General features: G+C 48.6%; 6 protein-coding genes across 11 annotated transcripts; 2 read left to right on the top strand and 4 right to left on the bottom strand.

Annotated features, from left to right (window-relative positions):
* The first annotated feature begins 16506 nt into the window (after window positions 1-16506).
* On the top strand, window positions 16507-41368 carry PHC2 (polyhomeotic homolog 2). 3 transcript variants are annotated; one of them, XM_070956355.1, is made up of 14 exons: window positions 16507-16674; window positions 22031-22189; window positions 22748-22825; window positions 22924-23094; window positions 23988-24140; window positions 24569-24917; window positions 25277-25617; window positions 25737-25863; window positions 35625-35830; window positions 36440-36563; window positions 36944-37061; window positions 38011-38152; window positions 39058-39349; window positions 40070-41368. In XM_070956355.1, the coding sequence occupies exons 1-14, from the start codon at window positions 16507-16509 to the stop codon at window positions 40222-40224; spliced, it is 2583 nt and encodes an 860-aa protein (XP_070812456.1). In that variant the 3' UTR covers window positions 40225-41368. The 3 variants fall into 3 exon arrangements, with proteins under 3 accessions (XP_070812456.1, XP_070812457.1, XP_070812458.1); XM_070956356.1 differs by lacking the exons at window positions 16507-16674; window positions 22031-22189; window positions 22748-22825; ... (3 more) ...; window positions 25277-25617; window positions 25737-25863 and adding an exon at window positions 29236-29352; XM_070956357.1 differs by lacking the exons at window positions 16507-16674; window positions 22031-22189; window positions 22748-22825; ... (3 more) ...; window positions 25277-25617; window positions 25737-25863 and adding an exon at window positions 32354-32374.
* Window positions 41369-41955: 587 nt separating this feature from the next.
* ZNF362 (zinc finger protein 362) lies at window positions 41956-58913 on the bottom strand. Of its 4 annotated transcripts, XM_070956367.1 has the most exons (10): window positions 58835-58913; window positions 55473-55593; window positions 55434-55441; window positions 50943-51006; window positions 49796-50042; window positions 49148-49469; window positions 48291-48515; window positions 47118-47196; window positions 46009-46167; window positions 41956-45226 (listed from the first exon to the last, which is right to left on the bottom strand). In XM_070956367.1, exons 1-10 carry the CDS (start codon window positions 58861-58863, stop codon window positions 45110-45112), a joined length of 1371 nt encoding a protein of 456 aa, XP_070812468.1. In that variant the 5' UTR covers window positions 58864-58913; the 3' UTR covers window positions 41956-45109. The 4 variants fall into 4 exon arrangements, with proteins under 4 accessions (XP_070812468.1, XP_070812466.1, XP_070812465.1 ...); XM_070956365.1 differs by lacking the exons at window positions 55434-55441; window positions 55473-55593; window positions 58835-58913 and adding an exon at window positions 57552-57647; XM_070956364.1 differs by lacking the exons at window positions 55434-55441; window positions 55473-55593; window positions 58835-58913 and adding an exon at window positions 53566-53885.
* A 3074-nt stretch (window positions 58914-61987) lies between these two features.
* LRRC47 (leucine rich repeat containing 47) lies at window positions 61988-67463 on the bottom strand. The gene is made up of 7 exons (XM_070956359.1): window positions 66759-67463; window positions 65876-66310; window positions 65578-65694; window positions 65152-65267; window positions 64180-64282; window positions 63691-63780; window positions 61988-63274 (listed from the first exon to the last, which is right to left on the bottom strand). The coding sequence occupies exons 1-7, from the start codon at window positions 67443-67445 to the stop codon at window positions 63068-63070; spliced, it is 1755 nt and encodes a 584-aa protein (XP_070812460.1). The 5' UTR covers window positions 67446-67463; the 3' UTR covers window positions 61988-63067.
* Window positions 67464-70843: 3380 nt separating this feature from the next.
* On the bottom strand, window positions 70844-83568 carry CEP104 (centrosomal protein 104). Its single transcript, XM_070956358.1, has 21 exons — window positions 83441-83568; window positions 82604-82777; window positions 82002-82140; window positions 81102-81164; window positions 80323-80399; window positions 80032-80200; window positions 79519-79677; window positions 78746-78982; window positions 78009-78212; window positions 77112-77279; window positions 76104-76277; window positions 75378-75554; window positions 74649-74855; window positions 74198-74314; window positions 73878-73914; window positions 73666-73747; window positions 73142-73250; window positions 72122-72260; window positions 71967-72034; window positions 71467-71563; window positions 70844-71033 (listed from the first exon to the last, which is right to left on the bottom strand). Exons 1-21 carry the CDS (start codon window positions 83551-83553, stop codon window positions 70897-70899), a joined length of 2847 nt encoding a protein of 948 aa, XP_070812459.1. The 5' UTR covers window positions 83554-83568; the 3' UTR covers window positions 70844-70896.
* A 1683-nt stretch (window positions 83569-85251) lies between these two features.
* On the top strand, window positions 85252-89224 carry DFFB (DNA fragmentation factor subunit beta). Its single transcript, XM_070956369.1, has 7 exons — window positions 85252-85356; window positions 85455-85584; window positions 86095-86283; window positions 86483-86562; window positions 87239-87409; window positions 87788-87888; window positions 88718-89224. Exons 1-7 carry the CDS (start codon window positions 85252-85254, stop codon window positions 89043-89045), a joined length of 1104 nt encoding a protein of 367 aa, XP_070812470.1. The 3' UTR covers window positions 89046-89224.
* Window positions 89225-89767: 543 nt separating this feature from the next.
* On the bottom strand, window positions 89768-92169 carry CUNH1orf174 (chromosome unknown C1orf174 homolog). The gene is made up of 3 exons (XM_070956372.1): window positions 92098-92169; window positions 90804-91235; window positions 89768-90557 (listed from the first exon to the last, which is right to left on the bottom strand). Exons 1-3 carry the CDS (start codon window positions 92110-92112, stop codon window positions 90447-90449), a joined length of 558 nt encoding a protein of 185 aa, XP_070812473.1. The 5' UTR covers window positions 92113-92169; the 3' UTR covers window positions 89768-90446.
* Window positions 92170-139008: the final 46839 nt, after the last annotated feature.

Consider the following 139008-nt stretch of genomic DNA (forward strand, 5'->3'; position numbering starts at 1 on the left):
AAGGATGGCTTAAACTGCCGCCCCAAAGAAGGGACAAAGAAGGCACCCACAAGGAAAACAGACGTTTGTAGCCTGGCCGGATTCTCTCCTCCGGCTGCAGCCCTCTCGGTCACTTGAGTCTGCCATCCCGGGAAAGGTCAGCCTTCACGCGCACAAGCCCGCATGACACCCAGGCGGACAGCCAAGCGGCTTGCAGGGTGGGAGGTGGGTGGGTGGGTGGGGAGAAAGGGTTTGTAGCAAGTTCTGGCAGCGGGGGGGGGGGGACACCGAGCTCCTTCGCCTCGTTTTAGGAGAACTTCGGTCCAATTTGGGGAAGGGGATTTCCTCGACAAAAGCTCCTTTTATGTACCAAAAGAAAAGCAGGATTTGCCAGGCTCAGGCCTTTTCCCTTGCGCTGGGGCCCAACTTTTCACCAAGGCCAACTGTCCCCCACGGCATGGAATGGCCAGGAAGGAAGGAGAATTGAAAGATGCTGAAATCAGGGAAGGGAAGGGAGGGAAGGAAGGGAGGGATTCTCACCCATCTTTGAGCCACCTGCTCACCCAATTCGTGTGAAAACATCACCCTCCTCTCTGCCCCCCCCCCTCCCCGAAATTCCTTTTCCCTTTGAAAGAAGCTTCAAAGGAAGATCCGCTTTCATCTTCTCAGTGGAAAGCCGGGAAGAGAAAATGCAGGGAAAGTTTTCCTAATTTGGGGTTTTCTTCCTTAGACCAGCAAATCCCTTCGGAAGAGCACCCAGAGGGGGGAAGGGGGGCTTGTGGGTCAGGCCTTCCCTTGGGATGATGCAACAGCCGCAGGTGTGCCCAGGTGTGCCCAGGTGTGCCTTGGCAATGCCAGATGTTGCAGCATTCACACACCCGGCACAAACGCCCAGAGCGGAAAGTCACTAAACATGATCAGGGAAGCTTCTCTCTCTCTCTCTCTCTCTCTCTCTCAGACCAAGCTTCCCGAAGCAGCTTCCCTTTCTCAAGAACTACCACTCCCAGAGTTCCTTGCAGACAAGGGGGAGGGGCAGCCGGTGGGCGGGTCAAAGGGTCCCCAGCAGGGATGAGTACCAGAGCAGGTCCTATAGGCAGTCCTCGATTTACGACCACAATTGCATCACTAAGCAACATGGTTGTTAAGAGAGTCATCACCACGTTTGGTCTTAAGACCTTTTCTGCCATAGTCATTAAGTGAATCACCTGGGGATTAGAGAGAGTGGCTTCCAGCCTGGACTTTGTTTTACTTTTTAATGATGGTCCTTCCTTCCCTTCCTTTTTTTCCTTCCCTCTCTTCCTTGCTTCCTTCCTTCCTTCCTTCCTTCCCTCCTTTTTCTTCATTCCTTTGTTCCTTCCTTCCTTTCCTTCAGTTTTTTCCCTTCCCTCTCTTGCTTGCTTCCTTCATTCACTCCTTTTTCTTCCTTTCTTCCTTCTTCTCTTCCTCCCTCCCTCCCTCCCTTCCTCCTTGTTTTCCCTCTCCTCTTTCCTTTTCCTCTCTGTGTTTTACTCCACAAAATCAATTCTCAATAAATATGAATGAATGCAAAAGAGAGTCCAGGCTCAGACGGCTGCCGAGTGGTCCTCTGAATGCTACCCTCCCAGGCAGCCTCGAGCCACAGATGTGGGGATGGGACGGGATGTCCAGAAGCGATCACAGCTTCACCCCTGTGGAATGCAGATTAAATCTCCTGCTGGGCTTCATCAGGTGCCTTTCCAACGTGGCTCAGAAGCACCAAAACCGCCAGGAGGCTCCTTCTCGGCCGAAAACCTTCAGCTGATGACTTCCCACTCAGCCTGCCTGCATCCCAGAATAGCTGCTGCCGGGGCAGATAAGGGCCCTCCATCTGGCCAATCTCACCTCCGGGCTGTGATGAAGCCTCCTGAGATAAGGTGACCTTCACTTGGCTGTCAACTGCTCTTGCCGGCTGGGCCAAAGTCGTTTCCCTCCCTCGGTGGGTGGGTTGTTTGACGCCCCTGCTCTGCTGGTGCTTCAGATCAGCGGCCCTGAACAAAATCAGGAGAGCCTCCCCTCCCCCAAGGGGTCTTCTCCTCCTCTCATGTCTTCAAAGCCAAGAGCTGAAGGTCAGGTAGATCAGGCCACCTGCTGTGGGCATTGGGCCAGACGCTTCAGTTTCCCCCCCCCTTTTTTTTATTACTCTTCTGGATGCCTAGCCGGTTTGCTTCAGCTGGATGGGAGCAAAGTTGCTTCCTGACATCCAGGTCTTTCATGGGGTGAAGAGGTGGCCCTGTGGCCCTCTTCCTTGGCTGAAGGAAGCTTCCCTGGACATCTGAACGGTCACTTGTCAAGACCAGGGCTGTGTCCCCACAACACGTGGCATCACGAGCCACCAAAACTCCTCCTCCTCCTCCTCCACCCCCCTTCTCCTTCTTCCCCCTTCTTCCCCCTTCTTCCCCCTTCTTCCCCCTTCTTCTTCTTCTTCTTCTTCTTCTTCTTCTTCTTCTTCTTCTTCTTCTTCTTCTTCTTCTTCTTCTTCTTCTTCTTCTTCTTCTTCCTTCTTTCCCTTCCTTTTCTCCTTCTCTTTCTCCTTCTCCCACCACTTCCCAGGCCATCCTTATTCCACAGTGGTGGTCTCTCCCCCCCTCCGACTCTCCTTCTCCCCCAAAATGGACCCCCGGCCTCCAAGAATAGCTCCCCAGACATTTCCGCTGCCAAGAGGGCACTTCAGAGGCTGTGGGGCCTCTTGAGACGAGCGGCTGAACCGGAGGGAGACTTCAAAGGAAAATGGAGCCTGGCTGCCAAGAGGAAGAAGGACAATGCCCCGAGTGGGGGGGGCAGGGAGTGGGGAGGCTGTAAGTGGGGAAAGGACAGGAGATTCTCAGAAAATGTCATCCTGGCTGTCAGCACTGGGTACCAACGTCTCTACAGGTCTAGTTTAGGGACAGGTCCCTCTGTGATGCTCCTGGTTTGCAGGTGGTCCTTGAGATACGACCACCGTCGAGCCCAAAATTTCCACTGTTAAGTGAGAAAGTTGTTCAGTGAGTTTTTCTCTCTTTCTCCTTTCTCCATTCTTCCTTCTTTTTCTCCTTCCTTCTTCTTCCTCCTCCTTCTCCATTCTTCCTTCTCCTCCTTTCTCCTTTTTCCTCCTCCATTCTTCCTTCTTTGTCTCCTTTCTCCTCTTCCTCCTCTTTTTCCTCCTTCTCCATTCTTCCTTCTTTCTTCCTCTCCTTTCTTCCTCCTCCTCTTCGACACTCCAGCCCAAAAGCTTCCCCATCATCATGCCCCACAAAGAGTCACCCCAGACTCGTCTCCCGACACCCCCTGCCAAGGTTCTCACAGCCCAGGTGGGGCGAACAGAAGAGAAGGAAATTCTTCTCGGGGCAGAAAAACAAACCCTGCGAAAGGAGACGGATCCTGAGCACCGCAGGGCATCGGGCCGGCATTCCTCCCTGGCTTTGTTGGCCAGGCCTGTTCTGCCCCCACAAAGGCCTGGAAAGCTTTGTTCCCTTGCCCTCCTGCAAACACCACATTCCTTGCAGACCCCGGGTTCTCCGAAGGCTGACCGGATGTTCGCAAGTCCCCTCGCTTGCTCGTGTTTCTGTTCCCCCCCTCCCCAAAATCTCAAGGGAAACCAGGATTCAGTCAAGGTTAGCAGGCGGTTCCTGAGTTTGCTTGCTCCGGGCACTTTTGGGCAGAGACTGAATTCCCGGCATGAATAGAGCAGCCGGCCGGAGTCTTTTCAAAATAAACGTTTGCAGGAAATTCTGGGGCGAAATTCCAGGACCCCCACAGCCGCCCCGCCTAGGGAGGGGAAGGCGAAGAGCAACAACTGGCCTTTGATGGAGGGATGTCGCGTCTCATTGAAGGCAGGACTTCCATGCCCTTTTGAAATTGGCCATTCAAGAAATCCAGTGGCTGATGATGATGATGATGATGATTTTCAGGTTTTTCCCCAAGAGGAGGAAAGATGGAGGAATTCGGAGATGGCCTTGGACCCTTTTGCCCGGAAGGGTATAAGGTCTCCTGCTGGAGCAGGAGGTTCGACTAGAGGATCTCCAAGGTCCCTTCCGGCTCTGTTATTCTGTTAATTAATCTGTGGAACGATTTTCCTCCAGAAGCTGCAGATGACTGGTGGTCCTCAAGAAGAAACTGGACCGTGTCTGGGATGGTATAAAAACTCCTGCCTTGAGCAGAAGGTTAGACTGGAAGACCTCCAAGGCCTGTGTTCTGAGATCCATACTCAAAATAAAGAGGGGGGGGTTTCTTGACTGTGAGGACAATTAACCAGTGGAACAGCTTGCCACTAGAGGCTATGGGTGCTCCATCGCTGGAGGTTTTTAAGAAAAGATTGGCCAACCATTGGTGTCTGGAATGGCCGAGGGTCTCCTGCTTGAGCTTAAACTAGAGGACCTCCAAGGGCTCTTCCCACTCTGTTATCCTGTGATTCAGCGAGTTCCCTACACCGTTCACAAAATCGTAGAATTACAAACCCCCTTTTCATCGAACTGAGTGGAAAAAAAGTCTGGAGGGGAAAACCTCATGGTCTTCCTGCCAGCCACACATTGCAAACACACAAAGCCAGCTTTCAGGCTCCCGAATTCATCACACACACACACACACACACACACACACACACACACACACGCAAGGTTTGCACAGCATTCTGTCACGCTTGCAGTCCTGCCCTAGTGATTGTTTTTTTTCCTACCGGTAATAATAATAATAATAATAATAATAATAATAATAATAATAATAATAATATTATTATTATTATTATTATTATTTAACCCATAAAAAACATTTGTCTGAAATGGCCTAGGGTTTCCGGCTCGAGCAGGGGGTTGGACTAGAAGACCTCCAAGGGCCCTTCCAACTCTGTCGTTCTGTCATTCTTCATTGGCTGCCTCGATCCAGGGGGTGGGTGGGAGAAAAAATACAACCCCCCCCTTCACCCCACTCTTCCTTCTCCTGGCCAACCTCCCCCGTGTCCCCCCCACCTCCCCACCCCCGGGACTGGCGACCCTGGCGAGGAGGGGGAGAAACGCTGCTGAAAGTTATTGCTGGGATCTGGGTAGGGATTTGAAGGGACAATGACTGTTAAGCTCTGCCACCGTTTTCCCACGGCTGCTTTTGAACTGGAAAATAAAGGTTAAAAAAAACACCGTCGGATTCTTCCGAGCGTCAGGATTTGGCAGGTGGCTCTTGATCCCCGTTTGCAAAACGCAGGAAGCGCTCGGTCCGGGGATAGGACAGCTCATCCCCGACTTACGACTGCAATGGAGCCCAAAATTTCCATTGCTAAGCAAGACACTGGTTCAGTGAACTTTGCCCCGTTTTACGGCCTTTCTTGACGCAGTTGTTAAGTGGATTCCTGCAGTAAGATGATTGTGAAGCAAATCCGGCTTCCCCATGGACTCTTTGCTGAGCCTTATGATGTTTCTATGATTCTGTGATCTTGGGCAGATCTTGGGTTGGACTAGAGGACCTCTAAGGTCCCTCCCAACTCTGAGATTCCTCATCCCTTCCCTGCTCTTCATAGACCCCCGAGATGCTCTTGGTCTCTTTAAAAGACTTTTACTCACCAGAAAAATGGCACGTCCTGTCTCTACTACAGGATGACTGATTTCTTACTCAGTGAGTAAATATTGCTCACGGTCCGCAATCCGCCCTTCGGCCAGGGTGGAGCCCAGGTGAAAATGTTCCCCACGCTTAAAATTCCTGCCCACGCAGGAGAACTGCATCCTTCGAACAAGCCGACTCTTATTCTCAATTCTTCAGACGGGGAGAAATTGGGTTTTTTTTTTCCCTCTTCTTTTTCCTGCAAAAAAAAAAAGGGGGGGGGGAGATTCGCTTAACAACTTTAGCAAGAAAAGTCGTAAAATGGGGCAAAACTCACTTAACAATTGTCTCGCTTGGCCTCCGAAATGTTGGGCTCAATTCTTGTTGTAAGTCGAGGGTTACCTGTATTTAAAGTGGATCATGGGATGGGCATGCGCCTAAATAGAAAAAAGCAAATTAATTGAGGAGTCACATTATATAATATTTCTTATTCTATTCTATTCTATTTTCTATTTCTTATTCCGTTCCTTTCCATTCCATTCTGTATTTTATTCTGCAATTCTATTCTATTTATTATATTAACTGCCCATCTAATTGAGGGGGGGTGGGATTTGCTCTAAATCGCTGCGCCCTCTCTAGGGCTGCAGGGAAGATTTCTTGGCACCAGCTTTTGCCAACAAAGGGGGGTCTCTGCAGTTTTCTGGAGAAGAAAAGCAGACAAAGGAGAGGAACCGGGTCCCCCCCAAAGGGGCCTGGACGCTGTTTGGGAATCCACTGACGGTGCAAATTGGAGTGGCCTGGGGCTGTGGGGGGGCAGGGAGGGGGCTGGCAGGGCAGCCTGGCCAGCCGGGAAGAGCCAAGCGGAAAAGCTTCAGCCTGGCAGCTTCCATTGTTGGTGGGCTTGCGAAGCACATGGAGGAATGCGCCCACACAAAGGGGGGCTCTGCGGCTGAAAGCCCTGGCTGGAGGCTGTGGGGGGGGGGGAGGTTCCCTGAAAACAGCCCCCACCTCCTGGCTGCTTTGCCACACAATGGAAAACCCACTAAGGGAAGTGGCTGAACACTGGCAAAACATGCTCAGTCTTCCCTCCCTCCTTTCTTTTCCTTCCTTCCATACCTTTTTCCTCCCCTCCCCTTTCTCCTTCCTTTCTTTTCCTTCCTTCCTTCTATCCATCCCTCTTTTTCCTCCCTCTCCCCTCCCTTCCCTCTCTTTCTCCTTCTCTTCCTCTTTCTTTTTCTTCCTTCCTTCCATCCATCCATCCCTTCCCTTCCTTTTCTACTCTATCCCTCCTCTTTCTTTTCCTTCCTTCCTTCCTTCCCTTTGTTCCATTACTTAAGGGTTTTTAGTTGAATCTACAGTAAGTCACACGGTTGTTAAGTGAATCAGGCTTCCCCCTTGCTCGTAAGAAGGTCACAAAAGGGGATCACGTGACCCAGGGACAGTGCAACCGTCATAAGTTCAGATCAGTTGCCAAGCCTCTGAATTTTGGTCACATGATCATACAGACAACCGACTGTTGCATTAACCTCACAACTTTGCTGGGAAGCTTAATGCTGGTTAGAGAATTGGGGGTCTGTGTCCCCCCCTCTGCACCCCCAGATTCTCACTCAGATGGGGGGGGGCACATTTTGCTTTAAGACTTTGGGGAAATGAAGCGTGGATGGAGTTGGCTTTCCTTTCCTTTCTTGCTCCTTAATTATTTGAGAATTACCAGATTCTTGGCACTAATTCACTAATCCTGCAATCACACAAAAACACACACGCACTTGTGAATGGTGGAGGAAGGGCCCTTTACAGCTTTTGACCCTTTTGGTGGGTGACTACCAAACCCCCAGAGATCTCTCTGGGAAAAGTCAGCTCGCTCAAGCTTCACCTATTGAATTATCCGCTATCTATCCAATCCTGACCGTCTATTTGCAGCTTTGCTAGGCCGGTCAGCTGATGGAGCGCCACACACACTTCCATGTGCACACACGCACAAATACACACACCCTTGCACGTCGGCAACACTCGCTGATCCTTTGCCAAATTGCAAAAAAAAACAACAACCAACCCACCACCAGCTTTGCAATTCTGCAACCATCATCCTCATTAACTCTGATTAACGTGAGGCCCCGTCTGGGTCGGCTTATGAATGAGCACCCCCCCCCCTCGAGCCCATTATGCCCCACTGCCTTCAGAGCCCCTCCCACCCCCCCATCCTCGGAGGGCGGAAGGCAGCTTTGGGGCACAGTCTAGCTGCCAGAATCTGCTGAGATGGACGGATTTCATGGGCCATTGCTGAAGGACCAGGATGGGTGGCACTGTCGGATGCCCCCAGAGGGGACCCCAAGGCCGACCGACTTGTGGCCCCCAAAGGCAGCTTTGGCCCCCATCCCGCAGACACCCAGCTCCAAATCTAAGATGGATTTCAGTCCCTGCATCCTTGAAGCCAGAGACACGTTGTCTATCTTCTGCTTGTGCTGTTCCTTCGCTATCTCCTTCGCGCCTTCCCTGAAGTGTGGGAGAGCCCGGCAGCTGCATCCAGTTGTCCTCCTAGCTTATCAGGTTGACCTTCAGCATCCCAGCAACCCCGGGCTCCGAAATGGGTGAAGGACGCCCATTTGTGCCAGCCTGGCCAGAAGAAAACGGGAGACCCAGTTAAGGAGGAGAGGGTCCAAGATGCTCCTGAGTGAAAGGGGGTTATCAGACTGGGAGAAACTCCCCAATGGGGATCTGCAGCTGGGAAGAGACCTCTGCTCTCTGCTGCGTGGGGAGTGGGGTGGGGTGATTTTCACCCCTTTGCAAAAAAAGAAAGATTTTTTAAAAAAGGAAAACGAGGTGGGGTTTTTTTTTGAAAAGCAAAGGAGCTCAAAAACTATCAAAAATCAGCCTTTCCATGGCTATGAAAGTACTCTGTCGCCACCTGGTGATCAACCTTGGCAGGGGAGAGAGAGAAAGAGAGAGAAGACAGAGAAGACAGACAGACAGAGACAAATACTGTGATAGATAAAAGGATAGATAGATAAGGAGAGAGAGAGAGAGAGACAGTGATAAAGAGATAGATAAGACTAGAATAGAATAGAATAAAAAAAATTATTGGCCAAGTGTGATTGGACACACAAAGAATTTGTCTTTGGTGCATATGTCCTCGGATTACATAAAAGAAAAGATACATTCGTCAAGAATCAAAAGGTACAACACTTAATGATAGTCATAGGTTACAAATAAGCAATCAAATCATATTAAGAAACAGCCAATATAAATCGTAAGGATACCACCAACAAGATTACAGTCATGCAGTCATAAGTGGGAGGAGATGGGTGATGGGAACGATGAGAAGATTAATAGTAGTGCAGATTTAGTGAAAAGTTTGACAGTGTTGAGGGAATTATTTGTTGAGCAGAGTGATGGCGTTCGGGGAAAAACTGTCCTTGTGTCTAGTTGTTCTGGTGTGCAGTGCTCTATAGCGTCAAGACACAAGAACAGTTTTTTCCTGAACGCCATCACTCTGCTAAACAAATAATTCCCTTAACACTGTCAAACTTTTCACTAAATCTGCACTACTATTAATCTTCTCATCGTTCCCACCACCCACCTCCTCCCACTTATGACTGCATGACTGTAATCTTGGTGGTGGTATCCTTACGATTTATATTGGCTGTTTCCTAATATGATTTGATTGCTTATTTGTAACCTATGACTATCATTAAGTGTTGTACCTTATGATTCTTGACGAACATATCTTTTCTTTTTATGTACGTTGAGAGCGTATGCACCAAAGACAAATTCCTTGTGTGTCCAATCACACTTGGCCAATAAAGAATTCTATTCTATTCTATTCTATTCTATTCTATTCTATTCTATTCTATTCTATTCTATTCTATTCTATTCTATTCTATTCTATTCTATTCTATTCTATTCTATTCCATTCCCTTCTATTCTATTCTAGAGGTGGTCATAGATACGAATGGATAGGGATGCCTCCCAGCCTTGCCTACTCTGCAGGGGCGTCGTTGGGTAACCATGGGGGCTGCTTTTCCCCAAGGCTCTCCAACCCCCCCTTCCAAGCCATCCCTGCCAAGCTGCACCTCCCCCCATCCGCGCCCCCTCCCGCATGTTTGTATGCCTCCCTTGCGTCCGCATACCCTTCGGGCCGCCCCCCCCCCTCTTTAATTTTCGATTCGGCCCGGACTCTCCTCTCCCCCCCCCCCGGGAGGATGCGATGCAGGCGGGGTGCCCCCCCGTTTCTTAGTTGCCATGGCAACCGTCCGGGTCATGCCTGGCATTTTCTCTCCTCCTCCCCCCCCCTCGGTGAGTCCCAGGCGTGGGGAGGGGAGGGGGGGGGCCGAGGCGGGCGGCTGCCATTGGCGGGGGCGCGCACGTGACGGCCGCTGGAATGAGCCTTGGCATTGCTCCGCTTTGCGGCGGGGGGTCGGGGCTGCTGCGCGTCCGGCTGGCCGGGCTGGCTGGCAGCGGGGGCGGCTGCTGCGCGGGCGAGCAAGAGGGCAGGTAAGCTCCAACGGGGCGCCCGGGGGGGGGGGGGCTGACGGCAAGGTTGGCACTGGGCTGGGCTGGGCGCTGCGGGGCTGCTGCTGCTCCGGGCCTGGCATTGCCAAGGCGGGCGGGCGGGGGAGGGAGGGAGGGAGGGGGGGTCCGTAGCCAGAGGCGCCCCCCAGAGACCTCCGGACGGGACTGCCAGCTCCGTCATCCGCTTCGCAGGCTCCAGGCACATCTGGCCGGCCTGCCTGCCGCTATTAGCCTGGCAGAGATGGTTCGCTTGTTCCCTGCTAGGGACTCCGACTCCCATCAGCCGCGGCCTGCCTGCGGGAAGGGATGATGGGAGAGGAGATCCCCATCTCTGCGTTGTGGGGGTTGGCAGGAGCAGAAAGGGGAGCCAGCGACCCCCACGCCGCTTGGCTTCCGTCCCCAGTGGGGGGGGGGAGGGAGAGGATGATGGTTTTTGAGGTCCGGAAGGTGGAGGTTGGGCAGAACAGCCGATGAGCAGGAACTGCGGGGGAGGAGGAATAGGGCTTCCCTCCTCTGCAAAGGAAGACTGCTCTTGAATGGGGAGGCTCTCCGTGAAAGACAGTCCTAGCAATCGATGGAGGGGGGCAGTGGGGGGGGGGTGTCCTAAATCTCCAGCCCTGGATTTTGTGGCCTTGTGCAATGGGGGAGTCAGGAGGAGTGACTGAATCTGACCCCCGGCCCCCACCCCATGTCCAGGAAGCTGCAGGTTCATAGATGTCCATCGCCTTTTGCCACCTGACCCCTGGCAGGATAGCAGGTAGACTCTGACTGACCCTGGAGGATTCATCCTGTCTTCCTAAGTCCACGGCTCCCTCCAGCTCAGCAAAATCAGAGGAGAATCTTGAACCTTATTTTGCGAAGTGGCCAAATGTCGCCAGCTACAATACCCAGAGTTCCCAGCAGCTGGGAATCAGGGGGGCTGTTGTCTCAATGTCCCTGGAGGTTGTCATTTCTCTCAGTCTCTCCCTTCCTCTTTGTTTCTCTTTGATGCCTTTCCTGCACGCCACGTCTTGTGACAGGGAGTTCCACTGATGAACGAGACACAAGCGGGATCCCTTTCCTGCCACGTGGCTGTACCACGCATCATCATTTGTTCTTCTTAACCATCTCCTGAAATCCACATGCATGTGCTCTGTGTGTAGGTCTAGCGGCTAACCAGAAACCGAGAGTTTGCCTCTCTTGTGTGTTGTGTATTTGTTTCAAAATGAGACAACCGACCAACCGACTGGAAAGTCCCTCTTTTGAAGTTCTTGGGGGGTGTGCGTGCTGGGACAGCCGCTCACTCTTAGCCTCAATGTCCCAGCTGCATCCAATGCCCCCTTGACTGCCAGCCCTCCCCCCCCCGGAGGAATTGGGATTACATGTCCCAGGATTCTTAGCCAGCTGGGGGATTGTGGGATTCACAGGCCCCTGTCGTCATGGGTGTCCAACCTTGGCAATTATGGACTTCAACTCCCAGAATTCCCCAGCCAGCCAGGCCTGTTTCCTTTTTCTCCCACTCCCTACAGCACAGAGATTGCAGAGGAAGGGACTAAAAGAGAGTAAGCAGGCATACAGTGGGGATACATACCAAAAGGAATTTGTTACCGCCAGGGAATTCTGGGAGTTGGAAGCCCACAAGTCTGAAAGTTGCCAAGATTGGACACCTCTGTGCTAGACAGATTGGTTCTCAACCAAACATCAAAAAAACAAGGAAACCCCCAAGCAAAAAAATAAAAACAAATAAATAGCAAAACCAAAATTTACATTTTGAAATAGATACGAATAGATAGAGGAATAGATACAAAGATGTTTCCAACAATTGTGTGTCTCTTTGTCTGCCTTCGCACAAGAGGAGCTTGGGAGAAAGGTCACAATAATACAGACCGTCCTCCTCGCTTAACGACGGTAAGTGGGACTGGCGACTCCATCACTAAGCGATGCAGCACAACGCCACGTGTTGCGTCTGTGGCTCTGAAAGTCCCGGTTGCTGTTGTTAGGCGAACGTTGCACAGTTGCAGCGTCCTGTGGCCTTGGGATCCCCTTATTCCTACAGGTGGTCCTCGACTTACAACAGTTCATTCAGTGACGGTTTGAAGTTACAACAGCACTGAAAAAAGTGACTTTTCACCCTCCCGACCACTGCAGCAACTTAACAGCAGTGGTAAGTCACTTTACAATCGCAGCAAGAAAGGTTGTAAAATGGGGCCAAACTCACTTAACGACTGCCTTGTTCAGCAGCAGAAATTTTGGGCTCAATTCTGGTCATACGTCAAGGACTAACTGAACTAAACTGCAGCGTCCCTTGGGATTAAATGAAATGGAGATGAGATTTAGAACCGGTTAAATCCATTTTAATTTTTTCCAGATGCTTTCAAACACACACCCCTCCCCCCATTTATGGAGAGCTAATTACCTTGCACCAAGGGACCACAACCAAGAACGCCACGGCGCCTAGAAGTCCAGCGCGCTGTCGGCACGGCACCCACTTTGGGGACTGCGGGAAAAACCGAGTCCGGGAATTAGCGAGGCCTTTTATAAATGTTTGGGTCTCTTTGAGGGTGGGGGCTCTTTGTCACTGGAGTTGCAAATGCAAAGGGGCAACACAGCACCCCCTCTACCCAACCCCTGGAGACCCTCCATGGCTGCTGCGTCAGTTGTGTTGTTGTGCCAGTTGTGTCCCGTGCCCAGCTCCCTCTCTTCCCAAATTCTGCCTCCTTCCGTCCTGGGAGAATTTTGGTTTGGGAAAAGCAGATTATTTTCCTGGCTCTCGAACTCTCAACTGTGGCCCCTTGAGGAGGGGTGGGTGGGTGGGAAAGACTTCAGCGCCCAGAATTCCCCAGCAAGATGGGGAATGTCCCCTTGTGACGTAAGTCAGGAACGGGGGCATTGAGTTTTCCACCCTCCCTAGTTCCTTTCCTATCTGATCCTCCTCCTGTTCTCTCCTCTCCGTGGCTGTAGTAGATCTTATGCTCAGCGTAACCTCTTTGTAGCCGAAGGGGAAGGCGTTGGGGTATATATAATATATAAATTCCCCCTTTTACTGTATGTCCAGCGGTGTTTTTATTCGGCACCTCCGTGTTCTCAGGATGTAAACAAAGGCAGAAGACGCGGCATCTGGCTTGGATCAGGGAGCTACGATCAATTTCCCCCATGTTTAATCATCATTAAATTGCAGGAGCAGCTGGCCAAGCCTGTCTGGCAAAGAGGCTCCCCGTTCGAGATTAACGGGGTTTTTTTTTGCAAAATTTACACCCGGAGCCCCAAAGGGGGAAGCTGGGTAGGAAGGCAGACGGCTTCATCGGAGCTAAGACGCGTCTCGTTTGCCTGCGTTTGGGGGACCACAGCGGGGGCTGAAAATTTCCGTTGCTTAGTGTGATGGTTGTTAAATGAGTTTTGCCCCACTTTACGACCTGCAGTCGTTAAGTTAGTCAAGCGGCTGTTAAACGAATCTGGCTTCCCCATTGACTTTGCTCATCAGAAGGTGAGGTCCCAGAAGGGGACACTGCGACCGTCGTAGATACGAACCAGTGGCCAAGTGTCCGGATTTTGCTCTTGTGATCACTGCGATGGTCGCAAGTGTGAAAAAACGGTCGTAAGTCACTTTTTCCAGTGCCGTTTCAACTTCGAACCTCACTGAGGCCACAGGTCGGGCACCTGCAATGCTCTAACACAACAATATTTACCCTCGCAGGGAGTCCTCGACTTAGCAACCGTTCAGACTTAACCACGATGATGAAGAAAGCGAGTTACAATCTGTCCTCGCACTTACGGCCGTCACAATGTCCCCTTGATGGGGATTCGGGCAACTGACATGTATCTGCAATAGTCCCGGGCTCAACCGATCACCTTTTGCAACCTTAATGTCTCTCTTAACGACTGTGGCCAAAAATGTCGCCAAATCGGGCGCAGGGATGATCCACTTAACGACAGTCTTGCTTAGCGACAGAATGTCTGGTTCCCAACTGTGGTCGTCAGTCGAGGACTACCTGTATCGCGGTCGACAGACACAACTTCCTCCTGTTCTTTAAAGCCTTTTTTGTTTTAAAGAAGGGGGGTTTTCCTTACCTGTGTGTGTGTGTGTGTGTGTGTGTTGGGGGGGGTGTCCTATGCCTCTCCAAGCCCCCAGCCTCAATTCTCCAAAGGGGAGAGAATTGGGGGTACCCTGTTTAAGGAAGACGGGACCTTTTCCAGAGGGGTCTTAGGATGGGATGATAGGATCGGATGAAAAGGTCTCCTAAATCCACATCAATTTGCATCTGGCTGTGCCCCTCCCCCCTTTTATCTTCCCTGAAACAGCTAATTGATATGCTAATGAACCCGCTGATCAATATGGGAAGATTTGGGAGGGCCACCGAGTGGAATCCTTTCCAGGCAACGCCGGCCATAAAAATGAAACAATTAGGGGAGATAAATGGACTGGCGTGGGGCGGGGAGGGGTAGGAAGCCCTGAGTGCTTCCTACCCCAGCACTCTGAATTAATGCAGGGTCCCCCCCCCATTCCCACTGCTGTCTCTTCCCTCTTCATCTGGTGAAGCATTCTCCGGTTTTGCCCCCGGTGGGCTTCCTCCCTTCCTGTCCAGTGGTGAGGGGTGGGGGGGCGGGGGCTGAAATCCATCTCAGGGTTGCCAGACCTGCCCCCCAAACTTTGAAAAATCTTCAGGCTGCTCCGGAGGCATTGCTGGGTGCGTATTTATTTCTGCAAAATGGGGGGGGGGGGTGCTGCGGGTGGGAATTTGTCCGGAATGGTCTCTAGGGTCCATTGGGATCCTGGAGGTCTTCTAGTCCAACCCCCTGCTCCAGCAAGGGGTTGGACTAGAAGACCTCCAAAGTCCCTTCCAACTCTGTCGTTCTGTCAATCTGCTATTCTGTTATTATGTTATTCTGTCATTTTGCTGTTCCGTTATTCTGTTATTCTGTTGTTCTATTGTTCTGCTATTTCTGTCATTCTGCTATTCTGTTGTTCTGTCAATCTGCTGTTCTGTTGTTCTGTCGTTTTGTTATTGTGTCATTCAGTCGTTCTGCTATTCTCTTATTCTGTCATTCTGTTGTTCTGTTGTTATTCTGTTCATTGATCTGGGAAGGTGCCCATTTTCTCTGTGGCCTGGGCTATTAAAGGGGGCGCCCTGCCTGCCAAGGACTTTTTGTGGGTGGGGGCCCTCCTGCCCCCCTTTCCCGCATCCCCCATCCATGCCCTCCTTGCCGTCTCCTCCAGGTGGGGCGTGAATTCCCTGGCATGCAAAGGGAATTTGCAATAATGCCGCTTGGCTGACCCGGCGTGATTAAAGAAAGAGGGTGGGGGGGAGAAGAGACCCCCTCCAAAACTTATTTGCATGAAATACGGCAGGCAAAAAGGGGCCGGCCCTGATTGGCTGTTGCTAGGAAATGCCATAATCATCAGGAAATTAGTTCCCACCCGTCGCCTGTCTTTCTTCCGAGTATCTATTGCCGGCTGGGGCTGAGCGGAACAAAGGCTTGTGGGGGGGGGGGAGATGAGCCCCTGAGACAGACCCCCCTCCCCAAAAGGTGCCTATGCACAGCCACTACAGCATTGCCTCTCAGCATCCCTGGAAGGGGGGAGTGTCTGTGTGTGTCTGTGTGCGGCTGCTGGAATTTGGCAAGGGGGACTGGGTCCAAATGGGGGGGGTGGGATGTCCTGGAGCCCCCTGTGGAGGGTGCAAGATTGAGGGGCATTGCCAGGGGGGATGAACGGGGCTCCTGTCAGCTACACCCACCAAAAGCCGAGGCCCCTGAAAATGGCGGGGTCCTGAAGGTAAGGGGCAAACAGGTGCTGGGGGGAGGTTGGGGAGCAGGGGATGAGACCCCCCCTACCCACTTTTCCATGATTGTCCTTATAGCAATGGGGAGTGGGGAGGGGGCTGTATTATACTGTGGTGTTTTCCGGATGGGGTGAACTTGCATTTTGGTTTATCTAAAATTATTTATCTAATCGGACTGGGCAAGTTTCTAGTCCTCAAGGCTGGGAGAGAGCAGATGTTTGGGATGGCGGAGGGTTTGAAAGTGAAATTTCAAGGGGAGAGCTTCAAGATTTCAAATGACCAGGTAATACCAGTTAGGGAGGAAAGAGATGGTGTGGGAAGAGCTGGGTTCTAGTCCTCCCATTGGCACCAGCGACATGGGGCCGGTCCCTAGAAACATTTCCCAAAGAGGGGGGGAAAAAACTGTACCTGAGACTACCCTCACATTGCGGCTTTTGTGGACGGGGCAACCTCACCATTGTGGAGATTGTCAGGTTGCGATTTTCCAAAGCAAGGCACTTTTGTGTGTGTGTTTGTGCGTTCACTGTAGACCAAGCATCACCTAGGTGGGAAACCTGCAAATCTGCGTCTGTGCGTCTGCAGTGGAGCTTCCTTTCCAGGCAGCATCCATGGGGTGGCTGTTGTAAGTCAGACAGGGCGAGATTCGAACTCGGGACTGAACCCTTTTTAAAAAAAATATACCCCTCTTCCTCTTTTTTGCAGGGTCTGCTTGGACGTTACTCCTCACGGGCTGCCCTGCATGGTCACCATGGAGAACGAGCAGATCCCGGCTCCGCCGCCACTCAGCAACCCAGGGGCCACGAATACCACTGCCACCACGGCCCCCAGCAGCAGCAGCAGCAGTGGCCGCCAGACGGGGGCCCCCATCTCCGTCTACAGTGGGATCCCCGACCGCCAGACCGTCCAGGTGAGGGGAGAGCAGCCAGGCCTGTGACTGGGGGGCCCAAATTTATGGAAAGAACCCAATTGCATGTTCCGACCTCTGGGACTGGTAGCCTTAAGAGCGGGTCAGACTAGATGACCTTTGAGGTCCAACTCTGCAATTTCCTAAAGTACAATTTCTGCATGCTCTTCAACCATCTGACAGGATTAGAGGGGATTCCCTCTGCCACGTCCTCCATTCCCCCCACCTCCCTTGTGAAAGTGGGGGAGTAGAGGGCATTTTTTGGCCTCACAGCCCCCCTCCTGAATTAACCTAGATCTGCAATCAGTGGGGAAGAGAGGAAAAGAAAGGCTGAAAGCGGGGTGGGGTGTGGGTGGGTGGGGTTTCCCCAGGAAGCATTTATCGGGGCTTTTGAATCAAGGTTATAATGTGAATCTCTCTAGTGGGGCTGGACTAGATGACCTCCAGGTTCCCTTCCAAGGTTCCTGTGACTTGAGTCTGATCTGGAATCTTTTGGTAAATATCGCCCTCTGGTGGCCCTTCGTGGCCCTGCTGGGCATCCGTGTGAGGAACACAGGAGGCGAATGAACCATGCCGAACGAATTAAGTAACGTTAATTAATTAAGAAGCTCCTCCCAGGTGGCCTTGGGAGGAGTCGTGCTCTGCGTGAGTTCCCTTTCTGAACGGGCCTCCTGGTTAGAAAGAGCCCGGCCCGCAGCTTGTAACATGGTTGGCTTAATCCTGGCTTGGTGCAAACAACACAATTTGCAAACGGTGACCCAGGGTTGGAGTAGGCCAGTCATTGCTTAATCACGGTTTATGGCGTGGGGTTCCGGTCTCTCAAATCATGCTTGCAATACAGAAAGTCCTCGAACTACAACAGTGACTGTTGGAAGTTACAATGAGACTGAAAAAAGTTTTTCACACTTAACGGCCGTTGCAGTCACATGATTGAAATTCAGACACTTGGGAACTGGCATGGACTTATGACGAACGCCGTGTCCCGGGGTCACGTGATTCCCCTTTTGGGTCCTTCGGACAAGGAAAGTCAGTGGGGAAGCCCGATTCACTTAACGGCTGTGGGAAGAAAAGTTGTAAAATGGAGCAAACGATCCTACCTATCCCGTCTCGTCTTGATTCACTCCAGCTTCACCATTAAATTTTGGAAACTTTGAAGTTGCACATCCATTCGAAGAGTTGAAGAACTCCATAAGTTCCTAGCCCTGGTTTTTTTCTTTTTTTTTAAGGTGCCAAAATTGGATAAAACTGCCCCAGATTTACCATTCCCACACACCGACAAAAATGCTTGTGAAAATCACCTTCCATTTTTGTCTGGCGGCCCCCAAATCTCTCCAGCCACCCAAAGGTGCCAAGTGCTAAATCTTCAGACCACAAGGAAGGGTCCTTTCCCCGCCCCCTCACCCTGTTGGACTACAATTACCATTATCCTCCAGCAGGAAGGGCGGAGGAACATGGGAAGGATGGAGAATGCAGGTGGGGAAAAAAACTCCCAAGGATAGCGGTGGAGGGGGAAAAACCCAGACAAAGTTTTGCAAGGGATGGAGAGGAGAGAGGAGAGGAGGGGTGGGCTTTGTGTGTTCGTATTTGTCTGGGTGGGTGGGTGTGTCTCCAAGAACTGGCAGGGGAGGGCAACTGCTTTCTGATGCAAAAACTTTATTCCAGGACCAAACTTTCTTCCCCAGGGACCAAACCTTTGTCCCTTCGGATTTAGAGAGCCCCATAGCCCCTCCCTCCCTCCCTCCCTCCACCCCACCCCCCCAAGGCTTAATCCTTGCCCGGGGATCTCTTTAGCAGTGGATCCCAACCTCGCCCGCAGGAAGGACCACGAGGGATCCCTGCCTCGAAGGACCAGAGCGTAGGTATCTTTTATCCTGAATTTTTTTTTAAGCCAAGATAACCCACAATCTCGGTTTCTCCCTGCAGCGTGGGAACAAGCGTTGTCGGGTTGCATTGTTTGTGAACCCCTTTCAGGATGCTTTTCATCCTGGGGGTGGGGAGTTCAGCTGGTTCCTTGGGGTGATCTCCAGAGTTTGCAAGTGCTGTGCAGGGATTTCCCATCCAGGTTTTGGTTTAATCAGGGTTTCTGTTTTTGTGGTCTTTTGATGGCGAACGAGTTCCCTGCTCTCGCACTATGTTGCTGAAACACCTTCTGGGTGACACCACAAGATCAGCCAGGCACCTTTGCAAGCATGCTGCCACACCCACAAACACACCCACACCTGTTGAAGATTTGTGTGTGTGGGCTCAGAAGCCACCGTCCTTCGCTGGTCGGGTTACACATCACACCAAGTGTGCTTTGGGACAGAGAAAAGTTTTGTACCCCAACGGGTGTGAGGTGATTTTGTGATTGTGTCTCTAAGTTCTCTGCTTTTATGATGTGTGTGTGTGTGTGTCTCTCTCTCTCTCTGTGTGCTTCTGTGTATACTTATGATGATGATGCGAAAAAAAAAACACTCATTGAAGTTACAACTGCGAGAATCTACAGCTGGAATTCTGTAATTGAAGTTCAAGACATCCCAGTATAGCTGGGATGTCTTGATTTACGACCACAATGGAGCCCAAAATTTCTGTTGCTAACAAGACAGTTATTAAGTGAGAGATTTTCCCCCTTTTACAGACTTTCTCGTTGTTAAGTGAATCTTGATGAGCATATCTTTTCTTTTATGTACACTGAGAGCCTATGCACCAAGACAAATTCCTTGTGTGTCCAATCACACTTGGCCAATAAAGAATTCTATTCTATTCTGTTCTGTTCTATTCATTGCAGTTCTTAAGTTAGTGACCTGGTTGTTAAGCGAATCTGGCTTCACCCTGGACCTGGCTTGTCGTAAAGTCGCAAAAGGGAATCACGTGACCCCATGACCCTCAACCATCATAAGTCCATGCCAGTTGCCAAGTGTCTGGCTTTCGATCACGTGACCATGGGGGGGTGGGGTGCTGCAACGGTCATAAGTGTGAAAAATGCTCCTAAGTCCTTTTTTTCAGTGCCGTTGTAACTTTGACGGTCACTAAACAAACGGTTATAACTCAAGGGCCACCCGGATCCTCTACCCTGTGAGTTTTTCCTTCCCTACATCAATTAAGCATTATTGGTTTCAGGGGGAAAAAATCAAATTAAAAACGGGGGAGGGGGGGGGCTTTCCTGCCACTGAGGAGAAGGCAGAGAGTCCAATCAGTGTTGTGTCCCTGGAAGAATTGTGTGCCATTGTGGAAGCAAAATACACAACGTTGTTTAAGTAGCACTTGCCCACCGGCTGCTAAGGCTTCGTTTTGGATTCTTTGACTCACGTGGGAATGTCAGGGGGATGATTGATGACTCCTTTTGATCGCTCCCCCGGGACCCCTTGCAAATCCCCTGCCTACAAGGTCAAAGCATTAAGACCCTCATTGAGGCTGGTTAACCTTTGATCTGACCCCCCTCCTCTCCCTTCCCCCCCCCCTCATTTATGGGGAGGGGGCGAGGAAGCTGTAAGATATTTAGATAGCAACCCTTTATTTAAATCCCGTTTCCTGCCTGGGAGTTGATCTGACTTTCTTTGCAAGCCTATTTACAAAATGCACAAGATTTGCCAAGGGTTGTGTGGCCGAACGCTTTATCTGGGCTTTATCTGAGTTTCTTTGTAAGCGTCTTCGCAAGACACACAAGGCTTCAAAAAAGTTGTGTGGTTGAACACTCCTGGACTTCATTTGAGTTTTTTTTTTTTTTAAAAAAAAGGTAAGCTTCTTTGCAAAACGCACAAGATTTCCAAAAAGTCGTGTGGTTGAAAATACCTGAACTTTCTCGTGAGTTTCTTTGCAAGCCTGCTTGCAAAACGCGCAAGATTTTCAAAGGGTTGTGTGGTGCAACACACCGAGAGAGGGGAATTTGGGTTAAATGCATGGGTTTTTTCCATGCCTCAACCAGAGGGCAGGACAAGAAGCAACGGATGGAAACTTTCAAGGAGAAAAGCAACCTAGAACTAAGGAGAAATTTCTTGATAATCGGAACAAAATCAATCAGTGGAACTGCTTGCCACCAGGAGTTGTGGGTGCTCCATCCCTGGTTGCCTTCAGAAAGAATAGAACAGAACAGAACAGAACAGAACAGAACAGAACAGAACAGAACAGAACAGAACAGAACAGAATAGAATAGAGTTTTTTTTATTGGCCAAGTGTGATTGGTCACATAAGGAATTTGTCTTTGGTGCATATGCTCTCAGTGTACATAAAAGAAAAGATACGTTCGTCAAGAATCATAAGGTACAACCCTTAGTGATAGTCATAGGGAACAAATAAGCAATCAGGAAACAATATCGATATAAATCGTAAGGATCCAAGCAACACAGCCATACAGTCATAAGTGGGAGGAGATGGGTGGTGGGAACGATGAGAAGATTAATAGTAGTGCAGACTTAGTGAATAGTTTGACAGTGTTGAGGGAATTATTTGTTTAGCAGAGTGATGGCGTTGGGGAAAAAACTGTCCTTGTGTCTAGTTGTTCTGGTGTGCAGTGCTCCATAGCGTCGTTTTGAGGGTCAGAGTTGAAACAGTTTATGGGCAGCCTTTGGACTGGGATGGTATGAAGTCTGATGCCTTGGGAAGGGGGTTGGACTAGAAGACCTCCGAGGTCCCTTCTATGATTCTGTGATTTATTTCTGGGGTGCTGGAGAAGGAGAAAGCTACTGCAGCTGTGGTTTACAAACCCATGGTTTACCATGTAAGGTGTTAGAGATCAAGCTCCTTCCTACTTCCCCCTTGATTTGGCTTATCAGGTCAGAAAAGGGGAATCACACGATCCCGGGACAGTGCGGCCGTCATAAATATGAGTGGCCCAGCATCTGAATTTTGATCACGTGACCACGGTGTGTCTGTGTGTGCTGCAATGGCCATCAAGTGTGAACAATGAATCACTAAATGAATCGTCGTAAGCCCGATTCGTAAAGCCGGTCCGGAAGAATTGCAAAACGTTTTAGGTCAGGTGTGCAAAATTGCCTTCGGAATGGTGGAAATCTCCGTCCCTTTCTTACTTTTCAGAAGGCAGGTGAGGTCCCAGGGGAGGATTTTGGGGTGGAGAACAAGCTTTGGCACGTTTCTTTCCACGCCTGGAGGGGTGGGGGTGAGTGGGAGGCGTCTGGGGGCCTCCTTCTCTTCCTCTTTTTGCAAACTACTTCTTCTCCTTCTCCTTCTCCTTCTCCTTCTCCTTCTCCTTCTCCTTCTCCTTCTTCCTCTTCCTCTTCCCCTTCTCCTTCTCCTTCTCCTTCTCCTTCTCCTTCTCCTTCTCCTTCTCCTTCTCCTTCTTCTTCTTCTTCTTCTTCTTCTCCTTCTCCTTCTCCTTCTCCTTCTCCTTCTCCTTCTCCTTCTTCCTCTTCTTCCTGGGCAGGTGATCCAGCAAGCTCTGCACCGACAACCGAACACGGCCGCACAGTACCTGCAGCAGATGTACGCTGCCCAGCAACAGCATCTGATGCTGCAAACGGCCGCTCTCCAGCAGCAGCACCTGGGGAGCAGCCAGCTGCAAAGTCTGGCCGCCATCCAACAGGTCTGCCACTCCGGGGGGGAGGCCACGCAAAAAGGCAGGGACTCCCATCTGTGGGGCGGGAGAGTGGGGAACGGGGGGGCGCCCGCCAGGAAAGGTTTGTCTTCCTCTTGGGGCACTCCCCCCCCAAGATTGCAAAAGAGGGGTTCATCTGGGACAGGTGGTCCTCGACTTACGACCACAATGGAACCCAATTTTTTTTTTAATAAAAAGTTTTTTTATTTTATAGACAAAAAAACATACAATACATAATCAGTCATTCAGTGTATCATCTTCTTACTCCTCCAATCTTTATCGTATCTTGATATTATCATTTCATTTATTGTAACATTTCTCCCCCATTTAATACATATTGTCTATCCTATATATATATATATATAAAACTAAATTAGGTCACTAAATGAACTGCTGCAAGTGAAGAACTCCTTGTATCAGCTCAACCAAATTTATTTAGTTTGATTTTCGTTATTTATTTGTTAAGATTTTAATAAGGTTCTTGGGTTGCGGGAATGCCACTTTAACGCAGTGGGGGGTCCCGCTCCCCCTCCCCCCCTTTCACAGGCCAGCTTGGCAGCCAATCGGCAGGGCGTCTCCCCCTCCTCCAACGGGGCCACGCAGACCCCCCCACAGCAGCCCACGGTAAGACAGAGCCTGCCTCGGTTTCTCCCCGAGTACTTGGGGGCTCCCCTTTCCTTAGACGCGGCTGGGCTCATTGACTCGCTCGTCTCTTGGTCCAGATCAACTTGGCCACCTCCCCTGCGGCGGCCCAGCTCATCAACCGGGCGCAGAGTGCGAATTCTGCGGCCGCCACCGCCTCGGGCATCGCCCAGCAAGCTGTGCTTTTGGGCAACAGCAGCAACCCGACCCTGAGTGCCAGCCAGGCGCAAATGTATCTCCGGGCACAGATGGTAAGTGATGCTCCGTTGGGGGTGCCCCCAGGGGTGGGGTGTCCAGGTTTGGCCTGAGGAGGGGAGGGGTCCTTCCACCCTAGGGTTAAATCCACTAGGAGGTTATCTCTGCATCCAGGGAGGGTGCGAAGCTGCGTTGCTAGTGTGTCAGTGTTGACACTAGTTTTGTTGCCGTCGTTGAGAAAACACAATTGCAGATTCCTCCAAGCGACTTAATTACAGGTAGTCCTCGACTTACGACCACAGTCGAGCCCCCGACTTTCTGTTGCTAAGCGAGGCAGTGGTGAAATGAGTTCTGCCCCATTTTATGAGCTTCCTTGCCCCCGCCGTTAAGTGAATCCAGCTTCCCCCGTTGCTTGTCAGAAGGTCACAGAAAAGGACCATGTGATCCTGGGACAGTGAAGAAGGTAGAACTGAAGAAGCTTTTTGGATGAGGAGCAAAACGTTTTCAGGGGGGAAAAAAACCAAGAAGAAAGTACAATTGCATTTTGGGATAATCATGAGCTGGATGATTGAGGATCTCCATTGAGGTCTTCCAGGAGAGATTGGACAGCCATTTGACCGGGATAGTTTAAAGTCTCCTGCTTGAGCAGGGGGTTAGACTAGAAGACCTCCGAGGCCCCTTCAAACTCTGTTATTCTCTTATTTATAATCCCAGATCAGTTAATCAGTGGGACGGCTTCTCCCAGAAGTTGTGGGGGCTCCAGTCCTGGAGGAGTTCAAGAAGAGGAGGCTGGGCAGCCGTTTGTCTGGAATGGTGTAGGGTCTCCTGCTGGGTTGGACTAGAGGGCCTCCGGGGGTCCCTCCCAGCCCTCTCGTCCTGTCGTTCTGTGTTTTGCTGGGCTTGGCTGGCTGGGATCAGCAACGGGGGAACCATTTGCTGTGATTTTCAGGCCCAGCAGACAAGTTTAATGCAAGTAGCTAGGAGCCTAGGCCGTGCTGTTCCTTTGTCCCCCCAGCTCATCTTCACCCCCACCGTCGCCGCCGTCCAGCCCGAGGGGACCAGCAGCAGCAGCATGCAGCCCCCCACCACCCCCGCACCTCAGGTAAGGGGGCCTTCCCTGCACGGGTAGCCCTTGGCTCAACGCCACAGCCGAGCCCACAGTTTCCACTGCTAGGCAAAGGCCGTTGTGACGTGAATTTTGCCCCTCCCCCCCACTTTACGACCTTTCTCGCTACAGTCGTTAAGCGAATCACTGCAGATGTTAAGCTGGCAATCCGGTTGTTAAGTGAATCCGGCTTCCCCGCTGATATTGCTGGCCAGAAGGTCGCAAAAGGGATCACGTGATCCCACTGCAGCCGTCGTAAATACGAGTCAGTTGCGTGACCGTGGAGAGGCTGCAGCGGTCGTAAGTGTGACAAACGGTCATAAGTCACTTTTTCCAACACCGTTGTAACTTTGAACGGCTGGTTGTAAGTCAAGGACTATTTGTGGCGGAAGCTTCTCCTGAGATTGGGGCCCTCTTGTCTCCAGGTGCAGAATTCGGCCCTCCGGACGCAGCAAGCTGTTAGCCAGGCGCTGAGCTCCAGCGCGGGTCAGCCGTCATCACCTGCCGTGGCTATCAAACCCGCTCTGAATAACGGCAGCCATTCCTCCTCGGCCTCCTCTTTCTCGGCCTCCTCTACCTCCCCTGCGGCTCAGGCGAAGGGCGCCAAGGAAGGCGGACACGAGCTCCCCTCCGAGCACCTGAGGAAAGGTGAAGGGGGCGGGGCAGGCGGCGGCAGCAGCAGCAGCAACGGGACAGTGGCCGCCTTGGACGGACGAGGCAGCGCCCCCAACCGGACAGGCCCTCCCGCCACCACTCACGCCCTGATTGCCCCAGGTGAGTGTGTCCGAAGGTGGCCTGGCCACAGGAAAGGTAGGGTGGTGAAAGGACTGGGGAGGGGGTCTCCTTGTGGTTCAAGGTCCTTCCTTCCTCCCTCCCTCCCTCTCCTCCTCCCTTCTTCCTTCCTTCCTCTCCCCCTCCCTCCTTCCTTCCTTCTTCTGCTCTCCTCTCCTCTCCTCCCCTCCCTTTCTTTTTCCTCTCCCTTTTTCATTGTCCTTCTCTTTTGAGTTAAGTAAACAAAATCATGCTTCTGCCTAAAAGAACACAGAAGAGGGGACGCTGGTAGCAGGTTTTGCTTCCTGGTGGGAAAGTAATGGTCTTCTCCCCCCCCCCTTTTTTTCCCCTTATTTTTCCAGCTTATTCCCCAGCCCAGACTCAGCCGCAACCACAGCAGACAAAGCCCCTCCCACACCAGTTTGTAATCCAGCAGCAACTTCAGCCCAAACCCCCCCACCTGCAAGCCTTCAACACACCTGCCCCCAGCCTCAACGCCCCCTCAGCCCACCTGCCAGCTTGCCAGTCTCCCACCCAGCACAGGCCGAATTCCAGCCACACGTCCCCACACCTGCCCGGCCCTCCTGCCCTGGGGCTGCAGCGGACAGACGGACGTCCCGCCGGGTGTCCGAACCACACAACTCAGCCCAAGTTCCAACACACGTCTGCAGTCATTCTCCAGCTACAGCCGCCCGTTGGGACGGTGAGTGCGGGCGGGGTGGAGGTACAAATATTCTTTTCCATCAATCATCAGGAAAATTTCTTTGCATGTTTGGACTTTCTCTTCTGACTCTTTTTTCCACTTCTTTTCTCGGTCTGCAGCTGCCCCTGAGCGTCCAGGAGGGTCCCCGGAAGGACCCGGCTCTCCTCTCCCCCGAAGCTGCCTGCACGTCTCTCTCGGCCCCTCCCAAACCACCACCTTCCGAGGGTACCGGACCCCCACCACACGGTAGGAAATGCCCAGGCAACTCCCTCCTTTCCCAGGAATCTGGAAAAAGTTACTTATGATTGGGGAACTTCCCCATTCAGGGCAGTCTACCTGCAGAAGCCTGCAGAACCCTGGGCTCTGAGGAGATTTGGACGAGGATTATGGGCTCTAATGGTCTGGCCAAAATGGGGAGAACTTGTCAGAAGGTCGCAAAAGGGGATCGTGTGACCCCCGGGATGCTGCGGCCGTCATAATTATGAGTCCGTTTCCAATTGTTTGAATTTTGACCACGTGGGTGGCTGCCACCGTCCCTAAATGTTAAAAATTGTCCTAAGTCACTTTTTTCAGGGCCGTTGTAACTTTGGTCGTTAAATGAACTGTTGTATGTTGAAGACTGCCTGTAATCTTTATTTGGGAGCCTTATTTTTTAATGCAGGCTGCTTAGAGGCAAAGATTATGAGTTGGGGGGGGGGCTTATAAAACTCTCTATTTTGGGCTCAGTTGTGGTCGTAAGTCAAGGACCATCTGTGGACTTACAACCATTTCTTTAGTGACCGTTCGAAGGGGCGAAATGAAGGGGCCCTTTACTGTGAGGAGGGGGGGTCCTAGCAGCCATAAAAATGGCAAAACGGGGTTCCTTGAGATGCTCCCCCCCCCACCCCCCCGAGGAAAATCGGGGTCCCCTTTGTCGTTCTTTTACCCAGCTCCCTTTCTGCCCCATGAATGTCACCCTCCCCGATCTGTGGCCAGGGAGGGGTCCCAGAAGCAGGGCAGCAACTGCCTTTTGTCTGCTTTCCAGACATTTTTTGGGGAGGGGGCGCGACTGTCCCAAACACAATAGAGCTGCCCTCTCCGCTTCACTCCACAGCTGGATCCCTGACCCCGGCTTCCCACCCCCCTCCACGCCAGTTAAATGGAGCAAAACTTCAGCATGCCCCCCCCCTCGGGAGGGGTGAGATCACATCTGCATTCTTGGGGGGGGCAAGACAATCCGTTCCCCCCCCCCCCCCCCGGCTGGACAATACTACTTGAAAGTCACACAGGGCTTTGTGGAAAATGCGTGGGAGGGGGTCCTGCTGAGAAACGGGGGGGGGGGGAAATTGGGGAGGAGACACACAGGCCACACCTGCCCCCCCCTCCTAGAAGCAGCTGCCTTTCTCTCATGCAAACTCCCATTTCGCACAAACACCCCCTCCCCTCCCTCCCCTCCAGCTGCTGTTTCTGTGGAAACACGTAAAGACATCTGGAAAAAGCCTTCAAGGATGGCATGGGACCCCCCCCCCCGAAGCCACTCCCCAAAACCCGCAACCGGTCGTATTTGCAACAAATCAAATTTTGCAGGAAAGACGCCTGTCTGAATTTGCACCCGTGGCCACAATACTCAGATGCCACAAGGTGGAAAAATAGACCCCCTCCCACCCCCCCCCGGGGCCAACTGGCCCTCGACTGTCATTTCTTTCCCTTACCATAATCCTCGATTTATGACCACGATGGGGAGCGGAACCTCCCTTGCTAAGTGGGGGGAGAGGAGGGGTTGTCGTGCCCGATTTTACGACCTTTTCTCCCATGGATGTTGAAAATCTCACTGCTGCTGTGAAGTTGTGACTTACGACCACAACACGGCATCAGATTCCCATTGCTAAACAAGGCAGCTGTTAAAACAGGTTTTGCCCCATTTTACAGCTTTTGCCCTGGTTCTTAAGCGAATCACTGCTGTTAAGCGAATCGTGCTTCCTCACGGACACGGCTTGTTAGAAGGCCGCCTATTGCGATCCCATGGCCCCGGGGGTTGGACTAGAAGACCTCCAAGGTCCCTTCCAACTCGGTTATTCTGTTTTTCCCTTATTTGTAGCCTCAAAAGCTCCTTTCTCCGTCCCGCGTGATTCAGTGGGGCCACAGCTGGCCACGATGTGGGGGGAGATCCAGTTTCTGGTCCTCTTAACCGACCTCTAAATCTAACATTAAAAAAATTGGCCCCTTCCGTACTTTAGTTTGAATTTAAATTTAAATCTGAGAAGAAAGGGAAACTAAATTTAACTTTAACTTTAAATTTAGGTTTAATTTAAATTTAGGTTAAAATTAGCTTCCCTTTCTTCTCCGATTTTTGCAAAAGTTTAACCACATATACAGGTAGAAAGAAAAAGTCAAATAAACCCATTTCTAAACTGGATTAAAAAAAAACAAACCAGAATGAACCAGAATAAATGCAAGTATTATTTAGGGTTTGCCTGTTTTGTTTGCTTTCCCAGCCCAGCCCTTTGTCCTGGATCATGGAGGGGGGGGCGTGTTTGGGCAGCCCCCCCTGTGCCGTTTGGAGGCAGAGGGTAACCTTTGACCCCCCCTCCAAACAGTGGCTAAAACAAAGGAGATGCCTTCTTAGCTGGGAATGTTGGGATTCGTAGTCCTGATGTGGGATGGGCGTCATTTGGAGGGGGAGGGCAGGGGCTGCTACAATTTGGAAAGTTTTTTTTGGGGGGGGTGTCTGAAAATCAGGGCCTCTTGGGGGGAGGCCCCCCCGCCCTCCCTCTCATGCCACCTGGTTCAAATGCGTAGGTGGGTAACAGACCCTCCAAAATTGTTCTTGGCTTTTGTTACAGTGCGGAACACCCCCCCCCCAAAATGTCTCTGTGTGTGTGTGTGTATGTTGTGTGTGTGGATAAAAAGCCCGGCATCTGTCTTGTGGGGTGGAGGGCAGAAGGGGATTGGCAGGCCTAATAAGATTAAGCCATTAGACAAAGGAAGAACCGTTCCTTCTGCCAACCTCCCCCACTCCCCCCCCCCAAAAAAAAGAAACCTAAAATCCCCTTGTTTAAATCTGGTTTGGAGCCCTGAGCCCGGCCCTGCCACTTGGGGAGGGGTCCTGCCGTCCTTTGGGGTTTTCCGGATAGGTGAGAGCTTTCCTTTCCTTTTTTTCCTGCCCAAAAGTGGGTGGCTCCGGAGGGTCTCCCGCTCCAACAGGGGGCTGGGCTGGAGGACCTCTGAGGCCCCCTTAGTCTCTGTTCTACGGGAGGGATAGAGGGGAGCGGTTTCCCCCGCAGGCCTTTCGGGACCCAAGTGGGGCGCCGCTGATGCCGTTCCCTCGCTGGGTCCTGAAACGTCTGCAAGGGACCCCCAAGGGCCGGCATCCCTCCCGCCCGCCTCCTTCTCCCCGGGGCCTCCTGCGGGAGGGACCCTCGGGCGCCGGCTGCGCGGGGTGGGCTGGATGACCTCGGGGGGCTTCCGAGGGAGCTGTCCGGCGAGGGCGCTGCGCTGCGCTGCGCTGGAGGTGGCCGGGCGAGGCGGCCAATGAGCGGCGTCGGGGCGGGGGCGGGGGCGGGGGAGGGGGCGCTGGGCCCGGCGCCTCCCCGTCCGGCTTCTCCTCCCTCGGCGCGGCGGGCGGCATTGTTGGCGGCCCCGCGACGCCCCTTCGCTCCGGCTCTTCCCTTCTTCTGCCGCCGCCCGACCGGAGCGCGGATGGGGTGCTGGGCGGGCCGGGCGGCGCAGGTGACTCAGGTGGCGCAGGGAAGGCAGGTAAGCGGCGGCCGGGCAGCCCCCGGATCTCGCCCTTCGCCCTTCGGGAAAGGCCCCCCTGGACCCTGCTCGGGGGGGGGTCTCCCGTGGGTCGGCAGAGGAGCCGCGCGTGGGACCCCGGTTGCTCAACCTGGCTTCTGAAACGCCCCCCCCGCTCTCCCCGCGGAGGAAAGCACGATCGATCGCCTCCCCGACGGAGCTCCTTCGGGACTCCAGCGCCCATGCTTCCCAGCCAGCCTCCCTCCCTCCCTCTGGGTCCGGGGTCCTGAGTTCCGCTCTCTGGAGAAACGGGCGTTTGGTCCGCGGGGCCGTTGGGGGCTTTTAGAAAGCACTTCTTGGGGCCTCGTTCGGAGAGGGGGGGGCTTGGACTACAACTCCCATCCCAGATGCAGTTTGCAGTGATCTTGTGAGGGGCTTCAGGAGCCCCTTTCCAATGGGAAGCAACTTGGCCCTGGAATCCTTTGAGACTGCAAGTCCCATGGTGCTTTTTCTCATGGGCTGGAAGTGCCTGGGGGGGGGGGCTGGATAGGTTGCCGGGTAGCCAGTCGGGGTCCCTGCCCCCCCTTCCCCCCCAGCCATAAAGCTGCCCGTAAATCTTTCCCTTGATTCGCCTAGCCAACCCTTCACACAGCCCCCGAGGCCTGACCCGGGTTATCAAAACACCCTGGTGTTGACATTAGCCAGAAGCTGCAAACTCCTCGGGCAGATGGTCTCCCTGGTTTTTGGTGGGTTTGTAACTGGGTTGCTGACCTGAGTAGTCTCCTTTGAACCCAACCAGCCCTTTGAGGTAGGCCACGTTGAGAAATTGGAGAGAGTCAGAAATGGGCAGGGACGTTGTTCATTGTTGGTTACAGAAATTTGCACGCCTCTTTCTCTCTACTCCCCCATTACTATACCCAGCAGAATCCAGGTGAGGTTGCTTTGAATTTCTTTCTCAAACTTTTTCAGTTATATTTTGTGAACCTCATGCTGGCCGGGGAATTCTGGGAGTTGAAGTCCGCCCGTCTTAAGGTGGCTACTGAGTTGCGGGAACTCTATCACAGTGCCATGGGGGCACCTAACCCCCCCCCCCAGGTGTGGAACTCCCTTTCACCTGGTTTGGTTTTCCAAACTTCTTCCTAAACTACGACTCCTGGGAGAAGCCACCTTTCCTTCCCCTGCAAACCACAAGGGAAGAGGAAATTGTGTGTGTGTGTCTATTCTGGTGACAGATGGTGTGTGCCCCCCCCCCCCCCATTGTGCATCCCTCCACAACTTATCTCTAAAAGAATGTGAAGAAAAAGTTCCTTTTGTTTCACTTATGGAGAAGCTCACTCTGTAAAGAGGGGAGGGGCGGCTCGCTCAAAATCATCCTTCGGGCTCTCCACGGCAGAAGTTTGCTTGGCTTTCCTGGAGGACTGTTGTCACTTTGCTGACTCCTGTTTTGAGGGCGATCGATTAAATATTTTCAGGTAGTTTTTTTTTCAGCGCTCGTTATGTTTGTCAGAGGATTCTTGTTTCCAGGAAGTGGCTTGTGGCGGAGGGTGGGAAGGACACAAAGGCAGCTTTTTATGACTATAAATAGTTCTTCCTTCTTCCGTCGCTTAGCAGATCCCCTTGTGGTTCCCTTCCTTCCGTTCCTCTGCTCCGGAAATTAATTTTGAATCCAATTCCAGCAACTTGGAATTAAGGAGAAACTTCCTTAATTCCGGTGAAGACAATTAACCAGTGGGACAGCTGGTCTCCCGAAGTAGTTGTGGCTGCTCCAACACTGGAGGTTGTCAAGAGGAGACTGGACAGCCACCTGTCTGAAATGGCCGAGGGTCTCCTGCTTGATCAGGGGGTTGGACTAGAAGACCTCCAGGGTCCCTCCCAAGCCTACGATTTTATCATCTGAGAGATTGATTGCAATGAGAGAATTGGTTAAATGTCCCCAGTAACAAGTTAAGTGGGGATGAATTCCTCTTTTCTCAGAAAAGAGACCCTCCCCCATTTGTTTTGGGGGTTGCTGCCTCTGAGAGGCCTCCAACTGGCTGCCCAGATTGGTTTCCATACGAGCAGATAAAGAAACAGGAAATAAATAAAGAGAACGGCCCGGGGGGCCCCCTCCCGTTCTCCAGGGGGGAGGGGCTGGCTCGCCTGTCCTTCCGGTGGGAGCACCACATGGCCAGGAATTCCCAGTGGGGGTGGGCCTGATGGGTGATGGGTTTCCGTTGCTTTCCAAGCCAGCTTGAATTTGCATTGTGAGTCCAGATGGCGTCTGAAAGGAGGCAGGCTGGGTCTGATTGGATTATGGCCACGCTTGGGGGGGGCGGGGGGGGCGTCCTCCACCCTCATCTGGAGGGGTGTGTGTGTGTGTGTGTGTGTGTTGGAGAGGGGGTTTCAGAGCCCAGCCTGGGTGGATTTGCACCGAGAGAGAGCATCATGGAGCGTGCAAGTGGGGTAGCAAAGCCAGCTCCCCAACTCCTGAGGGTGAGAACAGAAAGCCACAATAATTCCAGGCTCACAGCTGAGTGAGGGGTGGGGTTTGTTCTCTTTGTGTTGGTGGCCCTCCCTCCCTCCCTCCCTCCCTCCCTGCCAGGGTTTCCGTGCCAGCGCCTCCTTCCCCGCGCATGTGCCGTGGTGACACTGAGCCTTCTTCCCCTTCCGTTTTTGGAGAGCAGAAAAACAGAAGAATAAAGTTGGGAGGGACCTCGGAGGTCTTCTAGTCCAACCCCCTTTGTGGAACCATAGTTAATCCAGCCACCGGTCCAAGCCTTTGATTCTGGTTTTGCAGACACAGCCTCCCGCTTACCGGCTAAGGGGAACTGCGTGGACTCTGCCCTTGTGGTTTGCCACTCGTGTCTTTCTTCTCATGTGACAGCGCAACTCTTGGTGATTTGACGAACAAAACACGGCTCGGCCAGTCTAGGGTGGTGGGGGAATTTATCTGCCAGCTGCTGGTGGTTTCCCCAACTGTAAATCAGAATATTTTGGGACTTTTCTGGACTCCTCTGGGTTTGGAAACCAACCTTGTTCCTTTTTTGTTCGCTGAACTCCTTAGGTAAGATTTATGTGAGTTTTGCATGCCTCTGAATTCTTGGAATATTTCTGTCCGCTTAAATCTTTTAGAAGCAGCGTGAACGTGTACTTCAGAGGGACTGACAAGGTTCCCACATCCTTGCAACTATTTTATTTACTTAGAGACATTCCGTGGAGACTTTGAACCTGGCTAATCAGCTAACCTAGATAGGGTGCTCAGCATTCACACACGCGTGCACAAACCCTTGTTTAGAAAGCGTCTTTCTCTTTCTCTTGAGTTCGTTAGTAGTAGAGGAACACAGATAGTCCTTGACTTACGACCACACCGTGTTCCCAAGTCACGAAAACAGAATACACGAGTTGGAGGGGACCTCAGAGGTCTTCTAGTCCAACCCCCTGCTCAAGCATGGTATGAACCAATCCCACCAGGGAGGCTTACTTTGGGGGAGGGGGGGATACAACAGAGATAATAACTGGGTCCCCCACTGAGCTGGGCTTTGGGGCGTCCTCCAGATTGCCCCAAGGCAAGAACGGCCTTGTGTGATTCATGGACAAGAACAGAAATTCCTCCGAGGGTCCAGCTTGGCCGTTCTTTCTTTGGAAATCCACGCAGGCCGAAGGCCAACTGGCGAAGCTCCTTTGCTGCAGGAGCAGCAGGATGTGGTGGGCAGGTGGACGTCTTTTGTTGACCGAGGATGCTCCCAGCATGCCTTGCGAAGGGTGCCTGCTGGCTTCTGTTGTGAAGGTTGCACGCGTTGTTCCTGCGACGGGGGAGGCCGGCGGGCGGGGAGGCGCGTGAGCAGGGAGTGTCGCGTCTCCAGGGCATTGCAAAGGCAGGCGGGCGGGCGAGCAACAAGCTCCCTCATGCGTGTGTCGCCAGGCGGCTTGGCGTGCAAAGCCTTGTGCGTGTCACATCAAGACCATTTCCCCCCCCCCCCCGCTTAAACAGCTTGGAACTCCTGCACGATAAAAACAGGCCTTAACGGCTCACTCCGCTTTCTGCAAAATAAAAGAGAGAGAAAAAATTGGCTTCTCCTTTTTCTCATTTGCAAATTTGGGTGTTTTTTTGAGCAGAAAATCTTGCAGAGCATCATAACCGTGCAAAGCCCGGTTCCTCGTTTTTACACAATTCCTTGTGGATACGATTGTGATTCCTTGGCCAGAATTTGCCTTGTTTCTAAACACTGCTTTCTGCCTGCGTAAACATCCTGCTTTGGACATCATGAGGTCCAGAAACCTGGGTGGTTTTGTTATTTTTATCCTACTTTGCAAAACCCAAGAATTCTTCCTTCTTTGCCAATTGGTCTGGAGTTACTGCTGGATAATTTGGGTTATATGCCTTGTTTTTGGGAGAGAGAGAGAGAGAGAGAGATAAGAGATAAAAAAACCAAGTGGTGATATATGTTTTTGGAACATAACAAAAAAAACCAGTTTTTGGACCCTGGAATTCCCTCCCCAAATATAATATTTGTAAACAAGGAACACAACTTCCAAAGCTCTTTCTGTGTTCCTCCGAATGACTTTAATTTGTTAGATGTGTTCATTTTGTTTTTTATTTAGCTTTATATGAATTCATGCCTTGGTTTTCTGTTTGTTTGCTTCTATAAAACAATTTACTCCAGGTAAGTCAGCAATCAGAGGAGGGGGAAAATTTAGCTACACAGGTAGGAACTGTGCTTTGTGTCTGTTCCACAGCCTCCTAAAGTTTCTAGTCCTCACTGAGTCCATGAAGCCACTCCTTATCCAGAAACAACCATCCTCATAATGTCCAAAAATCTTGTAACTTTCCATGGGTTATATCATGACAGAATGTTGTTATTAAGAAAAATATCTGTGCCTTACCGAAATTTGCACACTTGTTGCAAATATGAAGTGGTGAGCATTACCACATCCCTTGGTGATCGGAAATTTGGGGGTACCAATTTGCCACCCCTTTCTCACCAGTTTGGATCCCGGAACCGGGATGGAAAACCTGTCTGGTTTCATTTCAGGGCTGCATTTTCCCCGTTTTTAGGCTGAATTCAAGTCTCGCTTAGATGTGATTGCTCTATAATTAGGTTTTCCCCTCCTTTTTGGTTATTTTGGGGTGTTGGGAGAGAGTGATGCATAGGAGTTTGTGCCTTCGGAAATGTTAATAGGAAGAAAAATAAAGCTTTTCCTCGCATTGGTGGTCCGAATGGAGCTTGTGGTGGGAATTAACAAGCCCACTTTGTAAACGAAATATGTGCTATTCCTGATGCGCCACAAAACCAGCTTTCAAGAGGCTTTAGACTCTACCTGGCACCCCCCCGCACTACCCCAAAATCAGGTTCCCCAAGGGGGGCCAGGGGCCAGGAAGAACGACCCAGCCCTCCTCTTGTGACTTTCCTAGGATCTTGCCCAACCAGGACCACGAGAGAAACCCCAAGGGTGTGGGCTCTGGCTTTTGTGCTTGCTGGCATGGCTTTCAAGTTCCTAGTCCCTTTGGTGTCAATGTCTTGGGAGCTGAATTTAAAACAAGGGGGAGGGATTGTGCACCCAAAAGGAGCTTCCTAGCGCAATCAGGGCTGCGACAGAAGGGAATATTTGTAGCTCAGGTTTGAAATGAGGGGTCCTTGGTGCTCCCTGAGGCTTGGTGGGTTTTTCCAGACCTTTCATAACCCAACTAGGGAACATCATCAGTGCCGGAAGGGAGTGGGGGATTGCAGGGAGGAGGAGGACTGCAGGGTCCTTGGTCCCCTCTTAGCTTGGTGGTTTCCTTGCAGAGGTTTCATTAACCAAACTGGGGAACATCACAAGTGCTAGAAGGGAGAGAGGTTGGAGGAGGAGGAGGAGGAGGAGGAGGAGGAGGAGGAAGAGGAGGAAGAAGAGTGTGGGGTCCTTGATGCTCTCTGAGCTTGTGGTTTTCTTGCAGACGTTTTGTGACCCAACTAGGTGACATCATCAGTGCTAATAAAGTAGCTACTTTTACTAATTTATTAATCTTACTAGCAGGGATGATGTTACCGAATTTGTGTCATGAAAACGGCCCACTTCAGAGAGCACCAGGGACTCTCACAGCTGGGGGTTGTGCAGCTCCAGCACCGTTGGGATTGTGTAGCTGGGCTTCTCTGGCCTCTTCAGCGAGGGGCTGTCCAGCGTGGGTCTCTGGCAAGGGGAGGGGGGGAGTCAGCTGTATGGTAATCAGGGCAGGGCGGGAGGGGCAGGGCTGTCTTGCGCCCGGGGCCTCTGCCTTTGTCTCCGAACCCAGCCTCACGCCTGCCCCTCCTCTCCTCGCTCTTCCCCCCTGGCAGAGGCCACCCCCGGCAGCGTTCGCACGCCCCCAGACCCCAGCAGCCCCGGCATGACATCGGGAAACGGCAGTGCTGCCTCCACCGTTCCCAGCGCCGTGCCCCAAAACGGGGAGAACAAGCTGCCCCCCCAAGCCATCGTGAAGCCCCAAATCTTGACTCATCTGATCGAGGGATTCGTCATCCAGGAAGGGGCTGAACCGTTCCCGGTAGGTCTCCCTCCCTCCCTCCCTCCCTGCCTCCCTCTCGCTCCCTCTCTCTCTGTGTCTCTGTCTCTGTCTCTGTCTCTCTCTCTCCCTCTGTGTCTCTGTCTCCGTCTCTCTCTCTCTGTTTTGTGTCTCTGTCTCTGTCTTTCTCTTTCTCCCTCTCTCTCTTTCCCTCCCTCTCTCTCTCTCTCTGTCTCTCTCCTTCCCTCTCTCGCTCTCTGTGTCTCTGTCTCTCTCCCTCCCTCCCCCTCTCTCTCTGTCTCTCTCTGTCTCTCCCTCTCTCTGTCTGTCTCTGTCTCTCTCCTTCCCTCTCTCTCTCTCTCTCTCTGTCTCTCTCTCCCTCCCTCTCTCTCTGCTCCACCTGAAATTGGGGTGGGGGGGTTAAAGGAGAATTAGATGGGGTGCAGAATGAACCTGGGGGGGTGGGACAAAAGTGGGGAGCGCCTGGGGGGCTTTATTTTGAGAGTGGGCGGGTGGGCAGGTGCTCCAGAGCTTTCCTGGGTGGGGAATTCAGCCTCTTCCTTGACTCCCAATTTTTGCGGGCCCCCAAAAATCTTTTCTTTGGGGGGGGGTAGGCTCTCTTTAACCCCCATCTTGCTCTTCCCCGGACAGGTGGGTCGTTCCTCACTGCTGGTGGGGAACCTGAAGAAGAAGTATGCGCAGGCAATCCTGGCAGAGAAGCCCCAGCTGCAAGAGACCACCACCGACTCCGAGATGGAAGACCCCTACCTGCAAGGTGGGTCTGGGAAAGGACAGGGAGGTGGGGATTCTGAGCATGCGCAGAACGCCTCTCGGTTGACACGTTGGAGGGGTCAGGCAGCAGAAGAAAAACCTCTTGTTTTACAAGGGTCTCGTTTCTGCATCCACCGACATTTTCCCCGAGTCTCTCCACTTCTGCAGAGGTTTTTAATCGCGCATAAATTCTGGCGCTGAGAGCCATTTTTCTGAGCCTTTTAAAATTTGGGGTACAGGGCTGTTCCCGCATTGGGGCCCCTCTCCGTTCCTTCCTTTCTCCTTGAGTGGCTTGTAGCAAAGGGGCCCCTTTGTGCGGCCTTCAGGAAGGGGGTTGACTTGCGTCTGGCCTTGACTGAAATATTTTGCTCTCTCCTCCCACAGAATCCAAAGACGAGGAGGCATCTCCCCCAAAGTTGAAATGCGAGCTTTGTGGCCGCCTCGACTTTGCCTACAAATTCAAGCGTTCGAAGCGTTTCTGTTCCATGGCGTGTGCGAAGAGGTACCTCCAAAAACCCCAAAGCTGTGGGAGGTTGGGCCCCTTTGTCCGTAATGGCAGAATAAACCCCTAAACCAGGTTTAACGCTGTGAAGGGCAGCCTTACTACTGTTGTGATTGGCGGCAGAGCCCGCCAGAGGTTCAGGCTGGATTTGGCCATTTTTGCCCACCTCTCGAGTCCTCCCCAAGGACCTGGCAGGTGTGGCTGTGTGATGATGGCGTTAAAGGCCTCGTCGCAGGATGCAAGCTGTTCCAAGTCACGCTGCCTTCTGCAGTTGACCGACGGGGATTTTGTCAATGCCAACAGTCATTCAAGGGCTGCTGCAGATGTTTTGGGATTGCACCCGACGTAGTCCTCGACTTACGATCACAGTTGAGCCCAAAATTTCTGTGGCTAAGGGCAACATTTAAGTGAGTTTTGCCCCGTTCTACGACTTTCTGTTGCTAAGTGTATCACTGCCGTTGTTAGTCACACGTTTATAAGGTAAATCTGGTTTTTCCTCTTGACTTTGCTCGTCAGAAGGTCGCTAAAGGGGTCCCCGTGACCTCAGGACACTGTGACCGTCGTAAATATGAGTTAGTCGCCAAGCATCCTTTGATCACGTGACCATACAATGGTCGTAAGCCTGAAAAACGGTCATAAGTCACTTTTTTCACTGCCGTTTTAAATTTAAATGGTCACTAAATGAACTGTTGTAACTCGAGGACTACCCATAATTATCAAATTTATTTCCTACCCATCTCTCGGTTTGAGTTGACTCTGTCTTCCTCTCTTGGAAACGTCACCAACAATATCCAGACATCCGTAAAGGAGCGAAGTTGGGATTTCCTGGCCCATCTGGTGACACTCGGCTCTCCAAGCTAAGCAGGGTCGAGCCTGGCTTAGATTCGGATGGGAGACTTGGTCTTCCTTCTCCACAGCACCGTATTAACCTCTCTGTCCCCTCCCCTAGGTATAATGTGGGTTGCACCAAGCGAGTGGGACTCTTCCATCCGGACCGCAGCAAGCTGCAGAAACCGAACACGCCTGCGCACTGCCGACGCCGACCCTGCAAGGGAGCCCTTCCCCCGCTCACTAAAGAAAGCAAAAAAACGGTTAGCTGGGTGGGGGATGGGCAGAAACGTCAAGGCACTCGGACTTTGGGGTATTTTTTAAGAAAGGGAAATTCAGAACATTTTCTGAGGAAAGAGAATTTCAGAATACAATATTTTTCGGAGTATAAGACGCAGTCCTTCCCCCCCCCAAAAAAGAGTGAAAATTTGGGTGTGTCTTATACATCGAATGTAGCCGGCCCCCACCCTTTGGCCTCTGCCTCCCAGCGTTTACCTCCTTGTAGCAAGCAGCTTGTTCCAGCTTCAGCACAGCCTGATTAGCACAAGCAGCTGATTGTTGGTTGGATCGGCCTCCTGACCATCAGCTGTTTCAGGCTGCAGGGATTGCCATTGCCTATTGCCGTGTGGGCCTCTGCTGTTTGCTGCAAGGAGGCAAATTGCTGGGAGGCAGAGACAGAGGGAGATTTTTTGTCTTGTTTTCCTCCCCAGAAAAGGTAGGTGCATCTTATACTCTGGAAAATACGGTATCTTCTGAAGTGGAGAAATTCAGAAGATTATGGTTCTGTCCTTTTCGGTCTTATAGATAGCTCTCGACTTACAACAGTTTGTTTAGCGACCATTCAAAGTTACAACGGCACTGAAAAAAGTGACTTACGACCGTTTTTCACACAGCCACCTCCCCATGGTCACGTGATTAAAATTTGCACACTTGGCATCTAATTCACTTAACAACTGTGTTACTAATTTAACACTCAGTGATTCGCTTAACAAATGTGGCAAGGAAAGTCGTAAAATGGGGCAAAACTCACTTAATAAATTTCTCACTTAACGACGTAAATTTTGGGCTCAATTGTGGTCATACGTTGCGGTCATACTGTCATTCCGTCCAGAAGACGGGTATGAAGGCAGCTCTGTCAATCTGGTTTGTATCCTGTTTGGGCCCATAGGTACCGGCCTCCTTGCCCCCCAGTTCTGCGCCCATGGCGGTACCCAGCTCTCTCCAGCTCAGCCACGGACAAGAGGACTCCAGCCGCTGCTCAGACAACTCCAGCTACGAAGAGCCTCTCTCCCCCATCTCGGCCAGCTCGTCTGCCTCCCGGCGGCGGCAGGGTGAGCGAGACATGGAACTGCCGGATGTCCACCTGCGGGATCTGGTGGGCATGGAACGCCACTTCCTGCCGAGCGAGCCCACCAAGTGGAATGTGGAGGACGTGTATGAATTCATCCACTCCCTGCCCGGTAAGCATCTGCCGCTAAGCGAGGTCCCAAGAGGTGGAACCCCATCTTCTTGCCCCACGTTGGGCTACTTAATTGCCTTGAGAAATCCCCTCTCCCAATGGAAAGGGTGATTGAAGGACTTTCAGAGAACACCAGAGTTAGTTAAACAAGCGCCACAAACTCAAACTATAACTCAATGCTATGTCTCAATTTTGTTAGGTATAGCAATAGCAATAGCACTTAGACTTATATACCGTTTCACAGTGCTTTCCAGCCCTCTTTAAGTGGTTTACAGAGTCAGCATATTGCCCCCCAACAATTTTGGCTCCTCATTTTACCCACCTCGGAAGGATGGAAGGCTGAGTCAACCTTGAGCCTGGTAAAATTTGAACTGCCAGATTGCAGGCAATCAGCAGAAATAGCCTGCAGTACGGCACTCTAACCACTGCGCCACCGCGGTATAAGATGAAGTAGAAACTCTGGTTGTCTTCCAAGATTTTGTCTGGTATAAGATAAAGTAGAGAGAAATCCTGGCAGGCTTGCAAAATTTCCCTGAGCTCTGTATGGTGATTTAGCCTACCTTGAAGCCCGGACATCAATCTTTCGTACCTTGGTCGTTATCTTTTACGTCAAGAAAGCTGCCTGTCCTCCATGTTGGGTTGCTGGGGATTGTGAAATTGGGATACTGGAAGGGGGACAAAAGTCTCTTGAGCTGATGGGATATGTTTCCCCACCTTGCAGGCTGTCAGGAGATCGCTGACGAGTTCCGCACCCAGGAGATCGATGGCCAGGCGCTGCTGCTGCTGAAGGAAGACCACCTCATGAGCGCCATGAACATCAAATTAGGGCCCGCCCTGAAGATTTACGCCCGCATCTGCATGTTGAAAGACTCTTAGGAGCCGGGGCTGGTGCTGGGCCACGGTGGACAGACGCTGATCAGCTTGGGGAAGGGAGGGGAGAGCTCAGGTGGATTAGGCCATTGGGCCAGTACTCCCTCTTCTCACCAGGTAACTTGAGCACAAAGAGCCCCCGCTGACGGGAGGGATGGGGAGAAGAGACAGACCCTCCCCCGTCTTGGTGACCCGATGCCCTGAGGGCAGGGCCGTGGGGCCGTGTACATACGATGACGACGACGACTAAACGTAGCAGTCCGTAGCTTCCCCACCTGCTCCTCTCCCTGCCACATGAGGGGAGGAAAGTGGTACCCCTTGGACAGAGGAGAAGGGAGGGGGCCACCAGGCCCTCTTCGGCCTCAGTCCCCCCACCCCTTTTGCATTGGACAAAGCCTCTCGGGAACCTCAAAGCCAAACAGGACCGTTGCCTTAAACTTTTGTGTAGCTAAGTGTGTGTGTGTGTGTGTGTGTGTGTGTGTGTGAGATATTGGTGCCACATAGTGCACTTTCCCATCTGTCTGGCCCCACCCAGCCCCCTGTGGCTCTTTTGGGCTCATCGGGGCCCGTGCTGCCCTTCCTAGGCAGAAACGGCACCTCGGCAGAAATCCGGACAAAGCTCCCCTCCTCGTTGGTCTGCATCCTTTCTTTCTGCTGTCCATCCTTTTTTTGCCCCACCCCTTTTTTTGAAATGGGGAGTGGCCAGGTTGGAGCCACAAACATGGCCTGGCCTGGGTTCTCCCCCTCCCCTTCCAAAAATCTGCTTGGGAGGCGATTCCACGGATCTGAGACCAGTTTCCCAGCTGCCTTAAGGAACTTTTTGCATTTGTTACAAGCATCAATTCACACACACACACCCAATTTGGAAAAAACCCACCAAGGGAGAGCAGGAGGGGCTGGTTTTCTCTCTGGAAGATGGGGCAGGCCTCGAGGGGTGGGCTTGCCTTGGGCAATCAGGGACGGATAAGGGAGGCAAGTGGGAGTGCAGCTGAGCTGTGTCCCTCTGTGGTCGCCAGTTTGCAACGCCTCATTTTTCCCGTGTGCTGGACACTCACCAAAGCCTTCCGGGCTGCAAGAAAAGGACTTTCTATCGTTTCTTCCAACACCTGGTTTTTAATAAACGTCTTTGGGAAAAAAAGTGTCTTAAAAATGGTCGTCTGCTGAGCCTCGAGGGCTGAAAATATCCAATATCCTTCAGGAGTATCTTTTTGGAAAAGGGGAGGTGAAAATAGCTGGGGCTGCCGGATCATCTGTCAATTTTTTTGTGCGGGAAGATTTGGGGGTAGTCTCTCGGAGGCCGTTCTCATTCCTAGTTCTCTTACAGAATTTAAAATGACTCGGTTCCCGTGAAGTGTCCCAGTTTGCTTACCGACTCTGGATTTAGCTTAAAAGACTCAAGCGATTCACTTAACAACCGCCACAAAAATAGGTTGCAAAAATTGGGTCTCTCAGAGGGGTGACTTACTTCACGACCATCATGACTTATGCTTGTAATGGGGAGGCTCCATTAAGATCGTAAGTCGAGGACTATCTGTAACTGCTTTGTTCTGACGAGCATCATAGGGACACAGATGCCTTTTGCTAAGCAAGCTGCTTCAGGGTTTTGGTAGCTTAACATGTTGTGTGTGAATGCAGACATCAGCCTTTGGGGGGGTGTCCTCGAGTTGCAACCCCCCCCTCCCCAGGTGCAACAGCCTCCCAGCTTTGCCCACGAAAAGGAGACACCCCTACGCCAAGTCCAGCCCAAGATTGAAAAGACATTTTATTATTTGCTTTCCACAACAGAGAAGGAATACAAAGCAACTTTTAAAAAGTGATCATTTCTCATATATTGGTAATATTTTTAATTTTTCTGAACGATGCAAATGGTTGCCCGGAACAAGGGACAAGCTCTTTCCACAACATGAGTGTTTTAGAAATCGGGAGGAAGGATGTTCCCTCTTTATATATTTTTTTAAAAAAATTCCTTTCCCCCCCCATTAACAAGGGCACTAACTAAGATGCTTCCTGGGCTTTTATATAGAAAAAAAAAAAAGATGTTAACAATATGTATAAGAGTCTTATTTACAGAGTTATTAACATGCCAAAAAAAGAGAGGATACAATATTGAATATCATACAACATCAATTCAAAACCGAGAAAGAAAAAGTATTTTTAAAAAGGGGAGAAAGGACCAAATCAGTATAAATGGCAAGAAACAAACAACTTGCTTAAAAAAAAAAACAGCGATTTTTTTTTTAAGGCGTAAAAATATTTTTTTTCCTTTTTTTAAAAAAAGAAATAGTTAATTCATATCTTTCAAAAAAACAAAAAAAACACCCAACAGGGATCGCAAAGGGGGATTAGAGAGAGAGAGAGAGAGGTGGATTTTCAGTTGTGTTGGTGGGGAGGGGCTGGATGTCTTCCTCCCCTTACCCTATTTAGACAAAACACTGAGGTGCGATTAAAACCCAGGGAAGGGAGTGGAGTTGCATTTGGGGGTTTCCTGCAAGATCTTTGCAAGGGGGTGGCAGAGGCTGCCGTTGCATCTAATGGCATCTAATGCAGTTTTGGTTTCAGACGGATGGAAGCAAAACTCGGTCCAAGGATGAACAGTGGCATTTTTCCCAGCATTTTTTTTTGGGGGGGGGGGGAAGGAAGGTTTGAAGTCTGGCTATTTTTCTTGGAATGGGGGTCTGTTCTGGGCCTCCCCCAAGGCAAAAACCAAGCCAGAAACAAGGAGAGGAGGTAACCAAGAACAGCAGCTCAGTTTCTCAACCATGGGCCACTTGAAGACGTCTGGACAGTTCCCAGAATTCCCTGGCGATAATGCATTCCTTTTCACGTGTTTTGTGGCCTGCTTGACTCTCTTATCATCCCTTCCTCTGCAATCTCTCTGCTCTAGGTGGAAGGGGGAAAAAAAAAAAAACAGGGCTAGCTGGGGAATTCTGGGAGTTGAAGTCCACCCGTTTTCAAATGGCCGAGGTTGAGAAATACTTGCCCTTGAGACTTTGGATGGGTTCTGGATGCCGGCAGGTGTGGGAATGATGTGAACTAAAGTCCTGCCTGAAAATGGATGGGTTTTTTTTTTGTCAGATGCAAAGTCTTTAGCGATGCCTCTTACAAACTAATGTGGCTGTGCCAGAGCCCACTTGCATGTGGAAGTAAGGAAGGCCTTGATGGCTATGGCATAATCAAGCCTGGGGGGACCCCTCCCAACTATATAGGTAGTCCCTGACTTATGACTGGTCACTGTTAGAGTGAACAATGGGTTTGCTATAACAATAGTGGCGTACGCTTAATGAGTACAGTGTTCGTTTTCTCCCGCCATGTACACTTAATAACTGTTGCAAAAGAAATTGTAAAATTGGGCCAGCCATGTGAGGAACCCATTTTACGACTGTTACGACTTAACAACTGTAATGTGCAGGCTCCATTACAGTTGTAAGCAGGACTACCGGTAGGCCTGAGATTGAAAAGCTGCATAATTACTCTTTGTCTGGGGAAGACCACTTTTCTAAGGCTCTTGGATGATTCACCCACCCTCCCTCCCCCCCGGTAAGATCAATGAGTTTCCTGCAAGTTGCTTCTTCTCACCAGGGAGGCTCGTCTTTTGTCCCTCACACACCAACCAGGAAGCGTGGGAGCGTCTGTTGATGCGTCTTTTGGTCATCTAGAGATGAATTGGGGCGACCACAAAGTGGAAGTGACAGACTTGATGATGGGGGGGGGAGGGGGAGGAAAGAAATGGCAAAGCGAGGGATCCCCCTGTTCTCCCCCTCGAAGACTCACTTGGCCAAGTTGCATGCCCATCGACCAAATACAATGGTTTTCCAACTCAGTGGGAATATAAAACCCCCCAACCACCTGCTAGTAGCTTGGACATGGCTAAAACACGTGCATGGAAGCAACAACCCCCCAAGTGCACGTCCCCTAGAGCTGTGCCCTCTTTTGCTGCCAGGACAGGTGCCAACCTCATCTTCTCTACATGACGGATCTTGTCCAAGGGTTTGTCTCGTCCCAGCAGGCCACCAGGGTGTCAAACCCGTGTCTAATGCAGCGGACGTTCCTGACGTACTGTTACAAGTGCTCTGGATGGCTCGTCCCTCCTTGCCCCAACGGGTACAGGATCCCCCCACTGAGTTTTGCAATCTTCCCCAAGCTTTCCCCTCTCGAAAAAGACCAGAGGTTGATTCCGTTTTCCATACAAGACAGGCCCATGATTCTCCCTGATGTTGCGCCAGCCGTGATTTGGGTACAGGCTGACAACATTTGGCGTGTCATTGTCGCGTCCACCAGACGGTGCCTCTCTTCTCTTGATGCTTTCTGGGGTGTCGGGTCTCCTTCCAATTTAGCACCAAAATACTTCGCGGTCCTGTCCTTGTCCAAGAAGACCCACAATGGCTTCAGGGTGGAGTCCAGAGGGATCGTGTGCTCCGTGTCGGAGAGATCTCTCAAATCTGCGCCAATGTTTTTTTTTGGGGGGGGAGGGGGGAGAGGAGAGGGGAAAAATGATCTGAATTGAGAAAAGGGGGGAGGGAATACGGGAAAAAACAGAACGCCGCGATCCCAGAAAACGGGGCTCCTGGAGAAGCGAGGAAGGGAGGGTGAAAGTGCTGTGGAATTGTCTTTGGTTGTCCCCAACATCAAAGAGGACATGTCCCCTCCACAAACATAGTCAAGGCCCGAGGTTGCTCCGGGGTAAATGAGGGGTGGGGGACAGATGGGAGGGGGGTCTCTTGGTCCTCCTGAGCTCAGTGCTGTACACTGTCAAGAAATCTGAGGAAACAGCACAGGGGGAGCACTACGGCTGTTTTGCATAATCCGAAGATCTCCATCTTTGCTCCCTTTCTCGTTTCGGGCCTTTGCGAAGGTCCGTCACGCAAGGGGAGGGCCGCTGCTTCTCTGCGTTTCAGATGAGGGATATCCGAACGGGGATGCCGGGGGACTCCGTCCTCTGAGGAGAGTGCTGGTTCACCAGGTGTTCCACCACCGTATGTTTTGACATGTGCTTCATCAAATACGTCTCCTGAGGAAAAAGAGAGGACAGAGACAAATCAGCCTCGACTTGGGTTTGTTTACGGACTATTCGGGACTGAAGAAAAGCGACCGTTTTCACACTTATGACTACCGCAGCATCCCCACGGTCACTTGATCACAATTTGGACGCTTGGCAACCGGCATGGACTTACAAAGGTTGCAGTGTCCTGGGGTCACATGATCCCCTTCTGCAACCTTCTGATCTGCTTATCAACAGTGAAAGGGTGCAAAACTCATTTAACAATGTCTGGTTTAGGAATGGAAATTGGAGACGCCATTCTGACCGTGAGGATCACCTGTACAGGAAGCTCGGTGGAGGCACAAAGGGAGCAGGAGGGTGGCAGCTTGGGAAAACACAGAGCTACTTCCTCCTTCCGGGTCAGGCTCAGGCTCACCCCATGTCCTGCTGGAGGCACTGGGACCATTTGCAACTTCCCAGTTTCCCGAACCGTAATACGATGGATTATCTGCAACTGGGTGGCACGATTTGTACCTCCTGTTCTTGGCAAGCCCTTTCAAATGCTCAAGACTGGCGAAGCTTCCCTCTAGAGGTGTACCATCAAAGGTGCATCACCTTCAAAAACCCCACCCTTCCCACTTGGTGCCTTCAAACCCCACCCCAAATTCAAGGGTGGTACTTTGGGGAGCCGTGACTTTTCATCTCTGCTTTGGGCCTTGGCGTTTTGTCGAAAACCTCGCCGACTCGATCTCTACGCAAACCCTTGGCTTTTCCCGTGACATTTGCGGCCCGGCTCAGAGTGGCTCACTTACTGAAGTATACGCTCGCCCACACATGCTGCAGCAGTAGGCCTTTGCGTGCTTGATTGCATGCGCCGAGAGGTGGATCTGGAGCGAAGCCGAATCCGAGTACGCCCGGTAGCAATTTGGACATTTGTAGGGTTTGTCTTTGTTATGCTGCCGTTGGTGTGACTGCGGGTAGTGATAATGGGAGGAAACAGGTAAAACACAAGTACAGTCTCTGGAGGCAGTTCTGCAGACCATCCATCCTGCGACAGCAAGACTCCAGAGCTAGTGGTAGTCTACCAGAAAGCTTCCGGTGCGCTTCTTCCCGCCTCCCTGAGCTGTCACAATCTGAACATAATGCAGGTAATTTTGATATACAACAGTTCATTCAGTTACTGTTCAAATTTACAACAGCACTGAAAAAGGGGACTTATGACCGTTTTCCACACTTGTGACCGTTGCAGCATCCCCATGGCCATGGGATCAAAATTCAGATCACGTGACACCCCCCCCCATTTGTGACCTTCTAACAAGCAAAATCAACAGAGAAGCCAGATTTGCTTAACATCCATGTTACTAACTTAATGGCAGTGGTTCATTTAATAAGTGTGGCAAGAAAAGTCGTAAAATGGGACAAATGTCTCGCATAACAAAAGAAATTTTGGCCACGATTGTGGTCGTAAGTTGAGGACTACCTATAATAGACTCAGGGAAACCATCCTAATCTCTCCTTAATTGCATTAATGGTTGCAAGGAAAAGCAAAAGAACATAATTGAAGTTGCGTTGGCAGAAATTGTGTTTTCGTATCTAGACTCTTTTACTCGCAGGAAACCAGCAGTCAGTTTCTTTTGTTCTTGCAGGAAAGTAAAAAGAGATTCACGCTGGAAAGACTTAGGTCAATGTTTTTCAAGTTTGGCCGCTGCAAGATGTGTGGACTTCAACTCCCAGAATTCCCCAGCCAGCACAGGAATTCAGGGAGTTGAAGTCCACACAGCTTACAGGGACCCAATTGTGTGCTGATTTATGTGCTGCAGTTTCTTCTAGGGAGAGAGATATTCTGCATCCAAGCTGCAGCCTCAACTTCCCATTATGTCTCCCACCGTTCCCCGTTGGCTTCCCCAATCTCTCCACTCACCTGGAGGTTAGAGAGCTGTGTGAAAGCCTTTTCACAACCGGCATGTGGGCACTTGTACGGTCTGTCTCCGGTATGAATTCTGAAACGCAGCAAGACACAGGAATCGTTTCACAAAGCCACCCGAACACTAGTTAAAAAACATGGCTCAAGCTAACATCTTCTCCACCCTGAGACTCGTATTTTCTGTGCTGGGGTCTTGAGGGACAAAGATTTAGATTCTATGGTGAAGCCAAGACACAAAGATGACACAATTTGGGTGACACGCCAGCGTTCACCAACACTCAACAACTATTCCTGAAAGCGTGCTCCATTCCTGCACGAGTGTCAAAGGCTGCGGGGGATGCAAGAGACGGGACTGTGCTCTCAGGTAGCCGCCAGAGTCTGAAAATCATGCGAGGGTGGGGAATGTTTGTGCATGGCTTTCAGGGACTGCAGAGGCAGCAGAGAAGCATCGTCCAAAGCCACTTCAACAAGGCAAAAACCTTGTGCAACCCAGAGTTGCCTTGAGTAGACCGCAAGGGCTGGTCAACAGAAAAAGACACCACTTGAAAATAAACGATACGCAGCAGATCCTGGGCACTGTAGACAATTGGATTGTATTTTTTAAAAATAAATGAACACTTAAAACAATTGCTTCTCTTTTGTGCGTGTGCGTGTGTGAGAGAGAGACGCGCCAGCAGAGTCAAGTTAGGCATTTTTAAAAATTTTCAAAACACCCGGTCCAGAAGTTTCAGCATCACTGATTTAAATGGTCCAAGTGAAGAATGGATGCTTTGTTTCCCCAACATATACATGATCAATGAAATGGTGTGTAAATGTAGTAACACGACACAAAGTGCTCAAACTAAGGACTCTAGTCTTAGAATCCCTGAATTCTAGGGATAGATCCATTCACACCACCTACAACACAACAAGATGTTGCTATAAATGCCCCTTCCTTCTTGTTGCCTCCAGATTCATGAGCGACTGTGCAGTACAGGCCCCGATTCCACATTGCTACCTTATCCTGTGCTTGTAACTTTGCCCCTCCTTTGCAACCCCACTTCTTCCATTTAACTCCACCCCCTGGCTTCCCTCCAAATGGTTCAATCTGCCCCACCACCCCGACGAAGGACGCCCGCTGCCGTCGTTGACCTACCAAGGTCCCAAGGCCTCTGTGCTGCTGACCCCTACCTGGTGTGCTGCTGGAGGTGGGAGAGCTGGCGGAAGGACTTCTCGCAGTAGGAACAGTGGTAGGGCTTGACACCCAGGTGGATGCGCAGGTGCTGCGCCAGGTAGGAGGCGTTGGCAAAGGACTTGGAGCAATGCGGGCACTTGTGCGGCTTGGCCTCGGTGTGTGACTTGGAGTGGATCTGCATCTCCGACTTGGTGAAGAAGGTAAGCGGGCAGACTTTACACCTGAGGAGCGAGGAAGAGGGGTTAGGGACAACGCTGAACCCCAAACTCGGGGGGCTGCCCACAACGTGGATGTGACTCTGGCGCATGTGGATGGCGAAAGGCTTGGTGTTGGAGAACACACTGTCCCCGGGTGCAAAAATGGGAGACTCAGATTACAACGCTTGGAACGGAGGGTCAAAGGAAGCTTCAGACTGAAAAACAAGGTGGACTTTCGATTTCTGGAACTCACTGCCACAAGATGTAGCAACATTATCATCATACATGGGTCTGCAACGCAGAGTACCAAATCCACAAAACTACTAGGAGCCTTAGGGTTTTGTGCGGAGGGTGACAACCCCATCTTTAAGGGCAGCATCCCACCTGGACCCACAACCCAGGCCCAGAGTTGAGGTAAGAGATAATGAGAACAATTATACTAGTTGTTGGTTTTGAGATAGGTTGTGTCTGTGACAGCAACCCTTCTGTGGGGGCACCCATTTTTCAAACCAAAAATGTCAGCTGTGGCATGAAAATTTAAACACAACCGTTTCCCATTTTGTTTTTGAAGCTAAATGTGGCATTCGCTCTGCGCAATAAACCGCACATTCATTTCAAGGTGCGCCAGTGGTCGGAAGCCCGTTTTCTCGACCCACCTGTACGTCTTCCCTTCTTTGCCGATGTCTCCCGAAGCCAAAATGGGATACGGGACCACGAGGACTGGGGGTCCCGACGGGTTCTCGGCCTTGATCTTCTTGCGGCCTCGTTCGCTCTTGGGGGCCCCCAGCAGGCTGTGGCCCTGGATTGTCTTGATGGAGTCCAACAGTGGGGGGCTGGTGATCCCCGAAATGAGGGTGGGCGAGGAGGCAATGAGGTGGCTCTGGCTGGAGGAGGTGGGGGTGGAGGCGGTGCTGGTGCCCGTCCCCGTACTGGATTCAGAAGTGCTGACGGCAGGAGTGCGGGACCCCAGCCCCAAACCTGGAAGTCGGGGGGAAAAGGCTAAGCAAAATCCTGCACCGGAGGAAGAGGAAGGAGTCTCGATTCAGCCCGGTTCTCCTTTCTTTAATTTTTTTAAACAGACAACAAATTATGAACACAATTCTCTTGTTAAAACAGCGCACCATTGGACAGGTTGCAAAATCAGGTGCGGTCATTTAATGCCTGCGCCCCCTCAATGATGAACTTCCTGATTGTTATGGTGGTCGTAAGTCAAGGAATACCCACAGCTCTATCCCCTTTAGCCGTGGCTTCACCCAGTCATCAAAATCATGAGGACTAGCGCCCAAACCCTTTTCTTTCCCTACCTGTGACGGTGCTGGTGGCAGGGCGCGCGTGGAGGGCCACGTCCGGCTGGGGTACCGCCTGGGGGTGAAGCCCCGGGACTTGCTGGAGCTTAGGAATGGACATGATCGAAGGGCTGCTCTCCGCGGGCGAAGGGGGCACCAGCAGGGGCTGCTGGGAAGACACCGAGGTAGGGGGCAGATGGTGGGGACGGATCTTCTCCGCCATGAGCTGCTCCTTGATTTTGTTGATCAGGACTAGATTGTCCAGCTGGGGACAGAAGAGGAGAGAATGACCGACCTAGAACGACCGACCAACTGACCATCGTGGCTTAAAAACGACAGGAGGCCAAGGAACAGGGGGTCAGGCTAGATGACCTTCAAACACCCCTGCCCCCTTGGAGCCCAGGCAAGTTTAAGAACTAACAATAATTTAACAATGGGAAAAAATGTTGTCTAGTCCCGATTCAACGGAACCGAAGCATTCCTGCCAAACTTCATTTGGACTTCAAAGCTAAGTAGAGTCAGACCGGTTCATCTTGGAGTGGAGGCCACTAGGAGATCTTGGATAGCATAGTAGGAGAAAGCTTTCCTGGAGAACAGGACAGCACTCGGACCATGAATCTCTGTGGGTGCTCCCTTTATGCGTTTATCTCCCTCCCATTGCCCCAACATTAATAATGGGAATTTGGAAGATGATTTCAGGGGGAAAAAAATATCCCTTTTTCTTACATACACCAGGATAGCTGAAAGTAATATAATTAAGGCAGGAGCTGCCATTCTCTTTTCTCAAAATACATGTAATTAAAATTTTGAGAAGAACATAAAATTATAAAGAGAGAAAGGAAGGAAGGAAGAAAGAAAGGAGAAGGAAAAAAAAATAAATGCAAGTTCAATTATAAAGTTCTCTCTTACTTGGGCCCATTTTTTTTCAATCATCCTATGGGGAATGGTGAGGAAAAATATCCCACAGGGCCCCACAGTGGGATCCGGTTTAACCCCAAATCCCTGCTTGGCTTTACATATATCAATATTATCAGGCTTAGCATTTCCAAACAGGGCAGGAAAAACCAACCTGCCGGGTTAACTTTAGTTCTTGAGGACTAGAAACTTTGGGGGAGGGGGAAAATATCTAACCAGTGATTGGAAGCCGAGACGTCGCAGTTCTTACCTGACTGGGCATGGTGGGAGGCGGTGGCCAAAAATAGGTGTTGTTAAAGCGCGGCTCCGCCATTCTGGAGAGCAAAATAGACGTAAGAAGAGGATGTTGGGTCAGGTCTGGAATGCAGAGATGTTCTCCTGCATCCGTGGGGTCCTTTCGCCTCCCCAAAACCCCCCGGGCTGCAGAAAAGACGGAGGTGCTCAGCTGAACCCCGAATAAATCCCGAAACAGAAAAATAAACCACAGGAAAAAACAGTTGCAGAGTCCTAGAAATTCTGCTTCCCCCCACCCACCAACTCTTCGGTTAGTCCTTGACTTACAACAATTCATTTAGTGACTGAGGTTACAACGGCACTGAAAAAAGGGACTTTGGACCGGTTTTTCACACTTACGACGGTTGCAGCCTCCCCGTCTCACGTGATCAGAATTCGGATGCTTGGCAACTGACTTGTATTTATGACGGTCGCAGTGCCCCGGGGTCACGCAGTCCCCTTTTGCGACAGCAAAGTCGATGGGGGAGCCGGATTCACTCAATGACCGTGTGACTTAGCTGAACAACGGCAGTGATTCACTTAACAACTCTGGCAAGAAAGGTCGTAAAACGGGGCAAAACTCAACTTGACAGAACCGAGTTGTAGTCTGGCAAGATAAATTTTGGGCTCCGTTTTAGTTGTAAATCGAGGACTTTCTGTTTTTGGGACAAGGTCAAAAAGAAGCAGCTAAATTATATTTTTAAAAGACCGGTTAAGACCACAAGCCTCTTTTAAACCTAGTTTCAGCTAGAAAAGACAGAGACAAACCTCACACAGACTCCCACTTAAATCCCAAACCTGAGAATGGGATGGAGACCAGCCAGACTGTTGAGTGAAGGCTTGGCAGCACCCCCTCGTTTGTGGCACCCCCAAATCCTGGCTTCCAACTGGACAAAAAAGGACTGGTTTTTTTTTTACTGGTGAAGTTGGATTGGAAACCCCACCCCCATCAAAACCGGCTGAAATCTTTCAACCCCCACCAAATTTTAACTCTCACAGATAATATAAAATATATATTTTCAAAATACGCACAGAAAACCAAAGAGTTGGCTAGAACTGGGCCCACTTTTAAAGTTTTCACAATTTGCTAGTGGGAAATTCAAGGCAGGGAAAAACTGGAACACAAATTCACACCAAAAAATGACTTCTTTTTTTTCTTTGCCAAGAGACACAACTTTGTTTTGGAGTTACTGATAAACTGCAGCCTCCACCCAAAACTCCTAAGCCATCTCCAGCCATAATAAAAATAACAATCAGGGAGACAAATTAATTGCAGCGCTCATGGATTAAACAACACAATTAAATAATTTAAACTGAGAAAACACATTTCAAATCAGCACTGACAGCCAGATAGAAACCTCTTTTTAAATGACAGCAAATAAATTTTGGTTGTTCGGGGTTGGAAATGACAACCCCAAACAACCTGCTGTTAATGAGACTAGTAGCAAATGCAGGTGGAAGCCGATGCGATTTGTACAATCGTTTTTTGGGCATTTTTATTGTGGTGAGATATTGTAGCAAAACCATGAAAACCTGCCAGAATTTTTCATCACTTCGTCTTATATGTATCTAAACTAAGATGCATCCAGATTTCAAGCTTTTTTTCTCTCTCTCCTGCTTTCTTCTTTCTTGTAATCTTTTCTGCCAAAAATCTTTTTCTCGATTCCCCCCCAAGATCCGTTCCGTCTCCCTTTATATCCCATCATCCACAAAGTCAGCGTGAATCCAGCTTCGCTTTGGGCCACACCCCAGATGTTCAGCATCTGTCCAAGAGGCCACCTTTGAATCCCAACTGTTCAAACTGTCCAGCATCCGAGTCACACACAGATACATCTTGGTCACTTTCTTTTAATGGCCTAACTAATCCAGGATGGTTGGGGGTTAAGAATAATTTGAGGTGGGCAGAGAGAAAAGGAAGGATGGGGTTTAAAAAGAAAGCAAACACCCTCCTGATAATGTTACTTAGTTCGGTCCTGAAATGTTTGCAAGAAAGCAACAACATTCAGACAGCACCAAGGACCCCACGGTCCCCACCCCCCACATCTTCCTCCCTGCAAGCCCCCCTCCTTTCTAGCACTGATGATGTTACCTAGTTGGGTCATGAAATGCCTGCAAGGCGACAGCCAAGGTCAGAGAGCACCAAGGACCCTACAGTCCTCCTCCTCTCTGCAAACCCTACTCCCTTCTAGCCCTGATGACGTTCTCTAGTTGGGCCATGAAACGCCTCCAAAGAAACCACCATGCTCAGAGAGCACCAAGGAGCCCTCAACGTTTCAGCCTTGCTTTGCAATGCCTCCAAGCTCCTGCTTTGACCTTCAGAAGTCAGAGAAAATTACCCCTGGGTATCAGGGGGTCCCAGAACCAGAAGGGGGCATATATCCCCCTTGGAAAGGATGACCCTGCTTTCTCCATAGCCCTGAGCCAGGGAATGAGGGATAGGACTCCCTCCGATGGACACAAAGTCCGGGCTGCCTGGGGAAGGAAAGAAGGAAGGCAGGGACAGAGAGACGGAGGGGTAGAGGTGGCCACTGCTGGGGTCCTGCAGGGTCCGGTCGCAGCCCTGCAAGAAGGGAAGATGTTAACCGCAGCTCGGTACTCACGGGCTATCTTGAACCCTGGCGAGAAGGGTGTTGCTGCGACTCCAAACCGTCCCTTCTGGTGCAGGCAGGGACAAGCACCGGCCGCCGGGTTCAGGCCAGGAGGGCTCCCCGGCCTCCGCCAGATCCTACCCAACTGCAGTTAATACAAGCTACGACCCCTGGCAGGGGGAGGCTGTGCCTGGGAGGCCGCCCGGCCTCTCGCCTGGCTGAAATAAAGAGAAATAAGAAATTGTTCACACAGAAACGGCGGCCGAGCGCTGAGCATGGGCCCGGGCAGGAGATGGAGCCTCCTGTGGAGGGGCAGTCTACCTCAGAAGAGTCACAGGGCACCTGGGAAGACGCCTAGAAGCTATTCTTAATTCAATTCCTCTGGTAAAACCTTACTGCGTGTTCCCGTCATCTAATCCGCTAAACCTGGTTAACCTGGCTTAGCTGTTCCTAGAGCGAATGGAGGTTCTGCAATGGAGCAGGTAGGATGCACCCCTGAGGCTTCCAGCTTCCAATAAAGAGAAGGGAGGAGTGAGAGAGAAAAGCAAAAATGCAGAAAAAAGAAAAGAAGAAAGCCTCACAACACTGTACTTGCGTTCCCGACACACAGAGTGTAGTTTTCTATTCCCTTCCAGCATCACAATAAATCAACTACCTCAGATGCCACCGAAAGCATTCAAAACTGAAAACAACAGGTGAAGTCAAGGGACCGCTGGCAGGTAGTCCTCGCTTAGCGACCCTTCCAAGTTATGACAGACCTTCCCAGTGCTACTTACAACCTGGTTTTAAAGTTGTAATGGCCACCCCTCCGGTTAGGTGGTTGCATTTTCAACGTTCAACAACCGGCCTGCATTTATGGATATTTGGAGCGTCACAAGGTAATGTACAATTTTATTTTTTTTGCTGGAAACTGGGGTTTAATTCTAGTTTCTGGCCAAAACACACTGATTTCTACTAATGATGGTCTATTGAATAGGCCAACATGAGCTGGATTCACCTGTTACATTACACCACAAATTGTGTTTTATAAATCTCAGTGCTTGAATCCATACCACTAAGGAGTTATACTCTAAACCACAAAGAAACCAGGTTTTCAAATACAAATAGAACTGCAAGGAAACAGTGTAACGCCTACAGCAAGGAGCTTTCGCTATTTATATTTTTCCCTGTTCAAAAGTTTCAAACTAACTTGGATTTTCAAAACATTTCAGATGCGAGTACAGAAGGCATGTGGTTTAAAATGTTTGCTTTCCTTCATTAAAAAAACTAAATAAATGAGCAAATCAAATACACTTCCTTTGATTGAAGACCACAGGAGGGGGGGAAAAATCCCCTAAAATTCACATTTCCAACTTTCCTGGAAAGTTGGGAAAACAGAAGACTCAAACAGATCGGTGTTAGGAGAAAAAAATCCTCAATTTATCTAATAAAAAATGACAAAGCCCTCAAGTCTGTAATTTTCTGATATTAAAATTTGGACCTGCAGTTCTCTAAATGAAAAAATCAGAGACACCACTATGTATATTTTAGGGGAAAGTCTTTTTCAAATGTACATATATTTAGATATTTATCCAGGTTTTTTTTCCTTCCATTTTACAGGGAGCCCTTGACTTATTTTGTCAGGTACAAGGCAGATAGATAGCTGGTCTGGGGAACTCAGGGCCACAAGGTGCTGGCCTAATTGCCATTCGGGCAGAGTCAAATTAGAAATGATAACTGTAAAGGTTCCTAGTCCTCAAGGCTACAGATGAAGGCCAGATGTAGGAGACACAAGAAAATTGTGTTTGCGTAGAGAGGCCTTTAGTCTGATAAAGGCTTTCTCTACATCTAGGATAAGTTTCATCAAACAATATAAAACTGAATAAAATAGAACCAAATACCTGAAAAGCTTTAAGACAGGGGTCTCCAAATTTGGAAACTTTAAGATGGGTGGACTTCAACTCCCAGAATTCCCTGGCAATAACACGTTCCTTTTGATATGTATCCCCACTGTATGCCTGCTTACTCTCTTGTGGTCCCTTTCTCTGCAATCTCTCCGCTCTAGACAGTGGAAGAAAAGAAACAGGTATGGAGGGCTGAGGAATTCCGGGAGTTGAAGTCCACAAGGCTTAAAGTTGCCAAGGTTGGAGACCCCTGATTTAAGAGATGGGAAACTCACTTGGTCTCACATTTAGAGCAATTATTCATCCATTACTAAAGGATGTGGAACACAAGCTGGCTGGAAAACCAAGACTCACACAGAGCCAGAATGGACACTTCCTCTCCGGCCCCCTTCACAGCCTTCCAGTTTTCCAACCAACTGACCTTCCAAGTACCCCGATTTCAGCATCATGGGGTCCCTCGGCCAGGATCTGCCTCTTTAGTCCCCACAGAATCGTAGGGCTAGAAGGGATCTCGGAGGACATCTAGTCCAACCCTCTTACACCACGAGCCCTTATACTATCCCGGACAAATGGCCATCCAATCTTCTCTTGAAGGGAAAGCTTTTAGGGTGTGTGACTTAAACCCAACGTCTCCAAAACACAGGCCAGACTCCAGAAATAAAGCCACATTTTAAGTCCAAAACCCAGCTTAACAGCTATACAAACACGGTCAGGGCAAGGGAGGGGTCCCTCTCAGCACCCATGCCTCGTTGACCCCCCTCAAATTGTGTCACTCACAGTTCACCAAACCCCGCCCGTTTAAAGGAAAAACAAATGCAATCACAGGTAGTCCTTGACTTACGACCACAAGGGAGCCCAAAATTTGCGTTGCTAAACAATGCCATCGTTAAGTGAGTTTCGCCCCATTTTACGACCTTTCTGGCCACCGTTGTTAAGCGAATCACTGCCCTTATTCAGTTAGTAACCCGGTTTTTAAGCGAATCCGGCTTCCCCATCGACTTTGCTGGCGAGAAGGTCGCAAAAGGGGATCACACGACCCCAGGACACAGCAAACGTCATAAATATGAGTCAGTTGCCAAGCGGCTGAATTTTGATCCTAAGGCACTTTTTTCCAGGGTCGTTGTAACTTCAAGTGGTCACTAAATGAACAACAGTTAAGTCGAGAACTACCTGTATTGTATTCACAGCTCTCCAAACGGAAGGACCTCTTTTTATGCAGGAAAAAAATAAACTGAAAAGGGACCCCCCCAACATCCTCCCCCACAGCCCCACACTTTTGCCCCCCCCAGCCCCCAAAAACCTCTCCCTCCCCCTCCCCTCCCTTCCCCAAGGCCTGGAGTGGCAGGAACCCAAAGCCTGAGTTTTAAGGGGAGTTTAAGGCGGCCAAGAAAATGAAGCAAGACGGAGACCCCCACCCACCCACCCACCCACCCACCCAGGCTGCCCCAAACTGCTGGAAAATAACACAAAAGGGAAACACAAACACACCTCCTGGAGATTCCATGCAGCCAGTGGGGGAAAAAAAAGAGAATTTCCAGCATTTTTCCCCCCAAGTAGCCACTGCACTCACTCTCACACAGATCATCTTAGCCCCCTCCCCTCCCCCCAAGAAATTCCAGCTGGACCCCCCCTCCCCTTTCCTGCCATCCCAGGCAAACAAACTCCGATATTAACCAGGATACATTTCTACACCAGGGACCGCATAAAGTGTGGGGGGGGAAGACGAAGCCTCTCCATGAAAGAGAGAGACATCTCGATCTATTTAACACAAAGCCGGAACACTTGGAACAAAAGTCCCCGAATCCGTGAAAAGCGCCAGAAAAAGACACAACACAACCACAAAACACACACACCGGGGAAGCCAATCTTCCCCCGCCCCCCCTCGCAAAAAAAAAACCCAAAAACCCACCCACGAACCGTGCAAAGTTCCCCGCTTAGTCCACCGCAAACGTGGCATCGCTCAACGCGGAGAGATTTTGCAGGAAGAAAGGAAGAAAAGAGAGACGCCGACGGATTCCCACCATTTTGGAGCCAGAAAGGGGGGCAAAGAAAGAAAGAAAGAGAGAAAGGAAGAGAGAAACCCGCAGCCAGCCAACCAGCTACCCGAAAAGATACATTTGGCATTTCTTCCTGGGGCTCTTGTCTCGGTGCTGCCTTTCCTTCGCCTCCAAGGCGGATTCGCCTCCCCGCGCCCTCCTCGACACGCGTGGAAAGGGAAGAGGCGGAATGACCGGGGGGGGGGAGGGGGGGGCTCCGCCGAGCTTTTCCTCGCCAGCTCTGGGCCCCCCCAACCCCGCCCCGCCCGCGAGGAAATCCCGAGGCCAAAGCGGAGCAGAAGCGCCAATTGCACAAAAAAAAATAAAAAAATCAGATTTGTTTTCCCTCTTTGGGGAGGGGGAAAAAGCCCCCCCATGCGACCCCCCAGCCCTCTTCCTGCGCCCCCTCTGCCCCCCCCCCCGGGCCGGGCCACTTTGGATGAAAATTCGCAGACAAAAGAGCGCAAAAAGATGGCAGCCAGTGTTATTTTTAAAAGCGATCGGGGACGCCATATTCTGCAGATCTGGGGGAAAAAAGGGGGGACCAGCCAGCCCAGAGACCCCGCCGGGGGGGGAGGGAAGGGGAGGCTGCTCCCCACCGCGCCAGGCAGGCCCCCCCAAAGCAGAGCACGGGGGCGAAACCCCCAAAGGAAGAAAAACGCCACCTCGCTCCTTGGAGCCATCGCCTCTTAGTGCTTGGGGATCGCTCCTGGCCGGAAGGCTGCGCCAAAAAGGGGCTCTTGGATCAGCATGGCTTGCGGGGGGTTTTTTGGGTTTTGTTTGTTTGTTTAGGATCTGGTTGCTCCCTCTCTCTCTCTCTCGATCCCCCGATCGCGCTTTTTGAATAGCCCGGCCTTTTATTTATGACAAAAAAAAGAAAGAAAGAAAGAAGCGAGACTTCCTAGGCGAATAGACGCGCTCGGCTTGCCAATTGCCCCTCCGCCGCCAGCCGTCTGCAAAAGGAAAAGGGGGCGCCCCCCCCGCCTGCCTCTTTCTCTCCTCCTCCTCCTCCTCCCTCTCTGGCGGGGGGGCAGAGAGGAGACCCCCCCCCACTCAAGCCAGGCTGGGTGGCCCCGCCAAATCCCGCAGCAGCCGCCTCTTTTGCAAAGGGCCCCCCCTGCAGGAGAGACCCCCTCCCCTCCCTCCCCCCCCAGGGTTCCTCCCGAGACTGACCTGCAGAGCAAGAGGAGGGGGCGCCGGCAAGTTTGCCCCAAACGGCCACATTTTTCCAAACTCTATTTCTCCTTCCGACCCCTCCCTTCCCACGCCCCCCCCCCCGCCTTCTGGAGTTGAAGAAGTCAAGAGAAGGAATCAGAGCGTGGGCCCAGGTACCTTCAAGGGAGGCGGGGGCTCGGGGCTTACTTGCGGTTTTGGGGTCTTCCAAAATTCATCCGTTCAGGGTTGGGGCTTTTTTGGGAGGGGGGGAAGAGCGGCTGGTGGGTCTCCCCCCCCTCTAGGCTCCCTGAAGGTGGGATGGTACATCTAACGTCCCCCCCCCCCACTTCTGGGTCTCCCCCCCCCCCTTTCGCTGGGTGGTTTTAGTTCAAATCTTCCGGGTTGGTGGACAGTTCACTTCTGGGTCCTGGCGAAGGCTTGGAGATCTGGGTAGATCCCTTAAAAGAGGGGGTTACAAAAAAAAAAGAAGGGAGGAGGAGGACAGAGGAGGAGAAATCTTTACCTTTCTAGGCAAAAAATAAGAGGAAAGTTTGCCAAATCTTTTTAAGAGTGGAGGGTCGTTCCTTCTTCACTTCTGTTTTCTCACTCCTTTTTTCCCTTTGTCTCTTTCAACAGTTTTCTCTTTCTGTCTCTATTTTTTCTCTTCCTTTCTTTCATTCTCTTTCACTCTTTTTCTCTCATGCTCTTTCACTCTTTCATTCATCTTTCTCTTTTTCATGCTCTTTCACTCTCCCTTTCTCCCTTTCTCCTCTCTTTGAGTCTTTTTCTTTCACTCTCATTCTTTCTCATTCTCTCTCTCTCTTTTGCTCTCTCCCCCTTTTCTTTTCGCTCTCTTTTTCATTTTCTTTCTCTCTCTCACACACATACACCCTTCCCTCAACTTGGCGGGGTGTCTTTTCCTCTCTGCCCCCCCTTTTCAAAACACCTTTGAAGTCTCCAACTTTACAGGAGAAGGGGAAAAGGGTGGAAGGTTGCAGCCAAAAAAACACAGAGTGTGGGGTGAATTCTGGGTGGGAAGGGCCAGTTGGGGGGGGGGCAGTCACCCCCCTTTGCACACCCAGATTGGGCTTCTCTTTTCACAACCCTGCTGAGATGTCTACATTCCTGGGCTGGATTTTGTTGCTTCCCCCCCACTCAAAAGAGGTCTTTAAATTAATAAAGAGATTTAGCTCCCCCCCCAATCTAGCAACTAGGAACCTCGGGAGCCCATCTTTGGATTGCTGCTCCCCCCAAATCATCAATTTTGTGAGACCCCTCCCCTTTTAATCCAGCCCCTTCCTAAATTAAGAGGGAAATTTAGGAAGGATATGGGCCTCTTTTTGAGGAGGGGGCTGCAAGAAGAAGAGTAACAAGGGGGGGCACTGAACTCCCATATGTAAATTCAAGGGAACAGCCCCCCCCCCCCCACATCCCCTCAATCAGGGTTAGTTTGTTACTCTCTTTATTATAGTGTTTTTTTAAAAAAACATCAATTTTTGGTTATCTGAAAGTTTGTTATTCTCCTTTGTTACTTTGCTGGAGGAAACAGTTTCACAAAGTGATTATTACAGGCAGTCCTCAAGTTACAACTGTTAGTTTAGTGGCCGCTTGAATTCACGACGGCACTGAAAGAAATGACTTAGTACCGTTTTTCACACTTATGACGCTGATCAAAATTCAGAAGCTTGGCAACTGGCATGGACTTATGACTGTTTTAGTGTCCCAGGGCCACAGGATCCCCTTTTGCGACCTTCTGACAAGGAAACACAACGGGGAAGCCAGATCCACTTAATGACCATGTGACTAACTTAACAGCTGCAGTGATTCACTTAAGAACTGTGACAGGAAAGGTCGTAAAATGAGGCAAAATTCGCTTAACAACTGTCTCGCGCTAGCAGCGGAAACGTTGGGCTCCATTGTGGCCGTAAGTCGCATTTTCTGTTCTCTGGGAGGCTCGGGGATGATGGTGGCGGTAGAATCCAGTCATTTGGGGATGATGGGAGATGGAGTTCAGGGGGAGGAAACTCTGTTAGAAAAACTGGGCTGCCCCGTTCTCAGCTGAATGCCAACTCCCCAAGATTCAGAACCCGTTTCCTCCCCCAGCAAAAAAAAAAAAAAAAACCGTCTGGAGGGCAAATTGTGGCTGAAGACTTCCCAGCTCTGGTTTCCTCTCCGCATCCCAGGTGGGCAGAGACCCCCGAAACTCCCCCACCCGAATCTGGAAGGAGAGAAGCACAAAATCCCCCTGGCTGATCAGAGGGCCAGGCCTCTGCCAAGCCAAACAAGAGGAGAAGCTTGGCAGCTGGCCAGGAGCAACAAGGGAGGGGCCCTCTCCCTTGAAGCCCACCCCCCCTTGCATGGCAGGCTGGCCGGACCCCCCCCCCAGGGGAGGCCTTTGCTGCTGGGCTGTGTTTGCAGAGCTTTCCCCGCACAGCTGGAAGGGGAGGGGGATAAGAAGCCAAATGACCCCCCTCCGACTTCCTCCATCGTGGAGAAGGGGAGCTGAAAGCGGGCCTGGGTCTCAGAGGCTCTGTGAAAACGTAACAATTTCTAAGACTTGTACATTTCAACTTCCAGTCCACAAGTCTTAAAGTTGCCATGTTTGGAGACCCCTGCCCAACTCCCATCTGGGAAGCTTTTCATCCCCCCCCCCTTCAACTCTTTCTTTGCGACACATTCACACAACATAGTTAAAATTGAGTTTGCTCCAGATTCTTCTTCCTTTAAGGCTTATTCAGTTGCTTTGCATTCCTCGGGTTTTTTTTTAGCAGTTTGCTCTCTTTTGCCATCCCATAATTGTCTGCCTTTCCCTTTGCAGCTTCACTGCCCGGCCCCGAAATTAAAAATAAATTATCCAATTGAAATTGCAGGTTCCCAAGAGGCTGGGAACTAACTAGCCAGGATTACAAAGGCTCTCCCGATTGCTGCCCTCCTGTGGCTGTTCTGGGCTATTGCAGCTCTAGAAGGCAGCCCTCTGGTGGTGCCTTGGGGCAATTACACCCAGCAAATGACAATGGGGCCCCAAGTGGCTGAGAATGCAGGCCGAGCACCCACCTGGTCAAGCCCTTCGGCTTTTACATAAACCTCAAATCTTGGGGCACACTAGAAACAAGCCCATCGATTGTCAGTGTTTGGGGACACACTGGTTGAAGGCCACCGTCCTCTGACCTATTTTTTCCTGAGCGTGACCCCCAAATTCACTGCTGTTAACTCTGGCCACAGGTGAGGAAGGCCGGCTGAGGCCTGCTCTGCAGGGCTGGCGCTGCCTGTTCTTCTCCACCCCCCTAAGGCTGCCAACTGAGCTTTGGGCCCAGCTTCTTTGCCCCATTCCCTTCACTGCCGAACAAAACACGCCAAAGCTGATTCTGAACATTTTTATTCCCATTTTTGGGGGATGGATTATCGATGCCCCAAAGTAAAATTTGCTAGCCGAAGGCCTTACATTCAGAAGTTGCATTTTTAGAGGGAAATTCGGATTTTAAAAACCATTTTGTGCTGCCCTAAAGAGCAGGATTGTTTCTCTACAAACCGGAATGCGGGCACGACTCTTGGCCAGCCTTGGCAAAAACAGAAATGAGGGATGGGGCACTGCCCGTTGCCCAAGGAAGAGGGTATTTGTAGACTGGGGGTTGAATTTGGGGAGGGGGGGTTTGGTGGTTTTCTTGCAGACGTTTCATGACCCAACTAGGGAACATCATTGCTAGAAACCAGAACCCCACTCCCTACTAGCACTGATGTTGTTACCTAGCTGGGTCATGAAATGCCTGAAAGAAAACGACCAAGCTCAGAAAGCACCAAGGACCCCCGTCTTCGTCTCCCCCCCCTCCACAAACCCCCTTCCCTTCTAGCACTGATGATGTTATCTAGTTGGGTCATGAAATGTGGGTCATGCAAGAAGACGCCAAGCTTAAACGCCACCAGAGTTGGGAGGGAGCAGAGGTTAGTGGCCATTTGGGAGACCCCACCCCAAAGTCTCGGGGCCAAGCTGGGGCAGTCACGGCACCCCCTATTCTCTTGGAGAATCCACATTACAGGGAAGGGAAGAACCTGGTAGGGAAACGCTGCCCTCCGGGGATTTTCTACTGGGGTTCCTTCCCCACAGGACATTCCTTGAGGAGACCACCAACTCGCCTCTTCCCCATGGAAGGAACACAGTCACACAGCACAGCAAAATTAGACCCACAGGGAGGGATCAGTTGGCGAAAACAACTTCATCCGATGCACGCTCATTGGCAAAGGATCGAAACTTACACCCCCCCCTCGTCTGAGTAGGGGGATTAAAGCAAGCTGAACATCCGAGTCTCTTTCGAGACCCCAAATTCATGCGTCTTAAAATAGCTCAAGGCTTCCTGCTGCAGCGGCTGGCGAACGAGCCGAGCACCGCGACTCCCCGAAAACTTTTATAAAAAGTCCCGAATGGAGTCCCAGGGGAAACGGCGCTTAATGAAGGACGGTGAGGAGGGAGGTGTGGAGATCCGTCTTTGACGGGTAAAGGACTTTGAGGTTCCCTTCTGCGTCCACAACCCGGACCTGTTCCAAGATCAGAGGGGTGCTTGGGGGGCTGCCTTCGGGCCGGAGGATTTCGTGATCTGAACCTGCTTCCCCATCTTTGTTGATTGCAGTCAGCCTGTTCATCTCGGCCATTTTCTGTAATTCATATAAATAATAATAATAATAATAACAATAAAGGAGATTATTTTAGTGTTTCTTCCTGGGCTTTGGCCAAAACTCTGAAATGGGTTCATTTAATGACTGCAGAGCTTACTTTACGACCGCCACGATCGCTGCAAAGGCCGGCTGGCTCTGATTGACTTGTTTTACGACTGTCAGGCTGTAATTGGCAGGTTCCATTGTGGCCGTAAGTTGAGGACTACCTGTTATTTAGGCTGGATATTATCCAGCCACAGTGTAACTGCGCACGTTGTGGTCCCAGCTGTGAGCTGGATCCAGGGCCCGGGTGCTGCGATCAGGCGCATCGTTGCAATTCCTGACAGCCCCGAGACCCATGGTTCCCAGCCCTGATGTGAGAGGCGGGGAAGGGTGGGGGGGGAAGGATGACGTACCATAACAAGTGTGTCCATCACGTCTTTGCACAGCTGAAGACTAGAGGTGCTGGTCACTTCCAGAAGCAAATCGGTGGTCGTTTTCCCAAGCTTAAAAAAGACCAAAAGGAAACATCAACATTTAATCCCTGCATTTACAAGAATAACTCCTCAATTTACAACCATTCATTTAGCGACCCTTCAAAGTTGCAACAGCCTTGGAAAAAGTGATTTACAACCAGTCCTTGCAGTGACGTCATCGCTGCGTCTTCATGATCACATGATCCAATCCAGGCGCCTGGCCACTGACGTTTCATGACCCAACTACCTAACATCATCAGTGCGTTCTATTCCCGACTGTGGGGAATATCTGTACTATGTTTCCTTCTTGATTGCAATATATGTATACCAGGCTGGCTCGATTGTGTGATTGGCAGATGGAAGAACTGGTCTTAATAGTGCAGGAATCCCAGCCCCTTCCCCACCCACTGCTCAGCCAAGCTCCCTGACCTTCGTTTTCTCGCTGTTCGTAATGGGAGGGAAGGAAATCACGGAGCCTTCAGCATCAACCAGGCAGGGGTAATTCTCCTTCCCATCCAGCAACTGAAGGTACCTGCCCAAATTGAAAGGAAGAAGGCCCACGTTATTAGGATGCTATGACAATAAAAAAATAAATAAATAACTTGGAAACCCCAAACAACTGCCCTCGATTGATGCACCATTAAAAAAAAAAAAAAATTAAAACTTCCCTGCTACATCTCTAAAAATAGCAGCCGAGAGGCAGATCAAACGGCGTATTTAAGATTTTAATTAAATCTGAGCCACAAAAGGCTTCACGACAGGATAATCAGTGCTGGGTTTTTACCTTTTTACTTTTAAAACGTACGGAAAACTAATTTTTTCTATACATGAGATTATAGGGTGTGTATTAAATGGATAAAAATAATTTAGTTTATGCCTAAAATAGCATATTTTGCTATCTTGGGACTTTTGTGTAGAACTTAGATTTGAGCATGAAATCTTGAATTTTTTTTTTTTAGACAACCCATTGAGAACTCAGATAAATAGATAAAAATAATTTTGTAAAAGTGATTTATTGGGGTGTTTTGTGTAGAATCTGGGATTATTTGAACATGAAATTTTGGATTTTTTAAAAAAAGAAAACCTTGCTGGCAACCCTAATATAAGTAAGTAAAAAAATACTTTAAAACAGATTTGTTTTTGTTTGCGGGTGTGTAAAATCTGAGAGTATTTGTGTGCAGAATCTTGGGATTTTTTCTTAAGAAACCCTACTGCTAATTCTGGGATAAACAGGTAAAATAATTTAGTTCAAAACTAAATTTTTAATGTAAAATCTGAGAGCACAAAATCTTTTTCTTTTAGGAAACCCTGCCAGCAACCCTGTTTAGTCTACAGACGTGGTAACTCTTGAACTCGTGCTCCACCCTACTTTTTCTCCTCTGCCTCGAATTTAGGACGTACTTGTACAGCCCAGAGATATTCTGTCTTTTCTTCTGTTTCCGCTGTTCATCAGCTTCGGCCTGCAACTGGCGAAGGAGGTCGTTGGCCTTGGTCTCCTTCCGGCCCAGGGGGATGATCTGAAAAATGGGAAACGGTTTCAAGATGGGCAGCTTCGGAGAGAGGGGAGAAAAACTGAGGCAGAAAACAGGCATGCAACTTATAAGTATGGCGTCCTTGATGCTCTCTGAACTGGGTTGTTTTGCTATAGACGATTCATGACCCAAGAAGGGAACATCATCAGGGCTAGAACGGAGGGAGAGTTTGCTCCTAGCATTGATGACGTTCCCTAGTTGGGTCATGAAACGTCTGCAAGGAAACAACTATGCTCAGGGAGCACCAAGGACCCCTCCTGCTCTCCACAAACCGCTCTGCTGGAGGATAGCCCACCTTCAACTCCTCTGGGGCCCGAGCTTCGTAGACAAGTGGTCCTTTCACCAGCTGCAGGTCGTGAGTTGCAATGGTGGCTGATGTTCGTTTCTCACAAATGTCCTCGTGGAGTTTTGTCTGTTTATGGGATTAAAAGAAAAACGGATTTAGATTTTGAACTATTCCTTTATAGCATCATTTCAAGCCGAGATCCTGCTGCCTGATCAGGAACAGTTGGACTCCCCCATTTGAGAAGAGTTTTCTACATGGGAGGGACAGGAGAGTCCATAAGGGCTTAGCGTCCCTTTTGGAACCCCACCTGAACGGAGAGGAACCTCTTCAGAGCATTGCCAGTGCTGAAATCCATGCCTTTCACCACACAACACACGATGTAAGGACGGACGTCTTTCGCACTGGGGCTGGCTTTCACCACCAATGGCGCCGGGCTCTCGGAGATGTGAAGGATTTTCACCAGCAGTTTTTGGGCATCTTCCAGTTCGTCATCGCTGCCTCCTTTCTTCTTGTTCTTTTCTCGCTTCTTTTTCCGGCTTTCTTCTCTCTCAGTGCCTCCCTCCTGCTTGCCTCTCCCCCGGCGCAAATACTCCAAGATCGATTTGGTCTGGCAGCCGTTCACCATCTTCTCCAGCCGTTTGTCCTTCAGGGCGTTGCCCTTCAGGTTGACGTCCTTCAGCTTGGGGCAGTCGGCCAGCTCCGCTGGGATTTCGGAGAGCTTGTTATTGGAGACGTCCAAAGTCTGGAGAAAGAAAACAGAGCTGGTTGTTTTTCCACCAAGAAAAGAGAGTAAATCCCAAGGAACAAGCCTTGTCCCCTCAGTCAGACATGACAGCCTCAGCTGAAAAACCACAACAGGTGGCAGGGCAAGAGTTCATGCAGTGAAGTTAAGAGGTGCGAGGCATCTTTTGGGGAAGTGTTTACCACGAACCTTCTTCATCCCTTCCACATTCTTGGTAGGGAGATCACGGCCACCATCATGTGAGAGTGTGTGGGTGTTCTATTAACTTTAACGGCATTGCACCTCGTACAATGAAATTAAATGCCATCTTCAGTGTACATTATACATAAGAAAAACTATAAAAATAAAACACACACCTCCTTCGCATTCTATGCAATTGAATTGAAAACCCCTGATACTGCATTAATATTGCACTTGGCATTTGCGGGGCCTGCCTCGTTTGCCTCACCTTCAGCCCGACCAGGCGGGCCACCTCTGCGCCCAGCACCTCCAGCTCGTTCCCGGCCGCCTCCAGCAGGCCCAGCAGCGGCAGAGGCGAGGGCGGAGGGCCGGGCCGGCGACTCCCCTGGGCGGGCGGAGGAGGCGGCGGGGGCAGCATCGTCCCCGGGAGGGCGCGCAGCCGGTTCCCGCCCAGCAGCAGCTCCAGCAGCGCGGGGGCCGAGCGGGCCAGCCCGGGTCCCAGGCCGCGCAGGCGGTTGCGGCGCAGGTTCAGCACCCGCAGCTCGGGGAGAGCCGGAGCCGCCGCCGCCTCCTCCTCCTCGGGGCCCTCCAGGCCGCCCAGCTGCGGCGGCAGCTCCTCCAGGCCGTTGTCCGACAGGTCGAGCGAGCGCAGCGCGGCAGGGAGCAGCCGCCCGGCCAGGGACAGCCCCGCAGGGCCCAGCGCGCAGCCGGGCAGCGCCAGCGCTTGTAGGCCCGAGAGGAGGCCCAGAGAGGCGCCGGGCTCGCGTAGCTCCTGGCAGCCGCGGACCTCCAGGGAGCGAAGCGCCGAGCCCAGCTCGCCCAACGCGGCCGGGAGGCGACCTCCGGCCGCTCGGACCCTCCGCTCCAGAGCCTCGCCGGCTTCCAGCCGCAGCTCCCGCCGCCCGCCCGCCGCCAGCTCGGGCCAGTCCTCCTCGGCTCCCTCAGGCGTCGCCATGTTCGCTCTCCCGGCCGCTTCCGGCGCGCGCGGATGACATCCTCCGACGCGCGTGGAGGCGCAGCTGTCTCTTTCCCCCTACGTCACGCTGTTCCCCGCCTCTTTTTGCGCAGGCGCCGAGACATTTTAAGAGCGGCCTTTTTCTCAAGCTGGGTTCTTTTTTAAGATGGGCGGACTTCCCGCCTGGGGAATTCTGGGAGCTGAAGTCCATCCATCTTAAAGGGGCCCAGATTGAAAAAGTTTTTTAGACCTTTTAAGAGAAATGTTTTTTTCCACCGAGTTGGTTTCTCAGGCCTTCCAGTGGTGCTGCTTCTCCTTCCCAATGATTGATCCGAGCAAGAGTCTCCAAACTGGGCAAGTTTTAAGACTTGTGGACTTCAACTCCCAGAAATTGGGGCGAACATGAGGAATCCTGGGAGTTGAAGTGGCCAAATCTTAAAAGTTGCAGAGTTTGGAGTCCCCTGGATTAGCAGCATCAAGGAAGCGTCAGATCCTACATAGACCTTCTCCAGGGGAAGCGTCCCTAAACTGGTCTCCTAACGGTGCCTGCATCACCTTCCATCATGGTCTCCTTCTGGTTAACCTAGCTAACCTAGTTGGATCATAAAATGTCTACAAGGAAACCACCAAGCTCAAGAGAGCACCAGGGACCCCATAGTCCCCCTCCTTCTCTCCACACACCCCGCTTCCTTCCAGCACTGATAACGTTACCTAGTTGGGTCACTGCCTGGACAAATGGCTGTCCTTTTCTAGGCAAGATTTCATAGCTTGCCATTGCCTCCTTCCTAGGGCTGAGAGGGAGGGACTGGCCCAACCTCCCCCATCTGACTCCGTGTCCAAGTGGCACTAGAACTCTCAGCCCCCTGGTTTCTAGCCCGAGGCCTTAAGCACAACACCCAAATGACTCCTTGTTCTAAAGCACCAATTCTCAATCTTCCTTTTCAGCTGAGAAGGATGCTGCAAAAATAGTAATAAAAAAAGAATTGGATGAGCAGAAAGAGACGCATATAAAAAGGACCAGTTACCCATCAGCTGAAATTCAGAACTTTTATTATCATTTAAGTACAAACAGGAGCGTAACACGTTTCTACGTAGCAGAGAGCCTGCGGAACTCTGGAATCAGCCCTGCTATCCAGCTTATTTGCCCTTTAGATTTAAGACAGTTGGGATAAAAAGGGTCCCGATCCCTCGAGAGCGGCCTCAGGATTCCTTTGAGGTAGGACTCCACTTTGGCGGATCTAAAGGAAACCCCCCCCACCACCACCAAAATGTGCTTTTGCAAACCTCGAGACGGCCAGAGATTTCTACACGAGGCCCACAGATGGTGGGGAAGGTAGTTTTTGAATTTCTGTTTTTCCATAACCTTCTTAGAGGATAGTAAATATGGCCGCAATCAAAACAACCCAGGAAAAGAGGTTTTGAGAGCATGTGATGAGTGCAGCGAGGGTCCTCCTTGCCCCCTCCTTCCCAGACAGGGCTGGGACCTGCTACCTCATGCATCGCTCTGTCCTATATACAGGCAGTCCTCCACTTACAACAGTTCCTTTAGTGACCGTTCAGTTACAACGGCACTGAAAAAAGTGACTTATGATCATTTTTCACACTTTTGAAACATGGCAACATCCCGGTCACGTGATCAAAATTCAGACCCGTGGCAAGTGATTCACGTTTATGACGGTCACAATGTCCTGGGGTCACGTGATCCCCTTTTCTGACATGGGGAAGCCAGATTCGCTTAACAACCGTGTTCCTAACCTAAGGCGATGACTGACGGGGTTGAGAAACACCGCCTTAAAGCATCTCGGCAGCTTTAGGAGGAGTGGACTCCAACTCCCAGGATTCCCAGCCAACATCCACACGTCAGGCTGCCGACAGCCTCAAAGCCTGTCTCTGTGGCGTTGAGTTTGCACAACGGTGGCCCTCCAACACGCTTCAGCCCCCACTTACACCTTCTGCTCTACAGAACTGAAACGCATCTGAACATCTCTACAATTTCATTTATAAAAAAAACACACACATTACAATAAAAAAAAACCACATTTGCAAGTGTCTACGGTGTGCATTCGTGCATCTACAGGTATCAAGGGGGGGTGGACTGCATAGTAGAAAGTGCTCAAGTTATTCGTGCCTATGTGGTGAGGCCCTCGGCCCAAACCAAATGGGCTCGGCCGGGGTAACCAGGGAGTGCGGTTGCTCTTTAAAAAAAGAGAAAAAGGAAAAATGCTGATTTCCTGCAACCTGGTTTGTTTTCGTAAGCCTTTTAAGCTAAGGTTCTTGCCTTTCCTGAGCAAATTAAGAGACGATGGGGGGGGGGGGGACGATATACAGATACGAGGCTTGGCTCTTCGTCAGAAAAGCCTATTTTTTCCTGCATGCTGGTGCATTTCAGAAACCTGTGCAGAAGCCCTTGGTTAAGACATCTCAAAAGGAGATGCAAATCAATTTGTTTAAAAAAAGAGATGCATTTTGTTTTGGAAAAAAAGCTGCCCGTCTTTTTGAATTGAGGGTTGGAAGCATAAGATCAAGAAGATATTTTTTTAAAAAAAACAAATAAATAAAAGTAAATTCTGTGACTGTTTTCTACTTCCCTTGTTCAATTGTTTATAAGCTTTTCCTTTATTTCCAAAGGGATTTTTTTTTTTTAACTGATTCCTTTGCCCTTTTCTCTGAATGGGGCTGCAATCCTGAACAAAGTGAATTCCATTTTGACGACTTTTGGGGCATCAAAAGTAACTCACTCCATCCACTCCACTCCTTGAGGCATAAAAAGCCAGAGTGAAGCCAAAAAGCTGCCGGGGTTTTTCCCCTCCTCCTTTTTGAGGATTTCACCGCACAGCCTTAGCAATCAAGCATGCAAGGAAATTTTTTTTCCAGATTTTGCTATAGTCGGAGTGAAGGGGAAAACGGGACGCTGGGGGTCAGGAGTGGAGTTTGGCCTTGGCCAGGGCTTTGTTTGGCCTGCCTTCCAAGGGAAGAGTGCGAGTGTGTTGAAAAGCCCTTTAATGGTTCCTACTGTTAAGCAACAATTCTGACAACTCAACTATCTTCCAGAGATAGTCACTTCTAATCTATTTTGTGCTTCGGTTTTAGTTCCTCTCCCAGGGAATATTTATAGATGCGTTAAATTTATACACCACCCATCTGAGTGGTGCAATCTTGGGTTATCCCAGCTGTGGTTGCTCCATCACTGGAGGTTTTTAAGAGGAGACTGGACTGGGATGCTGTAAGGTCTCCTGCCTTGAGCAGGGGGCTGGACTAGAAGACCTCCAAGGTCCCTTCCAACTCTGTGATTCTGCATAGAGAGCAAACTGCAGCGGTCGTAAATGGGGGTGGGGGGAGCGATTAGCAGAGAATCAGGGGGGCCGCCACTGCTCCCCCCCCAATCACCGTAAGACCTACTGCAGCGAAAGAAGGCAAACGTGGCCCCTGGGAGGTAAAGAAGGGACCTGCCTCATCGCTTTGCATATGTTCTGCCAGTGTTTTTATTCAAGCCTCCTCGAGGGGTGGGGATTTTGCTCCCCACCGTGGGCGACCGCAGCTTCGTTCCCAGGGGCCCCGACCGGTTCAGGACGCTTCCGCCAGCCCGGCCTGCAAATTAAAAGAAAACAGGAAAAAAAGAGTGTATGTGTGAGTTTAGCTCCGCTTTTGAGGAGGAGATGGGAAGGGGAGAGGGGCTGCTGTTTCCAACTTTCAGAGTCTGCAACCAGTGGTGTGTGTGTGTAGCTGAAATTACAGGCAGTCCTTGGCTTACAACCTCAATTGGGACAGGAAAGCAGTCTGGCTGGATTCCACAATCTTTTGGTTGTTAAGCGAATCGTGTGGTTATTATTAATCATTTAAATTTCGAGGCTCTCCCATCTCTCTGATACAGGAACTCTGGGCAAGCTTGCACTGTAAGACATGGATTCCCCGCCGGAAGTGCCAGCTGTTTTCGTTTTGCAGCCCTGATTTCTGGGGAGGAACAAGGGCACCCCAGTTTATGAAGGAGGGGGAGGGGGGGAAACACGAGAGGGGTCTTTACCGGTGACGGCCTGCGTCGGCAGGCTCTTGTTCAGGGAATGCGTGCGCCTCGGGTTCATGCGGCAGCCGTCTTTGCCCATCAGGTGCACCTTCCAGGCCTGCGGGGGGGTGGGGGTGGGGGAAGAGTGGGTGGGGTGGGGGAGAGGTGGGGGAGAGAGAGGACGAAAGAAAGGTTCAGAGGTTCTACAGCAACGATGAAAAGAGAGAGGAAGAGCAACGGATGATGGGCTCACAACCCCCCAGTGCCGGTTGCCAAGCCCCTGAATTTTGATCAATTGAGAAATATAAGCAAGGTAGAAATATAAAAAGAAATAGAAAGTGGAAATATAGAGAATTGTAGCTCTGCCCGTGTGCTGGATTGTCCCCACACTACCTTCCCCTCTTAAAGCAAGTCAGGCATTGTCCTTGGTCGCCCAGGACAAGAAGAGGACCCTTCCCCTGTTTCCCCCCCCCTCTTAATTTGAACATCTACACCCTCCGCTTAATGCCCACGGCTCTCACCTCCTCGCCCGGTGTAAAATTGTCGTGGCATAACGGGCAACGGTTGGCCACTTTCTCAGGCTTGGCAGCTGGAGAGAGGAGAGAGGGAGAACGTCAACAGGGGAGGGTCCCGGATGCAAAAGGATGTCGTGTACGGGCATAAACGAAGGACTTACGGTTGCAAGATCTGCTCTTGACATGCCGGGGCAGCTCGTCCTTCGGCAGGGCCTCGCAACAACGAGAACACTTGGCAAAGTTGTCCTTTTTCTCACACTCCGTCAGCAAGTGCTCGGTCAGGCTGGCGATTTCCACCACCTGCCCAGGAGGGAAGAGAAGGCAGCCTCGGCTTGAGAGGATGGCAAACTGTCTTCTTTCTGTGTGTGTCTTCCCAGGCTGGCAGGAAAACCCCTCTGTCCCCCCAAAAGGAGCCAGGCCTGCCTTCCCAACTGTTTGGGGCCAGGTCTCCGTTAGCCTTCACTGACCAGGCTTCCTTCTCCCCAAATTCCTAGACCGGTTTGCAAATAGGTTTGGTATTTTGTTTTGCAAAATGAGTAAGGCAGACTAGCGGATCCGTGAGGGGGCTTCCCTCCCTCCCTCCAGAAGTTGTGGGTTCTCCATCATTGGAGGTTTTGAAGAAGAGACTGGACAGCCATTGGACTGGGATGGTTTAGGTTCCTCTGCTCGAGCACGGGGTTGGACTAGAAGACCTCCAAGGTCCCTTCCAACTCTGTGATTCTGTTACAAGGCAGTGAAGAGGAGGGCGTAAAGAATGGCCTTAAAATCACAGGGTCGGAAGGGACCTTACAGGCAGGAGACCTCACAGGTAGCCCTTGGCTTATGACCACAATCAAGCCCAAAATTTCCACTGCTAAGCGAGAGCAGTTGCTAGCTGAGTTTTGCCTCTTGCCACAGTTCTTAAGTGAATCCCTGCAGTCGTTAAGTTAGTAACACGGTTGTTAAGCGAATCCGGCTTCCCCATTGACTTTGCTTGTCCGCAAAAGGGGATCACGTGACCCTGGGACACTGCGACCGTCATAACTATGAGTCAGTTGCCAAGCGTCTTAATTTGGATCACGTGACCAAGGGGAGGCTGCTGAAAATCTGTAGGCCACCCTGGACTTTCCAATCTTTTCCTGGAACCTCCAGAGACGGAGCACCCCCAACTCCAGGAGGGAAGCCGCTCAGGGAAGGCTCACCTGTTTGCAGAAGTCACACCTGGTCAGCATGGGGCAGTGCTTCCAGTAATGGAGGTCCAGCCCTTCCTCGGTGAAGGAGTCGTCCCTTTCCCCACAAAAGATGCACAGGCTGACGTGGAGGGAGAATAGGGGGAAAAAAACCACAAATTCAGTCACGGGAGCTGCATCCTCTGAACCCCTCTTGAATTCTGTTAACTCTTATCTAGCGTCAGCTTAGTGCTGTATGTGCAGAAGCAATAAAGTATCTTAACTGGAGATTAATGTGTGGTCCTAATTCTTTATGCCTGACAAGGAGGGAGGGAGGGAGGATGGAAGGAAGGAAAGAGAAAGGGGGAAGGAGGGAAAAAGGAAGGAAAGGAAGGAAGGAAAAAAGAAGAAAGGGAAGGAGGGAAAGAAGGAAGGAGAAAGGGGGAAGGAGGGAAAAAAGAAGGAAAGGAAAGAAGGAGAAAGGGAAGGAGGGAGGGAGGGAGGGAAGGAAGGAAGGGAGGGAGGAAGGAAGGAGGAAGGAACCACCAGCTACTTACTTGTCCAGGTAGTTCGTGACCGACGAATGGTCATCGAGAGTATCTGCCGGGACGGGCTGGGCAGCCTTCTTGGACGTTTCAGCTTGGAAGAGAAAGAGAAGAGAGAGAAGGGTTCCGTAAGCATCGACCACTTGCCAAGTACCTGAATTTAGTCATAGCAAACGCTCCTCAGATGCTTTACAAAAGCATTAAAAAAAAAAAAAAAGCAGTACCTTGATTTTTTGATTTCTGGAAATCGCGGTCTTTTTCCTAAAGAGAAATTAAGGAAGTCAGAAGAAACAGAAACGCTGGCTCTTTGTGGAGAGACAAGTTTACTTAACAAGACCAAAAAAAAAAGGGTGTGTGTGTGTGTGTGTGTCTCATCGGGTACCCCCGAAACCTGCATGGCAGCTGACAATTTGGGGCTCCCCTGAGTAAGAGCAGGAGGCCGGAGCGGCCCTTCTCCGGCTGACAGCCCACAGATGTGCTGGAGGGCCACATCTGGTGAGACCCAGGCTGGCCAGCGGGACGATCTTTGGAACCCCTGGGATACCTTGTCGGCTTGGGCCTCTGCCTGCATCTCCTTTAGGGCTGCCACTTGGCCCTGTAAGGCTTTGATCTCGTCTTTCTTCTCCTTCTCCGCTTCCTCAGTGGCCGCCTTCTTCTGGGCCTGGGGAGACAACCAGCTGACAGCCATGGAGCCCCGAGCCGGCATCACTCCTCCTCCTCCTCCCTGCAACCCCCACTTCCTTCTAGCACTGATGACGTCACCTAGCTGGGTCACGAAACGCCTATAGGAAAGCCACCAAGCTCAGAGAGTACCAAGGACCCCACTGCCTCTTCCTCTTCCTCTTCCTCCACTCCCTTTCTAGCAAACTTGGGCTAGGTGAAGCTAACTCAAGACACGCCCACTGCGTGAGCCACCCACTTGGATTTCTAAGAACCAGGCCAGGGCTTTTCACCCCTTAAAAAGGGCAAAATCCTTACGAAGGCTCCTCCCTTACTTTCAGCTCGGCCTCCGTGAGTCGCCCGTCGATTTTAGCGAAGCCATCGAACAAGGTCTTGTACAGCACGTTCTTGCGGGTGTTGGCGTCGTCAGGGGGGAGATAATCCAGGATGTTGTCTCGGTGCTGCCGATACATGTCCAAGATGATCCGGAGAGCCGTTTCCCGCACCTCGAAAACGCGGTGCTCCAGAGCTCCTGTCGCAAACTGAGAGGGAAAAGCTTTCCGATCAGGCTCAAATGTGAGCATCTAAGCATAATCGTTTAGGATCTGGAGCGACAAGAAAAAAAAATGGCCGGGGGGATCTCAAGATACACCACAGTGATCTGGTAATCAAAAGTTTCTCAATCGTGGCAACTTGAAGATGTGTGGGTTTCAACACCCAATTCTAATGCATTTCTTTTGATGCGTAATCCCCATTGTGGCTGGATTACTCTCTTATAGTCCCTTTCTCTGCAATCTCTCCTCTCCAGGGGATGGGAGAAAAAAAAAATGACTATGTTGGCTGGCTGGCTGGGGAATTCTGGGAGTCGAAGCCCACACATCTTCAAGCTGCCAAGGTGGAGAAACACCGGTTGTTAAGTGTCCAAAGAAAGAGAGATTTGGTTGTGATGGGATAGAAAGAATGAAAATAGAAAGGCCCGTGTTACATTTGACAAGAAAAGTCCTGTTATCTGGCTCAAATCTCGGAATAAACTGTAGGAGGCTATAGGGACCCAGAGTTCTTACTCGCATGACGTTATCGACGGTGAAGCCGGAGTTTTCGGTGCCCAGGTGTTTCAGCAAGCGTTCCACCAGCTCCACCTGGCTCATGGCGAGGTGCGTGGGGCAGTTGGACCTCAGGGGCTGCACCAGGTGGGTAGGGATGATCTGCAGAGGCTTCACTTCGTTGCAAAGGGCCATCTCCTGCAAAAAGGCAGGGTGGGTTACTGGTCGGGGGGGGGGGGGGGGCAAGCCAGGTTTTCCTGAACTACGAGGCTCGATTGTCAGCATAAAAAGATTTATTTAGGATGTATAGGTAGTCCTCGACTTACAACCATTTGTTTAGTGACCGTTCGAAGGACTTCTTTATTTATTATATACAAGGCGACTCTAGGTGTCTTACAACATTCAAATGAAATCATAAATGTATGAAACCGCATTGAAATTAATTTCATTTTTCATTTAAAAAAAAATTATTCAGAAGATCCAAATACAAAATCCAACAGAAAAAAAAATTAACAGAGAGAGAGAGAGAGAGAGAGAGAGAGAGAGAGAGAGAGAGAGAGAGAGAGAGAGAGAGAGAGAGAGAGAAACCAAACTAGACAAGAATGTTAAAAAGAAAAATGGCGAATTTTTAAACCCCATTTGAAATCACCATAAAGGACCAAGCCTCTAGCTGCCTTGGTGGATGGAAGGTCAGCTAACGGACTGCAGAATCGTCATCCAACATAGTTTCCCTGCAGGCAGACTGACCTGGATGAAGTTGGCAGTGGCCATCCGGAGGCGGGCCGAGGAGTCCCCTGTGCGGGAGAGGAGGTTGGGAAAACTCCGTTCCACGCAGAAGATGGTCTCCTGCTTGCCCAGTTTATGCTTGGGGATGTACTGCGTGATGCTCATTTTCAGGAGCTTCAAGGAGGCATGGAAGACCTGAAACAAAGGAAGCAGCAACACACAACCATCCAGGTGAGTCAACTTCAGGTTTTTAAGGCACCTCAAGTACCTGCTTTTCTTTTGTGTCAGCTGGAAGCAGGGCGCAGGTGTTGTGATTCGACAGAGGCTTGCGGAGTCGGACAGTGAGGAGGCTGGGAAGGAAGTCTGGGGAAGGCTTGGACGAGGGCTCTGCATCGGAGGCAGAGAGGGGGCCAGGGCCGTCTGTGAGTGATGTGCTGACTCCGGAGCCTCCAGAGTCTGACGTCAGCGAGGCAGAAGAACAGGGGAGCCTGTTCCCAGTGCGCGCATGCGCAGAGCTGCCAGAAGGCAAGAACAGTTAAGACAAAAGGGGCGACTCGGGAGTAAGGCTTGGAGATGATCGGCCCCTCACGTAAGAAATAAAGGAGGAGCAAAGGGACATGAGCCTTTGCAGGAAGCAACTTGGTTCGTTCTGGTCCGTTTGAACTCTGAAGCTCTGTTTTGACTTTGTGCTCTGTTTGGCCTTGCAAAGCTAATTGCCAATTAGGCCTTTGGCAGTGTTTTAAGGGAGATAAAGGTGGGTGCTTATCAGCCTTATCCTGAAAGTCGGTGGCAGGCTTCTGTTGGACTATTCACAAACTGCCTGGGACTCATTACGAGCTGTGAATGAACATAATTCGCAGCCGTTGAAATAAAAAGAAGGTTTTTGGGACTAAGCGTGTGATTGTTACTGCCTGAGGAAGCCTTGGTCAGAACAGAAGGAGGCCAGGGGATGGGGCAGAGCTTTGGGGAGCCAGGGCGGTGGGATAAACAGCTGACCCTCCCTACCTTCCAGTTTTCACCTTAACTCACCGAAGAGACGATATCTTTGATGGCCCTCACGACGAGAAAGATGGCCCCCCGGAGCATGTTCTTGAGCTCCTCCTTCGGCATGCTGGTGGGAGCCTCCGTCATTTTCTTATAGATGGCCAGCAATGAGTCCTCGCGATACGACCAGGTTTTGGAATAGGCACCGGCCACCTGGGGAAAGCAAGGCAGGCAGGAAGGAAGGAAGGTGAGGGACGTGGCTGGAGAGCAGCAACTCCACCGAAGTTGATAGCTGGTCGAGAATGGCTCATGGGGGCAAGTTCCTTCCCTCACTTCTATAGGTAGTCCTCAACTTACGACCATTTGTTCAGTGACTGTTCAGTTACAAGGGCCCTGAAACTGTGAGTTAGGACCGCACTGCACACTTACAACTGCTGCAGCCTCCCCAGGGTCGCGTGATTGGAATTCGGACCCTTGGCAACTGGTTCAGGACGGACGCAACGTCCCCAGGATCATGTGATCCCCTCCTCTCCCTGCTCTTGTGCATGGCTCCCTGCCATCTTCTCTTGAAATTTGTCCCCCGACTGGCTCCTGGGGGTGCCCCTGGGTCATCCTGTCCGGTCTCTCTCCCTCTCATCCGGAAGTCGGGGAGCTCAAGAGGCCCCTTGGTTCTGACCAGAGGTGGGGTTCAGCAGGTTCTGACCAGTTCTGGAGAACCGGTAGTGGAAATTTTGAGTCGTTTGGAGAACCGGTAAATACCACCTCTGACTGGCCCCACCCCCATCCATTCTCTGCTTCCCGATCTCCAGCTGATCAGAAGGAAATGGGGATTTTGCAGTATCCTTCCCTAGCCATGCCCAAGCCACGCCCACCAAGCCACACCCACAGAACCGGTAGTAAAAAAAATTGAAACCCACCACTGGCCCTGCCCCCCCTCTTTACCAGAGTTTCCCCGAAGACGTCTATGGAGGCGCTGGCCTCCCGCAGGGCCTTCTCCGTCAGAGGCTCCGGATCGCCAACCACCCCGCTCCTGGGCGTGTCTCCGGGCTCTTCCTCATTCATCTCGGGCTCCAGCAAGGAGAAACCTTCCTCCTGCTGCTTGCGGATGGCCGGGAGGGGCCGCTCGTCGTAAGGTAAGAACTCGACCTGGAAGGGAAGGGCCATGCGGGCTCAACGGTGGGTGGCCGGATGACGTCCCTCCTCGGTGTGGCTCCCAGAATCCCCCCATCAGCACTCTCGAGGAAGCCAAGGGGGAAGTGATCTTTTACACAGAGCAAGAATGGGAGGGAAGGTTTGTGTCAAGGGCCGGAGACGTGAAGGGCAGGAGATATTTGTGGAAAAAGTTCTCCCACAAGAACTCGGTAAGGAAAGGAAGGAGAGGAAAGAGAGAGAAGAGGGAAGAAAGGAAGGAGAAAAAGAGAAAGGAAGAAGGAAAAGAGCAGAAGAAAAAAGGAAAGAGAAAGAAGAATGAAGGAAGGAGGGACTAGAAAGAAGGATGGCAGGAAGGAAGGAAATATTCAAGAAAAATCAGACCTTCCATCTCTGCTCAGCCCCAAGTCTTGGGACTTGGGTCTCTTCTACAGAATGGAAGTCCAGCCTTGTTCTTGTCCCCACCACCCAACCTCCTTGATTGGAAAAAAGAGGACAAAAGAAGCAGGAAAGAGTCGACCCAAACTTACATTGATCTTGGGGAAAGCTTCTGCAGCAATGGGAGCTGCCTGGGCCAGCGGGGGAGAGAAGACCCGAGGGGGGGCCGGCTCAGGCGAGGGGACTTCAGGGGGCTTCTCGGGGGGCAACGAGGCAGGACTCTCTGGCTCGGCTTTCTCTCGCCAGGGAGACGGCAGGGGCTTCTTCTGCTGGAGGGTCGTGGTGGGCTGAGCCACGGGGTCGAGTGGCAAGTCAGGTAGTCGCCGGATCTGAGTGAATGAGAGAAATTCATCCAACCATTCATTCATTCGTTCCTTCTGCTTTTCAGAAAACCCAAGGAAGAGACAAGCTGAATGCAAAGACTCTGATGGTTTATTTCTCTCTAGAGAATTGCAGAGAAAGGGATTAGAAGAGAGTAAGCAAACTATAATGGGGATACACACCAAAAGGAATGCATTAGAATTGGGGGTTGAAGTCCACACATCTTCACATTGCCAAGGTTGAGAAACTCTGGTTACCACATTACTGTGGCATATGGTGGGGCCCCAGTGCATATCTCCCTGTCACCTAAATTATTCTAATAGGTTCTGGGAGTTGAAGTCTACACATCTTCAAGTGGCCAAACTTGATCTAAAGTAACCATGGATCATCAAAATCCTATAAATCCCAACTCCTGATCAGTCTTGAGAGAGAACAGTTTTTAATGGGGGTGGGTTTTTTTTAAGTGGGTGGGGATTCCCCAGGATCCCAAACAGCTGTCTTCCAGAGGTGCCTAGGGATTCCTTCCTGGGGATGCCCCACTTACCGCGAGCTCTGGGTCCAAGAGATTATGAAGCTCCAACTGCTGATAGACCTTGAGACGATAGTCCTCCATCTGCTGCTTTTTCTGCTTGGCCAAGTCGTAGTCCTCCCTCTTGACGGCGCACCGTTTCTCCACCTCGTAGCGTCCCAGCCGCTCCCCGACCTGAAATATGAGCCCGGCGTGGGGGCAGTCGGTCACAATAGAGGGAACAGAGCGAATGGGTGCCTGAATGTCCGATGGATAATTAAATGAATGAATGAATTGGGCATCGCTTCTTTGGCCTTTCATCAAGTCTACATTCAAAGCCATGAGAAACTAAACCACGACTGGTTTAAGAAACCGAGTTACCCCAATCCAACAAGCAGAGCTTTTGATATTCAACACCCAGAAGGGAAAAAAAAGCCTTCACACATTTCAGATGTTGAAGAGAACGAGAAAGGAAGGACCTCAAGGCAGCGGAGTCCCTTTCCACGTCTCCCACCAGGACCCTTCCCCTCCCCGCTTGGCCGCCACTACCTTCTGCAGATCTGCGATGGCCTGCTTGAGCTTCTTGGCGTGATCGTAGTGTTCCAGGTGCACCGCTTCGTGCTTCTTCTCGTCCAACTTGCGAATGATCTGGGCCACTTCCGGATCCTGGTACATGTCAAAAGCCAGATCGTCCAGGGGAGAAATGGCGTCGGCCTTCCTGGAATGAAGGGAAGAATGGCAGCTTGGGATGGTGCCACGTGCCCACGGTGGGCAGACGGGTGTGGGTAGGGAGGGAAGGAAAACGGGCACGGAGAGGCTTCCCCGTTAGGCCGTCCTCACCCAGGGTAGCTCCCCTCAAGGGCCGAGTCATCCGAATTGCTCCCTAGGTAATGGTCGATCAGCTTCTCCTTGGCAGACTAGATAACAAAACCACAACAAAGAACTTTTGACTAGAATGGGCACAGTGTGGGCGAATGACAGCAACTCCAAAATACAGGCAGTCCTCGACTTACAACAGTTCGTTTACTGACCCTTTGAAGTTACGACGACACTGAAAAGTGATTTATGATCATTTTCACACTTACGACCGTGGCGGCGTCCCCAGGGTCACATGATCAACATTCAGACATTTGGCAAATGACTCATATTTATGACGGTCGCAGCGCCCGGGTGTGTGTGTGTGTGTGTGTGTGTGTGTGTGTGTGTCACGTGATCTCCTTTTGCGACCTTCTGACCAACGAAGTCAATGGGGAAGCCAGATTCACTTAACGACGATTTGCTAACTTAACAACTGCAGTGATTCACTTAACAAGAAAGGTCGAAAAACGGGGCTTGAGGGCTATCTCGCTCAGCAGCAGAAATTTTGGGCTCAATTGTGGTCGTAAGATGAGGACTACCTATATACAAGTACACAGGTGGTCCTTGAGTTATGGCCTCTATATCTGTACACCTGTATCAAGGACTACCTGCACACTGCTACCTCTTGAGTTACGACTGTAGTGAGTCTGCCTTTCACAGTGATAACTTACGACAGTTGCAAATCTTTGTTTAATGGGGAGTAAACAAGAAAGGGATTCTTTGCCTTTTGCTTTCCCTCCCTCAAAATTCCCCAGACGCACCTGGCTGTTTTCATGGCTCAGATCTGCAGGCTCCCCAATGATGTTTATTGCCACAAGAGCAACCTGGAGAAACAAGAGGTAGAAAAAGGGAGCTGAGGTTCAAAGGCCTTTCGACAGGGTCAACTAACTACTTCCCAATCACTCTGTCTTTAAACTATCTGCGTAGGAAAGTCAACCTTTACATTCTATATTAATTATTTTTATTAATAAGAAACTTAATAATTTCTATTTTTTTTTCCAGGCAAGGTTGTGGACCCTATAAACAGGATCTCTTTGGCCATTCAAAGTCAGAATATTACCATCAACTTTGATGATTTTTATTCTGTCTTCCCTTCAGTTAGTGCTTCCAAACACATTGGATAACTATTGCCATGAATGAATAGAATAGAATAGAATAGAATAGAATAGAATAGAATAGAATAGAATAGAATAGAATAGAATTTTTTATTGGCCAAGAATAATTGATTGGACACACAAGGGATTTGTCTTGGTGCATACGCTCTCGGAGTATACAATAGAAAAGATACATTTGTCAAGAATCATAAGGTACAACGCTTAATGATAGTCATAGGGAACAAATAAGCAATCAAATCATATTAGGAAACAGTCAATATAATATGAGTCTTTCGCCATGATAGCAATGTGTCTGGATTAGTGTTTCACAACCTGGACAACTTTGAGAAATGTGGACTTTAACTCCCAATTCCCTGGCACCAATGCATTCTTTCTGATGTGTATCCCCAGTGTCCTCTCTTATAATCCCTTTCTCTGCAATCTCTCTGCTCTGGCAGGCAGGAGATGGACAAGCATGGCTGGCTGGGGAATTCTGGGAGTTGAAGTCCACACATCTCAAAGTTGCCAAGGTTTGGAAACACTGATCTAGAGAGACCCAGTTTTTACCTGGCTGTACAGGTTGTACCGATTGGCGTAGTTTTTGTGGAAAGTCAACTTTAGATATTGGCCAACCGCATCCACGTAGACCGATTTCAATTCCCGGGCTCTGTAGCCGGTCTTTTCATTATCGGAAAGGGAGACATAACTATAGAAGAAGGGAAAAAAAGAGATTTAATGCAGATTATATTTGACAAGTATTATGAACCCTTTGACGCTGATGGATGCTCAACATTTTATGTTCTAAGAAAAGGATGCCTGGAATGAATTAGTGAGCTGCCAATAGGTTTGTATGCGTGTGTTGGATGGGCCTCCGTCTTTTTCAGACACACCCCAAATTTCAAATTATTGGCTTGAAATCCTAAACTATCCACAAATTCTCTCAAATTCCTAAGGAAAGGAGAATAAGCAAAGGGTCAGCCAGCATTCACAAACAAGTCTTTTAGGAACTGTGGCTGCTTATCTGGAATTGTGCCTTGCTTTTACAGTCGGTCTGATCCGGAATCAGCTGGGCAAATCCCATGTGCCCACTGACAACCCACTTCTGCTGGGTGACCCTCTGAGGGACTCAGGCAGAAAAACCGACACACGTCAGGGAAGAGAAAGCTCACCCCAATCTTTGGAATTGCTCTGTTTTATAGGGCGCAAAATAATCGGGCAAGTTTTCGCTGATGTAGAACTCAATTTTGCTGGAGATCATATATTGGTGAGCCAGGAGCTGCAGCTTTCGAATTCTGCACCTTTCCACCATCTGGAGGACTATTTCTTGGGGATACTGGCAGAGTCTGAAAATAAAGAAAAAGGAAGGTCTTTGATTTCTCATGCCAAGGTTGAAATGGAGGGAATATTTTATTACACTTAGTGACCAGGGGGAAGGAACGAAGGAAGGAAGGAAAAGAGAGAAAAGGGAGAGAAGAAAGGAGAGAAAAGGAAGGAGAAAGGGAGAGAAGGAAAAAAAGCAAGGAAAATAAAATGTCAGAAACCCCCACGTCTCTATAAACCTAAGCTATCTGAATATACCTAATTCAATGCGGATAAATTTAACACTACATAAAATACTGTAGCCATAGGACTCTAAAAACCTAGAAAGCTAAACGTAAATGCATGAAATTTATGATTTATGAGGAAACTTTCTTGGCTGACTGCTTTACAATCCTGGGCTTGAATTATCACCTTTTTAAAATTCTGATCTCCTAATGGTGGGGATGAAAGACACGCTACTCAGTTTTTAAAAAGTTCTCTGACTGAGAAATTGTAATTTTTTCTAGTTGCTTTATTGTCCATTTTTTTGAGGGGGGGGAGAACCTTTTTTTGAACTGTGGAAAGCAGAGGGGCTGTATATAAATTTATTTAGTTGTTCAATTTATTTAAATCAAAGAAAATTTTCTGGATTCTTGCAAGATGCCCCCAAGAACACATGAAATATCTAGAATTTCTTAGGGCCTGACCTTGGTGACCTCCATCCGTTGACCGTTGGCGCGTGAACCATCAGTTCCTTGGCACTGAAGCCGTCCTCATGTCCAGATGAACTTATAACTATAAACCCAATCTTGTGTGGCATCCTGCCCTCTTGTGCTAACTGGGAAGAAAGAGCAGACAGCTTTTTACCAAAGGAGAGGTTTCTCACCATCAAAGATCATGGCGTTTTAACTTTGCGCTCTGAACGCAAGCAACTTTGAAAGTTAGTCAAAGGTCCATCTCAAAACATTCGCATTTGCTGTCTTTTGTTTATTGATTTTATTCAATCTGTTTATACAACTGCCCAACTCAATTAGCAGCTGTGGGAAACAAGCCACGATAAGTAAAAATAAAAGCAAACAGAAGACAGGGCCCTTCACACATTTGGGGCCTTGGATCTGGGCACACCTATCTGCATTTCTTATATTTGCACCCAATGAATTTGCATATTATTGTGAGTCACCCAGAGGTGCTTTGAAAATATAAATTATTGGCATGTTTTGCATGTATTGGGTCTGCATGCACATGTGTTTTGCATGAACTGGATTGGCTTGTTTTGCATGTAGCGTTTGCACACACGTTTTTTACATATATTGGATTGGCATGTTTTATTTATTTGAACGGCGTGGTGGCCTAGTGAAGACTCCCGCCTCCCACTCGTGAAGGCTGAGACTTTGGCGGCGGCAGATGTTTCTCTCTCTGGGCACAAAAAGAAAATACCTGCTGCCAACTATCTGCTGTAGGCATCAGGAAGGGCATCTGGCCAGTAAACGCTCAGCTCCATTCAGCTGCTCTAAGTCTACCCTGAATTATAACTACAAGATAGTAAAAAAGGGGGGAAAATATTTGTTTGATTTCCGTAGCTGTCCCTCTCAAAAAGTGACTCTGGGGTAGCTACAGAAATTGAACAAATTGTGCTTGTACAGTGTTAGCCTGCACAAATGTTTTGCATGCGTTGGAATGGCATGCTTTGCATGTACTGGGCTTGCCTCCACCTGTGTTTTGCATGCCCTGGAATGGCATGACTTTTGCATGTGCTGTGTTTGCATGCCCATGCTTTGCATAGGTTGGATTGGCATGTTTTGCATGCATTAAATTGACATGTTTTGCATGTTCTGGGCTTGCATGCATGTCGTCCCCCTCCCCACCCCCACAGCCCACCTGGAGCCGATCCGTCCGTCGTGGCAGGCGGGGGCGGCCTCTTCTGCTCGCGCGTCCACCACCACCATGAAGACGACTGCGGGGAGGGGGGGAACAAAACGGGGAGGGGGGCACAGATCACCTTGACTGGCTCCTCTCGGGTCCGCCTTTGCTTCCCTCCCCCATCCCGGTTAAGAAAAGCCATAAATCCCAATGTTAGTAACGCAGCCCCCCATATCGCTGTATTAGCCCCCCTCCCCGCTGCCCCCATCTAGTCGCGGGCAGTTCCTCCGGCCCCCGCACTCGGGAGAGGCCCCGCCCCTTTCCCCCCTTCCCCAAGGGAACCCCTCCCCAGCTCCCACGGTTGGGGAGGGAAGCCTAAGAGAAGGGGAGCCCCTCTCGCCCCCCTCGCCTCCTACTTTATTCCGGCTCCATCACTAGGGCCTCTGTTCCCCTAGCAACCGCTGCGACGCGACTGCGCAGGCGCGAGCGCGGCGGCACAGTGGCGGCCGGCGGGGCGGGAGGGGAAGGACCGGCGAACGAGCGAATGGGACGCTCGCAACGGGTCCTTCCGCGCGTGCGCTGTTGCGACCCGACCACGGATTCGCTACGCGGCGGGCCAATCAGGGCGCAGAAGCGGCCGGGCGCGGTTTCCGGCGCAATGGCGGCCAAGGCCTTCAAAGTGCGAGCGGGGCCCGGAGGGCGCAAATACGGGCTGGCGGCCGGGAGCCTCGCGGAGCTGCTGCGGAAGGCCTCCCTGCTGGAGGTGGGCGGGCGGGGAGGGTGGCCGAGCGAGCGAGCGGCGCGTCTCTGTGGGAGTCTTAAGGGTTTTTCCCTTTGACGGGCTTTTCCGCTTCCCCACAGCCGCCCTTGGTCGAAGGCTGCTGGCTGGGCTGCTACGAGGACGGCGCCCAAGTCAGCGAGGAGGCCTTCCGTGCCCTGCCCGAGGACGCCGAGCTCATCCTGCTGCGGCCCGGGGAGGAATGGAAGGGATGTAAGTGGTGGGGACACAACACACACACACAACATACACACAACATACACACAATACACACAACATACACACAATACACACAACATACACACAATACACACACAATACACACAACATACACACAATACACACAACATACACACAATACACACAATACACACAACATACACACAACATACACACAATACACACAACATACACACAATACACACAACATACCCAGACACAACATACACGCCCAACATATCCCCAAGCGTGTGTGCTTGCTTTGCTCGTGCATGCTCTTCTGTGCATGCTCAGAAGCATCCTGATGACATCGGAGCCTCCCACCGGTTTTACTACTGGTTCTATAGAACCGGTCTGAACCAGGGGCAACCCACCACTGATATATATACACACACACACACACACACACACACACACACACACACACAGAGAGAGATTGCCATTAAAGCTAATCATCTGCCAGAATGGATAATCCTTGGTTTTCTCATCTTTTTCTCCTGGCAGACGTCAGCGAGATCGAGCGCTTCCTGAGCGCTTTCTCCAGCTGTTCCTCTGGCGTGGTCCACGCAGCTCGGGGGCTCCTGTCAGGTGAGGAGGCTCCTAAGAGGTGCAAACTGCTGTCTGACCTGATTCAGAACCTCAACGAAAATATTTCTGCAGAAAGCAGAAAGGAAGACGAGATGTGGTTTGAAGGTCAGTTCTCAGCTTATGCCTTCGTGCATCTGCCTGGCGTTTGGTCTGTGGGTGAAAATGCTCAGGATGTCGAGAGTTTTGGGAAACGCAGCCTTAAGGACTAGAAACTTGACAATCTCACTTAGGTTTGGAATGTGGCTCCAAGAATCTTTTTGGGGAAAGCAGAGGACTGATGGCATTCATTTCCCACCATTCTTAGGGGTTGAATCTCGGTTTAAGACCAAGTCCAGTTATATGCGCCATAGTTGTGAGAGCAGAATCCGTGGATACATGAAAGAGGTAATGTGGCTTGCAAAACTCCCTACCCAGTCTTTATTTTGACCTTAGATTTTTGGAAACAAAGTCTGCTTTCACCATACCTACCATACTACTCAATGATTGTTTATGATGATTAGGCATTCAGCAAATGATTGATTAGCTCTTTCCTCGATGAGTGAACCAATTAGCACTTAACAGTCAAACGAGTTGCTTATTTTTGCATGATTACTTTGTGGCGAATTACTATCTCGTTTATTAAATCAAAAAAGAAAGGCTTAAAATTCGAAGTGAAGCAGTTTGATACACCCACTGCACTAAATATCTTTAACATTCGTAATTCTAACTTTCCATATTGTGCTCTTAATTATATGGAAATGGGTGTATTTTTTGCGGACTGCAACTCACAAAGGCTACCTGATAATATAGACACGAATCTTTTTAAGATGCTTTGGGATTTTTTTTCTTTTATGTTATGGGCAAGGCAGCCTCCATCATTCCCTGCATTTTTGCCATCCTATTTCATAGTTTGGTTTGCTTTCACCATTCGTATTCGGGGTTTGAACTAGCATTCAGGTTTCAGCTTGGTTTGTAAAAAAACACCATGAAGTTTGCTTTTGGGAGCGGACTGACAAGCTCAATTATCTTTAAATAATATTTTTAAATAAGATATTTAAAGCTTGCGTTTCTCCCTCCAAAGGTTGGGGCTTACATTTCTGCCGTCCCTCCCGCCCTCCAAATGAAATTCAGAGGGATCGCTGAAGCCATGCTGGAGAAACTGAAGTTGGAGAAATATAATGGTTTTTATTTTGACCGGAAGGAAGAGACCAAGGACCGCCTCTGCACACCGGAAGGCTGGTTCTCTTGCCAAGTAAGTTGTAAGAAAATCAAAGCAAACAGATAAAAGCAAAGGCATTAAGCATTTTTATTTTCTTTTTCGAGTGGCATTGACTGGTTCTATGCTTTCTGAAGTTGAACCTTTGGTCAGGCATTGCAGGGGAGAGGGAGAGTCTTTCAGGCTGCTGCCCATAGGCACAGGGTTGCTCACGCTGGCTTTACAGAAAGGCAAACTCTTCCAACCTATAGCGACAATGCCAAAATAAAGCCTACAGTTCTCAAATTACAACAATTCATTCAAATGGTCCTAAGTCCCTTTTCGAAGTGCCATCGGTACTTCGAATGGTCACTAAACGAATTGTTGTAAGTTGAGGACTCCCTGTATCCAGCTTTGTGTCCCCCTTGTCTACAGGGCCCTTTTGACACCGAAGACTGCTCCTGGAGACACTCCATCAACCCTTATGGGAACAAAGAGAGCCGGATTCTGTTCAGCACGTGGAACCTCGACCACATGTGAGTCCTGGAACACAAGCCCACCCTGTTCGGTCATTATATTTGGCCCCTCCTGGTGATGGATCAGTTGTGTGTAAATCAAAAATATTCCTTGAATTTTAAGCTCCCTGGATCCACCTACCCAGCTGGACAACTGGCTGTTGTGTGTAGAGTAGAGATGTGGAAGAATTTCAAAAGAAACATCAATATTATTTATTAAATGTAGATGCCACCTGTCAGCAATTCTGGACAGTTCATTAGTAGTCTTCCATTTATGACTGCTTGCTTAGCGGCAGTTTAAAGTTGCAACAGTCCCTGGACTTAACCATTGTTCGTTTAGTGACCCAAGTTACAACAGCACTGGAAAAAGTGACTTACGACTGTTTTTCACACTTATGACTGTTGCAGCATCATGATCAAAATCCACAGACCCCCTGGGATGACATCGCAGCCCCTCAGGGGGTCCGTGGACCACAGGTTGAGAACCACTGATTGAAAAAACCATGAAAATAAGTACGTAGCGAAGACTTAACTTAAAAAAAAAAAGAGGCTAGACTAACTCTAGAAGGGAAGTTGAATAGCTTTGCTTTGGCTGGGAAGGGACTCCATGTGTCAGCTCAGTCTACCTTAAAAGAGGCAATTAGTTGGACAGGAATCAGGAGGCTGAATGACTTCTTGTTGCTCTTCCATTCTTAAAACAACAGCAGCCGAGCCATTTCTGTAGCCCCTTTAGTTGGAATTTTCCTGGCTTCATGCAGCACCGATTCGGCGCTAGTCCTCAAGATGTTACAAACAGCCCTGGATTAACATCAAGGATGTTGAAAATACGTAACCTTCCTTTCTGTTCCAGAATTGAGAAGAAACGGGAGGTCCTGCCCACCTTAGTCGAGGCTGTGAAAGGCTGCGACGGGAAGGAAATTGACTGGGAATATTTTTACCGGCTCATGTTCACCACAGACAATTTGAAACTGGTGCACATTGTGTGCCACAAGAAAACGGTCCACAACTTCGGCTGCGACCGAACAAAAATCTACCGTAAACGAAAGACAGGCCGGAAGAGCAGGCCTCTTTGCAGCCGCGCCTTGAGCCCCCGGGTTCAGTTGTCGAAAATGAAACAAAAAACCGACGGTAAACTTCCTAAAAATAAGATGATAAAAAAACCCCCACCCCATAGCTAAGAAGGGATCCGCTTAACGGCTGTGCCGTTTGCTTAACAACCACTGCAAAAGTTGTCGAATCAAGTTTGCCTGGCCAGGGAGCCATTTTTGTTATTTAAATGATTGCTTTTAACTCCATTCCATTTTTTTTTAAAAAAAGATTAAAAATAAAAAACAAGATTTTTTAAAAATTACAGAAATTAATTGGTGAATATTGTTGCTGTTTTTTTTCCACCTCTTCCATTCATTAAAGGCTGCAACTTGGTTAGCCACCTTTGGAAATGTCGGGAAATCCTCTGGCAAGCTGGAATTGTTTCACTGCAGGGTCTGATGGGTCATGTGAGCCCAGAAAAACTAGGTTTGTTCAGTAACCAGGTTTAGTAAGTTACAGACGGTGCTGCGGGAGGAATCCTACCATGATTTAAGCGATAACTTCCTCTTATCATTCCAGCTGTGAAGAATATGGGCAGGAGGTGCTGACATGTTTTCATGCAGTTTTGGACCTGTTCCTGGATTTAAGTGTCTGCCAACTGGATTATATAAATAATAAATTTTACTTCGCCATTACTGATCTAAGCGCCCCAACTCTGCTTCAGGGATGAAAGCAGTTCCTTTTGTTCATCGTGATTATTTAATTTTAGCAATAAAGCTTTAGTATTGTGGTGGTAATCTAAGGCAGCAGGCAGCAAAATCTTGTGAACATTTGTATCTGTAAAAAAAAAAAAAGGCCACTTCTTGAACTCTAAAATAGATCCTTTTATTCAGTTAGGGGCAGATGTGCCCAAACTGGGAAGGCCCACACATCTGCCATTGGTTTTTTTTAACCCCTCCAACATCTCTGTTCACAGAAGAGCATAAACTAGGTTTTAATGTGCAGACCACAGCTTAGCCAGGTTTTACAAACTTCAAAACAGCTCTGAATAAACTCGGAATATGGTTAAAAAACGAGCTTTTAGATAAAGAGAGAAATGATACGCCTGGGGAAAGAAGCATACAGACTAACAGAGTTGGAAGGGACTTCAGAGGTCAGCTAATCCAACCCACTGCTCAAGCAGGAGTCTTTATTCCATCTTGGTCAAATGGCTGTCCAATCTCTTTTTGAAGACCTCCAGTGATGGACTACCCACAACTTCTGGGTGCTTGGTTGTCGTTCCCTCAAGTCCAAGGCTTTGTCGTCATGGTCGTAGTGAGCACTGTGACCCATGGACTCCACCAGAAATGGGCCCCTTGGTTTGGGAGTAGCCCAACGTCCATCACCATCACAAAGATGGTTCTTTCTGAAGAACACAAACTCTAGAAGGTGCTACAACGGCAAGGAACATTTTTAGTCTTTACTGCATCTGGAAAAAGGGACAATTCACCCAAGATTGGTTCTCGCTGGCCTTCAAACAACCTTCCGTGAGAATCCCTGGTCTTCAGCCTTCAGACCACCTCTTCTCCACTCTCCTCATCTTCCTCTTTGGCAATAAAATGCATCCTTCGGAACTCCCGTCTGCTGGTGTTGGTCCGCGAGAAGGAGGCCGGTGGGAGGTCCTAGAAGAAAGAGACACCCCGGTTGATGGCCTCCAGGGCCAACGTGGCAGCCTTTCATTTGTATGGACTTCGATCCCCCAAATTAAAGAGGACGAACTGTTGGAGTCCTTCAGTTGGCCAGCCATGTTTGCTCCAAAGAAACAAGGGCCTTCTTTTCCCTCTTACCCTCCCCCCCCAACGTTGTGGACTCCAACTCCCAGAATGCCCCAGCCAGCCTTGCATAAGGCCAACCGCCCCCACCCTTACCTGCGTGAACGCCACGCTTCCGAAGAACCGGTCCATCGGCAGCGGCTGGTTACTGTCCTCGTTCAAGAAAATGCTGTTGTCCGGTTCGCCAGTTTGACCGGACGTCTCCTCCGGCTCCATCTGCAAAGAGGAGGACGCACCAGCCGTGTCGGTCTCTTCTTCTCCTTCCTCTTCCTCCACCTCCTGTGGCAGGTGGGTCTGGAAGACCTCAGACCTCCTGGGTTCCATGTTCTCCTCGGCTACATCTTGGGGGTCTTCTGAAGGCCCCTCCTCCTCGCTCTGCAGCCTCACTTCCAGGTCCAGGGTGGATGCTCCCGAGTGGGCTTCATCCGCCGGCCCCACCCGAGGTCCTGTCTTAGGCTTGGCCAGGCGCTTCCTTTCACATCTCGGCTTCTTTGAGGGACGCCTGGTGGTCCCGTTGCGCGAAGGAGCCTGCGGAAGGAGAAGGAGAAAGGAAGTCCGTCAAAGACCCTAGAAATAAGGAGAAATTTCCTTTCGGTGAGAAGTTGTGGGTGCTTCATCATTGGAGGTCTTCAAGGAGAGACTGGACAGCCACTTGGTCCAGAGTGGTATAGGCTCTCCTGCTTGACCAGAGGGCTGGACTGGAGGACCTTCGAGGTCCCTTCAAACTCTTTTATCATTCGGCATGCTATTAAATTGCTGGTGGGATGACTAGCAAATCAGAACCGGACTTAGAAGCCAATGGAGACCAGCCTGATGCCCTTCAGAGGTCCCCAAATGCAGGAAGGGGAAGCCTGCCTCGCTATTGCTCATGTAGATCAATAGGCATTTACATCAACATTAGCATATGCTCATTAGGCTACTAATTCATGCAATATTAGAAATCTTCAACTGCACCTATGCCGGTCACATATGAAAAAGACTTTTTAGGGTGCTACTAATGTACACAGAAATACATCATAATAAATATGTATATTAATATATTGATTTTATAGTATATTATAATTTAAATTATAAATAGAATTATTGATTTATATTTTTAAATTATAGCATGTGCGTGTGTACATAAACATGCCTAATAAGGATTATTTTAATATGTGTATAATATATATATATATATACATATATATGTATACACACGTTATATAAAATCTCTAATACATAATTACCCTAAAATATTCTTATGATTAACCATGCATTTACCAAAATATTAGCATATATTTGCATAAATTAACATACGCCCCCCACCCCGCAGTTTCTGCACGCCTGATTTGCATAGATCCATATGCAAATCGCGGCTAGAGAGGCCCCGCCCACTGCCCACTCCACTCACCCGTCGGGCTCGCATGGAAGAAGCCGCAGGACCCCGACCACACCAAGCCCACCTGCTCCCCACCAGCACTTCCGCCTTCCGCGGCGTCATCTTTCCGGTAAAATTGCCCAATTGAAATGCAGAACGGGGGAACACCCACTCTCTTCCGTCGTTGCCGGGCAACAGGACCTCCTTCTTTCCCGACGGGACTTCATCCCCGCCTTGAGCACCGTCGCCATCTTTCTTTTGGGCACCGTTCACTGACCGTCCTTTCCAAGCCTAGTAGGAACACCTTAACTCTGAAGCTTTTTTCAGTTTTTTTTAATTCCAGTTAATCTCTTAATCGCCTAAGGATTAGGGTTAGTTAGGTCCTTCACCGCCTTCAGTGCTGTGTTTCCTAAGAAATTTAAACAGTAGGCCAGGGTTGAGGTAGGAACGGCCATCTTTAGAGAGGGTAAAAACCCACTTTTCCTCCAGGATGGAACGTAGATGTATGTAACATGTAGAAGAATATGCCTGCGTCGAGTTTACGAGTTCAAATGGCCCTTTTGAACTTTTTTTTGCAAAATTGCAAAGAAAAAAATACTAGAACCCGCAACAGAGACATGGATTAAAAAGTAGTCTTCGATTTATGACCGCGATTGGGACTGGAATGTAAGTTGCCAGGCGATCTGGTCATTAAATGAATCACACCCAATTTTTCGACCCTTCTTCCCCCATGGACGTTAAGTGAATCCGCCTTCCCCGACCGATGTTGCTTATCAGAAATCAGCTGCGAACGGCGACACGGGAGCACGGGATGCTGCAACTGTCATAAATGCGAGCCAATTGCCAAGCACCTGGATTGCAATCACGCAATACTGGGAGGGGACATTGCAATGGTCATAAGTGCAAGGACCGGTTGCAAGTCACTTTTTTTTTTGCTAAACGGATGGTTGTGAACTGAGGACTTCCTTTGTGCTGCTTATACGGCTCTAACCAGTCTACAAATTTGCTTTTTGGGTACCGTTCCACCCTGCTGGGTTGTTGTAACCTCCTTCTAAGCCCCAACACCTCATTCGTGCAAAAACAAAAACAAAAAACCCTGTGGTTGCTTTGGCAGACTTACGCTATTTTTCAGTTGAAGAAAGCAAAATCAATAAAAATGCTATTAGCAAGGATTTGTTTTGCCTTCCAAAACTCATTGTAGAAATTGCTCCATCCTTTTTTACAAGCGAAGGGGGGAAAAAAATTCCCTCTTTTTTTAAAAAAAAGCCCCTAAGGTATGAAGTCATTCTCTCCCTTGTGAAATGTTTATAATTGAGAGATGCTCTTAAAAAGCTGGAAGGGACAAAAAAATAAAAAATAAAAGGGAACAAACAATCTGCAATCTGGCCATTCATCAAACATCAACTTGGATTTGGTTCAATCAAGAGCTGAAGGAGGAAAATGTGGCTCTTATTTCGCCGTGAAAATAAAATCAGAACACAGAAGATAGAAAGGCCGGGCTGGAAGGGACCTCAGAGGTCTTCTAGTCCAACCCCTGCTCAAGCACGAGACCTGGCCTGGGCCATTCCGGACAAATGGCTGTCCAGTGTCTTCCGAGCCTTGAAGAGAAGTTACTGAAAGTAAAAAAACTTTGAATTTGACTATTTTGAAATCTGGGCTTGCCAAGATGATGATGGGAAGAAGGAAGACTGTTGTATATCTTTTGACCAGCTGGGGGCAGCCATCGCCCAGAAATGAAATACCTTCCCTCCCTTCCCTCAAGGTCCTTTCCCCTAGTTTAACCTCCTTCATCCCTCCTTTGTCTCTCTCCAACCAGACAAGCCAGCATTTCATCTTGGCTAAAGAAAACCACCATGAGGAGAGGAGAACACTTAACAGACACACAGAAACCTTTCTTTCTTTCTTTCTTTCTTTCTTTCTTTCTTTCTTTCTTTCTTTCTTTCTTTCTTCCTTCCTTCCTTCCTTCCTTCCTTCCTTCCTTCCTTCCTTCCTTCCTTCCTTCCTTCCTTCCTTCCTTCCCTCCCATCTAATTGCCTGGAAGATGCAGAATTGTTTGCATGTCTGAAAGGAAACAGTTTTTCTGTTTTTCTTCAGAGAAGGATCCAGCGCTTGGGTCCAGGCCCTATTTGGCTTTTCGGAAAGGCTGCTGGGTGTGGAGGGACGTTTCTGCTCCACTAACACCGAAAAAAGAGAGTTGAGAGGCTGTGATTTGGCTGTGTGACGTCAGCCGAAGGGAAGAGTTGGTGGGCGTTTCTGCTCTTTGTCAAGTATGGGCAGCAGCAGCAGCAGCAGCAGCCTCCGATTTGGAGAGGATGCTGAGTTTATGGGTGGCCTCAAATAAACTCAGCCCCCGCCCCCCCGCCTCCCCCCCGGGGAGTGTGTTTGTGTGAGGGGGAGCTGCTCCCTAGAAAGCAGAACAAAACTCAACAGGACAGCCCCCCCCCTCCTCAGCTATAGCTCTCCTCTATTTCTCCCCCAGAAGAGAAGAGAGGGGCTGCCCCCATTTCTCTGGATGCCTTATTTCCTCTTTCTTTTCTTTTTTTCTTTTTTCTGTTTCTTTCCCTCCCTCCCTCCTTCCTCTCTCTCTCTCCCTCTTTTCTTTCCATTCCCCCTCCCTTTCTTCTCTCCCCATCCTTCCTTCTTTCCTTTCCCTCTCTTCCTCCCTCCCTCCTTTCACCTCCTCCCTCTTCCTCTTCCCCCCTCCAAGTAACCCAAGCGCCTTGATTTCCCTAACCTAATTCCAACCTCCCCTCCTTCTTCATTAGAGAGATGTCATAATACTCCTTGCGGGAGACACCCTCCCCACGTCCTCTTTCAGACAAATATAACCCTTCGGCCAGCCCTTCCCTGCAGGAGCAGCTTCTCTTAGGAGCCATTAAAAAGGGGGTTTAAAAAAAGGGGGGGACATCCCTCTTTGGCGACTGGACAATTAAGAAGAGACGCGGGAGGCGAGGTCTCCAGGAGGGCTCCGGTGTGATAAAACCCCAATTTTTGGACCCTGCCTGGCAGGGAGGGGCTAATTTCCAAGGCTCTCCTCCCCCCCCTTCAAAGCTTGGTAACCGCCAATTTGGGGGGCCTGGGGCAGTGCTTTGCAGAAGCAGCAGCAGCAAACCCCTTTGCATTATTAACAGGCAATTTCTTTGGGGAGTGGGACGCTTCTCACACCCCACATGTTGTGCATACAGCGCCCGGTCTTCGGTGCTGGGCAAGGCGCCTGTTTTACAGTCGCCTCATGAAAAATGAAGAGGCCGAGCTGATTTTGGCAAGTGAAAATGACTTAACCCTGTTGTAAAAGTGCTGAATATTTAATGCCGGAGTTTATTAAATTTCTACAAGCATCAAGCTTGAACGCAACGGCGTGGACAGATTTTCCCAAGCTGGAAAAAAAAGTGGAGGGATGGTAGATTCGTGGTTTACAGGCCGTCCTCGACTTACGACCACAATGGAGCCCAAAATTCGCTAAGTGAGACATGAGACATGAGCGGAGTGACTTTGGTAAACCACTTCGGACCGTTTTATGACCATTGCCGCATCCTCAAAGATCACTTGACCTGTAGATATGACGGTTGCAGTGTCCCCGGGGTCACGCAATCCCCTTTTGCGACCTCCTGGCAAGCAAAGTCACTGGGGAAGCCGGATTCACTCAACAACCAGGTGACAACCCTGAACAGAAAGGTCGCAAAATGGGGCAAAACTCACAACTGTCTTACTTAGCAACATAAATTTTGGGCTCAGTTGTGGTCATAAGTCAAGGACTATCATCCATGCCGGTTGCCAGGCACCCCAGGGTTGATCACACGACCACACGGGGATGCTGCGATGGGTTATAAGTGCGAGGATCAGCTGTAAGTGTGAGGACCAGTTGTAAATCAATTTTTTTCAATGCTGCTATAACTTTGAACCATCATTAAAAGAATCGTTGTAAATCAAGGACTCCCTTTTATAACCTGGGATTAGGTTCACAACCAACCTTCTGCTAGTTTTTAATCACTTTGGGCAATTTTTCGGTGGGTACGGAGGGAGGGGGAAAGGCCGGCACCTGATGCCAACCTGCACCCACACTTTCGCCCTAATTTTCCCACAAAAGGACCTGCTGAAGCCAATTTGGAGAACGGCTCCGAATCCCCAATATAAAAATCACATTTGGCCAGTCCAGATGGCTGAGGTTATAAATTTTATTCTGTATTTATTTTATTTTTCCCCCCTCTAGGTTATATACCATCCCGTCCTCTCTGCTATTTGAAGTAATGGCTTCCTTCATCTTACTTCTCATAATATATAACGCCTCGTGTTGCTGCAATGGGATTGCCAAGCTCATTTGTCACACAGACCTTGCTCCGTGTGTGTGTGTGTGTCTCTCTCTCTCTCTCTGTGTGTATGTGTTATGCCTCTGTTTTTGTGCAGAGCCACCAAACCGCATTCCAACCTTTCTCTAATTGCAACCATAAAAACCTCACATTTGCAGCTCAGATCCCAGGTTTTCCTTTCGATGCACAGATATTTTCACGGCAAATATCGGATGAAGGCAGGGGATGACTTGGGAAGGAAGGGCGCAGGGCCCCCCCCAGGCCCCCCATTAACTTAAAACAAATTGCTGCCATCGTGAAGGAGCGAGTTTCCCCCTCCGAGTCTGGGGCGGTGGGGAGAAAACCGGTGCCAGGCCTCTCGTCCAATTAAAATGGATGTGATCGATCTCGGGTGTCGGTGGCGGAGATGGTTGGAACCTAATGAATGGCTGTGTTTTCCTCTGCTGAAATTATTTTTGGGGGGAAAAAATGAAGAAAAGGCTTGCTTAAACGTTTGATGGCTTATTTCTCCATGGTGGGGAGGTTTTGGAGATCAAAACCTGGTTCTATTAGATCTCTCAGCAGCTTCTGATACCATCGACCATGGTATCATGCTGCAGCAGTTGAGGGGGTTAGGAATTGGAGGCACCATGCTACGGTGGTTCTCCCCCTTCCTCTCCGACCGCTCGCAGTTTGTGTTGGCAGGGGGGCAGAGGTCGACCTCAAGGCGCCTCTCTTGGGGGGTGCCACAAGGGTCGGTCCTCTCGCCCCTTCTGTTCAACATTTATGTGAAGCCGCTGGGTGAAATCATCCGTGGTTTAGGGGTGAGAGTCCATCAGTACGCTGGTGACACCCAGCTGTACATCTCCACCCCAAACCACCCCAATGATGCCCTTGATGTGATGTCCCACTGCCTGGAGGCCGTGGGGGTCTGGATGGGGAGAAATAGGCTCAAGCTCAACCCTTCCAAGACTGAGTGGCTGTGGCTCCTGGCGTCCCAGTATAGTCAGCTGGTGCCATCGCTGACTATTGGGGGTGAATCTTTGCCCCCCACAGAGAGGGCTCGCAATCTGGGCATCCTCCTGGACTCACGGCTGTCTTTAGAAGAGCACATGACGGCCGTAGCCTGGGGGGCTTTTTATCAGGTTCGCCTGATCCGCCAGTTGCAGCCCTTTCTGGACCGGGAAGCCTTGCGCACGGTCACTCACGCCCTCGCCACCTCCCGTCTGGACTATTGTAATGCTCTCTACATGGGGCTCCCCTTGAAGAGCACTCGGAGGCTCCAGCTGGTCCAGAATGCGGCCGTGTGGGTGGTTATGGGCGCACCTCGTTACGCCCATGTAACACCTCTCCTGCGCGAGCTGCACTGGCTCCCAGTGGTCTTCCAGGTGCAATTCAAGGTGTTGGTCACCACCTTTAAAGCGCTCCATGGCATAGGACCAGGATATCTACGGGACCACCTTCTGCCACCAATAGCCTCCCACCGACCAATCCGCTCCCACAGAGAGGGTCTCCTCAGGGTACCGCCAGCCAAGTTATGTCAGCTGGCGACACCCAGGAGGAGAGCCTTCTCTGTCGGAGCTCTTGCCCTTTGCAATGAATTGCCCCCGGATATTCGTGTGGGGCTCCATTGCGGTCATAAGTTGAGGATGGCCTGTAATGGCTTGAGGGTAGATCTTCCCAGCTTGCTGGAGTGAGGCTCCTGCAGGGTTTTGATTAAGCTGCCTTGCAAGGAGAAGAGGCCCATTTTGGAGACCAGGCATGCCGAAGGGGCCTTCACTATTGCAAAGACATTCTCACTTCGAAGGTCTCCAGACGGGGACTTTAAGGTTAGACCCGTTGAAGAACGCCTTCTCCAAAAGTCTGTTTTTTTTTCCAAAGTGCTTCTCTGGCCCCAAATCTCCAGAAACAGCCACCCCCGAGAACCTATTTACAAATGTATTTTTAAAAATGCCTTCCCAAAATAGATTTTTGCGGTGCAAATAGGTTGCAGCTGATGAATAAGGAAATCCTTGCCAGTAATCACTTCAGCAAGAGGTCACTAATGGATTTCAACCAAGATTCGGTTGGACAAACTGTTTCAGCTAAAAAGCTTTCTGTTCAAGGCTTCGGGTCAAAAAAAATACTTCTTTGGGTTCTTGTTTTTCCTGTCCTTAAAAACCGGTCCAGGGCTTTTAATTCTCCATTTAATTCTGATCTTCTTTGAGGCTTTGTCTCCACGGTGAACTTTGTATAGAAATTTTGGGGTTGGCTTCTGATCTGATGGACTTGGATTTTAAATTCCTGGGCAGTTCAGGAACACAATCGGGTAGTTTTCTGCAACAATAAACCCAAGATCTCCTTATCCTAGATTTGCCACAGAGAATTTGCTCGGGGCAAGAAGCCACTTTAAAGCTTGGCCTGGGTATCAGACTGTTAAATTTTGGCAGGAATAAAAAAATACCCCTCCTTGGTTAATAAATCACACGGAGTCTGACAGTCAGTGCCAGAAGGCTGCAAAAGTTTTGTGAATAAATAATAAAACCAATGCAGGAAAGTCCTTGATTTACAACCATTCATTGAGTGACCATTTGAAGATAGAACAGCACTGAAAAAGTTATCTATTGAGCAGGGGGTTGGACTAAAAGACCTCTAAGGTCCCTTCCAACTCTCTTCATTCTGCTCAAACCTGTGTTGTTTTGTTTTGGAGAGGGGAGCAAGTTTCCACTTGGGATGCCCCTTTGTGCACTCACAGCAGTGTGATGTTGTCAGCAGAATCCTTCCTGCAGTGACCGATGGGCGTTGCGATTCCACGCTCAGTCCAGGAAGTGCCACCAAAGAAGGATCAGCTTCTCCGGAGGCTCCAGTTCGTGTTGTGGTCATTTTGACAGCGAAAAGAAACACCAAAAGCAAAGAACCATCTTGGTGCCTTTCCAAATTCAAGATGTCGGTGAGTTGGACTAGAAGACCTTTGAGGTCCCCTCCAGCCCTACTGTCCTACGTTCTACAATTGAGCAGATGTGCCCCATCTGGATTTTTTTTTCCTCCTGCAAAAAGTCAGACACAAGTTAGTTAGTTGTCCAAGCTAAGATCGGTTCCTCTGGGGATGGCCCAGATCCATTTCACCCCCGACCTTCGACTTTGTAAGGAGGGAACCAGTGGTGGGTTTCAAAATTTTTTTACTACTGCTTCTGTGGGTGTGGCTTGCTGGGCGTGGCAGGGGAAGGATACTGCAAAATCTCCATTCCCACCTCACTCCAGGGGAAGGATACTGCAAAATCCCCATTTCCTCCGGATCAGCTGGGACTCAGGAGGCAGAGAATAAATGGGGGCAGGACCAGTCAGAATTTTTACTACAGGTTCTCCGAACTACTCAAAATTTCCGCTACCGGTTCTCCAGAACTGGTCAGAACCTGCTGCAACCCACCTCTGGAGGGAACCACACTTCAGCATCCTGTGTGAATGTTGTTTGTTGGGTTTTTAAGGGCAACTGGGTCACTCCTTTCTCCAGAAAATCTGCTGCTTCGGAAAGTTGTCACTTCGTATTATGTCGATTCCCTTCCTGGCTCTGCTTGCTTCCTCCTGCTCTCTCCCTGGGACAATTTGCCAGATCCTAAATAAACTCATCACTTCCATGATCCCCGATAAATCTTCATTACCATTCAATTCAGCGACTGCTCTAAATGGTTCTCCTCTGCCTTGATCAGTCCCAAATTGGCTGTTTACTTGTGCTCGCATGGAGAAGTTAATATTTTATCTCTAGTAAACGATGCCCCCTGGATTTTATTATCAACTGAAGGGGTGGAAATATATATCCCACCAGGAATTGTAGGTAGTCCTCAACATACGACAGTTTGTTTAGTGACCGAAATCACAACTATTCCTTTAGTGATGGTTCAAAGTTACCGCAACACTGAAAAAAGTGACGTATGACCATTTTTCACACTTACGACCGTTGCAGCATCCCCTGGGTCACGTGATCAAAATTCAGACGCTTGGAAGCTGACTTGTATTTATGACGGTTGCAATGTCCCATGGCCACATGATCCCCTTTTGCGACCATCTGACCAGCAAAGATCAATGGGGAAGCCAGATTCACTCAATGACTGCGTGACCAGCTGAACAACTGAAGTGATTCACTTAACAACAGTGGCGAGAAAGGTCGTAAAATAGAACAAAGCCCACTTAACAAATTTCTCGTTTAGCAGAGGAAATTTTGAGCTCAGTTGCGGTCATAAGTCAAAGACTTCTGTATATTTAGAAAAACCTCCAGTTTGTTCAGGACCCTGGAGAGATCCCTCGAGCCATCCTTGGTTTTTCTTCTTAAGCAAATCCCTTCTGTTATTAAGTGAGTCACACGGTTGTTAAATGAATCCAGCTTCCACACTGACTTAGTTTTGCTCCAAAAATGTCTCATACGACCGTGGGACACTGCAACTGTCATAAGATCAAGTCAGTTGCCAAGTGTCTGAACTTTGCTCTCGTGACCATGGGGAGCCTGCAACGGTCGTAAGTGTGAAACACAGTCCTAAGTCCCTTTCTCCCATTGTATCGTCAAACGGTCACTAAACAAATCGTTGTAAGTGGGAGGCTACCTGTAAATCTATTTTTGTTCCTGATCCATCTACAGACACTTGTCTGGAGTCCTTTTTGCCCAGCCTTCATCTTAATAGCCACAAAACTGGATTTCTTCCTCCGGGCGGTTTCTACCTCCTCTCTGAGGGGCAGAAAAAGCTACAAATAAAAATGTCAGAACAGCAAAACCTTGAAAAGGTCAGGATTATATTTCAGAGTCTGTTTGGCTCCTGATCTCCTCTTTTTTTTTACACTAAATTAAATCCACAGGAACACCTTTCTTTGATTTTAAGGCGCCAAGGTCTTAATTAATGCCTTTTTAATTAAGTCCTCGACCTACAACAGTCATTTAGTGACCATTCAAAAGCCCTGAAAAAAGGGCCATTTTTCACATTTATGACCGTTGCAGCATCCCCTGCAATGGTCACGTGAGCAAAATTCAGATGCTGGGTTGGCAACTGGCTCATATTTATGACCGTCACAGTGATTCCCTTTTGTGACTTTCTCACCGGCGAAGTCAATGGGGGAACCAGATTCATTCAACAACTGTGTTGTTGACTTAACAACTGTGGCAAGAAAAGGTTGTAAAATGGGGGCAAAACTCACTTAACCACTGTCTCGCTTAGCAATGGAAATTCTGGGCTCCATTGCGGTCGTAGGCCTGCAGGCAGATATATATCTTCTGTGCAGTATTCTCATTTAATCTGAATTAAACTCTGTTCTGGCTGCAGGCATCGGAAGGGAGCTGGGTTAACCCCCCCCCCAATATCTACAAACCCCCCCAAGGAGAAACCCCACATTCGGAGGACGCCAGCTGGGAATACGCAATTGCACGGGACGAGAAGCGCCCCCCCTTCACTCTCGCCAGCTCAGCCCCCTTGATGGAGGCTGCCTCCGGAGGTCTCTCTGGCGGGCAGGAGCCCCTGTTTCCCGGGGATTTGGCTGCTGCAGCAGAAAAGTCAAAGCGCATTTGAGTCAGCTCCTTTGAGCCTAACGCCTGCTGACTCTAAACACACTTGTGTCGTTTTCTTAACAACGAGACAGAAGGGGCTTGCCACGGCCTATTTCCCGGGTTTGTTTGACTTCCCGATGCAGGCGGGCTCTTTTAGTCTCTCCTTCAAGGACCAACCGGGGCACTTTTTGCTTAGCTGCTCTTCAAGGCCAGCGGAGTTTGGCTGATATTCCCAACTAGCTGGAATATATCAAAATTTCCTTCCTTCCTTCCTTCCTTCCTTCCTTCCTTCCTTCCTTCCTTCCTTCCTTCCTTCCTTCCTTCCTTCCTTCCCTCCCACTTTCCCTCCTTTAATGTCCCCTTTCCCTCCCTCCCTTTCTCCTCTCTTCCTTCTTCTAATCTTCCTTCCTTCCTCTAATCGTCCTTCCTCCCTCCCTCCCTCCCTCCCTCCCTCCCTCCCTCCCTCCCTTCCTTCCTTTGTCTGAGCTCTGTTGTTTTCCTGTAGATGTTTTATGCTCCAACTAGGTAACGTCATCAGTGCAAACCCCACTGCCTTCTAGCACTGATGATGCTACCTAGTTGGGTCATGGAACGTCTGCAAAAAAACCCCACATTGCAGCTCAGAAAACACCAAGGACCCCACAGGCTCTTCCACTGTTTGCTTCTTGTCCTGCCTTGAGATGCTTTGGAGAATAGGTTGACCCCCCCTCTTCTTTGTGGCAGCCTCTCAAATATAGTATGGTACTTTACTTTCAAGTATGGTGTATCTAACACTGATAATGTTACCTGGTTGGGTCATGAGATGTCTGCAAGCTCAGAAAACACCAAGGACCCTGTAATCCTCCCCCTCTCCTCCTCCTCTCCACACACCTCACTTCCTTCTAGCACTGATGATGTTCCCTAGTTGGGTCACGAAACGTCTGCTAGAAAACCACCAAGCTTGGAGAGCACCCAGGACCCCACAGTTCAACCCTGAGCTTCAAAGATTCTCTTCCTTGGAGGCTCTGTTTGTACACACAGCCCCACACAATACAAGAACCCCACCAACCTCCGTTGCAACGGGACACGACCTCTCGCCGTTCACCCCAACCGATTGATGTGGAGAGTTCCCCACCCTCGGCTCCATCCCGGGGACTAAATTAAAGCTTGTTTTCTCTGCAGAGAGAAACTCAGCAGTTCTGCAGGTCGCTGGGTTCACTGCGAAATTGCTTTTCCTCCCCTGATATTCCATCGGATCTGTGTCGATCTAATTCGGTCCATTATTATGTGTCTTGCACTCTGTTACGGGAGAAGATTCCCCGTCCTTAACGTAATGGAGATCCAGATATTGGAAGAAAGGAAGTCAGATTTTTCTCAAAGACAAAGAACTCGCCTGTAAACAACGATCTGATTTCTTGAAAACTGGAGGTCTTCATGAAAAGACTGGACAGCCGTTTAACTGGGATGGTAGAGGGTCTCCTGCTTAGACTAGATGATCTCCAAGGTCCCTCCCAGCCCTGTTATTTTATGTTTTAACTCACCCTGTCTTTCCTGATTTGAGAAATCAGAGCTCAGCTCTTGCCTAAACCAACTGGGAAGATGGTACAGTTAGTCCTTGATTTATGACTGCTTAGCCACTGTTCAAAGTTGCAAAAGGGGTCTTGTGATCCAAAGTTTTGGTAGTCAGGTTCCTCTGTGTGTGTTCATGGTCATATTTAAGGGCATTTACCATGTCCCACAGCCACGACAAAAGCCTCCAAAGTCGCTGCCACTTTAAGTGGCATGGCAGTTAATACCCACCTAAGTAATTGCTTCCATCCAACCCCATTATGCTTAATAAATAATTAAACCCCGGGATGAAGTGCGCTCCTTCACAGTGCTAAGCACAAAGGGCAGCCGGCAGCCGCCACACGGGCACCAGCTAAGTGTGAGGCTCTGCACAGGCCCCGCACACCTCCACCCACAACTGCCGGCTTCCTCTCCCTGCGAATGGGAAAGTGCTTCGACTCCCATTGTGGTGACACAATGCAGAAGTGATATTTTGCAGGAATTGGCTTCCACCTCTCTCTCAGAGCGAAGCAGGAGGAGGAGGAGGCAGGTGCTGCTATGAGAAAAACTCTCTAAAACTTTTAAAAAGTGAGCAAAAAAGCACATAGCACAGGTGGCCCTCTCTTGCCTGGGCAAGACATTGAAAATGGCTTTCCTTGCCAGCCAGATGCACCATCCCCCTTGGAATCTTGAAAAACATGGTGGTTAACAACATTAAACTGTGCCCCTCCCCCCAAACTTGGTTTATCCCAGCAGAGACCAAGATTTGCTAAAGTGCATCCCGGAAATGGGTCCACCCCTCAAAACTGCCAGCGAGGGGGGTCCTTTCAAGATTGCCAACCAGCTGTGCCAGCCCTCTGAGCCAACCAAGGTTGCTCCAGAAAGAAAACATTGGAAAGGTAAGATGGTCTTTCCTTTTAAACCAGGTTTTGCAAACTGGGGTTTTAACGTCGCAGTTAAAGTTGAGCATTACATGGCTTTACCGTTTCTTGGGAGACAAGGCAACCTAGAAAAGAGATTTTGAAAATACAGGTACTTCTCGACTTACGACCACAAATGAACCCCAAATTTCCAAGGTGGTTGTTAAGTGAGTTTGGCCCCATTTTATGACCTTTCTTGCCACGGTTGCTAAGTGGGTCACTGCCATTGTTCAGATAGGAACACAGTTGTTAAGTGAATCTAGCTTCCCCGCTGACTTTGCTCGCCAGAAGGTCGCCAAAGGGAAATCACGCTGCAACCGTCATAAGTACATGCCAGTTGCCAAGCTTCCAAATTTTGATCACGTGACCACGGGGATGCTGCGATGGTCCTAAGTGTGAAAAATGGTCCTAAGTCCCTTTTTTTCAGTGCCGCCGTAACTTCGAACGGTCACTAAATGAGTGGTTCTAACTGAAGAGCTACCCGTAGCGTGCCAGATCCGCCAGAATTAATTTTAATTTTAATGGGATTTTTTCCTTCTCCTTATTGGGATTCCAAATAGAGTATCTGCAGAATTTTGAAGTTTATGGAGAAAGCACCATAACATTCAGGTAAAATACCTTTATTTTTTTTAAGAATAAAAGGGCAGCGGGAAGCCAAGAAAAAAGGCATAAAATCCCTTTTATTCCTTCCTCGTTTCTAAAACTCTCCAGCTCCCCAAGGAAGCCAGCGAGGTTCACGTTTGTAAGTGGGGCTTTTTTCTCCCCCATTTAAAATTTGAACGTGCGGTCATTCTGCGGCCCCCAGAGTGGTTAACAATAGCATTTTGTGTGCATGGGTTTGTGTGCATATATATTATTCCGTAGTTTAGGTTTTAGATTAAACTTTAATGCCTGTAATTTATTTGGTTTGGAATTTAATAACAATGTCTTGTTTTAAAATTTATGGGAGTTTCCTGTAGAATACTTGAAACGGTCTGAAGAGTTGTTCAATAGACCTTTTATTTATTTACTAGGGATAAAATATATTTTATATATGCATGCATTGTGGATCTATCTATCTATCTATCTATCTATCTATCTATCTATCTATCTATCTGTCTGTCTATCTATCTACTATCTCTCTCTCTCTATCCATCTTCTGTCTATCTCTCTCCCTCCTCTCCATCCATTCATCTATCTATCTATCTATCTATCTATCTATCTATCTATCTATCTTCTGTCTATCTCTCCATCCATCCATCCATTATCTCTCTCTCTCTCATCTATCTATCTTTTGTATATTCTATGGCTTTCTATATCTATCTATCTATCTATCTATCTATCTATCTATCTATCTATCTATCTAGCCATCCATCCATCCACCCATCCATCCATCCATCCACATATCCATCTTCTGTCTGTCTCTTTCTCTCTCTCTCTCCATCCATCCATCTATCCACCCATCCATTATCTATTTATCTATCTGTCCATCTATCCATCTATCCATCTACTGTATCCATCCATCCACCCACCTACCCACCTACTTACGGTGCCTACCTACCTACCTACCTACATAATACATACATACATATTTACATAATACTGTATACTGTGGTATTTACGACCACAGTCGAGCCCAAACTCTCTGTTGCTAAGCGAGACAGTTGTTAAGTGAATCCGCTTCCCCATTGACTTTGCTGGTCAGGAGGTCATAAATATGAACCCGTGGCCAAGCGTCTGTATTTTGATCACATGACCACAGGGAAGCTGCAACGGTCATAAGTGTGAAAAACAACCATAAGTCGCTTTTTCCATTGTAACTTTGAATGGCCACTAACCGAACTGTTGTAAGTCGAGGACTTCCTGTGGACTATGCAACTAGTCTAAATATAATATATTCTCTCTACCGTCCATGTATTTTTCTATATATGTCTACCAATGGGCTGGGAAGAAGGACTCCTGCCCTGGGTGGCGGGTTGGACTAGATGACCTCGGAGGTCCCTTCCGGCCCTAAGGAGAAGCCGGAGGGCCAAGCAAGATTCCAGCCGGCAGCGTCGTCAGAGAACACTGATGACTTTTGATAGGGCCTAAAGTGCTCGGCTGCAGCGTAAGCAGGATGTTGCTTAATTAATTTTTTAGAGAGCTTTTACAATATTACGCGGAGGCCGCCTCGGTGCTGACTGCAGAGGGAAGGGCGGGCAGTGTGTGGGGCTCAGCCAGGCATCCGGCTCCTTAATGGACGCTCTGGGATCTGGCAAAGTTGCTGCAAAAGTAAATATTTGAAGTCCCTGGCAGGGGAGAAGGAGAAACAAAACAAAAACAAAAAATCCAAGATGAAAATAAAAATACCTGGAGCGGGAACGTGTTCTCCAATTTTCCCGGCTGCTGTCAGGAGACTTTCCTTACACCTCTCTTGTTTGCAAGAGGCAAGCACCGTGGAACAGCAGCAAGGATTTAATTGCCAGGGCCCTGGGATGCCAGCTGCTTCTGCCAGGCGGGCTCCTTTGGCAGAAACTTTGAGCAGGGGAGGAGGAAAAGGGAGATAACATACCCCCCTCCCACCATCACCACAGCAGAGATAATAATATCGGATTGTGAGTTCTTTTTTTAAAAAAATAAACATGAACATTAAGTTTAAGATCACAATACGTTGAATAAACGTCGGCATTTCCAACAAAACACTTCGTTCCCAGATTTCTGTTTAATACGGGTGAATCTTCAACTTACCACAGTTCATTTAGTGACTGCTCGAAGTTACACCGGCCCTGACAAAAACCTGACTTAGGACCGTTTTTCACACTTGCGACTGTTGCAACATCCCCGGGGTCACGTGATCAAAATTCTGGACGTTTGGCAACAGACTCGTATTTATGACAGTCGCAGTGTCCCCAGGGGGTCACAGTACACCATCCCCTTTTGCAACCTCCTGACCAGCAAAGTCAAAGGGGGAAAGCCAGATTCACTCAACAACCATGTTGCTAACTTAACAACTGCATTTGGCCAACAACTTTGGCAAGGAAGGTTGTAGAATGGGGCACAACTCACCGAACGACTCTCACTTAGCAGCAGGCGTTTTGGGCTGTATTGTCGTCGTAAGTCAAGGACTCCCTGTAATTGAACATCGGTCATACACATCTAATCAAAGATGGCGAGTTCCTGGACCGTCTACCCAAAATCTGGAATTTGGGTGAAACAGAACAAAGCCTCTTGAACCCGGTGTTTTCAAATCTGGGGTGCCAGGGTAAACCCCACTGAGAAGCAAACACACACGTCTTTTCATAAATGCAACCCAGGCAGCGAAAATAAAAGCCGCACCAACTTTCAGGAGCTTTAGATCAGGCCCGCAAAATCATTAATCGGCAAGCAGAGAAATAGAAAAACACAGATTGCGATCAAAGGAAGAACAGAGCGAAGGAACTCTGAAATAGAAATAAATCACCCCGGTTTATGCTTATCCTTTGCCTGCCAGCTTTATCGGACTGCCTCCTGTTCTCCCAGAGCTTTGGGGTGGAAGGTTTGAGTCCCAGAGTGGAGATTTATTTAGTTCTTGGAAACATTTATATAGTTAGGAAATTGTTATCAGTCTGCCCTCTTCAACACAATAGGGAGGGAAAAAAACAGGTGTCATTTTTCTGGCTTAAATCTGGCCTCCTGCTTGTCACAAGGAAAGGACAATCAGGCCACCTTTCCCCAAAAAGGATTTCCATGACAAATGTCCCTTCCTCTCAGGTAGGGCGTATCACCTGATAAATGGCTGCCAGGCATCTTCCTGAAGTCCTCCAATGATGAACCACCCACAACTTCTGAAGGCCAGCCCTTCCGCTGATTAATTGATCTGGGATTACAGAACAACAGAGTCAGAAGGGACCGTGGAGGCAGGAGACCCTAATGTCAGGGTTCCAAGTAACACCCGCAACGAAAAAAGACTCTGAGAAAAAGTTCCATCTTTTTCTTTGGACCTTCAGGGCTATTCCAGAGAAATGAAAGTCCAATTGCATTGGTAATATTGCATCCAGTTTAGCAAGAGGTTGGACTAGAGGACCTCTAAGGTCACTTCCAACGCTGAAATTCTACATTCTAGGTCACTTCTGGTCACCACGATACAAAAAAGATGTTGAGACTCTGGAAAGAGTGCAGAGAAGAGCAACAAAGATGATTATGGGCCTGGAGGCTGAGTACAGGATCTGTGAATGGTTGCTGGAACTGGGCCTGGCTAGTTGAATGAAGAGAAGGACTAGGGGAGACATGATAGCAGTCTTCCAATATCTCAGGGGCTGCCCCAAAGAAGAGGGGGTCCACCTATTCTCCAAAGCCCCTGAAGGCAGGACAAGAAGCAACAGATGGAAACTAACCAAGGAGGGAAGCAACCTGGAACTAAGGAGAAACTTCCTGACAGCGAGAAGAATAAACCAGCGGAACAGCTGGCCACCAGAAATCGTGGGTGCTCCATCCTTAGAGACTGAACAGCCATTTGTCTGGAATGGATTAGGGTCTCCTGCTTGAGCAGGGGGTTGGACTAGAAGATCTCCAAGCTCTCTTCTGGTTCTGATATTCACTTATTTATTGGGCACCATCCTTGGCATCCTTGCTGGCCCTCTCACCAAACAACTTCTGCCAGAAGACCGGAATATTTTGAAGACGGTGCCTATGGCTTGGCCTTTCCCCGAAGCAAAGTTTTGAATCCTATTTCTGGTTTATCCAGACATTAAAACTGCTGACTTGGCCATCTTGCCTTATTCTTTGAAAAGACAAAAGTCTTATTTTTTTCTTTAGCCGTTATTAACCCAGTGCATCGTGGCTTTTCAAGAGCCAAGGCTGGCAGGAGAAGCCGCGTCATCGGAAAATGCACCTTCCGTTGACCCCTGCAGGGTGGTCTGGGCGAGCGGTCAATCCTGGGGCTTTGAGGAGGTCAGCAAAACAGTCGGTGCCAATTTTTTTTTTTTTTTTTGCAAATTGCACTGTAGACCTTCGAGTCCTGGACTGGTTACTTTTGGCTGTCACGGCAATTCGTCATCTGACATCCAGCGAAGGGGTCTGGCCTAGAGGTGATTTTTCTTTCCAAGGCCTGTGGAGAGGGACATCCATGGAGTCAAGACGTTAACAAGGATAAGGCTGAGGTTAGCCCCAGGCTGAGCCCTGCCTGTAATAACCAGCATCAGCTGCAAAGATACGTCAAAGCGGTGGCCAGGATCTAAACAGATTTTGTGGGTGGGTGTTTGCAGATCCTAGTGACAACAATTAACCCATGGAACCGTTTGCCTCCAGAGGTTTGAGGAGGTTTTCACAAGAGCTCGGACAGCCTCTTGTCCAGAATGGTGTAGGGTCTCCCTGTGTGAGTAGGGGGTTGGACTAGATGACCTCCAAGGTCCCTTCCAACTCTGTTACTGTTAAAACGTTATTTCCTTCCAAAGCCTCCGAAGCCCTGAAAAGCAGCATCAGACCCTCCACGTCCCTCCCAGGGTTACTCAGCTCTCAGCCCCGGAACGAACAATCGCAGGATCTGATTACACCTACTCGTGGGTGACATGATCCATAAAGAGAGGGGGGGAATAAAAGCCTGAACCCCGTAATTAGAACCCCTGAGGCAGATCGCTTCGGGTGACACGCGGAGAATTAAAACAAAGGCTCCTTTCCAAGAAGCGTGGAAATCTCTCCACGCCTCTCTAAATTGCAGCAACAAAAGGCAACAGCAATTACAGCTTTTGGAGACCTCTCCCAGTGTCAGGGCACAAAAGAGAAGAAAATGAAATGATTTAAAAAGGAGGGTCGTTTTGTCTGCTCGGAAAGTGATATTCTCTGAAGACAAAACGGGGAGCCCAATGATTGAATCCGTGCTGAGTTTCTTCTCGTACATTCCTTCACCCTCTGGATTTTCAAGTTCCTATTATTGGGTTGGGCTTTTTTCTTGTTGTTTTTTTGGCAAAGTCTCATTAAAACTGTGTTAGTGCAAATGTTACGTTAGCATAGATTGCTGGGGGTTAAAATTTCTCACCAGCATGTACAGAAGCGCAGGAGGGTGAGAGTGGGGCTGGGGCTGGGTGGGTGGGCAAATGGAAGGCCCACTGTGTTGTTTTGTGAGAGCTCAAGTCAGCTTGGAAAGTTTAGAATTTGGGGAGAAATTTGTTTTGAGCTGAATTTATCAGGGATTTTATTACTCCTGCTCTTGTACGTCTCTGCTATACTGAAGCATTTGCATGCTTACAAATCTGTCTGTCTGTCTAATCGCCATCCATCCATCCATTGTCATATTTCCTCCCTTTTTCCTCCTTCCTCCCTTCCTCCCTCCCTTCTCCTCTATGATCCATCCATTCTCATATCCATCCATCCATTGCCGTATTTCTTTCCTTCCTTCCTTCTCTATCATCCATCCATTGTCATATCCATCCATTGCCATATTTCCTTCCTTCCTTCTTTCCTTCCTTCCTCACTTCTCAATATATTGTTTTATCATCCATCCATCCATTATTTGTCATCTCTCTCTCCCATCCATCCCTATCTATCTATCTATCTATCTATCTATCTATCTATCTATCTCTACCACCTACCTACCTACCTACCTACCTATGCAGAAATGTGGCAGGCCAAGAGAAGATTCACCAGCATCTTTCACTGAAGCAAAAATAATAATAATCCTTTAAGTAGTCCAAACAACTCCTGTATTTAAGTCTGAGCACAAGTATTTTTTTTTTTTTTAAAAAAGCACAGGCTCACCCGTAAAAAGAGAAAAATTTCACAGTCAATAGACTCACTTTGTCAGAAACTGAGCAATCTTTTTCATGGGGACACCCCATTTTTCCCCCCCAATCAATTTTGTCCTGGCACTGGAGGGCATTAAGAGATGTGGAAATGATGTGGTGTCACAGGGGGGCATTTTTCATTGTCCTTTTAAATCAATTTTTGGTGTGTTTTAGAAACTACAATAAGTGCATTACGCCTGCTGCATATTTAATGTGTGTTTTAGTCTTTTGGCTCAAACTGCAGAAAATTACCGTTGTATAAGGATTGGCTTGTTTTTGTCATATTTTAACCCACAAACATGCAATATTCCTCATACTCTGAAGCAGTGGCAGAAAGAATAGGAAAGCGAAGGATCTTATTCTTTCTCAAATAGAAAAAACAGCATGGGAATCTCTTGCCTAGAGAGTTGATGGTCAGAGAACTGAAAGTTTATTTGAAAATATTCTAGAAAGAATGCAGACAAGAACAACAAAGATGATTTAAGATCTGGAAACTAAAGCCTTCAATGAACAGTTAAAGAAAATAGGTATGTTTAGTCCAACGAAGACAAGATTATGGATGACATGATAGCATTTTCCAATATCTGAGGGGCTGCCCCAGAGAAGAGGGGGTCAACCTCTTCTCCAAAGCACCTGAAGGCAGGACAAGAAGCAACGGATGGAAATTAGTCAAGGAGAGAAGCAACTTAGAACTAAGGAGGAATTTTCTTGACAATGAGAACAATTAACCAGTGGAACAACTTGCCACCAGAGGTTGTGGATGCTCCATCACTGGAGGTCTTCAAGAAAAGATTGGACAACCATTTGTCCAGGATGTATAAGGTCTTTTGCCTGAGCAGCTGGTTTGGACTAAATGACCTCCAAGGTCCCTTCCAACTCTCTTACTCTCTTATTCTCTAATCGCAGATCAATTAATCAGTGGAACAGCTTCCCTCCAGATGTTGTGGGTGCTCCATCACTGCAGGATTTGAAGAAGAAGAAGAGACCAGACAGCCATCTGTCCGAGGTGGTCTAGCGTCTTCTGCTCAAACAGGGGGTTGTAATCCAAGATGAATTAATCAGTGCAATGGCTTGCCTACAGACGTTATGGAGGCTCCATCCCTGGAGGCTTTGAAGAAGAGCCTGGACAGCCTAGAATAGCATAGAGTCTCCTGCTTGAGTAGGGGGTTGGACTAGAAGATCTCCGAGGTCCCTTCCAGCCCTATAATTCTGTGTTTAGAAGAATTGGGTGTGTGTCTAATTCACCCAGACCGCTCTTGCGATCGTACCAAGAATTTGGGAAGCAATCGAGAAGAACCGGCTGCCCGCTTGGCATCCCGTGGCGTGTAATGTGATAAAAAGCCAACGCTGCCCGTGACCTCAAGGGACATAGAAAGAAATCAAATCTGTTGCAAATTCATCGAGCATAAAAGGGGAACGTTTTGACATTTCGGAGCGCCGAACGTTAAAAAAAAAGCTCACAACCCTAACATTCCCGCTCAATCATATTTGTATTCCCTCAGCCCTGGACGTTGCCATAAAATGCTATGCTGGTTATGAATGTTAATGACCCTATTAAAAAATGGCCTGGGCAGTGAGCATTGATTTCTGGAACAAATGCCCATTATTTAGAGGCGCCCGAAATAAAAAAGAGAATGGAAATAATAATAATAATAAAAAAAAAAGAACAACAAAGCTTCCCGTTGCTTTACAAGAAGCTGTTTTCCTTGGGAATTCACACTTAGTCCTCGACTTACAACTGTCCATTTAGTGACCGTTCAACACTCACTTAGCAGCTGCAGTGATTTGCTTGTCATACAGGTAGTCCTTGACTTACGACGGCTCATTTATTGACTGTTCGGAGTTACAATGGCAGGACGGGAAACAACGGACGAAAAGGTGAGATCCAATCTAGAATGAAGGGGAAATTTCATGATTGTGAGAAGAAGGGCTCCCCTCCAGAAGTTGTGTGTGCTTCATCACTGGAGGTCTTCCAGAAGAGACTGGACAGCCATTTCTCCAGAATAATAGAGGGTCTCCTGCTTAAGCAAGGGGCTGGACTAGAAGACCTCCAAGGTCCCTTCCAGCTCTATTCTCATTGACTGAAATGGTCTAGGCTAGGGTCTCCTGCTTGAGCATTTTAGATTGCATAGACCTAAAATGGAGACCTAACATCAAAAACGTCATCAGAAAAGCACAAGAGAGAATGTTCTTTCTGCGCCAACTCAGGAAGCTCAAACTGCCCAAAGAGCCGCTGATCCAGTTCTACAGAGGAATTATGGAGTCTGTCATCTGCACCTCCATAATTAAATAAATTTAATAATAATAAATAATAATAATAATTGTCTGGTTTGGCTCTGCAACCCAACAAGACAGACACAGACTTCAGAGGATCATTAGGACTGCAGAAAAAACAATGGCTACCAACCTCCCTTCCATTGAGGACCTGTCTACTGCACAGTCAAATAGAGGGCTGAGAAAATATTTACAGACCCCTCGCATCCTGGACATAAATTGTTTCAACTCCTACCCTCAAAACGACGCTATGGAGCACTGCACACCAGAACAACTAGACACAAGAACAGTTTTGTTCCCGTACGCCATCACTCTGCTAAACAAATAATTTCCTCAACACTGTCAAACTATTTACGAAGTCTGCACTACTATTAATCTTCTCATCGTTCCTACTACCCATCTCCTCCCACTTATGACTGTACGACTGTAACTTTGTTCCTTGGATCCTTACGATTTATATTGATATTGTTTCCTGGTTGTTTATTTGTACCCTATGACTATCGGTAAGTGTTGTACCTTATGATTCTTGACGAATGTATCTTTTCTTTTATGTACTCCGAGAGCGTATGCACCAAAGACAAATTCCTTGTGTGTCCAATCACACTTGGCCAATAAAGAATTCTATTCTATTCTATTCTATTGAGCAGGGGGCAGCCATTTCTCCAGAATGATAGAGGCTGGACTGGAAGATCTCCAAGGGCCCTTCCAATTCTGTGATTCTATCATTCTAATTTAGAGATGAGTTTGAGCTAGCTCACTCCTCCTTTTGTTTCTTTTTTTCTGCACAGGAGAAATCCTTGAAACTCCCTTCTCCCGCCGTCCATCTTCTGAGACCCCGCACGGTCCCTCCTTCTTCTGAGCCTTTTGCTGACCCGCGTGGTCTAACGATCCGTGTCTTCTCACCCAAATGCAATTTTCTTTGCAACCGTCGGTGCTTCGGGGCAAAGGAATAAGACAATAAGAGTAATTTGCTGGCTGAACAGTTGATAAAAACTCCCGTTATTGCAAGCGATAAATTAAATAGGGACATATTCCTTACCTTTATTCGGTACCCAAGGAACAATATCTACTCAGAACCAATTCCGAAGGGAGCTCAGAATACGGAACGATCCGTCAGCATCAACCACCTCACCGAGGCGCCCATAAAAATTAAGGGGTAATTTTTCAGCTTGATAAAAGGGGAAGAGAATGACAAGGACCGAATAGTTCCTTGCCCCCAAGGAGTTGTGTAGATGCCAGATGGAAAGGGTGCTGTGTTTCCCCCCTTTCCCCCCTTATTTTTAATTTACCAACTCTTGTAAATGACAAATTAAAGGCCAGATAGCAATTCTGGGATAGCCTGAGCACATTACAGCTTTGCTGCTTCTGAAATAACAATAATTTGCTTAGCGGAGGGAACATTTAGGAAGAAGATGAATGTGTCGTCTTAAGGGCGAACTCAAGTTGTGGTGATGTAGGCTGAATACAGAATCGGTGAAAGGTTGCAGGAATTGGGTATGGACAGTCTGGAGAAAAGAAGGATGAGGGGTGACATGATAGCATCTTTTTTTACATCGTGGAGACCAAAACTGGATGCAGAATTCCACCTGTGGCCTTATACTTACCAAGGCCTTATAAAGTGGTATTAGCCCTTCTCCTGATCTTGAGTTGGGGGAAGGAACATCTGCAAGGACATCTCAGTTCACACAGCAAACCACGGTGGGCCACATCCCTTCTTCTAGGAACGGAGAGCCTTCATGACCAGGTGTTCACCTGCCTTTCTTGATCTTCTCTCCCTCATCTCACCTGGATCAGGCCTTTCCACCTCTGTACAACGGAAGGCTGATCTTCTCAGGCCCAGAAATGAATCTCTTCCGGACAGGTGGCAGAGAGCTAATCTGAGAGGCGAGATTGCTCCCCTAAGGGTGACTCTCTTTGAGCAAAAATGCCTCTCATCCTTAGCCAGGAATGTCGGAATCCATCAGCACTTTTAAACTCCATGTCTCCGGGGTTCAGGGGAGGCGAAGGTGTGATGTTAATCCACTTCTAATGCTCTATAACTGCCCATAATCTGTTTTGGTGTGTACTGGCTATCAAACTCCATCCCTCTCTGAGCTCTGTGCATTATTTTCCGTCTGATCTCTCTCTCTCTCTTTACAATCCCCCTCTCTTCCCTTCTCAAGCTAATACGCCACGCAAGCAAAGCGGCAGCCAGCCAACCATGAAACATTATGCCAAAATAAAATTGTTAGTCTAGAAGGTGCTGCAAGAGACATAAGTTCTCTCCCCCCCCGTTTCTGTTTTTCCCAGGGCTGGGAAATATAATATTTGAAAGACTAGGGTAGGTTTCTCAGCAGATGGCAGGAGTTTATTCTTTATTTGGTGGGCGTCTGGATAAGAGACCACCAAGAAGAGCCAGACTGGGAGGTTGAGGATCATAGAACATAGAATAACAGAGTTGGAAGGGACCTCAGAGGTCTTCTAGCCCAACCCCTTGATCAAGCAGGAGACCCTATACCTATGATGGCGAACCCAAGTCGTTCCACTGATTAATCATTCTGGAAATTTCTCCTTGGAGGTCCTTCAGGATGGACCTCCAAGGGCCCATCCAGCTCTCATTCTATAATCCCAGATCAATTAACCAATGGAACGAACTTGCCACCAGAAGCTGTGGATGCTCCAACCCTGGAGGTTTTCAAGAAGAGACTGGACAGCCATTGGTCCTGAAAGGTCTAGGCCAGGTCTCCTGCCTGAGCAGCGGGGCTGGACTAGAAGACCTCTGAGGTCCCTCCCAACTCTGTTGTTCTGCTATTCTTTCCCCGCAAATCGTCACTCGTCTTTCCCAAGTGATTGATCCGTTCTTTGTGAGGTTCCTTCCGTTCATTAGTCATTTCTTCAATCCTTCCCATGCTTCATTAGCCTCTTCTCAAGTAAAAGCAGATTTTTTTCCCTTTGATGTTGAGTGCAAAGGATAATTTATTTTATTGAGCCATTTATTTGGTGGGTACATTTTAAGAGGTCAATTAATCAAATCCTAATGGGACGGATCAATTTACCCGGCGGTGGCACCTCACTCCTAAGGCCTCCCTGTCCTAAAGCCCCCCCACCCAGAAACCCACTCCCTAATCTGGGGAAGGGGCTCCTTATCTCCCTCGGATGCTACAATAAGCCGGAGATGTCATTGCTCATATCTTGATCTGGAACTGTACTTCTATAATTAGCAGTGATTAGATGGATAATTAATCAGCGTAGATTTCTGAAACGCAGTTGTCAGGCAGGACAAAGAGGAAACGAGAAGAGCAGACAAAACAACCTTTTAATAAATTCCGAATTCACTCGAGCTGGAATCGCCAACAAGGGTCACTGCGTCGTTGCCTGGGTGTTAATCAGCATTTTTCAGCAAGATTTAAGCATTGGCTGGTTTGTGATCTGGGATTTTTTTGCATTCCGGGTTTGGAAAGCAACAAGAGACCCTTGAAAGGCTGTGACGTCACGGCAGGCATTTGCATACCAGGCTAATAACTTCATTTGCATATTCCCCAAAGTCACGTTTATGGCTTCCTAAGCACTCCGAGACCCCAAAATGTCAAAGATGCCACCGACTTCAAGCATGGGAATTAACCCACATCGGAAAGTCTCATCTGGGCTTAATTGGTAGCAACGGATGGCTTGTAACAGGCAATATTTAAATTCTGTTTCTTTTTTTTTAATTCCTCAGTGTGTCAAAGCCCTAATTTCAACTGGTTTGGTCCTCGACTTACGACCACAACTGTACCCAAAATTTCCATCGCTAAGCGAGGCTGTTAAGTGAATTTTGTCCCATTTTATGACCTTTACGACCACGGTTGTTAAGTGAGTCACGACAGTTGTTAAATTAGTCACACGGCCGTTAAGTGAATGTGACTTCCCCATCGGCTTTGCTGGCCAGATGGTCGCAAAAGGGAATCATGTCACCCCGGGACACTGCGACCGTCATAAATATGAGTCAGTTGTGAAACGTCTGAATTTTCATCACGTGACCATGAGCCCTAAATTGCATTTTTTCTAGTGCTGTTGTAATATGAGTAGTTTGGAGAACCGGCAAATACCACCTCTGGCTGGCCCCAGAGTGGGGTGGGAATGGGGATTTTGCATTATCCTTCCCCCAGGACTGGGGAGGGAATGGAGATTTTGCAGTATATTTCCCCTGCCACGCCCACCAAGCCACGTCCACAGAGCCGGTAGTAAAAAAAATTGGAATTCCACCACTGCTTTACCCCTAATTTGATTTTTACTCCTGGGTTTCATGAACTGAGCCCATTTAGCTTGTTTAGCATCAATGTATTCTACAAACCCAGAAAACGAGTTAATCCAGGAACCTTTTGGCCAAGCCAAGGAGCCAACCAACCCTCCGTAATTCCTTTTACAAGTACAAATTCAGACTTTATCAAGCGCCCTGCTTAAAGCATCTCTTGGCACTTGTCCCAGGAAATAACTCTAATGCTCATTTATTGTCAATTACACGGACTGCCTGATTTTCTTTTCTTTTTTTTTTCTTTTCTTTTCTTTTTTTAAACAAAACCCTTCGGAAGAGAACGTGCCACTCAGACCAGCATCTGAGCACAAACATGCTGGAGAAAGAAGCTGAACGCTTTAAAAAAAGAAGAGGTTTTTTTTTTTTAACTTCGCTGGGAATCCATCAGCCGTCTTAAGTTTTTTAAGAGATGGATTGCTTGCAAGTCTTGTGTTGTGGATGGGAGGGCAGAGCTGGTCGCCTCTTTTCTTCTGAATTTAATCCGAAGTATTTGTGTGTCTTAGAAAAAACTCTGCACCTTCCATTGAGGCTGTATTTCAGCACTTATGCTGTCAATTTTATGTTCACTGGTATAATATAACTTATACTTTTTTTTTCTGCATTTCTCCTCCCTCCCTCCCTCCCTCCCTCCTTTCATCCCTCTTCTCTTTCTCCTTCCTTCCTATCTTTTTCATTCCATCTTCTCCTTCCCTTCCTTCCTCACCACCAACTCCTTTTCCCTCTCCTCCTCCTTCTTCTCCTCCTCTTCCTCTTCCTCCTCCTCCTCCTCCTCCCTGCCCAAAGGATTTAATGTGCACTGAAAAAAGCATACAGTTATACCTCCAACACCCTGCCTCCATTCTGGAATTAAGTTTGATTAAACCAGAGTAATGGCAGAACAAAATGGAACGGAAATAAATAAACTGAAAAGAATGGAGATAAATCAGAGACGCAGCTTCATCACGGAAGGATCTTTGGAAGCTGCCTGCTTTCCTCCAAGGCCGGTGGCCCTCTCTCCGTCTGCCAAGACCAAAAGCTGGTTGACAAACCTCCTGCGTAGACCTCCTGGCCCCGTCTGGGAATTTAAACGGTTGGCAGATACACCAGGAGGCTGCTGTAAGACGATGACTCTTTCAAGAGATTAAATAAATATTAATAAACTTCGGGAGAGCCCAGAGACGGTGAGGAGAGGAGCAGCTAACAGATGGTCTGTAGTTAAGCATAGCATCATTTTCCCTTGAAGAGGCTGACTGAGATAACGGCCTCCGAAATTCTGGCAACTTTCTTCGGTTGGGAAGCAGACGGAGCACAAGACTTGGCCTTCCTTTTACGAAGTTGCGTCCATCTGGTGGACATTTTGATGGGGCTGTTTAGCCTTCTCCGCTTGGTAGCAGAGGGAGGCGTGATGAAATGAGGCCTCCCGTCTGATCCAAATCTTAGATTTAATATGTTCAGGAGACCGGTGACATCTGAAACAGGATTTGATGGCCCCAAAATAATTGCTTCATCACGTCTGTTTTAGTGTTTTCCAAGTTCTTCCTAGCTTCCAAGTCATATCAAACAAAGGCAGTTTTTGATTCTGGTTGAATAAGCCATAGTGTTCTTGGCTGGTCTGTTGAACTTCTGAAGGCACGCCATTCCACTGGTTAATTGTTCTCACCGTCAGTTCGAAGTTGGATCTCTCCTTGATTACTTTCCATCCTATTAAAACATAGAAACATAGGGCTGGAAGGGACTGTGGAGGAGACCTTATAGCATTCCAGACAAGCGGCTGCCCAGTCTCTTCTTGAAACCCGCCAGTGATGGAGCCCCCTCAAGTTCTGGAGGGAAGCTGTTCCAATTGATTAATTGTCCTCACTGTCAGGAAATTTATCCTTAATTCTGGGCTGGATCCTTCTTTCATAAATTCCATCCAATTAGAACATAGAAACATAACTTTGGAAAGGACCATAGAGGTCTTCTAGTCCAACCCCACTTCCCAAGGCAGGAGAACTTATTCCATCCCAGACAAATGTCTTTCCAATCTTTTCTTGAAAAACTCCAGTGATGGAACATCCACAAGTCTGGAAGAGAAGAGGAAGGAAGGAAGGAAGGAAGGATAGAAAGGGAAAGAAGGAAAGAAGGAAGTGAGAGGGAGGAAAGAAGGAAGGAAGGGGAGGAGAAGGGAGGGAGAGAGGGAAGAAGGAAGGAAAGAAGGCAGGAAGGAATAGAAGCAAGGAGGGAAGGAAAGGTAGAAAGGGAAAGAAGAAAAGAACGAAAGAAGGAAGGAAGAAAGAAAGAACAAAGACAGAGAAGGAAGGGAGGAAGGGAGGAGAAAGGGGGAAAGGACACCAGACAATATTCTCCACATATTTTGGACACCGCAGATCATTTTTCTTTCCTGCGGATGGTTCTTTCTTTATAACTGGGCCTTCCTTCCCAGAGAAGAGGCCGACTTAATCCTCCTCCAGGGCTCCTCGGAAACAATCAGAAAAAAAGGAAGAACCAAGTGGGTGTGAGGGATTCCTTCCTCCCTCTCCCAGCCGAGGGAAGGCAATGCAAACCTCTTGGAAGGCCAGGGAGGCCCGTGAAGGAGACCTTTCCAAGGAGAAAGAGGAACAGAAACAAAGCCAGTGGGGGAAACGCTCAGCAAACAAGCTGTTCGGAGGTGGAACTGAAGGATTCTTGCAAAATTAGCAAGGGGAGGCAGGCTAATTATGCAAATAAGCGAACGTCTATCTGGAGGAGAAATTTCACAGCAAAACACATCAGTACTACGAGGCACAAATATGTCTTTATCCACTTACCGGCAGAACCTCAACTTACGACCCCAAAATTTCTGTTGCTAAGCAAGACAGTTGTTAAGTGAGTTTTGCCCCGTTTTATGGCCTTTCTTGCCACAGTTGTTAAGTGAGCCGCTGCAGTTGTTATGTTAGTCCCCCATTGACTTCGCTTGTCAAAAGGACGCAAAAGGGGATCATATGACCCTGGGACTCTGCAACCGTCATAAATACGAGTCAGTTGCCAAGCGTCTGAATTTTGATCACCTGATCATGGGGATTCTACAACGGTCGTATGTGTGAAAAATGGTTGCAAGTCACTTTTTTCAGTGCCCTTACTGCTTCAAACAGTCACTAAATGAACTGTTATAAGTCAAGGACTACTTGTATTTTTTTTTTTCCAGTGGCACCGTTTTTAATTGAGGCCGAAATGGGCTTTATCAAGGTTCCCCCACCCCCACCCCAAAAAAGGCTTCTAATTTTAGCCTTCTCAGAAAATTTGAGAATTTTCCATTTATTTTTTTCTTTTGGGGCAGTGCCCGGTTTTCCTACTGAGAATAAACCATGTTATTCCTGCAATTGGTTGCTGTTGATATTTATCATCATCACCATCTCCTTGCTTGTCTCATCTGAAAATATATATACAGTATATCAATATCTTGTTTTCTTCTTGAGATATTCTGCTGGGTATTTTGTAAGGCCCGAAAGCGAAGATGGATCAGGGAAATTTGCAAGCGACTCATGGCCACCTCATCACAAAACCGGTGAAACACCACCACATCCTTCCCCGTGAGAATTTCACCCCGGTTCTCCCTTCTTGGAAATACGTCTTTGCCAGCTAATTTTCTTTTCATCCAACTGAATGAAAACTGACAAGGGGGAAAAAATGCTATTTTCCTGCAGGGCATTGATTTTAAAGGAAAGCAAACAAGAGACACGAAAGCAAGAAAAAGGGAGTTAGCTCTACCCTTATTTCTTGCTTTCTGGTCTCTGGTTTGCTTTCCTTTAAAAGTTTTATTAACAGCACTTGTGTGCCTGTTAGCTGATGCAAGTAGTCCTCGCTTAGTGTCCACAACAGGGATCAGTGACTCCGTCACTAAGGACCATGTCATTAAGTGAAACGTTTTTCCAGTTTTGGTCACTGCGATATAAATGGCTGGAGGGTAAAACATATGAAGAATGTTTGCAGGATTTGGGTTTGGCTAGTCTAGAGGAAAGGAGGACAAGGGGTGGACATGATAGCAGCCTTCCAATATTTGAGGGGCTGCCACAAAGAAGAGGAGGGGTCAATTTATTCTCCAAAGCCCCTGAAGGCTGGACAAGAAGCAAAACGGCTGGAAACTCATCAAGGAGAGAAGCAACCGGGAATTAAGGAGAAACTTCCTGACAGTGAGGACAATTCACCAGTGGAACAGCTGGCCACCAGAAGTTGTGGCCACTCCATCACTGGATGTTTTTAAGAAAAGATTGGACAACCATTGCTCTGGAATAGTATAGGGCAGGGGTCAGCAACCCGCAGCTCTGGAGCCGCATGTGGCTCCTTTATCCCTCTGCTGCGGCTCCACAACCGCCAATGTGCGACACACAATTTATTGAGCTTTTCGACCGCCAGTAAGCCAACCATGGATAAATAAGTTTTTTTATACATAGCATAAAGGTAAAAAACGATATATGTTATCTTCATTTTAGATGTCAAAAGGATTTTGTGGCTCCCGGTGTTTTCTTTTCTGTGGGAAGCGGGTCCAAATGGCTCTTTGAGTGTTTAAGGTTGCCGCCCCCTGGTATAGGGTGTTCTACCTGAGCAGGGGGTTGGACTAGAAGACCTCCAAGGCCCCTTCCACATCTAAGATTCTGAGATAGATAGATGATAGATAGATAGATAGATAGATAGATAGATAGATGAGAGATAGATGAGAGATAGATAGATAGATAGATAGATAGATAGATAGATAGATAGATGATAGATGATAGATAAATAGATAGATAGATAGATAGATGATAGATGATAGATAAATAGATAGATAGATAGATAGATGATAGATAGATAGATAGATAGATAGATAGATAGATAGATAGATGATAGATGATAGATAGATAGATAGATAGATAGATAGATAGATAGATAGATGATAGATGATAGATAGATAGATAGATAGATAGATAGATAGATAGATAGATAGATAGATACCCTGTTTCCCCTAAAATAAAACATCCCTGATAATAAGGCCAATCGGGCTTTTGAGCGCATGCACTAAAATAAGCCCCCACCCTGAAAATATTTAAACGCATGCTCAGCCGGTCCCCGCCATTTCCTCTGGTTTGCTCCATGCGTCCCCAAATAATAAGACTTCCCCGAAAATAAGGCCAAGCGCTTATTTCGGGGTTCAAAAAAATATAAGACAGGGTCTTATTTTTGGGGAAGCACAGTAGATAGATGGACGGATGGATGGATGGATAGATAAGATATATGAGGGAGGGAGGGAGGGAGGGAGGGAAGGAAGGAAGGAAGGAAGGAAGGAAGGAAGGAAGGAAGGAAGGAAGGAAGGAAGGAAGGAAGGAAGGAAAAGCTTCCTTCCAGAAGTTGGTGCTCCATCACTGAAGAACCATTTGACCAGGGTGGAATAAGGTCTCCAGCTTGGAGCAAGAGGTTGGGCTAGAAGGTCTCCAAGGTCCCTTCCAGTTCTCTTGTTCTCTTATAAGATTGTGTGTCTGCGACTTAACAATTCTACTGCCACCTTCTGTATGAACTCTCTTTTGTTGCAAGCCAGGAGAAAAAAAACAGACGAGACTGGCATTTGTCCCTCCCTAATGGGCAGCCTTCTTTCCTGTCAGACGAGAGTAGATCAACCTGGTTTTTTGTTTTTTGTTTTGGCTTTGCTTTTGCTTTGCTTTTTGGTTCACCAGGGAGGTTGCCTTCAGCAAAGAGGCTTTTCTTTCCCACTGCTCCAGTCGGTATTTCATTAAAAGATGTGGTGATTTATGTCGCTGTCTCTCTGGTGCATAAGCACACACTGATGTCCAGATGGCGGGGAATGGCAGATGATGTACCGAAAGGACAGGCGGATGCGCTGAAAGTCGATGCGCTTAATTAAAAGTGTCCGACTTCTAACGCCACTTAGGAAATTGACGCCTCTGGGGAGAAGTTGTGCCAGGCAGCATCTGGGTGTGAATCCCTCGAGGGCTCATTTTTATCCGCCTTTCTCTGTCTGGAACAAGAGCCTGGATTGTAGCAGAGGCACAACTTGAGTTTCCTATCAGGCAAAGGTTTTCAAACAGGATCCTAGGGTTGGACAAATTAGGCTTGCCTTCCCGCTTGAATCAACTAGTGGTTCTTAATATATGAGTGACAGCTTAACAGCTATGTTTACCTATGATGGAGCACCTAAGAGACCATAGAATAACAGGGTTGGGAGGGACCTTGGAAGTCTTCTACTCCAATCCCCTACTCAGGCAGGAGACTCATACCCTTCCCTTCTTCTGTCTTCCTTTCCTTTCCTTTCCTTTCCTTTCCTTTCCTTTCCTTTCCTTTCCTTTCCTTTCCTTTCCTTTCCTTTCCTTTCCTTTCCTTTCCTTTCCTTTCCTTTCCTTTCCTTCCCTTCCCTTCCCTTCCCTTCCCTTCTCCTTCTCCTTCTCCTTCTCCTTCTCCTTCTCCTTCTCCTTCTCCTCCTCCTCCTCCTCCTCCTCCCCCTCCTCCTCCTCCTCCTCATCCATCCATCCACCCACCCACAGAAAAGCATGCTTCTAGCTAGGGAATCCAGCAGCTTCCATTCCCAGCTCGAGTGATCTATGCTGGTGGGGGGATTTGACCAGATCCTCGTGGCTGCTAGGGAGACCCTGGTCCCCTTCCCTGACAGTATTGATGGTTGTTGTTCCATGCTACACCTATTTCCAATTATGATTAATTCTCATCCAATTAAGTCCTAGCTCCACTTCAATGTAGTTATCCAGTCCAATACTCTTAATTAGTTGGTAAAGTATTAAAAGTCAATTTTAATTATTTCCAGTGGGCTTCAATGAAATCTCAATTAGGCATCTGCTGTCTCTCTTCTAACCGATTGCTCTCCGTTTGCTGCTCTAAATGCCATTTCTCTGGGCTCTTCTGGCCTGGAGGAACTGCTGCTATTATGTCCACTGAGCCCTGCACAATTCTCAGCCATCCCGGGAAGAGGCAAGCTTTCCCCATAATGCTCGGACTTTGCCAGGAATCCATCCATCCATTTGGTTCCAAAGGTGTGCTCCATCTTTGGCAGATACCAAGGAGCAGGCTTCTCAACTCCCCCAATAACAGAGACGTTGTAACTTGGCTCACTGCCTTGAGCCATCTGTTTTCTAATGAGAACCATTTTTACTCCTCCCTCCCTTCCTTCCTTCCCTTCCTTCCTTCCTTCCTTCCTTCCTTCCTTCCTTCCTTCCTGTCTTTCTTTCTGTCTTTCTGTCTACCTGTCTAAATTTCTTTCTAAATGCTACAATGGAAATTGCTTTTTTACACATCCTTGTGTTTGCCATGAAATGCCTCCTGCAGAATCTCTTTGCTTTCTCCCTCTGGATGCGTCAACCATACAATCTATCCAGAGTGGTTCTGTCCATTGGAGGAATCTGTCATCTTCTGAATGTCTCTTTTATGACGCCGTGCGAGAGAGAGAGAGAGGGAGAGAGAAAGAAAGTCTTCAGAGGAGGAAGAAGGGATTGGGCAGTGGACAATCTTTGGCGATCTCCACTGATTAAGCTTCTGATTTCCAGCTTTGGTGCTTCAGCTGAGGCTCCAATGAGTGATTTATGGTTTTGATTATTATAGCCACTCGGGTATCTTTGCCGTTATTAATGTTATTGTCATCTCTGCAACTCTCGCTTTCCTTGCGAAGTGATGGATGCATCCATCGGCTTTTGGGCAGGTTCCTGGGAGGGGGGAGGAGGAGGAGGAGGAGGAGGAGGGGGAGGGAGGAAGAGAAAGGGAGAGGAAAGAAGGAAGGGAGAGAGGGAGGGAGGGAGGAAGGAAGAGGAGAAGGAAGAGGGGGAGGAAGAGAAATGGAGAGGAAAGAAAGGAAGGAAGGAAGGAAAAGGAGGAGGAGAGAGGAAGAGAAAGGGAGAAGAAAGAAGGAAGGAATGAAGGAAGGAAGAGGAGAAGGAAGAGGGGGATGAAAAGAAGAGGAAAGAAGGAAGGAAGGAAGGAAGAGGAGGAGGAGAGAGGAAGAGAAATGGAGAGGAAAGAAAGAAAAAAGGAAGGAAGGAGGATCAGGATGAGGAGGAAGAGGAAGAGGAAAAGAAGCAGTGAAGGACAAGGAGGGACGAAGAGAAAAAGGGAGAAGAAGGAAGGAAGGAAGGAGGGAGGAGGAGTGTTCATCTGTAGGTGCTTGAAATGGATTATAAAAACAGAAAAGGAAAAGCCATCAATCCTGGAGCAGCTCCAGCCTTCTCCGAGACGGGGCTGCCAACAATATGAAACACTAACACCTGCGGCTCTGCGCCATTCTGGCTACACCCCCCCTCCTCTCTCCCCCGTTGCGTTTTATGCGATTGTGCAGGTTTTCCTCCTTCTTGCTGTTGAAACCTGAGTTGTCTCTGCCACCTCACTCTTTGCATCATGCGGGTAGAGCTGTCCGCTTGCCCCCCCCCCGCACTGCACAAAAGGCTGCTTCCCCACAAAACACCAAGGGCCTCCAAGAAAGTGATTTGAACCCTGCTGGGCTCGGCATGGTGGAGGCAAGGACCTGAGATGAGGCTTCCCTTGAGGCCTTAGAACAGTGTTTCTCAACCTTGGAAGCTTGAAGATGGGTGGACTTCAACTCCCAGAATCCCCCAGCCAGCGCTTGAGCCATCAAGCACCCACAAACTCAGAGAGTACCAAGGACTCCACAGTTCAACCCCGAGCAACCAATATTCTCCTTTTATCAGCATTTTGTAGAGTGTTGGTCTCAGCTGACCCTTCCTACAGTGCGATGACCGTCATGATCCGTGACTTTATGAAGCGAATCTTTCGAGAGCTACACACACTGTCCATCCTTCTCAGCCGGCAGCTGGCCACGGTATCCTGATCTCACACCATGCAGAAGGAATCAAGATTTAAAGCTGGCCGCAGCCACGGCTGCCCAAACTGGCCCAGAGAGACAGAGAAGGCAACCGAAGCAGCAATGGATTAAATTTGATAACGGATTTCCACCGCTTTCTCCAACCCCCCCCACGGTTTCCAATTGTGAAGCCAAGCAGGGGGCAAAGGACGGGATTTGGCTCCATAACAAAATACACTTTGGAAAGCACTTGCTTTGAAAAAAAAAAAAAATCCTTGTCCTCTTGCAACAATTGCTCTTTCTGGGATGGTGGGAGGAATCAGATGGATGACAGCCCTGCCCTGGGCTTGGAAGAGGCCCCGATGAAGGGAGGAGACAAAGGGAAAAGGCATGCTCTTGGCTTTACGCTCTAAATCTGGAATTGGGGCATCTATTGACCAGATGGTCCAAGAGAAGAATGTTCAGTGAGGTCTTTTGAGCTCTCTGAGCTTTGTGGTTTTCTTGCAGATGTCTCATGACCCAACCAGGGAACATTATCAGGGCTAGAAGTGAGGAAGAGGAAGAGGAGGAGTGGGAGGAAGAAGAAGGAGGCGGCGGAGGCTATGGGGTTGTTGGAGTTCTCTGAGCTTGAGTGTCTCCTTGCCCCAACTAGGCATGACCCAACTAGGGAACATTATCAGGGCTAGAAATGAGGAAGAGGAGGAGGAGGAGGAGGAGGAGGAGGAGGAGGAGGAGGAGGAGGAGGAGGAGGAGGAGGAGGAGGAGAAGATGGCTGTGGGGTTGTTGGAGCTCTCTGAGCTTGGTGGTTTTCTGACAGACATCTCATGACCCAACCAGGTAACATCATCAGTGTTAGAGGCACCATACTTGAAAATAAAATACCATATTGTACATGAGGGGCTATCGCAGAGAAGAGAGGGTCAACCTATTCTCCAAAGCATCACAGGGCAGGGCAAGAAATAATGGGTGGAAGATCCGCAAGGAGAGAAGCAACCTAGAACTAAGGAGAACTTTCCTGGCAGGGAGAACCATTAATCAGTGGAAGGGCTTCCCTCCAGAAGCTGTGGGTGCTCCATCACTGGAGGTCTTCAAGAAGAGACTGGGCAGCCATTTGTCCAAGATGGTACATGGTCTCCCATTCAAGTACACTAGAAGACCTCCAAAGTCGCTTCCAGCCTGATGAATAGATGATTCTGTGATCTCACTGAGAGAGAGAGAGAGAGAGAGAGAGAGAGAGAGAGAGAGAGAGAGAGAGAGAGAGAGAGAGAGAGAGAGAGAGAGAGAGAGATGGAGGAAGAAGATATTTGTCTCAAAGTCTTGGCCCTAGTGCCTCTGATGTAATCAACCTCCCCACTTTTTCACCAGACAGGAGCCGAGAAGGAAGTCCTGGCACGTCGTTTTGGCGGGTGGGCTGGGGAAGGTGAGGGACAGAGAACAAGGAAAGAGACAAAAGCTAATGCAATTTTCCTGAAGCTCCGTCTTCGGCTGATTATGGAGCCCTTATTATCTACTTTTATCTCTGGGCCAGAAGTGATATTTCAATTGAGCCCTGGATGAGGAATGCAAAGGAAATGTAATCAAAGGGCCCTGACTATAGTATTTAATGTCAGAATGACAGATGCTGCAATTAACAGGCAAGGGTCTCCTCCTCCCAAAATAGATAAAGATGAAATTTTTATAAGTGTATACAGTGCAGTTGACTGTTTATGCTTCTTTTAAATTGCACGCTTCCCTTAAAACATACTGCAAAATTGATGGAAAAAGGGGTTTTTTAATATATATATATATATATTATTTCTAGCAAAGTCTCAGTGTGTTCAGCAATGTTGGGGTAAGGCGAGATTCAGGTCCCAGCGAAGGAAGGGACCTTGGAGGTTTTCTAATCGAACCCCGTGCTCGAGCGGAGACCCTACAATCTCCTGGACAAAAGGCATTTTATTCTGTCCTGATGTCAAATAAAGCAACTCCAACTTCCCCGATGCAACCACAATGGAGCCCAAAATTTCTGTCGCTAAGCAAAACGTTTGTTAAGTGGTTTCTCCCCCCACCACCATTTTACGACCTTTTTTGCCACAGTTGTTAAGCAAATCGCTGCAATTGTTAAATTAGTAACTTGATGGTTGTTAAGCGAATCTGGCTTCCCACTTGACTTTGCTTGTCAGATAGGACCCTGGGACGCAGCAACGGTCATAAATACGAATCAATCGCCAAGCCCTTGAATTTTGATCACATGACCATGGGGGAACACTGCCACGGTCATAAGTGTGAAAAGCCATCCTAAGTCCCCTTTTCCATTGCCATTGTAACTTTGGTCACTAAATGAACTGTTGTTAAGTCAAGGACTAACTGTAATCCATTTCAGTGGGATTACGTCCTCTTTAGGATGGGCTTCACCTCAGCCTGTCTGATCCCCCCCACTCCTTATAAGTCCATCCTGATTAAATGAATGCCCCCCCCATCTCTTTTAAGAGTGGCCTCCTTTTGAGTCTTTATTCCATATTTATTACAATCTCATCAGGTAATAACTTCGCCTCCTTTGTTTCTAATCTAAGATTATCTTCTTAGGCAGATCACTCAACTGTCCTTGGAGGGTATTGTTACTTCTCTTTTCCTTCTCTCACTTAAAAAGGGGGGAAAAAAGGGAATTTATTCTTGACAACTCACTATTTCCCTTCCCTTCTTGACAAATGGTAGCTGGTGTCACCACGGAGGAAGTTTTTAACATCTTGTTCGTGTTGAAGTTGGACACACGATGGATAACTATTGTGCCCATGTGCCTCCTGCAACTCACAGAATGTAGAATCACAGAGTGGGAAGGGACCTTGGAGGTCTTCTAGTCCAGCCCTCTGCTCAAGCAGGCGTACCCACCACTTCTGGAGGCAAGTAGTTCCACTGGTTAATTATTCTCCTTGTCAGGAAATTCCTCCTTAATTCCAGGTGGCTTCTCTCCTTGATGAGTTTCCATCCATAGTTTCTTGTCTTGCCTTCCGGTGCTTTGGAGAATAAATTCACCCCTTCTTCTTTGAGGCAGCCCCTCAAATATTGAAAGACTTCTCTCATGTCCCCCCAGTCCTTCTCTTTCTTCGGCTAAACATACAATCCATGTTAATATGGCTACCACGGAAACCATATGGATTCTCCTCGGTTGCCCTTCAGAGCTGAGGTTGTTACTTGGCATAAAACAATCCACTGTGCAATACGACAATAAAAAGCAGATTTCCAGAGAGGGGGATGAATCTGGAAGCAGATGTTTCCAGCTCCCATTTATTATTTTTAAAGTCAAAACAACTTCAATTAATAATAATGTCACCAGGGGAAAGGAGGCTGGGTGGGCACCAAGGGAAACGTCCCAGATTCAAGCGAGACTCCATCATATTTAAAGCAGAAAAAAATAAAGTAAAAATCCACGGGAACTGAGTAAATCATGATTAACTGAAGGGCCATTCCTTTTCATGCTCTGTCAAAAGCAATATTAAGTTTTTTTTTTTTTTTTTTTTTGCAATCTTTCACTCGTTCTGAGTTGCTAGGGGTGCTTAGGCAGAATTCTTGCAAAGGGAATTCTTCTCACCCTGCAGAATAAAACTTCCAAGACAGATTAAATACAGGCGGTCCTCGACTTACGACCACATTGGAGCCCCAAATTCCTGTTGCTAAATGAGACATTTGTTAAGTGAGTTTTGCCCTGCTTTACGACTTTTCTTGCCATCGTTGTGCAGCGAACGACTGCAGCGGTTAAGTTATTAACATGTGACTCTGGATTCCCCATCGACGTTGCTTTTCCGAAGGTCAACTGCTGTGGCCATCATAAATAGGAGTCCGTTGCCGAGTGTCTGAAGAGTGAAAAATGGTCATAAGTCACCTTTTTCATTGTAACTTTGAACGGTCATTAAGCAAATGGTTGTAAGTTTTAGATTTTTGACCTTCTGACAAATGCCTGCTGGGGAAGCCCTTCTGAATGGAGCCCCCATTTCCCCCCCTCTTCTGAGCCGGATCCAAAGTTCACTTGTACGTACTGTAAAACTAGGTCAAGACACAATTGGAAGGAAAGAGAAGAAGAATTAAAAAAAACCTGACACGGTAGAATCTTGCAATTTGTGCTTGAATGGAATAAATTATGCAAAATGTTATTTTAACATTGGGATGTTTTTCAAAGAAACAACAGCGGAGACGTTGCAAATTACTTGTCAGTTATTTCGTTGAGTGGCCCTTTAATTAGCCATTTCTATATTTGAAGGAGGCTTCTCTTTAGAGAGAGTTTTAATTGTTGATCTTGTAATTCATTTTTAATATTCTGGGTGATGAGTTGGTTTTATGGTTCTCCCCTCGGAAACGGCCAAAAGATTTCAGAATGACAGAGCTGGAAGGCAGGTTGCCCATTGAAGAGAAGGATTAGGGGTGACATGATAGCAGTCTTCCAGTACTTGAGGGGCTGTCAAAGAGAAGATGGGGTCACCTGAAGGCAGGACAAGAAGCAATGGATGGAAACTAGTCAAAGAAGACATTTCCTGACAATGAGAAAAATCAATCAGTAGAACAGCTTCCCTTCAGAAGTGATGAGTGCTCCATCACTGGAGGTCTTCAAAAATAGACTGGACAGCCGTGTAACTGGGATGGTATCTTTGCCTTGAGCGGATGGTTGGACTAGAAGACCTCCAAGGCCCCTTCCAACTCTGGTATTCTGGATACTCAAAATAAGGAGAAGTTTCCTGACAGAACAATTAACCAGTGGAACAGTTTGCCTCCATCACTGGAGATTCTTTTTAAAAGAAGAGAATGGACAGTCCTTTCTCTGAAATGGAATGGGGTCTTTGGCAGGGAGTTGGTTTAGAAGACCTCTAGGATCCCTTCCAATAATAGGATTCCCTAGGATCCAATAATCCTAGATTCCCTAGGATCCCTGTTATTCTGCACACTTGAAGCTACTGTCCAGGCTCATGGTGCTGAAATTTTCAGAAGATGTCTAGAAAGAGCACCAGTCTATTCCACCTGTTTTAAGGACTTCTCTCTGGTGGGACGCTCTTGACATCTCCCCCTTCATTCTGGTGGATCAAAAGCTGGGTGCAAATCGGAGACCACTTCCTGCCTCTTCTTGGCCATTCTGACGGTCCCTTTCTTAAGCTTGTTTTGACATGACGGAAACACCCGGGTGTATCCATCTCCATGGAAGAGAATTTGAAAGAGGCTCTTTAATCTTTGGCAGACTGCAAACAAAGACGATATTCTTCTCGTGTTTCCTGTTTGATATTTCTCAACAAACAAGTCGTTTTCCTGTTTTTACCACCCCATTAGAATCGTTTTCCATATGGCCATTAGCTCAGGTTTACCAAACAGATGTAAATGAATTCCAAAATAGCTCACTTCCTTCCTCTTTTGCCAAGTCAGCACAGGGGAACGTATCCTCTTACAGCCTTTCATTGCACACCCCCTTTGCAAATAAGTTTTATATATATTTATATATATTTATACATTTTCTATAGGGGGCACAATTGCGCTATTAGATTGCAAGGCTTCTGTACCGTCATTGACAGAAAATAATGCGGATCTTATGAACAATGACAACAAAAGTGTCTTGGTGGATCAGGCCCAAGATTCCATTTACCTAGGTCTTTCCTTTGAGCCAGAATGTGATCCACCTTGAAATTTTAAGTGAAAAACAGCAGAGTGTAAAAGTGAGCCATTGGTCTCCCACAGGATATTTGTAGCCTCTTGCTATCAGTCTTCAATTGTATTGCACCATTTTGGAGGGCATTAGAGGTCAGGGGGATTCTTAAGAGTGTGGTTGCTCAGTTATTAAGTTGTGTCCGACTCTTCATGACCCCCATAGAATGCCAGGCCTCCTGCCTTCTTTTGACTCCTGGAGTTTCCTTCTCCTTCTCCTTCTCCTTCTCCTTCTCCTTCTCCTTCTCCTTCTCCTTCTCCTTCTCCTTCTCCTTCTCCTTCTCCTTCTCCTTCTCCTTCTCCTTCTCCTTCTCCTTCTCCTTCTCCTTCTCCTTCTCCTCCTCCTCCTCCTCTTCCTCTTCCTCTTCCTTCCTCATAAAGTCAGTGGGGGAAACAACTGTGTGATTCACTTAACAACCACAACAAAAAACATCCTAAAATGGAGCACGACTCATGACAATCACCTCACTCAGAGAGGCTCTGGTCCCAATTATGGCTGAACATCAAGGGTTATCCTACTCAAAGGGAGGACTAGGCCTTTCTAAGTAAGCAGCTACCTGGGGATTGACACTATCCTTCAGCACAGATGTTGGTTTCCAACTCCCTGAGATGCACAGTTGCATCTTGAGCTTGGACAGGAAGTCTTGGTCTCAGGTAGGGGGTCTCCAGACTTGACAACTTTATGACTTGTGGACTTCAAATAAAACTTTATGACTTATTTGCATCCTATGACTATCATTAAGTGTTGTACTTTATGATTCTTGATGAATGTATCTTTTCTTTTATGTACATTGAGAGCGTATGTACCAAAGACAAATTCCTTGTGTGTCCAATCACACTTGGCCAATAAAAAAATTCTATTCTATTCTATTCTATTCTATTCTATTCTGTTCTGTTCTGTTCTGTTCTGTTCTGTTCTGTTCTATTCTATTCTATTCTATTCTATTCTATTCTATTCTATTCTATTCTATTCTATTTTTTCCTCTCGGATGTGGTTATGAACAAGGAAAGAAAATGAAAAAGAAACAACCTTTAACATTCAGCTGAGATCAATTCTCTTTCATGGCCCCACCTCCACCGTCTTCCTTCTCCAGAATGATGGACGTTTGGGAGGGGAAAAAAGAGAGCCAATTTTAAGCCTTTGAGTCTGGGCGGTTTGACATAGGGATGAACTGGCATTAAGCTGCATCCGGGCAGGGAGAACCGGAGAAAATTAATAAGGGAAGAAGAAAATGATTGTCAGTCCACTGTAGTGTGTGGTTCCTTACTATTTTGGAGTGCAAAATGCAGAATAACTGAAGTGTAAACCAGTTGCCTCTTTTATCCCATGCAATTCAGGGCTGAAATCCAGCAGGTTCTGACAGGTTCTGGAGGACCGATAGCGGAAATTTTGAGTATAACCGATAAATTCTACCTCTGGCTGGCCCCAGGAATGGGGAGGGAATGGGGATTTTGCAGTAACCTTCCCCTGGAGTGAGGTGGGAATGGGAATTTTGCAGCATCCTTCCCCTGGAGTGGGGAGGGAATGGGGAGTTTGCAGCATCCTTCCCCTGGAGTGGGGAGGGAATGGGGAGTTTGCAATATCCTTTCACTGCCACGCCCACCAAGCCACGCCCACAGAACCGGTAGTGAAAAAAATTGGATTTCACCACTGCCTCAAATTATTGACGAGCAGGAAAATCGTGGTTGGGAGACATACATTCCTTTCCTGAAATTTTACTGCTCAAGAATGTTTATTTAATTCCTCTTCTGAATTTGAGCGATTTCCCGGTTTGGCGTTTGGTGTTTTACCGACGGGCCCAGGTGCTGCTCAGTGAAACACCGAATCCATCTGCAGTCAAGCTCAATTTCCCTTCTTTTAAATGTTCTTCCTTGCAGAGTAAACATCTTTGGTAACAGAAAGCAGGATGGATAACATTTTAAGCAAGCAGACTCCGCACGAAAAAAATAGACTTGATGTGGCCATCTATACTTGATGCCTTGATCTGATGCGGCCGTTTGTTGGGCTGTGGAAGCCAACCGTACGATTTTCAGACTGAAAAGAAAACAACAGATGGTGTGCAGGTCGCCCTTGACTTACGACGCCTCATTTAGTGACCATTCAAAGTTACAATAGCGCTGAAAAAGCTGCCTGATCCCATTTTGATCATCCTCACATGATCAAAATTCAGACACTTGGCAACTGACTCATAGTTATGACGGACACAGTGTCCCGGGGGTCACGTGAGCCCCTTTTGTGACTTTCTGACAACGGGGAAGCCAGATCCACTTAACAACCGTGGAAAGAAAGGTCGTAAAACGGGGCAAAACTCACCGAATAACTATCTCATGTAGCAATGGAAATTTTGGGCTCATAAGTGGTCGTAAGTCGAGGAGTATCTGTCATTTTATTGTGGTATCTGGAAGGATCATTTGCACAAACTCTAACGACCGTCTTTGGATGGGCCACGGTGGCATTTTGGGTTTCACTTCTTCTCTCTTCCGAATTTTTTGTTCTGGAGCGGTTTTATTTAACTTTCCAGCTCTACAAGGTCAGGTCTGCTAATAATCCTCCCGATTGAGGCCAATCCTTTGAATTCCCCCAAGCCAGTGCCTGAATTCAAATCATGCTCATTAAAGAAAAGACGATGGGAGTCAGAGGTAATAAAACTGACAGCGCTACAGGCAAATCTTGAGAGGCAGCTGAAAACAAAGTTTCTCCAGCTCCTTATTTGCCTTTCAATTGTTCCAACTTTTGAGCTCTTCGGCTGAGGAATTTTGAAAGCTCGGATGAAACTCTCCTTCCCTCCTTTTAATTTGAGTTGGCTGCTGTTCTAGTAATTAGCCCAGACACACCGCAAGCCTTGCGGTTGCGCTCACAATATTGTCCTACCGTGTGTGTGATTTAGCTGGGGTTGGTGGGTTGTCGTTTCCTTGCCTGGATTGACACAAGTTGTGGTTTGAGAAGGGTGGATGATACAGGTGGGCCTCGACTTATGACCGACTGTTTGGTGTTGAAGGCTTTCAAGTTTTATGATTCTATCTATGATTCTACAATTGTATAATTTTATGATTTTAGAAATCTACGATTCTAGGATTTTATGATTCTGATTTTATGATTGTATGATTCTACAATTCTATGATTCTGTGATTCTATGATTCTATCTATAATTCTCTGATTCCAAGACTGTAGGATACCACAATTCTATAATTCTACAGTTTTATGATTCTAACTATGATACTACAGTTCTACGATTGTATGATATTGTGATATTATGATCATATGATACTATGATTCTGCAATTGTATGATTCCATGATTTTATGATTCCACAAATAACCTTCTTATCTGGATCTGCCAACTGCAGCAGATGTTCTCAATTTAATTTATTTTGGGGAGTCTGAATTTCTCTTCACGGTGTTTCTGAGTTTGCCTTGTTGGAGGTGAAGGTCTTTTTCTTCCTTGTTTCTCTAAGAAGACTCCAAAATTGCAAAACTAAATTCTCCTCCCTCAAATAAAGCAAAGTTTAGAAGGAAAAAATGGAGGATTAATTGTTTTTGCAGGGCCTGTTCTAAACCCATTTCCTTCCTGTCTGGTTTCTATATCCCCCTTTCTTCCCTCTTGGCCCTCAACCCATTTTAAATTTCATTTTATTTATTTATTACATTACTTTGCAGCCCATCTCACTATATTCCCCTCTTTTAAGTGGGAATTACGACGGCACAGTTTTTTGGGGGAGGGTCCTGCGGAGAAAAACATTTCTTGGGGGAGGAAGAGAAAAGCTGACACACATAGAATTTCGCAACCAAAATTGATGTTTTCCTTTGTAATGAAATCTGGGTTTTATGCACTACCAATTACACAAATAACTGTCCATGGGGAGAGGCAAATCAAGTAATCTCCTTTTAATAGAATTTAAAGGAGTTGATATTCCAAACTATTAACATACGGTAATATAAAACCTATTCCTGGCAGCCGCCCAGTTCTCTGTTGCTTATTTATTTATTTATAAAAGGATTTATGATATGTTCTCTCTTCTTCCTTCTGCAAGAAAAATCACAAAGGAAGGCAGACAAACACACACACACACACAACCTACACGCACATCAAGTTGTGAAGGTAAAAGTTCAAGGGTGTCTTCTCAAAACGAGGCAGACTGGAGAACGTTTTAGTCCATCTGTCACCAAACAGATGGTCCACCTAAGTCATAAAGAGTTTTCTTCACAAGTCAAGGATCCTGTGGCTTATTTCCGAATAGAATCTTAGATTCGGAAGGTGCCTGTGAGACCATCTAGTCTAACCCCTGCTCAGTGCAAGGATCCATGTCAAAGTTGTCCAACTTCTCTTCGATCGCCTTCCATGACTTTTCTCAATCGTTAGCTCCCTTGTTACAAATGTTCTTCTAACATTCAACTCAAATTCCTCATTGAGCCATTTTTAAACCAAGCTCTTCACTCAAAGACGAGGAAGGACACATCCTGTCCTTCTCTCTGATGTCCTTCAGATGTTTTGTGGGTGCTCTCCCATATCTTTTTTCCCAGGGGAAATTCACCCCAACTTTTCAACCACAGGGGTTCATTTATAGCTGACTTGGACAGCGTCTTCCAGATGTTTGATTGATGGGCAGAAATGATGTCTCCAGGGTCTCTAAGGGTGGTTACCAAATTGGCGTTTTTGATGGAACCCAAGAGAAATTTCCTGACAGTGAGAAAAAAATAATCAGTGGAACAGCTTCTCTCCAAAAGTTTTAGGTGCTCCATTGTTGAAGGTCTTCAAGAAAAGATTGGGTATCCATTTATCTGGAAACGGTACAACTTTTCCTGCCTTGGGCAGAGGGTTGGAGTAGAAGACCTCCAAGATCCCTTCCAATCCTAACATCATTATCTTTTAATGACCCCATAATCTCTTGCAGTGTGGAGTCTGGGCCACTGAATGGAGTTAGCAGAGTGTTTACTGGCCGGATGCCCTTACTGTCGCCAATGCGGAGTTTTTGTTCAGCAGATATATTCTCAATGTGCCTAGAGAGAGAAATATCTGCCTATACCTAGGATTGAACTCACAGCCTCCTGATTGTGAGGCAAGAGCTCCACCTCTTGGCCACCGCACCAGTCCCATCCCTTCCAATCCTATGATACTATCATTTTAATACCCCATGCCATGGGCATTTACACCACAGATCATTTTCCTTCAAAGAAGCAGAGATGTCCTTCAAACTCCATGTTCTCAGAAGGTGCTTCAGATCTTCTTTTCTTTACAGACCTGGCCTCCTGTTCTTCCCATCCTAGTTTGGCCTGAAAGCCTTGGGTGGGTGGGGGTCTCACATTCTCTCCCCTGTGTGCTGCCAACAGCTGGGCTCAAGAATAGGTTCTTCATGGATTTCCTAAGGCAGCAACTTGGGAAATGGAGACCCAACGAGATGGCCAGCTTGCTAAACGGAGGACATTTTAACACTTGGCTCGATCCTGCTTAAATCAAAAGTGGCAGATGGGGAGTTGCTGGCCTCCTCTACGCCTGCTGGTTCTAAAAATATTTTTCTACATCCCGTATTTATTTGGGGGAAAGGGCAGAAATTCCACCAGGCAAGGATCCCTGGACAACTGCCCAGTCCACAGGGGCTCTCCAGCCTCGCCCCCAGCACCAGCTGAATCCCTCGCTCTCCTTGGAAGAGTTTCTCTCGGTAAGCAGTGACCAAAACGAAATGGAGAATAACGTTGACTTTAATTAAACTCTTGGCTTGTGACGGCTCAGGCAGGCCCCTGCTTGCAAAGCCACGTGGAGTTCCTCAGCTTCGTTTTTGGTGGCTCTTAAGAGCTCTCAACCTCCCCTTCCAAGGTTGAGGGTTGAAGTTAGCTGGCAATTTCCTTGTAACAGAATAACCAAATTGGAAGGGACCCTGGAGGTCTTCTAGTCCAACCCCCTGCTCAAGCAGGAGACCCCATACCACTCCAGACAAATAGATTGTCCAATCTCTTCTTAAAAGCCTCCAGTGATGGAGCACCACAACTTCTGGAGGCAAGCTGTTCTACTAGTTGATTGTTCTTGACTGTCCTTAGTTCTAGGACAGTCTTCTCTCTTGGATAGGTTTCTACCTCTTACTTCTTATCCTGCCTTCTGGGGCTTTGGAGAACAGAAAATCTCTCTCTCTTTTTTTGTGGCAGCCCCTCAAATACTGGAAGATGCTATGATGTCCCCCCAGTCCTTCTCTTCATTAGACTAGACATCCCCAATTCCTGCAACCTTCTTCATATCTTGGCTGTACATCGCCCTGAGTCCTCAGGGAGAAGGGCGGTATATAAATTGGAAATTAAATTAAATTAAATTAAATTAAATTAAATTAAATATGTTCCTGCAACCTTCTTCATATGTTCCTGCAACCTTCTTCATATGTTGTAGCCTTCAGTCCCCTAATCATCTTTGTTGCTCTTCTCTGCACTCTTTCTAGAGTCTCTGGTGAAAGAAAAGTAAGGAAATGGCTCATAGGGTTAAAATGGATTCCACTTGCAGATGAGTCGGTCTAGAGCTGAGGCTGAGACCTCTCACAATCTCTCTCTCTATTACGAAAACTCTTGCGTCTTCTAACCTTTAACTGGTGAAACCGTTGGCTCGTAGGGCAGCCATTTTTGAACCAATCTATCTCCGTTGCTCTAAATTGCAGAACGCATCCAAAATCCAAAACCTAGGTCTTCTGTGGAATTGAAATTTGGCAAATAAATAAATAAATAAATAAATCATAAAACACAAATTAAAAATGACCATGAAGCTTTTTATGACACAATACAAAAAGTCATCGTGCCATTTCCTGTGGTCAACTTCTAATGTTTTGACTGTGTTATGTGGTTCAATATGCATTTCTTTTGAGGCAGAGAAATCTCCGGATATCTTTTCATTCTTAGAATATTTTTTTTCCAGTACATTAGAAGCTCTCTCCTTGTTGAAGATATTAAGGAATCTGGTGAGGAAATTGCTCTGAAATGATGACCCAGGAGGTCACGGGTTGTCTAGTCGGAATTAAAAACCAACTGACCATGATCTGAACCTCACTGGGCATGTTCCACTGAGTGC

This window comes from Pituophis catenifer, unplaced genomic scaffold (genome assembly GCF_029215685.1).
Source record: "Pituophis catenifer annectens isolate HBS135680 unplaced genomic scaffold, rPitCat1.0.hap2 SCAF_18, whole genome shotgun sequence".
NCBI classification, from domain to species: Eukaryota; Metazoa; Chordata; class Lepidosauria; order Squamata; family Colubridae; genus Pituophis; species Pituophis catenifer.

Excerpts from the sequence above, each read along its gene's own strand:
- PHC2 (XM_070956355.1), top strand. The coding sequence starts at position 16,507 with ATGGTCACCATGGAGAACGAGCAGATCCCGGCTCCGCCGCCACTCAGC. Across the intron at positions 25,864-35,624 it reads TACCGGACCCCCACCACACG|AGGCCACCCCCGGCAGCGTT; the intron begins GTAGGAAATGCC and ends CCCCCCTGGCAG. Across the intron at positions 39,350-40,069 it reads ATTCATCCACTCCCTGCCCG|GCTGTCAGGAGATCGCTGAC; the intron begins GTAAGCATCTGC and ends CCCACCTTGCAG.
- ZNF362 (XM_070956367.1), bottom strand. The coding sequence starts at position 58,863 with ATGAATTTTGGAAGACCCCAAAACCGCAA. Across the intron at positions 50,043-50,942 it reads CTCCCACCATGCCCAGTCAG|CTGGACAATCTAGTCCTGAT; the intron begins GTAAGAACTGCG and ends TTCTGTCCCCAG. Across the intron at positions 45,227-46,008 it reads GTGGGCGAGCGTATACTTCA|GAGACGTATTTGATGAAGCA; the intron begins GTAAGTGAGCCA and ends CTTTTTCCTCAG.
- LRRC47 (XM_070956359.1), bottom strand. The coding sequence starts at position 67,445 with ATGGCGACGCCTGAGGGAGCCGAGGAGGACTGGCCCGAGCTGGCGGCG. Across the intron at positions 65,268-65,577 it reads GGGCCCCAGAGGAGTTGAAG|ATCATCCCCCTGGGCCGGAA; the intron begins GTGGGCTATCCT and ends CCCATTTTTCAG. Across the intron at positions 63,275-63,690 it reads TGATGGACACACTTGTTATG|AAAATGGCCGAGATGAACAG; the intron begins GTACGTCATCCT and ends TATGAATTACAG.
- CEP104 (XM_070956358.1), bottom strand. The coding sequence starts at position 83,553 with ATGCCACACAAGATTGGGTTTATAGTTATAAGTTCATCTGGACATGAG. Across the intron at positions 78,983-79,518 it reads TCTTGGACCCAGAGCTCGCG|ATCCGGCGACTACCTGACTT; the intron begins GTAAGTGGGGCA and ends TCATTCACTCAG. Across the intron at positions 72,035-72,121 it reads CAAGAGCAGATCTTGCAACC|CTGCCAAGCCTGAGAAAGTG; the intron begins GTAAGTCCTTCG and ends TCCTCTCTCCAG.
- DFFB (XM_070956369.1), top strand. The coding sequence starts at position 85,252 with ATGGCGGCCAAGGCCTTCAAAGTGCGAGCGGGGCCCGGAGGGCGCAAA. Across the intron at positions 86,563-87,238 it reads TCCGTGGATACATGAAAGAG|GTTGGGGCTTACATTTCTGC; the intron begins GTAATGTGGCTT and ends CTCCCTCCAAAG. Across the intron at positions 87,410-87,787 it reads AAGGCTGGTTCTCTTGCCAA|GGCCCTTTTGACACCGAAGA; the intron begins GTAAGTTGTAAG and ends CCTTGTCTACAG.
- CUNH1orf174 (XM_070956372.1), bottom strand. Across the intron at positions 90,558-90,803 it reads GAAGCGTGGCGTTCACGCAG|GACCTCCCACCGGCCTCCTT; the intron begins GTAAGGGTGGGG and ends TCTTTCTTCTAG.